This window comes from Dipteris shenzhenensis, chromosome 17 (genome assembly GCF_047967505.1).
Source record: "Dipteris shenzhenensis isolate YYH24624 ecotype China chromosome 17, Dip_SZ_1.0, whole genome shotgun sequence".
Taxonomy (NCBI): domain Eukaryota; kingdom Viridiplantae; phylum Streptophyta; class Polypodiopsida; order Gleicheniales; family Dipteridaceae; genus Dipteris; species Dipteris shenzhenensis.
The window spans coordinates 9,631,312-9,775,490 of NC_141612.1; the positions used below are offsets into that span (position 1 = coordinate 9,631,312).

Sequence of the window (144,179 nt, forward strand, 5' to 3'; positions counted from 1 at the left end):
CAACAAAGCATCCATGAGGATTAAATCTGACCTGCAAGCCCTGCTCAACCATTTGACCAGTAGAAACCAGGTTCTTGGTGATATTCGAGACATGAAATACATCAGACACGTATTTCTTTTTCCCATCCTACATAGACAAAGGAATTTTACCAATCTGCACAATAAGATGTGCAGTATCATCACCAGTCTCAGTCTTTCTATTTTCCCTGCATCCTGCATCCATTCTGCATGACCTGTCATGTGGTTTGATGTGCCTGAGTCAACATACCACACATCATTGCTTTCTTCTGCACTTGGCACAGAATTGGTCATGTGTTGCACCATAAACAGATGCTCATTTCTGTCATCACCCTGTCTACTAGAAGATGCATAATTGCCTTGCTGCAATTTTCCATTCATAACGTCATTCTACTTTTTGCAGCAGTCTTTAGCCATATGACCCATTTTACCACAATAGTAGCATTCAACATTGTTGTTTGCATTTTGGCCTCTCTGCCATCCACCACGACCTCTTTGGCTCTCCCTGCCTCTAGAATTACCACATCCTCCTCTAAAAGATTGGTTTTCTTCAGTTTGTTGCATATTCTGATTTCTACCATGGCTTCCATATCGGCCTCCTCTACCTCTACCTCTACCTCTTCCAACATTTGAGTAGACAGTTTCTTTTGAAGTTTCTCCTGAAGAAGATGCACCACCATTTCTCTGCTCTTTAGAAATTAGAAGAGCAAACAACTCCTCAAAATCAGGAAATTTTTCACGGACGGCAATGGATGTCCGGAACTGTGCATAATGCTTTCCTAGACCATTCAAGGTCACAGAAACTAGATCATCATCTTCCACTGGCGACCCAATGGTGGAAGCAAGTGCATCTGCAATTTTCTTCACCTTCATGTGGTAGTCATTGATGCTTATATTTTCTCTCTGCACATTGTGTAACTCCTGCTTGAGCTGCATTTTCTTGGCTTGTGTATTTGTGCTGTAAATTTTTGCCAAAGTATCCCATGCCTCCTTTGGCGTACTTGCATCCTAAATATGCACAATCATAGAATTCGAAATACTGATAGACAGCCAGTGCATAACTTTTTTGGCTCTCTCATGCCATCCTTTAAATGCCTACATTTCTTGTTGATTGGGAACATTAGGAATAACTAGTTCTTCTTCATTTCCTGTGATGAACTCCCAATAGCCTTTTCCGATAAGGAAATTCGTCATTCTAAACTTCCATGCTTGGAAGTTGTTCTTGTCAAGTTTTGTAGTGACAATCTCTGAAAGAGAATTAGATGCCATTACTGAACACTGCAAAATATTATCACTGCAAAAAACACAGCTTCTGCCTCACACGAGCAAATCTACAAAACTGATGAAAGTGGTATTGGACCACACAGTCACTTTCTAGTGATGATTTTGCATCAACAGGCAATAAGGATGATTTTGTAACTCCCAGTATCTCTACACATAGGCATACGATGCAATTTCTGTGGCAACTTTTTACCGACCAGGACACCGTGAAATTGGTTTTCTTTCTTAAGCTCCTTACCACGAACCATGCTCTGATACCATGTGAAGATAGTGGGAGAGAGGGAAGGAGTCTCACTTGTAGCTTTCTCACATACACAATGGGGGAATACACACAAAGGTGGAGGCTGAAAATAGTTTTCCTCTTCTTGGTTGTGTAAACCAAAAGAACTCTAGTACAAAGAAATAGGAGAACCCTATATGTGGGTCTCAAACCAAACTCAGCTAACTAAGGTGTCATACTAACTGAGCCATGAACTAGAGTACATAAGGATAGCTGTCATCCAGATATTATTCATGGGTGGTGTACCAACCGCATCTACAGCTAACAAGTCAATGACATAAATGCACAATGGTCACCCTGGCATGTCACGAGTGGAGCTCGATATCTCAACAACTGATCTATTTGCTATCACTGTTATATATTTAGGATGATGACTATTCATATCATGCTTCCCAATAGGAAATCCTAGACCTCTCTTTCTTCTTACACTCACAGGCTCTATCATTGTTCTTTCATAACAAGAGAGTTTATGCCAGTCTCCTCAAGGAGATAATCTGTTAAATATACAAGCTTATTTCTTTGCACTTTATAGCTTAAACCACCTTGCAAAATCATTTTCTGCAATGCATCTAGGTTGGGTCCATTCCCCAAGTGTTGTCTTGACCTGTAGGCATAGTAATGGTAGCTCTACAAGCACTCATTACTAGATCAGATGCTGAAGCTTCATACAACAAAACATATTTGACCATATATCTTAGTCCATCTATATATATGAGTATAGATTAGGCCATATAGAAATCTATGTATCTATATACATGAATACATAAGTCCATGTGTACATATAAGTCCATCTATATATTTGTTAGAGCATCTATAAGTCCATAAAATTCTTGAGGGGGGGGGTCACTAATAAATATGTAAGTATAGTGCCATGTGGGTTGCATAGAGGCTATTTCAAAATCCTCCTTTTTTCACATTTTTACATATAGAAGGGTGCCATTTAAAGAATGTAATCATAGATTGAATAGAAAAATGGTGATCTTTTTAAATGAAAAATTCACAGATAAGGGACTTTAAAATTAAGCATTGAAAGCACGTGATATGAAGGGTTTACATATAGTGACTCCCACAAGATATAATTAATAATCATAAATATTTGATAATATATCATAGATCAATTTATATGAGTCAATATATAAGTCCATGGATATAGTAACATGAATATATACCAGACCACATATAAATACATATATAATATACATGAAAACCTAAGTCCATATATATATAAAGACATATATATGTTAGAGCATCTATAAGTCCATGTAAAGGGAAGGTCCCATAGGAACTACTGTGAAGGTCGCTAAGACCAAGGGCTCAAAGTGACAAGGGAAATGTATGGGTTCCCAAGAAATCAACTACAAGGTATAGCTTTGTGCATGCTCTAAGTTCAATACATAGGCTACAATCAATGAGGGAAAAGGCAAACTCCATGAGTATGATTGAGCTTTGTACCTTGAGGCATAGGCTAAATTCAATAACGATGGCCTGTTGGAGATCAATGTGTACTAAGAAAAGACTAGCCAACTTTGACTCTCCTCATCATCAAATTGATGATTAAAATATTAATGGAGATATGGAGCTACTATGTCTCCATTAACTAAAGCTCTATTGGCCCCTCTTGACCTCAAGAATTTATATAGATGAGTATAGAATTCCCTTACCACTACCAACTAACTTGATTTAGTTCCAACAAACTATTCACCTAACTGATAGCCTCTAGGTTGACTATGCTAGTTGATATGCAAGTCAACCTATTCTCCTTGACCTTGGATCCAAATTTGGCCACCTCAGATATTGAATTGGGTTTCATACCTTAAACGACAAGTCAACCTATTCTCGTTGGTCCTTGGATCCAAATTTGGACCCTTTAGATTTTGAATTGGGTTTGTCAAATAAATACTATTCTCAAGATCACTTAAGTCTAGAACTAGATCCTTACAAACTAGAAACACGTCCTAGATCTCCATGATATAGAGCTACCTCTTAGATTACCAAATAAATTTGGAATTAGCTCCTTGGATCTAGACCTAGACACCAAATTTCCAAACTTGCAACATCCCATTCTTATTAATGAATCCTACCTAACTGAGTGCTAGGTCTATATGAGGCATCATCTAACCATCTAGCCACTCATGGCCACCATGTTAACTCATGGATACCATGTGTACACTATAAAGCACAAGCCATTCTTCGATGGAAATACCAACCTTTTTTACACTAATTTTATTGTTTGATGGGTGCAAAGGTCAGTATTGATGTCGCTATTAGCATCAAAAAAGAATGGTCACTATATAAGTGTCGCTATATAGTGACACTGGTAAATGTCGCTATATAGTGACGGTTAGTAGAAGCTACAAAAAAACATTGGGGCTAAACAAGGCCATAGCACAAGCCTTGTTTTGCCCCACTAATGTTTTTTTTTTAGTAATTACAAAAGAATGTTGTTTCTTATAAAATTTTCCTTGTGAAAGGGGTGATACAGAATTGCTCAAACAAGCCGAGTGACAGAAGCATATACATGCTAAAGATATACAACATTGTTTCTTACAAAATTACCCTTTCAAAAAGGGTGATACAAAGTCGCTCAAACGAGCTGACATATAGAAGCATATACATGCCAAAGTATATACAAACTACTACTAATACTACTACTATTGTTGCTCATCCAAATCATCATCCTCGTCCTCATCCTTATTGCACTGGCCTAATCCTTGGCCCTCGTGAGCTGCACTTGATCCCTGGCCCTTGTGAGCTGTGCTGATCGCTGGCCCTTGTTGAAGCTGTGTAAGCCTAATCCCTCGCGTCATCACCACTCACGTCCACTAATGGGACATTTGAGCTTGCATTCTAAGAGTGAATCTATATTAATTGGAAATTACATTGGAACTTAAAGAATAAAACAATTTAAAAAGTGAGACTACAAAGTAGGGGTAGACTTATACCATGCAAGCAACCACCTCAGCCCAATTGACCATCGCTCCTAGTGCCTCCTGCTCAATAAACTATGGCTTTATCCCTATGCAAAACCTGTATCTCATCTTTGTGTATGTGGGAAGGCGACTCATTGCAGCTTGTTGTGGGCCCAATTTGCAAGAGTTAGATAAAGTGCATGCAATATGTAATAAAACAAATAGAACAATAAATTAAATGAGAAGAAGTAGACTTACTACGATTGCCTCCATCTGCCTGCACCAAAGTGGGAAGTACCTACAGAGTCTGTCCATCTCGTTGCAGCCCTCCTCTGACCCTCGAATAGTTGGAGATGGTCCCTATACTACTTCTTGAAAAATTTCCAGCCGGCTTTATCTGCCCAACTGGGTTTAGCCTTCCCCTTTGCAATGGAAGTATGCAAGGTTGACCTATGATGCTTCAAGACCCATGCACTCTTGCATGTAATCCAAATTGTAACTCCCAATTTGGGACGTTAGGGTATTGTCTTTTCAATGCATGGATGACTCCCTACTTTTTTTGGTCATTCTGGTACTGCCAGTCAGTAGCTATGCCGCTCGTGAAGTGGTGGCTCATCAACCACCTCATGGTGGCCATCAATACTAACACCTTTTTATTTTCTATTATCTCTCTAGCAATCGTGATTTCATAGGATAGGTCCTCGATCAAGTAAGGAGGCTCATGGTGGTGGCAGAGCTAGAGGGAGTGGTGTTACTATGAGTGCTTATGGAGCGAGGAGTAGCAGTGGGAGTAGGAGAGGGCAAGGGACCTGACTGGTACTGGAACTTGGGACCAAGTGGAGACTTGTAGGGATGTGAGTGTGATGACTCGTCTACACCTCCCAAGTCAACACAACATAAGCAACCCTTCCTAGTCTTCTTTGCCTTATGATGGGCATGCCAGGTGATGACCCCTTAGTTGAAGGGGCTAGAGGGGACGGCTGGACAATAGGTCCAACCATTGGTGTATGAGAGGGATTTGCTGAGGTTGTAGAGAGAAGAATCTCGCTACATGTGCATCAATCATCTATGCAATAAACTCATCGAGACTCTCAACAAAGCCATGGGCTGATAGCGAAGGAGTTTCCCGAGGGGCAGTCGTCTCGCAGTGCTAGATTTGAGAGGAATCAGGCTAGGGGTAGTCACAGGGGTAGGCCCCTGAGGTGTCACTTGAGTGGAATCAAAGTCCTCTAGAGAGTAGAGATCATGATGTCTCCTCCTATGAGGATTTTTGTACTCATCGGATGTGTGACGTGATCCCATGTCTAATTTGGGGGGATTGGGCAAACATAGACACAAACACGAAGACAAAAAACAAAAAACAAGAGTGGGTAAGAAGCCGAAATACAATTAATTACTTAAGACAATTATGAAATTCAAACTCATGAAATTATGAAAAGGCAACTAATCACTTGTGAAAAAATTTATGAAATGATATCTATGCATAAAGGATAAATATGAAAGGACAATTATTTACTTAAGATAATTATGAAAAGCCAGTTTTGAAATGACAAATATTTATGAAAGACAAGTGGAATCCAAGAAGATTTTCATATATAAAAAGTATCGCCAAAAGTATGTCTCCAAAAGTGTGTATATAAAAAATACAACAAAATTTGTCTCCAAAAGAGAGAATGCCAAAAATGCCAAAATAGTGGAGGAGGTCTACTGCTTTGCATTACTGTCTAAGGTACTTTCCTCCTCGCCTGCGAGGCAGGTCACTAGGGACCTTATCCTCCACCTCTTCTAATATGCGGCCATGCTCTTCAGCGATTAGGTACTCACAATCCACGAATGCTCCACACAATCCATTATGTCCTTTACACAACCGTATTTGAGGCTCCATCGGTCGTGGAAATCTTACGGAGATCCCATATGTTGTGTCATGTGTTTCAGTTGCCCTTGCTCCACTACCCTTCGACCCCACCCAAGCACACATACCCCCACGTTGTACTTCACCCAGTTGCTCTCTTGCGCAATCTTCTCTTTTACATGAGCTAGTAGAGAAGCTATGTCTATAATCCCTATGACATTGGGAACTGGGTTGAGGTTTAGGGAGGACACCTATGGGTGGAGGTGTGGTTGGAAAGAACCAGATATGGATGAGGAGCATGTGTAAAAAGAACCGAATACGACTAAGGAGAAAGAAATAAGCATAACCATAGGCAAATGCATATGAGAGAAAGAATTTAAGGGAAAGTCAAGAGAAAGCATCATAAGCATATGCTTATATTCTCATGCATAAGCATAAGCATAAGCATATCCTTTCTCTATTTTTCTCTTACGCTTATGCTCTTTTCCCCTCTTCCTTCTCTTCTTTTCCCCTTTCTTTTTTCCTCTCTTTCTCTCTTCTTTTCATACCTAGGTTAGAATTAACCTAGCTAAGGTTAAACTAAGTTTAAGTTAGGGTTACATTTTTGTTTTGTTTTGTTTGTCTGTTTTTTTTAATAACTAAAATTATGAATATATATATATAAAACTAAGGGGGGGCAAGGCGGTGGTGGTGGCGAAGGTTTTTTGAGGGGGGGTGGTTTTGAAGTTGCAGGAGGGTAGAGGGGCTGTGAATGGACTAGGGAGAGGAGGTTATGGAGGGCCTTAAGGCCCTCTTTGAAAACTTGGGTGGGCTGGCGAGCACTCAATGGGAGGAGGCAAGGCAGAATGAGGTCGTAGGTGGGCGTGGTGGAGGCGAAGATGGCACTGGTGCATGCAAGATTGGCGTGGCATGGCGGAGGCAAAGGAGGCACTGGTGCGTGTGGGGTTGGCGTGGCACGACAGAGGTGGGCCTTGTGCATTGCCATTGGCGATTGGCTACATCATCGTTGGCAGGCGACCGTTGCACACGTCATTGTCAGGTCGGCCTTGCCTTGCCTTAAGGCTTAAGGCAAGGGCTTAATAAGCCCTTAATATTATAAGGATAGGGGCAGCTCGTGAGGGGTGGGCGAAGGAGAGAGAGAGAGAGAGAGAGAGAGAGAGAGAGAGAGAGAGAGAGAGAGAGAGAGAGAGTGAAGGGGGGGGAAGGAAAGAGAGAGAGAAAAGAGAGAAGAGGGGGGGAAAGAGGAGTGAGAGGGGGAGAGAGAGAGAGAGAGAGAGAGAGAGAGAGAGAGAGAGAGAGAGAGAGAGAGAGGGGGTAGAAAAAAAGACAAGAGAGAAAGAGAGAGAGAAGAGGGGGGAAGAGAGAGGTGGAAGGAAGAGAGAGAGAAAGAAAGAGAGAGAGTGAAGGGGGGGAAGAAAGAGAGAAGAGGGGGGGAAGGGGGGACAGAGAGAGAGAGAGAGAGAGAGAGAGAGAGAGAGAGAGAGAGAGGGGGGGGGGGGGAAAGAGGAGAGAGAAAGAGAGAGAAGAGAGGGGTGGAAGAGAGAAAAAAAAGGGGGGTGGAGAAAAGAGAGAGGGGTTGGGGGAGGAGAAGGGGGGGGAGGAGAAAAAGGGGGCATGGAGAGGGTGGGGGGAGGAAGGGGGGTGTATAGATGGGGGGTGAAGGTGGAGGGGTAAAAGGGTGGAGATGGGGTGGGTGGGGGTGAAGGGGGGGGGAGATAGGGAGGTGGAGGGGGGAAAGGGGGGCTGGAGAAGGGGGTGGAGGTGGAGGGGTGTGAAGTGGAGGTGGAGAAGGGGGGGGAAGGTGGGGGGGTGGAGGTGGAGATGGAAAAGGGGAAATGGGGTGTAGAGAGAGGTAGAGAGATCGTGGAAATGGGGGATGGAGGTGAGGGAAGGAAATGGGGGGTGGAGGAGAAAAAGGGGACATGGGGTGTAGAGAGAGGTAGAGAGATGGTGGAGATGGGGGGTGGAGGTGAGGGAAGGAAATGGGGGGTGGAGGAGAAAAAGGCGAGATGGGGTGTAGAGAGAGGTAGAGAGATGATGGAGTGGAGGGTGATGGAAATGGGGCATGGAGAGGTGGGGGATAGAGAGAGGTAGAGAGATGGTCAAGTGGAGGGAGTGGGGATAGAGAGAGGTAGAGAGATGGTGGAGTGGAGGGTGATGGAGATGGGGGGTGAGATTTATACCACATGGCAGTGGATAAGTGTTGACTCCCATTTCTCACTCATCGGTTAGGATTTTGGAGTTCTAGTTGAAGAGAGATATTTGCAGATTTTCTTGTTGAGTCCGATTATGTAATGGCACCCATGTTTTGAGGCATCTCAGGTTCTATTTTCAGTAGCGGTCTTTTCCGTGGGACCATGATTTCTTGAGCATACCTTATGCAGATCACTCTAGTTGCAGTTTGAGCCATGTGTGCTCATTCGTGGTGTGCATTGGGTTGCAGTGGATGATTTATAGGCCATTTGAATGATTGCAATCCTTATTGAATGCGCTGATAGGCCTAGATTACCTTGTGATATGCTATTCTTTATGGATGCTTTGCACATCATGGATGCTATTTTATGTTGAGGGATAGATTTAACACATTGCATGTGATGCATTGATAGTGTTATGCTCTCTTGGATTAGATATTATTGATGCATATGCCCATGGACGGTGTTTATGCTTGAGCCATTTGGCACCTATTGGCATTTTGGATTGCCATTATAGTTGGCATTTTCTTTTGGGCTAGATTTGCTCATATGGATGCATAGTACATGCACATTAGTTAGCTGCATCTTTTGATGCTTTGAGCTTTGAGTTTTGGTGATATTTCAGTCTATTGTGGCATATACATTGGGGTGCACTTGGTATTTGGTGTGATTCTCTCTTATAGGCACTAGCATTTGGGATTTTGCTTTATTTGTATCATGGCATCCTCTTCCATGTCTGAAAAGGAGTTTTTCAACATTAAGAACTTTGATGGGACAAACTTTTCTTTGTGGAAAGAACAGATAAGGGATGTGCTTATTCAAAAGAAGCAGATTAAACCCTTGGTAGGGATTGAAGCTAAGCTTGCAAATATGTCTGAGGATGATTGGAATGAGTTGGATGCATTAGCAAACTCTACTATTAGACTTCATCTTGTAGAGTCAATTTATTTCATAGAAGTAAATGAGCAGACTACGGAAGATTTGTGGAAGATACTATGTGCCACTTATGAGAAGGAAACTACCTCTAATAAAGTTTACCTCATGAAGAGGTTGTTTGAGCTGTAGATGAAGGAAAGGGTCTCCATTGCTTCTCACTTGAATGAATTCAATATTATTTTCAGCTAGCTTCAGGCTCAGAAGATGAATTTAAATGCGGAGACTAAGGCAATATTTCTCTTACATTCATTTCCATCCTCATGGGATACCTTCCGTACAACTATCAGTAACTTTGCACCTAGTGGAGTATTGAAATTCGATGATGTTGTGGGTGGCTTGTTGGTCGAGAGATTAGACGGAAGTCTATGGACAGCAATGAGTAGGATGCAGCCTTAAATGTGCAAAGGGGCAGATCAGAGTTCAGGGGGAAGTCTGAAGAAAGAGGGAAGTACCATATGTAGCCTAATTGCATCACATAAAGCATCTCTCATGACTTGGAACATTCACGTGATACGAAACACTTGGAATGGCAAGCAACTCTCTCTCTCTCTCTCTCTCTCTCACTCACTCACTCACTCGACCTCTTGTTCAACCCACAAAGCTCTCTCTCTCTCTCTCTCTCTCTCAATCCCTTGTTCAACACACAAAGTAAAATATATACACAACAAAAGAGCCAAAATCCATATGTATTGATTGACTAATGACAAGAGATAGGAGACAAACTCGTAGCTCATGCCTACCATGTTTGTTTATGCAAACAAAGACTCAAAGACTCAATTAACTCAATCTATAGACCCTATAGACCTACAAGTTAAGCTTGCTCTATAGCACATGATTCTCATGTGTGAGAGAATTTTGACAAAGAGAAAGAGCCCTGAACATAGACCGCATGCGGGGCTTGTTTCAGCTCGTATAAAGCTTTATTCATCTTGCAAACTTTATGTGCATTACCCAAAATTTCAAAGCTAGGATGCAATTTTATAGATTTATCAAACTGCCATGTTGAGAACTCACCTAATCATCCAAAGCCATTCTTCTTTGATTGGTTCAGTATGCTGTAGAAACTACACCGTCCAATGCATGTAATTCCATTGCCATACTATTACACATATATTACCCTTCCATGAGCTTAGGTATACCACCCTTTCAACTTACCTAGAGCTAAGACAACCCCGTGAGGATTTAGCTAATGCCCCCACGAAGATTGCCAACAAGCACATGATACTCGACACTTAACTAAGGAAGATAAGGAGTAAGATAAGGAAGACAAAGATTAAGCCATCTTACAAAGTCTAGTTATACGAGAAATGCCACATGGTCTCTAGGATATATATGGCCATATGAGTGGGAATATATGAATCATGGACACATGCAAGGCATTTTCCACACACATACTCTATGGAATAGACAATGACAGGAAAAGAAAGATGGACAAATGACATATCCTTAACAAGGAAATCCATAAGGAATGGGCTCACAGAGGCTAATGCCATGGAAGGACCTTTGACCTACAATCACGATTTTAGCAAACAATATTAGTACATATATCTGAAGGACCTTACACACTAAGAAAGAAATCACACTATAAATCCTAGACTAGTGGCATACATGTTATTATGTTTTGATGCAAATCATTAAGCATGTGGTCATCTAGGAGATAGATCGCTCATAGTAGAAAGTATGGCTAAAAAAGTTTATATCTCATTAGAGATGCAATAAAAACCAGTATAATAAATAGTGTAGCATCTTCCTTTTCAATATAAAGTAGTACTTTAGTTAACATGTGAATACAAAAGAAGGATCAGTGAACACTTAAAATTAGTCTTAGAGGCCCTCCATGTGTGTAAATCCATCATGAATGAACACTTAAACTTAGATTTAGAGGCCCTCAATGCCTGTAAATCTGTCATGGTCCCTCACAACATAAAGTCTATTTAAGAAAGTTGTGTTATATGAGAAAAAAAAGGAATGAATGGATTATTTAAAGCCTAACATTTGGTGCCCTCCAATGCTTTCTTCATTGCATGTAAATACAAAAACAAAATGATATTACTCACATGATATGATAACATTGCATGCCTAAATTGAGCTTGTTGTTTATATAAATGTGAACTTGAGAAGGTAAACAAACGCTTAGGGTATGGCTTAGAGTTTTTTTAAATTACTTCAGTATGAACATTTTCTATATTGGGAGTAGGACGCTTTCGACGCATAAAATAGTTTTAGCTCTTTGAAACTCATCGTTTGAAGATGTCGTGGGACGTTTTGCACAAGTGAACATTTGGTATGATTGGCTACTACACGTCACATGATAGTTAGTTGATGTTCTTATGTAACATTTCTATGCCTCTTAGATCATGACTTTCTTTCACATTCTATCTTTTTCCTTGTCTCCACATCCTTCTTGTATGGTAGCTTATATGGGGAAGGGGGGAGACTATTATTAGCATGCCTTAAAGGCCAACTCTTATAAGAGCTGAGCTTTGCAATATTTTGATTTATCCTAGCTTTAAAGCCCTTGCTCTCTTATTGGGTGAAAAGGAATTTAGGAACGTGGCCATTCAAATTCAAAATTCCCTTCATCTTGTTGGTGTTTGATTTATGAAAGATTGCAAATTTGAGGTCACTTCACTTGTTCTTCAAAAAGACAACACAATCGACTCGAGGTCAGCACGGGAGGCCAGCACTTGTGGCCTCTAGTGAGGATTCTTCTTGTATTATGTTTGCATCATAATGCACGGAGGCCAATTTCCAAGTTCTCTAAATGGTTGTATTTCCTTGGCGATTGTTGTCTGCTTAAGGCACTAAGTTCAATTTGCATGCTCTCTAAATGAGGTGTATTATAGTTTATCCTTCGGGATTGTGTGCATTGGGGTCCATTGAAAGAGGAGGGGGGGATAGCCGATGACGTGGCAGGACACGTGGACGAGGAGGGACTTGGCCGATTGCAAGCCACACTGCCTTCAATTTGATACTACACAGAAAAGGGCAGGGGAATTACCGATAGAGCCGGTGGGTAGGGGGCAAGCGACCGGCACGTGGGCGGGGGAACGAGGGGGAGCGGCAGGGGGCCACCGGCTGCAGCCCTTGGGCGGAGCAAGCTAAGGAAACGGCTATGGGTGTGTGTGAGACGGATTGAGAGAGAGAGAGAGAGAGAGACTTTCCATCGAATGGCAGAAAGGCAAGCACGCTATATGCCAGAGAAACAAGCACACAGATAGTAAAGGCAGACTCAAGGAACACACACCCAGTAAAAGAGAAAGAGAGAGAGAGTGAGAGACAGGCACACAGATAGCAAAGGCAGACTCCAAACACATACCCAGAAAGGGGAGAGAGAGAGAGAGAGAGAGAGAGAGAGAGCATAGCAGGGCAGATATGCTTGCACTCTGCTGAAAGAGAGACCATAGCATCATGGCAGAGGCACAATCGCTCAAATAGTCGATGCCTAGGCATACTCTCAGCCACAGAAGACGACGTGATAGATAAGAAAGAGGTGACAGAGGAAAGAGGTGGCAGAGCTTCAAGCACGAAGGAAGAGTGAGAGCGCGACAGAGAAAGCGCACCGCCTATTGCTATTGGCGACGCTGCTCCACACAATGCATTGGACCTTGCTCTGCTGAAATCAGAGCTTCTTGGGCAACCTTCCCTTATCTGTATTCCGTCTCGGCTTGGGTCATGCGCAAGCGAGCATGAGGACGCTCTCGGGCGCGCAGAGGCAGCGCCTAAGACGAAAAGACTGGGCAGGCGATCCGACTCTGCCCTGTTACGTCGGTGTGTCGTGAAATTCTTTTGTGGGTTCCGCTTTTCCCGTCTTCTGTGCCCTGTTGGCTGTTTTCGGCACCTGGTTTCCAATCCGCATTAGCCTCGATCCAGAAGTACTTCATTCAATTTGGCGTTTTGGTATGTTCTTCCCGAATTTGATTCAGGTGGTACTTTCAGTCACTTTTTAAATGTCTCTGCTCGGTTTGGACTGTAAATTCAGTCTCTGTTCCTTTCTGCTTTTGGCGAAAAGCATATATAGTTCCAAGCCCCGGCGAATGCACTACTTTTAGTTTCTCATGATAGAGGCCGAGCGTGGGCTGTTCACCAGAGAGTAAGCCCTGGAGGAGAAATGGCAGCAGCGGGCTCGCCTTGTGCCTTCCGTTTCTCCAGTTCCACGACGAGGAACAGCGGTATAACGTCTTCCTGGTACGTAATCTGATACCTTTGCCATAAGAGCAAGCCCGAATCCATCCAATTCATATGCTCATTCGAGTTGCCTTTTGGATTGCTGATTATTTGGAGGGTTAGCATAGAATGCTAGGATAGTGCCATCTTGGGATCAGGCAGGATGCTGAAGTCTTGGTAACTGTAAGGGCAAATATGCCTCGCCTCTGTGACTAAAGTGATTAATTTTGCCTCCCAATGCAATGGCTAAGTTGTTTCATATTTCAGAAATAGATGCAGTTTTCTTCGATGGTTAAAGCAGTGCCAATGAAAGTATGGAAATGAGCTCACGTAAATTTTATATATGAATTGTTAAGGAATGTGGGTTTACGGAATTTGGAATGTCAGAAAACCAGTTCAAATTTGTGGATCAGCTACTTTTGCTATAAGATTTTGGTCTCAATGAAAATCACGAATCACGATCCTCCCCTTATTAATGTGCCTCCTCTAATGCAGCATTTCCTGCGGTCTTGTAAAAAGGAGAGATGCAGATATATTGGCTTCATCACTTTTAGGCTGCTATTTCTCAAGTAACCGAGTGAGAAAGATGCTTAAAAAATATCATCAAAACGCATTACAGCCTTATGCACAGACAGTCTGGCTCTCAAAAAGGAAGATCAAACGTTTCCAGGCATCGTCAGCCCCTTTGGAAGAAGGAATTACTTTTCATGGCGTGCCTTGTACAAAATCAAACAATGATACATGGGAAGAGGCTAGAAAGAAGCTTGACGCATCCCTTGATTTTGTGACAACATATACCAATCTGTTGCAAGCTTTGCATGAAACAGCGAGAATGTTTCAAATGGCTATGGAGAAACGGAGGTCTTTTACAAAGGGACCATGGTTTGCAAAAGCATGGCTGGGCATTGATCACAATGCATGGATTAAATCAATCGCTTATCAGGTGACATCATGTTGTCTTTTAGACACTTTTTGAAGTTAAAATCAGCAAGACATTTTATCGCTTATGAGTTCTCAGTAATGTTCAAGTGAGTTTTTTGGCTTATATTGTTTATGGTCTGGTAAGTTGTCCTCATAAGGTTGGTTTTCTTCTACAGGCTGCAGTGCATGCCTTCATTCAAGCAGCCCTGACTATTGCTAGAAGAAGAGAAGGCAAAAGCGTAGTTGCATGCGCTATTGTGCAACAAAGGTCTCATTATTCAACTTGAAAAGCATTTCTGTAGTTTTAGCCTTTGCGTCTTTCAGTAAGCTAGGTTTTACTGAAAAACAAGGCTGGCTTGGAAAAATGAATTGGACATTGTTTTTGGCTGTTAAGTGACTGGTGGTCCGAATTATAATGGGCTACTGAAATTCAAAGAAATTACTTGTGGAAATCATCTGGTTTAGATGAGTTCCAGATGGGGCTCAGGATCCTGTGTGGTTATGAAGTTCATGTTTTTTCTGGTTCTTTTGCAGCTTGTTGCATCTGTGCACTCCATTGGAAGATTCTATCCGGCAGTTTTTGTCTTCTAGAGATCCTGAGGCCGAGGAATGGCTTTGGTATCAACAACATCCAGTTGCAGTTGCAAATTTTACGAGTAACCTGGAAAAAGATCCCCGCTTTAGTGCTGTAGCTATCTTGTATGGGCTTCTTGAGATGTCTTGTATGAGCTTCTTAATACTGTTTTGTAGAGCCAGTGCTTGTTTTACTTTGTTTCCTTGTTGAATTCTTGCAGTTCCAAAATACCACCAGTTTTTTCTAACCTGACATGTTAACGTTGCCATGCCTCAATGACAGAGACTGTCCGGAGGATCCTCAGCTCTCAGAGAAGGAGCTTGATGGTACATTATTCATGCTAGCTTTGAGTCTCTGTGCGACAGTCATGAAACTGGGTCCTGGCACACACTCATGCTCTTCCTTCTCAGTGGAATTAGCTGAAGAAACGGGTCGCTTGATGGACTCATTTGTCAAATACTCATCTATTGATCAAGTCTACCAATTCACATTTAGTGTTGGTCTTAGAAGCGAATTTTTGGTGCATTTTGGCCCACGAGCAGCATTGGATAAAGGGGATTCAAATTTAGATGAAGCAGAAAGAGTGTTTTGGATAGAACTTGTCCAGAAATTATTGAGAGGAGCCTTGGCAAGGGAAGGAGTCCGCTCCAAACTGTCATCTTTCAGAGACATCGAGGTGCGAAGTACTGATTTCAACTCGAGTGGAACTGCTTGGTTTCAGTTTTTTAATTAGAATTTTGATGGTTATATCTTTTATGTACTGGTTTGATGCTGACTCTTTGCTATTAAAATTAATCACAGCTGCCAGTATTCTGAACTGTTACCTGTTGGGAACAAACTGTGAACTTTTTTTCCTCCCTCCACACGAACACCGTGTGCATGCGCTTGTAAACACCTTACATGCACCTGCCTGCCTTCTGTGTCATTGGATTTGTCTCTAATGACACAAACAGCTTCATAAAATTACTCTTCTTATTTTGTTTGGGTTTTTCTTTAGTCCTAGACTACATACTTATCTATGTCCCAAACATCAGTATTCAGCATCTATATTGGTATTTTACCAATACCTTTGCAAGTTATAAGAATCACTTTTTATTAGGGTGAAATGGCTAGAAGATCTCGGGTCAATAAAACCATTACTCATCAACGTACTCATTCGGCTTTGATACTAATTGTCTAGCATGTTGCAATGTTAGTGTCTTTACTATTGGTCTTGTCCAGACTGACTTCTTTCTCTTACAATGTGTGTGTGTGAGAGAGAGAGAGAGAGAGAGAGAGAGAGAGTTGAATTGTGTGAAAGGCTAAAAAGGCCTATGAGACCAAATACTACAATACGTTATGATTCCATCGAGTATGCTTAGACTCATTACAGTCCTTGTGCAAGATAACTAACCTTCATGGCACTAACGATGATCACAAAGTTATCTATGCATCGCTTCCATCCAATTATTGATTTTTTCATAACCAGGCATACTTCCAAAGTCACACCTGAATACATCGGGCCCTATGTGACAACTGTGTGATAATCCAAGCATGGGCATGGAAATCGTTCTAGGCTTATGGCTCATGCTATTAAATGAGAACAATATGCAGAAGTACTTGTAATAATGATTTATAGAATGAAGCATTAACACACAATATTGAGCTTTCATGAAGAAAAGCTGGTGATCAACCTTTGGTAGTAGAGTTCTGTTGAATTTGGTCTTGTTGCTCACATTTTTCATAGTTTTCAATTTCATCATGCAGGTTCTTGAGCAAGATCTTGCAGTGTTTGGATTCTTTGCTGCATTGGGAAGGCGGGCTCGCTCCTTCTTGCTTACACGAAAAATTGATTTAGATGACTCTCTTTTGAGCTTATTCAGGTCTTTTTGCTTCTATCCATGCTCTTCTGAGACTTCCTGCTTTTCCCCCACAAAAGATAGGCCATGAACGCTACTAACTTCGGGAAGTATGCAGGTACTTGGAAGGTGGGTGTGTCCTTTTTTATCCACAACTGGCAACTTTGAGTACTTACGAGCTTTTTGTTGAGGTGAGTTACATTTTTGCCAAATTTTGTCCTGATCATTTTTTTCTGACATTGGATTCAAACTATCCTGGGCATGCTTATTAGCTGGCAATTAAGTCTTTCATATGGTGTAATTTTCAGGTGGTTAGTGAGGAACTAGCTTGGATACCGTTCCTTGAAGAAACTTCTAGCAGCTCACCCACACTTATGAAGATGAGGAAGGATAAGGGTGATTTGGATCAACTTCTGTCTCATGAAGAAGAAGGAGAAGCTGTGGCAACTGTTTTAAATGTGTGTTCATATTGGGTTGACGATTTCCTGATGTACAGCAATTGGATTCAACGAGCTAAAACTGATAAAATTGGAACGGTACAGAGTGGGGCAGTAGAATTTTTATCAAACATGTGAGGAAGCAATTTCAATAAAGCCTTCTTGTTAAGGGATGTCTAGCCCTTGTTGGCTAGCCCGCACATGAGTTTATTGTTTGGTTAATCAGATTCGCTCTTGATGGTTTTTTTAATATCACTGATAGTGTGGAATGTGTGAATTGTACATGGGACAGCCAGTCTCGACTTTGTGATTGTATTGCAGCAACAAGTCATGGACACCAACAAGATGGCTCCAACAAGTAAGACCCAATGCTGTCCAGTGTTATATGGCAAAACAATGTTTTGTGTTCTCTCTCTGTCTAATGCGTTTCAAATGGACAAGTTTTCATCAGCAGTTATGTGCTTGTGTGAACCAGCTGTAGGATTGTGATGAGTAGAGCTGCAGTGGAAGTGGAACAGACTTTGAAACGGTTACTTTTTGAGGACTTGAAATATAAAGATATTGGGGAAAAGGCTAAGAAACTCTACCAGACATTCTATTTGGGAGAGATTCCAGAACAAACATCAAACATGAAAGATGAACTAGAGGACCTTGATCTGCTGCAATTGGAGGAACAATTGAAATCTTTTGATGAGGTAAGACAAGGATCAGACTTTTTGGTACCGAGAGTTGAATCTGTCTGGTCAAATCAGAACAGCTTTCCTGGCTACAATGTCACATTGAGTCTTTAATATGGCTACGGGAAATCTTCTTGTGAACTGTTGGTAATCATCACTAAGGCTGTTAGAAGGGCATGTCATAGTTTTTAGAATGTTTACAATTTAAAATTGGTGGAAAGTTTCTAATCACATGGAAGCAAGTTGCCGCCCATTTTGCCCGAATTTTGGATTCCGGATTGTCTTTTCCAAATCCAATCCATAGGCCTGTGATTGGAGAGCCCTCGAGTGGGTCATCCTCCAGACCAATGGTTATTTTTTACTTTCACAATCTTCCAAGTTAAACATGCTCTCAAGAGTATGAAATCTTGGAATAATTATTTGAGCCCACAAGAAGTTTCATGTAGACTCTTTTCCTTAGGATTGAGACCTGATAGAGAAGCCCAATAATTTAAACAATGCTATGTTTTTGCAAGTATTTATCATGTAAAGATTAACAATATACAATGAGAATAGATGCATGGTGAATGGGAGGAAGACAACGAACCGTAAAACTTAATTTGCCCTTCATTACGAGCATATATAAAGAACTGGAGTGGCTGCCTCTCTGATTCACTCTTACTCAGCTAGGATCTTGCATGACAACAAGCCACCTACTAAATCTACGATCGACAACATTATTGCTTAGGTAATTAACAACCACCTTAACCACCTACTCTTTTGCAAAAAGAGTATCGAGGACATGAAAGCATTTTTGGTTTCCTAGGGGCACTTTTTCCAACTACAGCAAGAGATCAAAGATTCAAAGCTAAGGTTATGGAAATGGAGGCTTGAATTAGCTGCTTGGAAACAATGGAAAGCATGAGCAAGAAAGAGGTAATAGAAGAGGTTATGAAGAAATGCAATATATCCTGTCATCTGAGGCGATGAAGAAATGCAATATATCCTGGGACAGATTAAAATGAAATCGTTTAGTCTTCACAAGCAGCTATAGCTTGAATGAAGAGATTTTGGACTACGTTTTGATTGGCCTTCTCCTTTAGTGCTAGCCTTCGTCAAGGCTGAGTCTGCCCTTCACCTCCAGAGTGCCGACAGAAACCTAGTACGAAGACTGTATAAATGGGTGCTCAAGTATGCGTGTGTGTGTGGATTTGTATATGTGAGCATATTTTATACTATGGTCTACACCCACTGTTGGGCGCTGATGACGTCAGTGGGGATGTCATAGTAGCTAGTCACTCCTATGCGTGGAGTTTATGGTTTTGAACCTTATGAGTGACTATCATGAGATTGAAACTGCACTATGTTTTTTAGAGGATGAGTTTAGGCATGTGCCTGGACTCATCTAAGTATATCCTGTCATTTGAGATGCAAAAATTGAATGGGCTAGAGGATGAGTTTAGGCATGTGCCTGGACTCATCTAGGTATATCCTGTCATCTGAGATGCAAAAATTGAATGGGCTTTGGAGTGATTGGCGAAGGTCTTACACATTGTATGTCCACCATGTTGCTGTTACAAAAGCTAACTAAGCTGATTTGGTATGACTTGGAGGAGAAATTGTTCAGTAAGCAAATTGTGAATTCTAGTATGATTCTGAAGTAGCAGTTGTTTTCTTTGACGTGGGGCCTATTAAGGATAGCTGAGCATGCTGCATATCGCAAAGCTACGATCACTCATGCAGCAGCTAGAAAGTGTTAACTTGTGCATGAGAGAAGATGATGTAGTGGCAGTGCTATTGACTATTGTGAAAGCCTTTCTGGCACTTGCTATATGAGGGTAATTCCTACAGTGGGTCAAGAGTGTTGAAAGAGAAAAGCAACGACATTAGGGAGATGATCATGCAGCTAAATGTCTCACAGTTTGCGAATATTGCAAGAAGACAAGAATGGGAAGAATAAACCTGTAAACAGTTTCTTGATATTTGGGGCAAGCATGAAGAGAACTTATAGGCGCATATTGCTGAAGATGTTTAACCAAGCAAAAAGTAGGAGTTTGCAGGCTTTGCAAGTGCTATGAAAAACTAAATAAGGGAAATTCTTTTACTGTTGAGGAGGAATATGATGATTTGTATGGCTTTGACAAGGATCACTTTGATCACTAGGTTATTTTTGAATTTTAGGGACAGAGATGATGTGATAAGGGCAAGTATTGCACAATAGAACATAAGTTTATGATTTGTAGATAGAAAATGCGCTCGAGCACCATTGTTGTGTCTTCCTTGAATTTATAGTAGTTTCAGTTTCTACGTAGGCAGGTTTTTACACAATTTTGCAATTCCAATTGTAAGCAGCCTCCAAATTCTGCTCATTTGGAAGTTGTGATGGCTTGCCAACAATTTATGATTTCAAAGAAAAGGATAGAGCATTATTGATTTCTGATATGTGTAGGCAGCTTGAGAAACTGTTTACCTGTGTAACATGTTATTGAAACTTGGCATTGACAATTGAAGGCTCTCTTCCCCAAATCAATTTTCCGCCACTTGGTTTTGCTTAACATGCACGTGTTGCATATGCATCATCTCAATCTCTCTATAGAACATTGGATATGAAGAGCCCACTTGTTTGTGTGCTTTTTAGTGGAACATAGTGGGACCTGTCATGAACTCCATTCCATAGCTCGCATTCTTGATCCATTGTCCCATAGATTACGCTTGCTGCAGGAGAAATCAATGCAAAGCCAGCATCAACGGGAATTGAATAAAGGAATCAAATCTCCATTGTGAGATCGTTTTGCGAGGGCTGATCCTGAAAATTTACATGCGGCCTCTTGTTAACTTTGAATCCCTTATTCGCATCATTGGACTTCCTTTCTTTGGCTGCGTTTCAGAATTCAGAATCTTTTGAAGATGAGGGTCACGTGAGAATTGAGAAAAAGCACTCATAAAGCTCTGCAGCCGTGCCTTGAAGAAATCTATGTCCTCCTCATCAGTATTGTCAACTTGCTGCTCAGCAACATGCTGGGATCCCTCTCTCACGCCCTGGTCATCAATAGGGGTCTGTGACATCCTCTCTACATCTTCCTCTTTTGTGACAGTCAGAGATCTTTCCATGTGCGACATATTTATTGGACTGTATGGTGTATCCTTTGCCTAGTCTGCTGGACTTGCACCAAACCGACCACAGGCTCACCTCTTGGAGAAGCTAGGTGGATCGCGGCGATGAAACCATGAAACCAGCCTTCACTAATCAAAGGGTGGTAGAATCCACTTTAACCACAGCATACACAGTAAATAATCAAATTATTAATCACCACAGATTGAATCACAGGGAGCTAGAGCGCTCCTACTCAAAAACAAAGACACCGATTGGCCCCAAACACTGGCGCCCCTTGCAGTACTTCTTTAATAGTCATATAAAGCCAAGAGGCTGATTACAAGGTCTCCTGAAAGCTGTACCACAGGCAAACCACTGCCCTTAGACTTTCAATATCCTGGACACCGTGCAACTCCTGCTTAACTTTATATGGCGAATATGCATCCAATTAGTAGGCAATCACGCACTCTTCCTTCCGACCAAGCGTGCAACAGAACCCAAAGGCATAAACTATTTGTTTGCTTATTGCACCTGCACAACCAAGTGCCCAACCGGCCAGACCAAACAGTTGCAGAAAAGCCAAAGACAGCTAGGACTCCGGCACAACCAGCCAAGAAAACCCTTCCAAAACAGTTCGTCCCTATCTGTAGTCATCCTAGCCATTGCCCAACATCATAAATCAGCCTTCCTCTGCCTGGAAACAATACCAAATGCAATAACCAGCCAACAACCAGCTCAGAAATGGCAAAAGCAGGCAAAGACCATCCTTCCTCTACCCAAAATCCATAGGAATCAGGTCGTTTGAATTGGAAAACCCCGAATCTAGCGAAGAATAGATGATTCAGCCCTGGCACAGTCCAAAGGCAGCTCCAAAACAGGTCATCCACCAGCTTGGAGGTCACCAGCAGCAGCTGAAGACAAAAACTTAGCCAGAATACAGGTCGCTTAGCTTCAGACACACTACAGGGAAAATTGCGATGGATTTTCTCTCTCTTCCTAGCTTGATTTTGGCCTCCTGCATGCCAAACAGGTGTCCTATGCTGCTATTGGAGTCTCGTGCCAAAAATGGCAAATTTTAATTGCACCACTCTTTTGCCCCTCTGTTGCACACACTGGTCCTAGGAATTAATTGCCTAGTAATTGGCCTGCACATTCACAATTTCCAAGGGCCCGCTAGGAATTTTAATTCCCCAAGTCCCGCGCACGTGGCCGGAGGCCCAAGGCAATCACACGCAAATTATGGGAGTTGCAAATCAAAATTCCCCTAAATTCACGTCCTCTTGACAAGAAGACAATGAAGTCATGATGGCGAAGACCTTCGTGAAGGCGGGCAACAAACTGAGATGAAGAAGCAGCAAAGGAATGAGCTGGTCTGGGGCTTCAAAACACAATAGCAATCTCTTTGTGTGCAAAAGAGTAGATATAAATGCCTAGTGGTGCTCCAAATGTGAACCCAAATCAAAGAGCAGAAAATATATGCCCAGAAATGCAAAAATGAGCCAAGAGGTGAGCACTTGTGGGCATGATGACTGCTCAATGTGCTGCAACAGATATGTAAGTGTACCAAAACGGTCCAAAATTCATCAGGTGGCTCTCTAGAATAGCTCCGAATGTTGTAGCAGGCTACCACAATGAAAAGCAGCTGTTGAAGCTGAGCTGCAAGCTAGGAATAGCCCCAAAAATACTGCTGTTGTAGGTGGTTCTGCAGCAGCACTCTTAAAATGCAACAGCAGCCTCAAAACATATTGATAGAGCCTTCAAAAGCCTCCAAATTCTGCAAACAATGTGCACAGATGGTCGGCTCTGCTGCAGTGGCAATATGAAGCAGTTTTGGGCATCGAAAACCTTCACGTAATGCAGGTACCTGCAAGAAAATGTAACGAGCAGCATGGAATCAAGTCGCCTAGTGCTCCAAGAGAGCTTGAATGGAGGCGGCTGGCTTAGATGGTGTAGATGGGAAGAAATGAATGCAAATGGCTGCAAGGAGAGGCGGAAACGAATGCTGAAGGCGATGGAGAAGGAGGCGAAAATGAGGTGGCTGAGAAGGGAGACTACATTGGTAGATTAGAGTTAGAGTGGAGATGATGATGATGTGGCAAGGCTGATTAGGGCAGGGCTAACCTGGCTCTGATACCATGTTAGAAACATGGTGTGCGTGTGTGAGAGAGAGAGAGAGAAAGAAGAAAGAAAGAAATATTAATGTCCACGGGAGGCCTCGCCGGCCTATGGGACAAAGTACATAGAAAAGTGGGCTGAAGCAAAGGGCACGCTATGCCCCTTGCTAAGTACTAATCTATGCTAACAAAGTCATAATCACGAATAGAAATAGTCAACTGCAAGTGCATAGTGGGCTAGATCAATCTATCCAGTATCCAGAGAGAGAGAGAGAGAGAGAGAGAGAGAGAGAGAGAGAGAGAGAGAGGTTGGGGAGGAAGGAAATGATACTCAAATGGAGACATAATGGAAAGGCCCATAGTCATTCATTTAATATGACAGTACTATTGGAAAGGTCACCTCCCCATCTGTAAGCCCCCATATGAGCAGAGCATGGGGGAGGGAGACCTAGGGCAAGACATTCCCAGAGGGAAAAGCTTGGAGAGGGGGTTGCCACATGGGCAACACCTCACAACAAGACAGATAGAGGGGCTGCCACATGGGCAGCAAACAGACTGCCATGTGGGCAGCATATTCATGGACTTACCTGACAGAGAAGACACCTTCTGGAGGGCAAAAGGACTGCTGGTATGCCACGTGGCCAGCGGGGTTTGGCTGCAGCAAGAACTGTGAAGAGATGCAGACCTGGGACAGGTGGTGCTGACATCAGCAAGTGTACGGAGCAGGGTACAAGGCTGTACGGGGCTGGATAGGGCCTGGCAGGAAGCAGATCTAGGGCAGAATCAAGGGAGGTTGAAGAGGCAGGTAAAAGGCTGAAGGGGGCAGGCCCCTTGCCCTTTTAAAGGGCCTGGTTGGGCTGGTTGGAGCCAGCCAACCAGGTCGGTTGCTACAGACCAGAAAGTCGGCCTGTTTGGTCGGCTGATTTGCAGGGCCCTTTGGGCCTATAAAAGGGGGCACTTGGGCCCCCATTCAAACATCCTCTGGAGCAGCAGACAGGAGCAGCAGTTAGGGCATTCTTGGGCCTACTCCCAGGAGGTGAAGGAGACCTACAGAGAGCTGCGACTGAGCTAGCAAGGTGCTGCCCACCTAGGCTGTTTCACAGGCAGTAAGGTGGAGAAGAACGATCTGGACAGAGAGTCTACATACGCTTGAGGTGGAGCATGCGGGCTCATAGATTTAGAAGTGCTTGACATCTAGTAGGAGAACCTTTATTGTATCCTGTCCTACTTTGTGGATGGAGTTTATGGTTTTCAATCTTATGAGTGACTCTCGTGAGATTGAAACTGCACTATGTTGTGTTTTTAGAGGATGAGTTTGGGAATGTTCTTGGATTCATCTAGGTAAATGTGAAGTATAAGAGATGGCCAATATATTGCCCAAATTCAACCAAAGTCATCTTAGGACTGAAATGTCCTAATTGTACTAGGTGTCTCAATAGGGCTAAGTGTCCTATGTAGCCTACAAGGCCATACCTACAAGGCCATACCAGGGCTTAAGTGTCAATAGTTGGAGGGGAGATGGCCTAAAGAGCAACTATCCAATGTTTTTCCATAGTTGTAGTGCACATCACAAATAGCAAGGTGACCAACAGAATATGTTTCTTGAAGCAAATTCAAGTTGATACTTTATACCGCTATACAAATTAGTAATACATATTGCAACCAACATTGATAAGTCTCTGGATTTGATTGGTGAGTCAACAAGCACTACTTAGGGGTTGGGCTTATATAAATAAATGACAAACTTGGGCCAAAAGTACAATCTCTTGGAGCCCTTAATCTCTGGAGTCTTTGTCATTCCCGTTGAGTAGCTACGGGATACAAATGCAGCTACCTCCCATTGGATGCAATCTCCACTCCGCCTTCCTTTCTTTACCATGTTATTCATGGTGCGTCAGCATGTTTTGCTACATTATCATTTTCCATTTAATATTTCAGAAAATATTGGAGACATCATTAGGGCCTATGCGAATTGCCATTATTGTATCCATAGCGCTATACTCATGATTTGACCATGTGGGCTCTTAGAGACTTTTTTAATTTCTTTCTCACACCACTCCAAGGTCTCTATGATCTCTAAGATTTTGTAAAGACATGTGCGGCACTAGTTAGTACTTTTCTCAAAGCTGTTCTAAGCCACCTTTGTATAGAGTTTTTGCCACTCAAATCTTCAATATTAATTTTGCTAGTCCCTTTTGTTGTGTTGATTTTGGTTTATTACTACTAAGTAGTCCATTTTTTGCCATTAGTGGGATGCGATGTAAATACTTGTAAATTGGAAAAAGTTCACTTGTTAGAAGCTATAACTCCTAAACATTGAATTGACTTTTGAGGTCCATTTCACAACCTAAACACGTGAAGGAAACTTAAGGGGTATGCGTGTGTGTGTGTGTGTGTGAGAGAGAGAGAGAGAGAGAGAGAGAGGTTGGAGTGAAAGGAAATGATACTTAAATCAAGACATCATGAAAGGCTTTCATTCATTCATCAAGGATGAAGTGACAAGTGAAGTACAAGCCTTTATAGACTAGGCACACATACACATGTACCAAATGCATATGGGATGACTCCCATGGTGACACGTGGCACTCACATATAAAACCTCTACTAAAACTCCTAGTACTACACAGCACACACACTCTTTGGCTATGATTTCTCCAACATCCCCCTACACAGCAAAGAGTGTGAGACCCAACATGTAGGGACTAGACCGATCCCACCTCCACCGCAATACTGCAAAGAGCAAGTCCAACTATCAAACTCCTCCCGTGTGATAGTGACTTCTCAATTAGCTTGCGACTTGCAAGGATATACCATCGCTCGTCACACCCCCCCCCCCCCCTTCCCACTTTGAACTGGGTGGTCAATACCATCATACCAAAGTAAAGAACCATACAATCATTCTTGCGGGATAGCCTAGGGCAGAGTTCCCTGATTGGGACTACTCAAGGCTGAGAACCTTTATTGACTTAACACAAAAACACACAGGATAAAAGGCCTAGAAAGCCCAAGAATCCCAGTCATAATGCTCCTCAAGAGAGAGGCCGTGAACCTGTGTTGTGGTTGCATGTATCTCCTCAGGGGGCTCTTTGAGTTCGGCCTCATCTTTTGCAATACGATTGGCATGGTGCTTCTCTTGTCCCTGTTCCTTCTTCGTGAAGCAATTAGCCTCAACTTGTCCCTTTCTCTTACAAAACCTTGTATAATATTCTTGTTGGTCTTCCATTTGCTTGTGGAAGAAAATGCATGATCACCAGCAGAGGCAAGAATGGCTTCTTTATTATGACGGTCCTTCTCAATGAGTAGAGCCACCATATCATCAAACGTGGTAGTGGCAAGGCGTAGAACTTCAAGAGTTTGCTCAAAACGAGATACCTCGTGCATACTCTTAATAAGGACAGCCACCTTATGCTCATCATCAGGGGCGCTTTCAAACTTGAGAGTTGTTGAACAAGACACTAAAAGTGTGCTAGATGATCACTCAACTCTTCACTCTCTTCCATTTTCAAATCATAGAACTTGATCTCAAAAGACCTTGGAGTTGGTGATTTTATTACCAAATAAGTTCTCAAGGTGTTCCCAAATCTCCTTAGCAGTTGACTTGAAGTCCAAATGATGAATGAGAGAGTCGGCCAAGCAACGATTGATGAGAGCAATGGCTCTTGCATTCTGCTGCTTCCATAACTTGCGTTGTTGCTGATCAAGTGTATCAACGTGGTCATCCTCAACAACGTCCCAAACTCCTTCACGCACAAGGAGCAGCTGCATCTTGGTTTGTTCCCCCTTGAACTTCTCCACGAGCAAGGAACTAGTAGAGAAGGAAGTCATGATGGAAAATGGCTTCGTGAAGGCGGGCAGCAAGCTGAAATAAAGAACCAGCAAGTGAGGCGGCTGATCTAGAGCTCTGAAGTGGAACAGTAACCGCCACGTGTGCAAGGCGGTCGAAGAAATGCTTCGGTGGGCATTTCCAGCAGCTGGTGGATGGGCTGAGACGCTTGGAAGTCAGCTCAGCAGGACAGCTCCAAATTGCTGCAGCAGGTCACCAATGCTCGGCTGATGTACATGTGTCATAGGCAGCTATGCAGCAGCAGCACATAGGCTCTGATTTTGGCAATGGAGAGCTCCTCGTGTGCAAGCGCCTCCTGGAAAATGTGCCGACCAGCAAGGTAATAGGCTGCCTAGAGCACCTAGAGATTTTGAATGGAGGCGGCTATGAAGGCAGGCTGTGGAGAGACTCTTGTCGGGTGCAAACAGCAGAAAAGAAGAGGCAAAATGAGGCAAGATGAACTGGTTGAGAGAGGAGACAGCATAGGCGGAATATGTAGGGCTGGAGAGGGTGATGACGTGATAGGACAGATATTAGGATAGGGCCGATCTGCTGTGATACCATGAAGGAAATATGGTGAGAGAGAGAGAGAGAGAGAGAGAGAGAGAGAGAGAGAGAGAGAGAGAGAGAGAGAGAGATTAACGTCCACGGGAGACCTCACGGGCCTATGGGATAGTGCACAGAAAAGCGAACTCATACATGCCTCAGTGGGCTGAAGCAAAGGGTACGCTAGGACCCTTGTTGAGTACTAGTCTATGCTAACAGAATCATAATCATCATCATAATCATAGACAAAAAAAGTCAACTATGGCTGCAGAGTGGGCCATATCAATCAATCTATCCAGGCGCTGGGACGAAACTGAAGCCTGGTACAGTGATGGCTCTTGGGTGGACTGCGAAGATGTCTCGTATCTACGTATGTCGAGCTGTCTCGCGCTGCGGTGGGGGATGCATCTCCTTAATCTCTGGACTCTCTGGGCTATGTCTAGAGTGACCCCTCGTCTCTGTTGGTCTCCCATGAGGAAAGCTGTGATAGGTCAGACCTCAATAGAGTGTACTCTGGGGGCGCTCTATCGCACATGTGGCCTCTGCGCCCCTCTCTCGGTGCCACTGTGCCGGCTGCTCATCTAGGCTGCTCTCATATCGGCTAGCTCCTCTTCCTCCACTCCACAGTGTCCGAGGGTTGACTCAAATGTATAGAAGTCTGTGACGTGCCGCTGTGCCCGGTCACCCTCTATGTCCCGTAGTGGTCTGACCATCCCCTGCTGCTCTTTGATATGTCGTAGAAGCGTCTCTCTGCGTCGTCGCATCTCCATCAGATAAAGCCCAATACAGACCTAGTTATGGAAATGGATCAGTCGTGACAAAGAACTGAAGCCACTCCCCTCTAAGTAGAGATAGTGGTAGCGTCCCCAAATCTCGTAGTAGGCTGGGCAAACACAAAGAAAATGCTCCTTTGTCTCAACCGCCCCCAGCGTACATAGCGTGCAGATCCGTTGCTCTCTAGGTATATCCGTTGCTCTCCCTACCTCGATCCTTAGCTGATGGGACGAAACCCGCATCTTACCAATGGTAATCCTTAGTGCATGAGAGACTCCTCTATCCTCGAGATACTGGGGTCTGATAATGAATCCCTCCTCCGATACTCTCACACGATAAAACTGGGTCTTGGTGGGGAGCTCCTGGTCCCCCCCCTTCCATGTCCGGGATGTGTGAAGCTGGAGGAGGTCTAGCCGTATGATACGGTTGATCTCAACTCCTGGGATCGACTCAGGAGGTGCATCCATGCTATATTGAAAGGGGGGGAGCTAGCCAACCGTGCCTAGCCAACCTCGGAAGTCTCCAATGGGGTAAGTCCTAGACTCTGTGGATGAAAGTCACTGTCTGAAAGATGGCATCAACCTAGAGAGGTGTCATGGCGAACTCTACCTGTACTATCTCATGTGGAATTGAGGGCTTACATCAAATCATCCTAGATCCCATCGTCACCTGTAGCCGCTCAAAGCTCCTCCAGTCTGTCCTTGGAAGATCGCACCCCCAGAAAGGTGCTGCATACATGATAGTCGGCCGCACCAGTGTGTCGAAAAGCCAACCCTTCATCGGTGGATCCTGGAAGTGCGTCTGGAAACATTGCACTACGCCCTCGTGTGAGCCGTGCCTGGGCTGCATGTTTCATCATGAAGATGGGTTTTGTAAAGACAGCTCCCAAGTATGTGTATGACTGCACTATCTCCACTGGCTCACCACGATATGTGAAACCAAGTCGGTGAGTCACTGCTCGTGAGGTGTTGAAGATCATAATCTTAGTTTTTCCAAGGTTGACCGTTAGATCTCTCTCTCTGCAAAACACCTCTAATGCCTTCAGGTCTCTTTGCAGCCCTTCCGCTGAAGAGGATATAAGGACTATATCATCAGCATATAACAACATCTGTATGAGGAGATTCCCTAGTAATGAGCCCTCGCCACCTAGACGATCTATGAAAGATGTGATCTCATCAATGTAGAGTCCAAAGAGAGTCGGTGAAAGAGGGCAGCCCTGCTTCACCCCCATGCTGCTCTCGACCCAATCCGATAGACTGCCTGGGGACAGACCCTGCCTCTGACTGACTCATATAAGCTCATCACACCCCAACTCAGTATCTCTGGGATCTGCATCTCTTGTAGTCTCTTGATCATGCGGGATCATGGAATAGTGTTGAAGGCCACTCGATCTCGGCCCGTGTGCACGCTAATATGTACAGCCACCACGGTCAACCCCCTCTATCTCTCCTGGGCTGGAAAACCCACAACAAAGGCCCTAGCACTCCCTCACATAGGCGGGCAGACCCTTGCTGAGAATAATCTCCCTCTTGAAAGGGTGTACCTTGTAGACTAGGAATCGTTCCAAACAAAGATCGTCTGGGTGGACTTTACATCTAACTCCCCCCTCTACTTCTTTGGAATGTCAACAAAGGCATCGCACTTGAAACACACAAAAATAGGATACATCTGGCTTCTTTCCAAAATAAGTCTTAAAAGTAGTAGCTTAGGGAACAGCAGACGTCGGAGAATGGTTCAAGATATGTATTGTGGTGGCAGTGGCCTCAGCCCAAAGAAATTGAGGAACCTCTTGGGGAATCCGACATATTTCTAGCATTGTGCGATTCTCCGCTCAATAAGACCTGCTTTTGAGGCAGTGCCAGTATTGGCGAATTCCCACCGAATGCCCTTTGTTATACAAAACTCCTCAAAGGGATGGGAACAAAATTCACCACCTTGTCTAGACCGAGGGGTTTTCACATGAAAGTTAGATTCATTATGAACAAGGGCACACCATTCCCGGAAACGAGAATACCCCAGAGACTTCTTGGCCAGAAAGTAGACCCACATGCATCCTGAATCCTGCCTGCCCTAGTGCTCGCTGCCCCCTTTCCTCTGTATGACTGTTGATCTCTCTCTCTAGTACCGATCCATAGATCTTGGCCAGTGTGTGGCCAATCATGAGGGTGCGATAGTTCCCGATGTCCATGAGGTCTTGTGCCTTGTGTATCGGTGCGATAGTAGTGGTGCTCCATGCTGGTGGGAAGCCGTGACAAACTGCAAGGTTAAACATATGTGCAAGGATCGGTGCTAGGACCTCTTGCCCATGTGTGAAGTGCTCTGTCCGAATGCCTTCGTGATCTTGTGCTTTCCGGTTGTGGAGTCAGTTAAGTGTAGCCTGTGAAACCGGCCTCTAATCACTCAGAGGGCAGTGGAACTAAACCTTTAATCACTTCAGCACTTATTTACAGCTCACAAAGCATATATCACAACCATTAACCATTGCATGATCACCATTTGGCATTTACCCATTTGTTCACAAACAAAACCACTGAAAAAGGGATGGAGGCTAGAATGCCCCTGCTCAACAGACATAGACAAGTGCACCCGATTGGCCCCAAACACCGTGGCGCCCCTTTCGGTATTTCTTTATATTTCACAGTGAAATGATTACAAGTTGCATCTGGGAGACCTTCCCTGCAACTGAGCACGCAGCCCCAATTCACTAAGCCTTCGCAAGGCTTTCAAGCATATAACACCATCACATAAGTGCACTTAACCCGTAGGCTCAACCCAAAGGCATTCTCTTTTTCGAGTGCAATTCCATTGGCTGTCCAGATGCAATCACACTACTGCACCCCAGCTGCACTCTCTTTGAGTGGTTTCCAGATGGCATTCACAAAGCTTTTCAAAGCTCCAAAATAAAATCAGCAAAGTACCCAACCAAGGAATGACTCATGTAGCACTGCTTGGGCACCTGTGAGCCAAGAAAGAGGCGGCACACGAGGCCAACCAATAGCTTATGGCAAAAAGAAATTGCAGTAGCAAAATCACAACTCACCAAGCCCTGAAGACTCGAACCAAGTCCTCAATCGCCAAGAGGACATAGTAGCCAATGCCCAATTGCATTCTCAGCCAAAGAGGAGTGCAAAGGCATGAAGAAAGAGCATTTACAAGAGCCGACCAGCAAGAATTCCACTGAAAAATGCGAAAAGAAGCACTTCTGTCGCGAAGAAGTGGGAGTTCTTGGGCTCAAAAGAAGCGTGCTTCAGAGAGGAATGCATTGAGAAGGTTTTGGAGAAGTTTCATCGCCGGAAAGTCCTCCAAAACTGAGAAAAACCAGTCAACCAGCGCGTCGAACCACTCGAAATTCAACAGAAAGCTGTAGCTTTGCAAGAGGAGAGGCCCAGGAGGCGGTAGAAGAAAAAAAGTCCAAAAAAAGCCACTTTTGCAAATTCGACCAGCAAAAGAAGTGCTCAGCTCTGCCCGTTCTACCAAACGCACGGAGGGAAAAGCATATCACTACGAAGGGGAGGCAGAGGGGAAGCCATCGGGCCAAACGGAAGTCGAGGAATTCAAACGGGTGAGGAGTTATGAAGAAAAACGGAATTCAGCTGAAGGAGGCTGAAAAACCAGTCCAAAATCTCAACAAAGGGAGAAGATGAGAGAGAAAACCACACATGTGAAGTTTAGAAGGCGCAGGAAGGTCGAGGAATGGCAAAGGAGCATGTAGAAGGCACTAGAGCCACCTGGAACTCTAGGGGGGCCACTGAAGGTACATGGCCCTCTAGGAGGCCCATTAAAAATGCCACGTCATCATTTCCCAACAACCACTCTTTTAATTCCTTGGAATGCCTTTGGGCCTAGGGATTAATTACGCTTATGTGCTAGGCACCATGCCGCGTTTAATTACACATTATTAAGCCCACGCTTGGACTTTTAAAACCAAAGTTGTCACGGTCTTGTAGTACATTAAAGTACCTAGAATTTCACGCCCCCGTGACATACCCCTCTCTTGAAACAACAAACCACAGTTTGCTGCCCCAAAACACAGGAGCGAGCATGAAATATAGCATAAAAGAGTATACAAGAAAGCCGCAGCTATAGTATACAGAGACAGTGAAAATATGGCTAGGAGAGGCATGCATCCATCCATATATACTGCTCAAAATCTATGTGATCCTCGGCGATCAATAGTCAAGATGCATCAATATCATGAAGTCTCACAGCAGAAATACTGTCAGCTCAGTATCTCGGATGAAACATACAGTGTCATCAAGCGACCTCATGAAATCACAGTGAGCCCGTCTGTACTGAGGGAGTGGAGGTGCTACCTCCCTCTCGAACATCAGGTAATGCTCCAGACACTCGCTCTGCTGAACTACCTGTAGGAGCCCGGAACGCAGTCGGCTCTAATTGGAAAGCATCAAGGTAAAGCTGCAATATCCCAGGTGAATCTGCCAGTTCACCTTCCTCCATCCATTTCGCATCAAGTGATGGGTAATTTTGAAATTTTACCAAGTAACGACGGATAACTTTACCCTTGAGCTTTCTATCTCTGTGTGCCAGAATCTGCTCTGGGACCAGAAGTTCACCCTGTTCTTCCACTTCAGGCTGCACCTCATCAGATACATCCTCGGGAATATCTCCATGATATTGCTTTAGTAAGCTCACATGAAAGGCATTATGTATCTTCCAATGCGGAGGCAACTTCAGCCTATAAGCTACCTCGTTTATCTTTTCAGAAACCTGGAAAGGACCATAGTAACGCATGTTCAGCTTTGTGTACAACCTTTCCTTGCCTTTCTTATTTTTCAGCCTTGCCTTCTGAAAACGCAGCAAAACCCAATCACCTTCTGTGAATACCAATTCCCTGCGGTGCTTATCTGCTGCTCTTTTCTGCTTGTCTTGACTTCTTTGCAAGGCATATTTGATCTTCTTGTAAGCCTCTTCAAGGCTTTCCACAAAACGATCAGCTTCGAAGATTTTCTCTTTTGTATGCAAAATGGGAGGTATCTTCCTGGCGCCTTCCACTATTTCAAAAGGTGCTTTACCTGTGGATGTGTGCACTGTATTATTGTAAGCATATTCCAGCAAAGGCAAATAATGCTTCCATTTGCTTTTGTGGTCTGAGACATAGCATTTAAACATATCCAAGATGGTAGAGTTTTCCTGCTCCGATTGTCCATCAGACTGAGGGTGAAAAGATGACGAAAAATTCAGCGTAGTGCCCATATTTTCAAACAGTCCTCTCCAAAAGAGGCTGGTCATCCTCGGATCTCTATCACTGATTATGGATTCAGGCATCCCATGATACTTGAAGACATGCTGCAAAAACAATTTGGCCATTTGATCTGCTGTAATTTTCTTTCTTACTGGCACAAAGTGGGCTTGTTTGCTAAACCTGCAAATTATTGTCCACAATCCATCATGTCCAGTAGGAGTACGTGGAAGATCAAACACAAAATCCATAGCTATGCTTTGCCATGGTCTATCCGGAATTGGCAAAGGGTGTAACAACCCAGGTGCCTTCTGCCTGTCAAACTTTACTTTCTGACAAACCATGCATGTTCTCACATATTCTTCCACTTCTTTCCTCAAAGATGGCCAATAAAAGTATTGCTCCACTGCTGTAATTGTTGCTGTAATTCCCCTATGTCCTGCATATGGAGGAGCATGACTTTCCATTATGACTTTCTGTCGCATCTGATCAGTGACACAGAGTCGTCCATGCATCAAAATGAAACCCTCTTTCAACATATAGTGATCATGCCTTTGACCATCAGAAAGCTGTTCATAAATAGTTGAAAAATCAGCATCATTAACATACTGATCTTTCATCACATCTAACACATTGTTGTAAGCAATGCTCACTGCTGAAACACTGGGTTTCTTGGAGACTGCTTCAGGCTGTGGTTTCCTGGAAAGTGCATCAGCCACGACATTTTTGTTACCCGGCACATGTACAATTTGAAAATGAAACATTGAGAGGAAGTTAGCCCATCTCATGTGCTTTTCAGATAATTTTCTCTGCGTGAGAAAATATCTAAGTGACTGATGATCTGTCTGCACATAAAAATCAGCTCCAAGAAGGTAATGTTTCCATGTGGTCAAAGCATGTATCACTGCTAACATTTCCTTCTCGTATATCTGCAAGTACAATTCAGCATCTTTGAGAACTCTACTCTCATATGCAACCACTCTGCCATCCTGCATCAAAGTGCCTCCTATGCTGTTCCCACATGCATCACAAGTTACAGCAAAGGGTTTTGCAAGATCTGGCAAGATAATAACGGGTTCAGAACACAATTTTTGCTTCAGCTCTTCAAAAGCTGCATTTTCCTTTGGTCCCCACCGAAACGGTACAGCTTTCTTTTGTAAAGTATGCAAGGGAGAAGCAATTTCTGCAAAGTACTTTATAAACCTCCGATAGTATGAACACAACCCAAGAAAGCTTCTGACTTCATGCAGATTTTTCAAAATTGGCCAACTCCTTATGGCCTCAACTTTTGCAGGATCCATCTTGACTCCATCCTTTGACACTATATGACCGAGAAAATGAATCTCATGCATAAAGAACTCACTTTTCTTGGTGTTTATTAATAGCTTGTGTCTTTTCAACTCTTGAAACACAATAGTGAGGTGTTTCCTGTGCTCCTGTGGCAGGTGCATTAGTCAAACCAAAAGGCATCACAAGGAACTCATATAAGCCAAATGAAGTGCGGAAGGCAGTCTTGTAGACATCTTCAGGCCGTATCCTTATCTGATGATATCCACTTTTAAGGTCAATACGACTGAACATTGAGGAACCTTCCAACCGATCCAATATATCATCAATGCGTGGAATTGGAAAACGGTTCTTAATTGTGACTTTATTCAAAGCCCTATAATCAATACACATTCTCCAACTGCCATCCTTCTTTTGCACAAGCAACACAGGGGAACAGTAAGGAGAATTACTTGGCTGTATTAATTCCTTTTCCAAGAGTTCCTTCACTTGTGACATTATCTCTTCCTGTTGTGCCTTACTGACACGATAGGGAGGTATATTAGGCGGTGAGCTTCCTGGAATTATATCAATTTGATGATCCTCGGGTCTCTTGGGAGGTAATTCTTGAGGAAGTGCATTTGAGAAACAATCTTGAAAATCTGAAATAAAAGCAGCCCTTTCTCTATCTAAAGCAGAAAGAGTAGAGCCTTCCTGAACTGGTTGGCTGTCCTCTTTGACAAAAATCAAGTACGCTGAAATATGACGCTTTATTACATTGGAAATACAAGAAGCTGAAACTATAGGGATGGACTCCCCTTTCAACTTTACATCAAGTACATGATTTTTGCCTTTATGAGTTAAAGAAATCTTCTTGTTTCTCATCTGCACATCAGCCCCCACCCTGTACATCCAAGGCATCCCAAGCAAAGCATCACACTCTGGCAAAGGCATAATGTAGAAGTCCTCTGCATCCTGATATCCCTGGATATGCATCCTCAACTTGCCAATGATAGGAGTGACAGGTGTGTTGAGTTCAGGGTTGGCCATATCACACATGCCGGATGGCCCCATTTCCTCAGGCTCGATGCCAAGCCTTCCTGCCATATCAGGAGTTATGAAATTTGCCTTTGCCCCAGAATCAAAGAAAAACAAACAATTCTGATTTCTGATTTTTCCCCATGCTCTGCACATCTTCGTCTTTTTCATTTCCTCTTCATCATGTGCATGTGGCAAACTCCCAATCACATCTGGCAGAAGTCCTGCAGAAGGTTTAGGCTTTTTGCCCTTCCGATCAGCCTGTTTATCACCATTCTTATCATCATCTGACCTGTCTCTTTTCTTGAATGGGCAATCATAAGAGCGGTGTCCCTCTCCTTTGCATATAAAACATTTGTTTTGCTCCATGAGTGACTTTTTTTCTTCATCAGATAACTTGGTACGGGGCTGTTTATTAGGCTGTCCACGCCTTTGACCAGCTTTCTCCGTTGTAGTCGCAATTTTGATCTATTTGTTCAGGATCAAGTAGCTCACCAGCATAATATACATAAGGCAAAGAGGTGCCTTATTGTAGCTCAAATTCAAGCACTGTCATGCCCAACTATGCCAACTCTTCCAAATTACTATGTAGCGTTACTCAGGCAGGTGGAGAAACTACTTGGCAGCCACATCATGGAGGCAACTACCAACAACATACAAGACATGTGCAAGAACCCGTGGATCAATTGGTAGGAGTTGGGCTTTTCCTCCCTTTTGAAACGGTCGTTTGCCATAATTTTTATTTTCAGATTTGATGTCCTTATCCTGGTGTTTGGCAGCCCGTTTGTTGTCTTCTTTCTTGCTGTCCATAAAGCCCAAATTCTTCTCCTGCATCCATGCATATGCTGTCCTTGCATTCTCAATTAATTGAGTCATAGAACCCACCTTGGTTTTGATGCAATAATCACGTAGCTCACTAGGCAATCCACAACAGTACCTCTCTATTTGCTCTTTCAAAGAAACATGCCTGTAAGAGCTCAATGGCAGCAAAACATCCCAAAACCTCTGGGTGTAATCATCAAGATTCTTGCAAAGTTTGTATGACAAGTCATGCCAGTGTGAAAGTACTTCAACTTCAAAAGTTGGAGTAAGCCAAGTAGAAGAGAACACTTGCTTAAATTCCAGCCAAGTAGTAGGTGCATCTCCATGAAGCATAAGGTTGGTGTACCACTTAAGTGCATTGCCTTTCAAAAATGTGGCAACCTTCCTCATCTTGGATGCTTCTGTAAACAAACCCCCAAGAAATGCAGCATCAAACTGTTGAAGGAATGTGAGGGCTTTGTACCTGTCCTGTACTCCATTATATGTATCAAACTTGACATGAGAACCACCATCCTTAAATTCTTTATATACATTTGATATTGGCTGTCCCAAAGATGGCTGTATATTTGCAGCATTCCCTTCACTAGGGAGAGCCATACTTGGCTGAACATTAGGCATGGGAGCATATGCTGTGGCTTGCATGCCTGGCTGCATTCCCACATTGTCATACATGGCTTGCTTTCTATGCCCAATTGGCGGTGAAATCAACATAGCATCAAAGATAGAATCTGTACCAAAATATTCAGGTTGCTGCCTCAAATATGGCTGAGGTGGTTGAGCCACATTTATGGACTGCACATTATTATTTTGAGGAGTAGAAATACCCAAACCAAGGCCTTGTGCTGGCTGCTCATACTGTTGCACTGGATGTACTTTTTGTACCTCTTTCTCAAGTGCTCTTTTGGGCGATTCCTCTCTCTTGGAAGTCACTTTCTGAGTCATTTTTGATGGCTGTCCCTCATGGGAAACTGATGCATGAGTGTGCGGTCCGCCATGAGAAGCTGATGCATGTGTGTACTCACTCTTTCCGTGCTTGTGATTTCTTGATTTCTTCTTCTTCTTGGCATTTGTTTGCACAATCTGAGCCAAATTTTGAGCCAGCTGAGTCAAAGCTGTCACTGCACTTGCAAGCTGTGCATTCAACATAGTAGCATCATCTGACTCACTGCTAGAACTAGTATCACCGTTGAGCTCAGTTGTAGCTTCATGTGTGGCCTGCTCAAAAGGCATTTGTTGTGCTTCCTGCAGCTGTACACTAGCTGGATCATTAAGGCTTTCTTGCCTTCTCCTTTGAGGAGTTGTGGAGCTCTCTTGCTCATGGGTACTCACCATGTTTATGGTTGTAATATTCAGCTGTCAAAAAGTGCAGCAAAGATATCCTTCCACCAAACTACCGAGGCCCACCTCTTGAGAAAGAGTGTGTGGTATCCCGGCAATGGAACCAATGAAACCGGCCTCTAATCACTCAGAGGGCAGTGGAACTAAACCTTTAATCACTTCAGCACTTATTTACAGCTCACAAAGCATATATCACAACCATTAACCATTGCATGATCACCATTTGGCATTTACCCATTTGTTCACAAACAAAACCACTGAAAAAGGGATGGAGGCTAGAATGCCCCTGCTCAACAGACATAGACAAGTGCACCCGATTGGCCCCAAACACCGTGGCGCCTCTTTCGGTATTTCTTTATATTTCACAGTGAAATGATTACAAGTTGCATCTGGGAGACCTTCCCTGCAACTGAGCACGTAGCCCCAATTCACTAAGCCTTCGCAAGGCTTTCAAGCATATAACACCATCACATAAGTGCACTTAACCCGTAGGCTCAACCCAAAGGCATTCTCTTTTTCGAGTGCAATTCCATTGGCTGTCCAGATGCAATCACACTGCACCCCAGCTGCACTCTCTTTGAGTGGTTTCCAGATGGCATTCACAAAGCTTTTCAAAGCTCCAAAATAAAATCAGCAAAGTACCCAACCAAGGAATGACTCATGTAGCACTGCCTGGGCACCTGTGAGCCAAGAAAGAGGCGGCACACGAGGCCAACCAATAGCTTATGGCAAAAAGAAATTGCAGTAGCAAAATCACAACTCACGAAGCCCTGAAGACTCGAACCAAGTCCTCAATCGCCAAGAGGACATAGTAGCCAATGCCCAATTGCATTCTCAGCCAAAGAGGAGTGCAAGCAAAACTGAGAAAAACCAGTCAACCAGCGCGTCGAACCACTCGAAATTCAACAGAAAGCTGTAGCTTTGCAAGAGGAGAGGCCCAGGAGGCGGTAGAAGAAAAAAAGTTCAGGAAAAGCCACTTTTGCAAATTCGACCAGCAAAAGAAGTGCTCAGCTCTGCCCGTTCTACCAAACGCACGGAGGGAAAAGCATATCACTATGAAGGGGAGGCAGAGGGGAAGCCATCGGGCCAAACGGAAGTCGAGGAATCCAAACGGGTGAGGAGTTATGAAGAAAAACGGAATTCAGCTGAAGGAGGCTGAAAAACCAGTCCAAAATCTCAACAAAGGGAGAAGATGAGAGAGAAAACCACACATGTGAAGTTTAGAAGGCGCAGGAAGGTCGAGGAATGGCAAAGGAGCATGTAGAAGGCACTAGAGCCACCTGGAACTCTAGGGGGGCCACTGAAGGTACATGGCCCTCTAGGGGGCCCATTAAAAATGCCACGTCATCATTTCCCAACAACCACTCTTTTAATTCCTTGGAATGCCTTTGGGCCTAGGGATTAATTACGCTTATGTGCTAGGCACCATGCCGCGTTTAATTACACATTATTAAGCCTACGCTTGGACTTTTAAAACCAAAGTTCACGGTCTTGTAGTACATTAAAGTACCTAGAATTTCACGCTCCCGTGACAGCCTGCACATTCTATGTAGTGAATAGATGATAGGTAGTGGGCTAGGGCATAGAGGACAGGTCTGGCGGTGTCTGCCTCGAGACATCATATAAGGAGCATGCATAAGTGTGCCACACGCCCGGATTAGTGATGGGGATGGGTGGCTTCCTCTCCCAGAGGAATCTCCACCGAGTGGTTGGGTCTCCTTCGCGAATGATCTGATGATCTCATCCATCCTATGTGTGAGGAAGGCTCGTCTCTTGTGGTGTGTCAACCGTTGAAAGATCCTATGTGTGAGGAAGGCTCGTCTCTTGTGGTGCCCCATGTGACGTCAACTGACCCAAGGGTCACTCCCGTGTGAGGTGGGCTCGCATCTCTCTGCACTCATCATCAAACCAGGGGTTTTGAGGCATCTTCCCATCTCGTACCCGTGAACATAGTTGCATACGTACGCGTATGTCATCTGTACCGTTTTTTGGGGTTTTTTTCTTGTTTTTTGGTTTTTTGTTCTGTTTCGTTTTTGGTTGGTTTGTTGTTGTTGTTTGGTGGGTGTGTTTGTTTTTTTTGGTTTTTTGTTTTTTTGTTTAGTGGGTGTTTTTTTGTTGTTGTTGCTGTTGTTTTGGGTGTGGTAAAAACACATTTTTTTGCACTATTCTAATCCGTACGCTGCTAATTCGTACTCCGTACACTGTTGGCCGACTTTGGCTATGGTTGGCCTCAAGGATGGTCTCAAGGAGGAGGAGGATGGCACTGATGCAGATGATGATAAGGATGAGGATGAGCAAGAGAATGAGGATGAGAATGAGGATGAGGATGCAGGCTGTAGCTTGAAGCTTGAGCCTCATCAGTTGTGAATCGTGATGCATTTCCATTTTCAGCTTTATTCCGGGCTGTGGCAGCCTTTTCTTCCATGATGTTTTGACTTTAATGTTTTGGTGTAGTACCTACTTCCACGTTTCTACTACCTACTACCTTTGATCATGATGTTTGGTGTAGTATTGATCAATCATTGACACTATGTATCAGAATCCAGATTCCAGATGACTCTGGTCTCTGGAGGGCCGAGGCTGGACTCTTTGAACTTTCATGAATCATGACTTTAATAATAATACGAGTTCGAAGTCTGAAGTTTCAATTTGAAAGTTTGTAGCTCTATGTCAATGTAATGTGTACAATGTATATTTTTCTAAATGTTTTTGAGTAAAATTAGGGTCACGTATGTTTCAGCCCTAGGGGCTGAACCATACTCCAATCATACTTCCATACTCTCATACGTATGTGTATGGTAACGTATGGAAAAAACTATGCCCGTGAAGATCGGGTTGTAGGAAAGGATCTGGTGGTAGCATCCTATATCATTGTGACAAGGGTGGCTGAGGCGTGGGCGAGGTCTAAATCGGCCTCCAATAAGGCTGGAAGCTCTCTGGCTAAGTGACACAGACACTGGATCAAGGGCACGGTCAAAGTGGAACTTGGTACGGGTAGCGGTAGGAACTCTCCCTATGTCTGGTGTAGTAGCAAGAACATCGAAGGCCAGATATGAGTGGTCGGCTCCAAGTGGGGGGGGGGTATGGTGAGGTCATGTATCCGTGAGACAAAAGCCAATGGGCCCAAGAGGTAGTCCACTGTGCTAGTTCCGCCTCCATGTGGGAAGCAGGTGAAACCCTCAGATGATGGCCATCTCTGAAGGCCATTGTAGATGATGAGGTCTTGGACAGCTCCCAACTTAAGTAGGTGTCGCCCGTATGATGTCACATGTGAAGTATCTGCAGAAAGTCTCCGAATCCCAAGTTCTGCTGCATCTAACTCTGGCACCATGTGGGGGTCGCTCTCATACGTGAAGTCAAGTAAGTCCACTTGCCTATCCCTTGTCCTTGCATTGAAATCCCCCAGAAGGAGTGTGTCTCCTTGTCTGGAGAACTCTATGATATCATCATGTATCGTCTCATAAGGACTGTGCCCATCTGTAGTGACATCATGGGCATATGATGACGTGTGTGGAGGAAAATAGCATACTGCAATGAAGATCGGTTGGGCATCTAGTAGCTGCACTCGTATCCACATGTGACGTGCATGTTTCTCTCTCCATATCACAGATATGAGTGGTCTCAGGTGTGTTTTGAAAAGGACGGCTACACCTCCAGAGCCTCATACTCCACTCTCTCTCTCTCCTCATTTCTCTCCTATGAGTAGACTCCTAAATGTACCCTGTCACTGTGGGCAGCCCTCTCTCTGGGCTCTCATGTGTCTCAGTGTAGAAGATGATGTCTCTGCTTGTGTATGTCTCTGAGAAGCCACTTGTACCTGTGTATGTACCATGGTGACACGTGGCACTCACACATAAAACCCACTAGTACAACACATCACACACACTCTTTGGCTATGATTCCTCCAACAACATGAACACACGCATGTGCACACACGCGGAAAAAAAGGTACTTTAGTACATCTAGTAGAATTTTCTAGTGAAATTTTTCCAATAAATGTTTAGTATATAAAAACTTTGATGGATCCCATTTATAATTTTATAATGGTGAAGGCTAAACTTAGTTTCAAATCCTGGCAAACGACCGAACCTTTATTTTTATAGGAGCATACAAACTTCACGAGCTCTATTGAAGTTTGACATATTGACTTCTATATGGACCCAATTGGTTTCTTGTGGACGTGGTAGGAGTAGAGAGGATGGAACCATCCATGGAGGTTGATATTTTTAGTGCATAAATATCCTCCTCTACATGTCTCGAATGCCTAAGGATGTTAAAGCTAATGTTGTTCACATCAGTGTGCCATTGGCTGGAAGTAATACATGAGGGGTTGAGGGTAGATGTTGTATCTGGCATCTTTGCCATGGTCTTTGTTGAGTCTCTGCATTGGCTCTTTTTGGTGTGAGAATATGTAAGGATAAATCATTATGTTGAAATATGTGCATTATGGAAGGGAGTCTTGTGAGCCATTGGGCCCTTATTGGATTGGGGCCTCAATAAAATGAAATTACCTTTGAATGATTGTGAGAAAACGGAAGCAAGAGCAAGAGTGTGCAAAGAGAGAGTGAGCTGAACGTAGTTCACTCCCCAAAGTGTATTGAACTCAAGTGAAGTACAATGAAAGAGATGAGGGTTTTGTCTAAGTGACAAAGCCCTTTCTAATCACTAACCATAGTTAGAGATTAGACCGTGGTTAGGGGGAAAAACATCTAAGAGGGAAAAGTGCCCCTAACCCACTTATTACATTACATTGTCCACTGCCAAGAATATAATAATAATTCTAACACCCCTGTAGTGCCAATGTGGTGTACAAGGTAGTGATCAATCACCAAAAGGAGATAAGTTTAGGGCAGTGTGAAATGCCTCCAACTTCTCACGTGGAAGTGATTTGGTGAAGATGTCTGCAACATTGTCATGTGTTGTCACATAGATCATACTGATCTCCCCTGCATGCAACTTCTCTTTGACATAATGATAATGAATCTTAATGTGCTTGGTGCGAGCCTGAAACACAGGATTCTTTGCCACTGTTGTAGCACTCTGACTATCAGTGAGAATTGGAGGACCCTCCAATAAGAGACGAAGATCAGCGAACAAACGTCGCAGCCAAACACACTCAACTGTCGTTGTAAAAGCTGCCGTGTACTCAGCTTCACATGAGGAAGTAGCCACTGTAGATTGCTTCTTGCTCAGCCAAGAAATGCAAGCTTTGCCCAAAAAGAAACAATTACCACTAGTGGACTGCCTGGTATCATAGTCTCCAGCCCAATCTGAATGATTGTAAGCATGCATCTGCAAGTCACCCCCCCTGGGAAACATCAAGCCAAAAGACTTTGTGTCTTGCAAATAACGGAAGATGCGTTTTACAGCCTGCCAGTGTGTTGTCTTTGGGCTGTGCATATATCTGCTCACCTGAGATACTGCATATTGAATATCGGGCTGTGTATCACAAATAACATAAACTCATTTTCAAAGGAACGACGTAATTATGGAAAGCATGCCAAAATTCACAAATTCATTTTCAAAGAAAGTAAGAGCTTGTTACTGATATACCATCAATACAATATTTTATATTCAAAGAGACATTAATCAAAAGAATGTTGAGAGAAAAGACGTTGCATTGAAAATGAATAAAAGAGTCCATCTATGTGTCTTTAGATATCGTTTAAAATAACATATATCATTCTGATACATGTACATCATCAAGACATAACGTTTTCTTTTCATCTCTATTTATCCTAACTTTTTCCTCTAAAACTAACCAATCTACGATAGCTTTCCTTATTGCAGGCAAACTATGTTCATTTCTATCTCCAAAAAAAGTTGGATCTCTCTTTATAATATTATAATTAGACTTGAGTGACATGTACATTTCATCTACTGTGTTCAAGCCTGAAAATTTCAAGAGAATTGTCTCTTGATCCTCCTCACAAAATTCATCAACCTGAAAAGCATCAACCCATAGTATATAAATTAATGATCCTCTATGCTAATTGATAAAAGAAAGAATGCATTAACTTGAAGTATAACATGTAGCATATGAATCAATAATCTTTCTATGCTAATCTATAAAAGGAAAAATACATCATTCTTTACACATATCAACAAGGCATCCAACAGCCTGGCTGTAAAGTGTGACATCCACTGATTCACTTGCATCATACATAGTAAGCTTCAGCCCCGGCTCCATGGGAGTGGCAATAGGCTTACAACCATGCATGTTAAACCTATCCAAGAGCTTATGCACATACTTGGATTGAGACATAACGATGCCACGCTTGTCTTGTATAAAGTGGATCCCCAAATAAAAATTTAACATGCTTAAATTTGTCATGTTGAATTCAGCTTTCAACTCGGCTTTGAAATCTGCAATTATATCCTCATTTGACCTTGTGAGCAGCATGTCATCTACGTAAAGAATGATGACCAAAATATCCCCCCCATGCTTCTTGATGTAGAGGGTGCTTTCCCTGGGACTATTGTGTAATCCCTTACTTGCAAGGAATGCATCTACTTTGGCATACCATGGACGTGGGGCTTGTTTCAGCCCATATAAGGATTATGATTGAACGCCTCTAAGTCAGAATCCGTGCTAGACGCGGCGCTCTCTACCTCCCCGGTTGTTACCCAAGCTTGCAAACCTGAAGTTCATTGCCAGAAAGTCAAATCCAGGAGGTTGCTTGACATAAACCTCTTCCTGCAAGTCCCCAATGCTGTTTTTATGTCCAACTGATGGACATTCCACACAAAATTTGCAGCCATTGCAATAACGGACCGTATGGTGGTCATCCGGGATGTAGGAGCAAAAGTCTCCTCATAATCTATGCCCTTCTTCTGTGCATAGCCTTTGGCAACCAGCCTTGCCTTGTACTTGTCAATAGACCCATCTGGCTTCGTTTGCACCTTGAAAACCCACTTGGTACCAATGGCATGTCTACCGGGTGGCAAATCCACAACATCCCAAGTCTGATTTTTTTCTATGGACTACAACTCATTGTGGATGGCATGCATCCAATGCACATTATCCTTTGCTTCTTCAAAAGAGTCAGGCTCCTCTTCATCAAGAAGAGTCCCTGCATAAGCTATCTCAATTGAAAGAGCCCCCCCTACGTGCCTTATTGCAATATTTGTTCTGGCAAGCAATGGGGCCTCAAGCCTACTCTCCTTGAGAGTCTAAAGCAACCAATTTGGGACTGTTTTGGCAAGCAATGGGGCCTCAAGCCTACTCTCCTTGAGAGTCTAAAGCAACCAATTTGGGACTGTTTTGGCTGCATGTATCTCTTGAATCTCTTTCCTGACAACTTCATCCACACCCTGTGGAGGTACAAAATTAGCCGGTGGCTGAATCGGGGCATGTGAATTGGGAGGAGGTTGCTGTAAATTCTGATTTTCAGCATGAACCTCAAGCGGGGAACCAAATGCTATAGGAAGCATCCCCTCGAACACATTATCTGAAGAAGCTGGAATCTGAAATTCAGCATGTGTATGTGCTGAATTTTCAGAGAATATAACATCTCTACTAACAAAAATCTTGCGTGAAGCAGGATTGTAGAGTCGATAGCCTTTGCTCTGTGAACTATACCCCACAAAAATGCATTTAAGTGCCTTATTTGACAAATTGTGTCGAAACTCCACAGGCACGTGGGCATATGCAACACAACCAAAAACTCGGAAATGGTCCATTGAAGGCTTTCTTCCATGTCATGCCTCATAGGGAGTGATTGTCTTCAAAGCCTTTGTGGGAGCCCGATTCAAAATATAGTTGGCACACATGAGGCCTTCAAGCCAAAACTTGTGAGGCAACTTCTTACTTGCAAGCATGCATCTATCCATCTCCATGGCAGTGCGATTCTTCCGCTCAGCCTTGCCATTCTTTTGAGGTGTAAGCCTCACTATAAGCTGATGCGTGATACCTTCTCCTTAAAAAATGCCTCAAATTCATCAGACATATATTCTCCCCCTCGATGTGTGTGAAGTGTTTGCACCTTGAGTCTTGTCTCATTCTTAACCATAGCCACAAAGTGTTTGAAATGCACAAACACTTTTGATTTTGCCACGAGACCATAGACCCAAGTGTAGTTGGTGAAGTCATCTATGAAGGTAATAAAACAAAGATAACCCCCAAAAACAGGTGTCCTCATGGGACCGTAGACATCACTGTGAATAAGCTGTAATTTCCGTGTAGCTTTCACTGCACCATCCTTCTTGAAAGGAAGTCTATGAGAGGGAAAGAAAGAGGGAGAAGTACAACCGGGGAGAGTGAGAGAGAGAGAAGACTCAAAAGATGTGGGTGTGAAGTGATGAGCCACACCACAAACTCATAGGTTTTATTAGGATTAGGTTTTTCCCCCTATGACTGTCTTAAGACAGTCATAAGACAGTCATAGGTGTCATATCTTTAATAAAGGGGTGGCAATGTGCCTTTACCCCAACAACCTCCCACCTAAAGGCCAATATGCCTAAAGGGGAGAAAAGAATAAAAATTACAGCAATATACAGTTACTGTATACAAGACCATAAAATAAGAGTGGTCTCATCCTAATCCCATGATGTGGCGGCAATGTGCAAACCGCTCTGTAGGCAAGCTCTTAGTGAGCAAATCTGCAGGATTATCATCAGTATGCACTTTCACAAGCTCAAGTCGCTTGTCTTCCAGTACCTCCCTGATGAAATGATATTTCACATCTATGTGCTTGGTCTTTTGATGAAAGACCGGATTCTTTGCTAACATGATAGCACTCTGACTATCACAATGCAAGACTGGCATATCTCCTGTAATGCCCAAATCTCCCACCAGCCGAGTAAGCCATATTGCTTCCTTGCAAGCCTCAGTGCCTGCAACATATTCAGCTTCAGTAGTTGACAGTGCAACGCATTTCTGCAACCGAGACACCCATGATATAGCACCTCCTGCAAATGTGAAAATATAACCGGTAGTAGATTGCCGGTTATCTGCATTCCCTGCATAGTCTGACCTTGAGATACTTCAAGACACCTTTCACTGCTTCCCAGTGCCGCTTGCCTGGATTTGCCATATACCTGCTGATGACTCCCACCGCAAAAGCAATATCCGGACGAGTGGCAACCATGGCATACATCAAAGAACCAAGTGCAGATGCATACGGAACTTTGGCCATTTCAGCCTTATCATCATCTGATCTGGGGCTGTCCTTACTGCTGAGTTTTAAATGTGGAGGCAGCGGGGTATTAATAGACTTCCCCCCCTCCATTTTAAACCTCTGCAGTACTTTGTCAATGTACTCTTTGTGTGACAGAAACAAAAGTTTCTTGGACATGTCACGAGTAATCCGCATGCCAAGAATATGATTTGCATCACCCAAGTCTTTCATGTCAAAAGACTTATGCAGTTGTTTCTTCAAAGTACTAATCTCCTGCTGAGATTTACTGGCAATCAGCATGTCATCCACATATAGAATGAGTAGCATCGAACTGCCATCCTTTGCCCGGTTGGTGTACAAGCAATGATCGGTCTCACACCTATGATACCCTTGGGACTGCATGAAGGCATCAAACTTCTTGTACCATTCTCTTGGTGCCTGCTTGAGTCCATACAAGCTTCTCTTGAGCTTACACACAAGCTGCTCTTTCCCTTTAACAGCATATCCCTCTGGCTGACTCATAGTTCCCAAGGTGAACAACTCCATGAGTACCTGTGTAGGAAGTAAACCACTCCCTATGAGGAGTAACATGAAAAGAAGCACCTGAATCCAAGAGCTAGGTGTGCATGTCATGGCCATCAATAACCAAAGTATGTGCAATTACAGCAGAAGAGCATAAAACATCATGTCTGTCACTGTCACTGTCCTCTGCTGCAACATTCACTGCATCCAAGTCATCTACCTTGGCCTTGCCTTTGCCTTTGCCTTTGCTTCCACTGCCTGCATCCTTTGCTTCAGCCTTCTTGGCTTTCTGATCCCGTATAAACTTGAAGCACTTAGACTTCACATGTCCCTTCTTGCCACAATAAAAGCATTCAATATCCTTTTTACCACGGGACTGACTGCGGGATTTGGACTTACTAGCAGATCTCCCCTTCTGCTGAGTCCTGCCTCTTTCCTGTACCTGCAAAGCATTTGAAGACTTGCTGCCCGCATTATTTTTCCTGCTCATCTCCTCCATGAGGAGAGAGCTCTCTACATCAGCATATATAAGAGTGACATTTGAATTAGACAAGGTGGTCTTGAAAGTGTCCCAACTCTCAGGAAGGGTACACAGCAAGAAAGTAGCCTTGAACTCCTCATCAAGGTTCAACCCCTGTGCAATCAGCTGTGTAAAGATGGCATTGAACTCAAGTGTGAGGTCATAGTTGTACCTTCCTTCATGCGAAGATCAACCAGCTTCTTCAACCAATAGTATACCTTACTGGCTGAACTCTTTTGGGCATACAACTCTGCTAGCCTCTGCCATACACCATAAGAGGTCTTTTCAGCCTGAACATTGTACACAAGAGAATCACTGAGAGTAAGCATGATAGCAGCCCTGGCGGACAAATCTAGCTCCTCCCATTCATCATCTGACATCCCAGATGGCTTGACACCCTTCACCCTTATGGGCTTAGAAATCTTCTTAAGCAGAAGTACATTCAAACACTGTTTTGCCCATAATGCATAATTGTGTGCCCCTTCCAATTTCTTTATGTTCAGAATTGATGATTCACTTCCCCCTGATGCCATATCAGATAAGGAAAGTACCCGACTCCCTGTAAGTTAAAAAAGGACTGAATAAAATTCTGTTTTCTCAAAAAAGAAAAACTGCTCTATCAAGAGCCAGGAGCACTCACAATAGTGATGTTTTTTTTTTTTACTGTCAGAAAATCTGCAGCAAAACAGAAAATTCCCTCCAGTTACTGTACCTTCTGACACACTGTACCGTGCTCAAATAGGCATAAAAACAGTAATTTCAGAATGCTGCAGCTGCTCCACAAGTGCTTTAACAGTGCATCATCAGATGACAAAGCACAAAACACTGCTGTCCTGACACAAAACACTGCTGTCCTGATCACTTCTCCCACCTCAGATGAGGTATTGCACTGATTTAATATGCATAAACCACTTGGCATTCACTGTTTTGTTCACTGAAAAAGAGGCTCCAGACACTTCAGCCTGTCACAAACCTGCAACAGAAAATGGGATAAATCCCAAGCAATCACCCTTCTGCCAAGGGGATAAAAGGCATCTGAAGATCTCTGACAGTAACCCAAGTGCTCTCAAGCAAAATCTGGGCAAAAGCCCCTTGATTTAACACCTGTACCAAGTGAAAAACACCTCAACACTGAGGTAGCAAAGAAAATACAGCGCTCTCCTGACACTTTCACCTGACAATGCAATGCATAAACAGCCCTGTGTACACAATAACAACACAGATCCCAACGTACAAACACTGAAGAGAAAATCTTTTGAGCACTGTCAACGATGGACAGTTAGGGACCGAGTAAACTCGATGCGCCCTGGCCAAACGTGGCTCAACTGAGATTTTCCAAGGTGTCGTACACAAAATGTGACCTGTAGAAATGTCATTGAATACACTGCGGAAACAAGACCAATGTGGGCTCCCTGGCTCCACACTGCCTCAAGGCATACACTGCATAAGCTTCCAGGCAAAAGCCCTTTGAAAATGTCACCCAAAAGCTGAGATTTGCACTTAGCAAAAGCATAGAACTCCTCTGCAAAATCAAGGCATTACCTTCCCGAAATAAGATAACTGTGCAATCAACCACACATTGTGGTACTAGTCACCTCAAGCACGAGGGACTCGAAGGTACTTGCTGTACCTTCAACACACAGTTTTGAGAACTGAAAATGATCCGGGAATGAAGAGCAGAGTGCTCTCTCTCCTTTTCCTTCTTCTCCCAAAAAAAAACTGCTGTACCTGCTGTACTTTCTGTACCTGTGTACTTGTGCAGAGTACCACTGTACCTGTTGTACCTGTGCAGGGTACAGATCAAAAAAAAAAAAAAAACGAAATGCACTTCTCTGACAAAGCTCCTTGACGCAGCTCCAAATCAAAATGCACCTCCCTGTCGCAATCCGTATGGCGGTCCGTACGGTACGGTCGAGTGTACGGTGTCCGTACGTCCGTACACGACTGTACGGCGCGCGAATCGGCTCGATGCTTGCGCGCGCTGCTTGCGCCTGCGCGCTGCCCGCACTGCCTGCGCCCACGCGCTGCTGCCCGCGCTGTCGCCCTGCTGCTGCCCGGCGCTGCCGCCCTGTTGGCCACTAGGGCACTAGGCCCGAGGGAAGAAGGTAGAGGGAGGGGGTAGACCCGGAGTGGAGAGGGAGGGATAGGCTCTGATACCAGTTGAGAGGGAAAGAAAGAGGGAGAAGTACAACCGGGGAGAGTGAGAGAGAGAGAAGACTCAAAAGATGTGGGTGTGAAGTGATGAGCCACAACACAAATTCATAGGTTTTATTAGGATTAGGTTTTTTCCCCTATGACTGTCTTAAGACAGTCATAGGTGTCATATCTTTAATAAAGGGGTGGCAATGTGCCTTTACCCCAACAGTCTATGCATCTATCTTACCAAGGATGCAACCTTCACATGCATGAGGAGGTGACTCTAAAGGAGTGCCATAACTCCGTGTTGTGCATCGCAGCAGTGGGAGTGCTCACTGATAATGCAAGATCGGATCTTTTTTCATATAAATCAAGCTGAAAAAGACCCCGATACATACTGCTATACAACATCAAAGCATAGTCATTCTCTTTGTCTCTGACTGCGCACTTATCATCATCAAAAACAACATGAAATCCTTCTCTATTGAGAGAGGACATTGAAAGCAAATTCTTCTTTATGCCTGGCACATCAAGTACATCTGAAATTCTGAAATCTGTGTCATCAGTGGATGTGAGAATAATGTCTCCCACTCCACACACTGAATAAGAGGAACTATTTGCACAAGTCACCTTCTTTTTGGTAGGTGGAGGATGCAGAGATACAAAAAGACTCTTCTTGGAAGTGATGTACTTTGAAGCACCACTGTCAAAATACCAAGTATAGAGTGTCTCATTGACACTGAGAGAGCATGCATCCTTTGAAGGATCATAGCCGCAAGTCAAAAAAGCATAAGGGTCATCATCATTAGTGGCTGTAGCATCTGAACTACCCATTGAAATATCTGAAGTGCAAGACAGAAAGGCATAGTGTTCTTCCACAAAGTTGGCTGCAACATCTCCCCCATCATGAGAATGTGGAGCTGATGCATCTGACACAGCCATACTTGAATCCCTTTTCTTCTCTTTAGCTGTGCGCTTCTTGCATTATCCAATATAATGACTTGGCTTCTTGCAATAGTGACAAATGCCCTTCTTTTTCTGCTTATCGGCATCACCCTTAGCCTTATAAGAGGGCTGTCCTGAATCAGCTTTATGCTGATGTGCGGGCTGATTGGAATGTGGCTTTTGCTGCCCTTTACCCTTGGGCTTGAACTTGGAAAGCATGGCATGCTCGCCAGCCCGGGTTGCCATATTTCTTCTTGTCTGCTCCTCCTGCAACATAAGTCCTACCAACTCGTGAAAAGAGAGAGGATTGCTGCCCCCCCTTATAGACAAATTCAGGGAGGTGTGGAATCCGAGATAGGACTCAGGAAGAGAATTCAGAGTGGTGGTAATCATCTCTGAATCTGGAACGACTTCATCAATATTCAGCAATTGTTCCCTCAAGTCCTGAAGCTTTGTGAGGTGAGAATTCATAGATCTCCCTCATTCATATGCGTATGAGAAAGCTCTTGCTTCAGAAAGGAAACCCTGGCATCATTTCTTGCTACAAACATACTCTCTAGTATCTCCCAAGCTGCCATTGATGTCTTGCATGACCGAATGTGAGGTATAATGAACCTCTTGACAGAGAGAGAAATCACTGAAAGAGCTTGTGCATCTCTAGAGTCCCATCTTTTCTGCTCTGCTGTGGGAGCTCCTGGAGTGGCTGCTCCAACTACTTGTGTTGCATTTGCACCTCTATCCCTGCTCCAGCTGTAGGAGTGACAGGTGTAGGGGGACGAGCATTTTCCGAGCGAAATCTTGCGAGCGTCCGAGCGAAGGAAAAAAAAAGCTTCCAACTATGCAAAAATATGACAAAAATGGATCATAAGAAAACATAGTTTCACTTAGAAATATGAAAAGTATTATAGGAATGCCTATTTTATACACGAATATTTATGTGAATCTTTTGGAATGGTGAGAACATAATGGGATGGCTTTTGAAGATCAACCCACATGTAGAGTAGACTTCTCTATGAAAATTCCCTTATGATCCTTCTTACAACTTTTTACTTAATAGGGGGTGACATTGAAAAACCTCTCTCAACCTATCTTCATGAAAGGGTTTCTCCAAAGTAAACTCATTGAAGCAAGCCATCAAAGTAGTTTCGCCAGCGAAACCCCTTTGAACAAGGTCTTTCAAGGTAGTTTCGCTGGCGAAACTACCTTGGACAGTGCTTTTAAAAGTGACATAACTTTCACATCCAATGTCCAAATATAGTCATTCAGCCACTCAAATTGATCGGAAAACCCCATTTGAGCACATCTATGGGGTTATATTTTGGAAAACCTTGCATATATAGTATTAAATATTACATGTATTTTATGAGAGTGATATATAAGCCCAAGTTAATACTTATTTATAGTAATTTAAACTTTGGTAGAAACATGTCCATAAATATCTTGTTATTAATACTATAAAAACACTTGAAAGATATTGACATATGATATAAATGTGTTTAATAAGTAATTATTTATGTATAATATTATGATATTGAGAGTGATTATGAGGGACGTTTCTTAAATGAATTATATTTCAATACTTTTTTAAGGTAATAACAAGGGTACAAAGGGATGTCTATGAATAAGAAGATTTATGTTATGTAGAAATGAATGAGTGACTAGTCTGTATAATTTTATGATAAAGGGATCTAGTTCTAATAAAGATAAAAATGTAAAAACCATGTTTCCTAAAGAAATACTATTTTTAAAATCTCTTGAAAAACACGCTCGTATAAACCTGCTCATAGGTTTTTGCTCGTAAAATTGACGCATCCCAGGTGTAGCAACTGTATTTGGTCTTGCTTCATCTCCATTGAGATAATCCCAAAGATGTCTGCCAACCAAGATATTGCGAACCATGAAACTCCACAAGGAGTAGTTGGTGCCATCCAACTTATCCTCATGTGTGAGAACTCCGAACACCTCATTGGGGTTGTTCTGAGCCATTTTTGATATATAAACTCAAAAAACACAGCAAAATGACCAAGTAAAATCCCTTTCTGGGATGTCAAATGCACGAGTAAAATCTGCCCACAGTGACAAATATTGTCATAGCCTATCAAAGGCTCAGAATGCACCAAAATGCTTTGCTGAATGCCCAAAAATCTGCAAATAGAATTTGCAAAAAGTGGCAAAAGTATGCACATTGACTCGTACTGAGTCCAGAACTACTTGCAAACTTCCAAAATGCTCTTTTACCTGCAAAATTGCAACCCAAGTGCAAAAGCCCCAATTTCTTGTGGGAAATTGCATACAAAAGAGGACAAATGATCTGAAAGCTCCAAATGTTGCATAAATTGCACTTTGCCTGCAAAAGCCCCAAATTTCACTGCAAAATTGTAGTGTGATTGCAAAAGCCCCAAATTTTTGGACAACCTGCAAACCAACTACAATGTCTGCCTCAAGTTTTTTGCAAGATCTGAGCCAAACAATGGCTATCTGCAATCAATACATGCCAAAAAAGAACCAACTGCTAGAGTATGCCTACAAAAATGAAACCTGCACTGAAGGCATGAAGTGTACGGTCACTATACGAAATCTGTATAATGTACGGACGATTGTACGGATGACTATACGTCGAAATGTACGGAAGCAGCAGGTCGAAATACATGACAGTACCGAGTGTCAGTCTGTATGGTTGTACGGGACGATGTAGGTGTACGGACGATGCAGGTTGTACGGATGGCACAGGTTGTATGGACGACTATATGGCGAAATCGTACGGCTGTATGGCTAAACCTGTACGGAAGCTGTACGACAGTGTACGGACAGGAGCAGGCAGCTGGTACCGAATTCGTACAGTCGTACAGACTGTAAGGATTGTAGGCTGCAGGTCGCGATGAAGCTGTACGGAAGCTTGGCGATGGAGCTGAAATGTGGGAGCTGGAAGAGGAGAGCAAGGAGTAGGGAGCAAGGAGCAAGTCTGGGAAGGAAGTGCTTTGAACCAAATGTGAGAAAACGGAAGCAAGAGCAAGAGTGTGCAAAGAGAGAGTGAGCTGAACGTAGTTCACTCCCCAAAGTGTACAGAACTGAAGTGAAGTACAATGAAAGAGATGAGGGTTTTGTCTAAGTGACAAAACCCTGTCTAATCACTAACCGTCGTTAGAGATTAGACCGTGGTTAGGGGGAAAAACCTCTAAGAGGGAAAAGTGCCCCTAACCCACTTATTACATTACATTGGCCACTGCCTAGAATATAATAAGAGTTCTAACAATGATTACAAAATGGAGCAAACTTTGGGCCTACACACTGTATTGTGTTCTATGATTGAAATTGCTCTTTTTGTGAAGGTTAATACAAGCATTGGAATACCTTTTGTAAACCAATGCTTTAGTTCCCTTGCTGTCCACATGTAGCTGAATAGCTGCATCATTGAGGTTGGAGAACTTGGTAAATTTAATTGGAAACACCCATCCATCATAATTATTTTTAGTGACAAACTTATTATCAGGGATTTTCTTGGAACTTGTATCTGAACTTACTGAAAGAGGTCACCATGGCAATGATATTCGTACATTGATACCCTTAATTTTTCTAAATCTTTTTCCAAGAAAGGAGCTTTAGGTGGCATTCTGTTAACTGGATGCTTTTGGTACAGGATTTACAGACTGTAGAGGAAGTTTTATTTAAGCTGGAACAGCTATTGAAGGAATCTGAGCTGTCAAGGCTCCGGTATGGGAGGGTGCGATTAACAGCTATAAGGATAAATCTTCGGAAGATTCGGCGCTTAAAACAGGAAGCAGAGGCCCTTGAGATGTCTTTGAAACATAAGGCATTCCTTAAGGAAAAACTGATAAAGCAGGTGATTTTTACCTTGAATTTTGAAAGCTCTTTGGTAGCCTCATTTTATCTTATGTGTCCTTAAGTGTCAAAGAAGTATGATATGCTCAATGAACTCCAATATACAAGCCACGTGGAAAAGGCCATCCTGAAAAGGCCGAAGGAAAGCAAACATGGTGCACTGTCAAATTCACATTATTTCAGATCTAATATACTGCAGACCTATATGTATTCTTTTATATTCCTTTTATTGTCCTGACTGCGTACCATGGTTTGTCTTTGGGTCATAAGATGTTTGGTTATGCTGATCAGTATAAAATTTGGGAAACAAGAGAAACCCGATACTCAACAGTAAAGGGTCCACTGTGATTTTACCCAACTGTTCTTTCTAGCATGCAGGTATTCAAGTCTGAATGATTTGCCTTACCTTCTAGCTGAGGTTGATCCTCAGTGACTTTTCTCATCATTATTTCGTTTCACTCTTACAGTTTACTACACTTTTTCTCTGTTAAGGTCTCGTAAGTCTAGATTTTCATCCTGAATGTCTGTGTGCATTATCTAGATTCATGTAAACTCACAAGGGATGAAACTTTTCAAGTTCTTACAGGAGACTATTTGATCTCGCCTCAATTGGAAAAATAAATGAAATTTAATGGTGAAGCCAAAGTAAAGGTACCAATTTCAGGGTGCTTGTACAGGTAAAGTCGCAACAGAAGTATGAGAGCCAGGAAATCCAGGAATACAAGCCTTCAAGTTCCAAAAGAGATGATTTTGAAGATGGTGCCAGGGATGATGAAAAGATTTTCCAGCAGCAAAGGTCTAGGTTAGCTTTTTTACGATCCTGTCTGACATCTTACATGGATTTCACGCACTTTTTCATGCTATAAATGAACTGAAAATCTTGGATTACTTTGCTGGATATATACTTTGAGAAAAAAATATTTACCTTCGCTGGAAATTACTATTTTCCACGTGTGGGCAGCCTTTTATTGCTTGGCTTACAATACTGTATGAACTTCGAGCTGGTGTAAGATTTGGACATCACAGGCTTTCACTTGTATTAAACATTGGATGTGAAAATAGTGCTTTCTGCAACTTTAATAGGTTAGCTTAATAGTGACTGAATTGAGGGGTTTCACTTTATAGCATGGTGTAATGTATATGAGATTTGATGACTAGAAAAGAAGTTTTTCAGTTTAATGGCAATTGAATTGAGGCGTTATGTATTGCTTGGATTTATGTGTATGAGATTGTTCACCATCTAGAAGGGTCAATGGATTGAATTAACAGAACTATTGTGGTTTCTTCCGTGTATGAGATTGGTCACCATCTAGAAGGGTCAATGGATTGATTTAACAGAACTATTGTGGTTTCTTATGAATGAAAAAATTTAAAGCCAGGCCATCTTTCTCCTTGTCAATGCACATTGCATGCAAAAATTGTGTTCGTACTGTTTTAGGATGGTTCTTTGGGTGCGTTTTGTAAAAGTTTGCTCCGATGTTCTGATGTTTACAGGATAGGTACTGCCTTTGAAGAGGCGACAAACATTGCTCAGGACTTGGCAAAGAAGTTATCCTTTTTCCCTTCTGCTGCTGAAAATGTTATGCAAAGTGAAGCTTCTTTAGCAGATGTAAGTTTATGGCATATGCTCATTACAGACGCTTTAGATTGGGCTCGTGATTCGTGATCAATGGCACAGAATCGAAAGGAAGTGCTGTACTGTGCACTGTTCTGTTTACTGTTTTGAATCATTTTTTTTTATTCAATGGATAGCATGAAATTAGATCACTTTGCTAGAAAACTGTTATCTCTATCAATATTGGGATTGATTTTGACACCTGCTGTTGGTGCATGTCAATGCAGGCGGAGGATGCCTTTGACAGGGCTGCCACAGCTGCTTTAGATGAGGCTGCTGCAGTTTCAAAGGCAGTTGCACAATTTGAGGTCCTGCGCCGTGAATTAAACCACCTTGATTTCCGAATTCGTGAGTGTGCTGGTGGGGAGACAAATGACAATGTAATATTTTAAACTATTGTAAATAACGAATATTATCAATGCTCATTTTTTTGTTTTCAAATTTGTTTTTCTTGTTCTTTTTGAAGGTCCATGGGAAACATGTCTAGTGCAAATTAGCAATTGGCAGGTCATGTGTTCCACTGTTTGCAAAGTCGTGCTTGTATTTTCCTGCTTGCATGTGTGGAAAGTTTGCAGTTTGCAGTTGAAGTGCAAACTTAAGGCATTCGAAACCCTGATGGCAGCGTATGCTTGTGTACTGATGAGAACATAAGCGTAGCTTTGCTTACTACGTTATTAATCTTTTTTCTTTTTCTCATTTACTCATTATTTTGTCTAAAGTCACTTACAAACTCCCTTCTTTCCTTTGTTCTTTTGCTTTTTCTATAACAAAATTTTTAATTTGCAAGATTGGATATATTCTAGTCTTATGATGGTATATATTTATCTTGTGTATGTGTGTTATGTGCACTATGGATTGTAGTCTATTAACATCCACTGGAGACCAAAAGGTCTATGGGATAGCAAGAAACGCTCTAGTACATCTACTTTAGGGAGGGCACATGGTAGCTCCCAAGGAGTGCAAAAAGCAACCCAAATTATTTAGAGTACCTACATGATAGTCTGGAAGAGTAAACAGCCATACATGAGTTTAAGACTGAGAGTCTTTTGGTTTTGATTGAAACTCTCTGATTAGTGCCACGCCTTCACGGTACACTACCCATTTTCCATCCTTTCTGGCAGCCCTGACTTTAGCTAATTCAGTTGCCTTAATCTTGAGTTGAGCTTGTGTAAGCTCCTCTGCTATCCATACTTTGGTGCGCTTAAACTTGTAAGATTGTCGAAGAAGCTTGATCCGCATATCTTATGATTTCAGTGTAAGGATTGCATGACCGTTATAGTGCAAAATAGAAGCAGCCCTGGAGTCGTCATCATCCTGCTCACCATCATCCACCCAATCAATGTTGGGCAAGCTTGCTTTGATCTTTGTCAATATTTCACTATATGTGACCTCTTTGTACCAATCTTCTGGGAGTCCCCCTATTCTAATCTTCAGCGCATTATCACATCTAGCTTCGTGTTCTCTAATCTTTGCTTGAATATCAGACTTACTTGCTTTGTTGTCCACTTCCACAATCACTTTCTTCTTAGTAGTTTGTACTTTAGTGTGAACAAGATGTTTGACTGTAGAGACTAGCTGTGGGGTAGGGGGGGAAATCCTTACAAAATTTTACAGCCTCATAAATTACTGCCTGCTTACCAGGCCCTTCTAGAATATGAAGTCGGGCCTTTACTTCTGCCAGTTCCAATCGTAGTTCTCTCATTGCCTGCTGTAGATAAAAAATCTGATCCTGTTGCCCGAGGATGGGTCCTTTTGAGCCTTCTTGTTGGTAATTCCATGCATAAGGAGAGGATGTCATGGCTGCAACTGTAGAGTACCGAATCTTGATGGATGTTGAAGGAGTTGAGGGAGTTGAGGGGGACTTGGAGGAGAGGGTAGGCCAATCCATAATTGGCTGTCTGTTGAACCCCCTAGCTTAACCTAACCCTTTGTTGGGTTGGGGGTTTAGCCCAACTCGGGGTTAGGTTTATTTGATTGCTTCTAACGGGTACAGAGGGAGAGGTACGGTTGAAGAGGTACGGGCTGCTACTACTGACGGATTGGACGTGCTGTTGCTAACGGTTGTACGGACGGGCTGCTGCTAATGGTTATACGGTACAGACGAACTGTACGGGAGAAAGAGCTGCACGGTGCTGCTAACGGACGGGGAGAGAGAGAGGTCTGGACGAGGAGAGAGGTACGGATGGGGGGGGGGAGGGAGAGAGAGAGAGAGAGAGAGAGAGAGGTACGGATGGGGAGAGAGGTGCGGACGGGGAGAGATTAATGTCCTCGGAAGACATCACGGGCCTATGGGACAAAGTACATAAAAAGAAGAAACTCATACAAGCCTCTGTGGGCTGAAGCAAAGGGTGTGCTAGGGCCCTTGCTGAGTGCTATGCTAAGTTAACTCAAAATCCAAAACCGAAAAAACTGAAAGCCCAAAATCTGAAACCCAGTGCCTCTCTGGTGGGCTGCAAAGATATCCCGAATTTGCATCTATCGAGTTGTATCTTGTTGTGGCAGAGGACCTGGTCTCCTCGACCTTTGTATCCAATGGGGTATGTCAAGAGTGATATGGTCTTTGAAACCCATGATGCATTCCGGAACATAAAAGATGTGTCCCTCCTCATTCATAGGTGGCAACTCAGGAAGAACATGGACATGTTGTCACACGTGGTTTGCAGACACATGATGGATCTTGGAGGTACTGGGTAACGCCAACTGATATGCTACCTCTCCAACCTTGCGGATGATCCTGTAAGGACCGTAATACCTATGAGCAAGCTTTGTGTTGGCATTGGATACGTGGCTTCCGTGATGTTTGTATCTGGTGGGCCATCGCAAGGGTGATACTTCGACTCTAACGTTCAACATAACCATAATCATAGAAACACCAATACAAAAAAATCTCTGAACCCACGGAGATGATGGAAGCTATGGTGTGGCATCATTGTTGTGAGGATCCTCTAGAAGCTTGCAGAGGGGTCAAGCCTAGGAGGGAGCCCAACGATGTATGAGGCTGCAGAGAAAATCTTTGATAGAGGACTAGTGTTACGGTTAGCGCTAGGCCATGTATGAATTGCTTTTTTTATTGTACTTAGTTTCATAGGTCTGGGAGGCCGCTGAGATTGACAGAGCACAGACACATGTTACAGATTTCTATGCATCTGAGTCAGCCGCTGATGAGGTTGAGGGAGAGGAGCTTGATGAGATGAGAGCATCATCGACCAGGAATATGCTGTCGGACGAGAGGCATGCACCCCACGTGCGACACGGATAGGGACCAGAGCATGCATGATTGTAGTTCGGCCTATTTCAGCCCTCTTGAGATGTGACCTCCAGAGACGAGGCGTCATCCTTGATGTAGCCCACCGGATCCAGAGATCGAGGAGACCACGCCCTCCATTGCATCAGGCTACTTGGATCCATGGAACTTGGGCATGTACTAGGGACGTTAGCGCGCACACTAGATTAGCACTTTAGCACTCAACAAGGGCCTTAGTGAGCCCTTTGCTTCAGCCCCTAATGGCTTGTATGAGTTACCTTTTTTGGTTTGGCACTTTGTCTCATAGGCCCGCAAGGCCTCTTGCAGACGTTAATCTCTCTCTCTCTCTCTCTCTCTCTCTCTCTCTCTCTCTTCTCCCCCCAATATGAGGCCGCCTCATTCATGAGGCCATCCAACACAAGAAGCATCTACTGAGGACTTAGGCAAGATCATGGTCTATAGCCATACTTTATTTAGACCATGATCATTGAGTTTTCGTGATTAGACAATAGAGACCAGCAGCCCCGAGGGAAATGGCGGATTCAAGGCACAGAAAGAAAGAAAGAAAGTTTATTAAAGTCTTCGGAAGACCGATGGGTCTATGAGACTGTGAAAATCCTAATACAACGAGTTGTGGTAGTGGAGCTACTAAACGAGCGTCCATACCAATGTAAAATGCAAAATGCAAAAAATGCAAAAATGCAGAATGGCAGTACGAAGTCCTAAGTACAACATAGTCATGTCGATGGTCGACTATATATCAATCTGAGCATCATCATCAATATCATCATCATCCCTAGCAACAACATGATATCAGGATGAATGAGGCAGTGGAGGCATGAAGTCGGCAATAGAGTGTTGTCGGCCCCTCAAAGGTGCGGTCCTAGTACGTCTCTTGGTCATAGCTCTGCGTCTAACCAGGGCTACTGTGACCCCCGTCGGTCGGGCTCCGACTCTAAACAAGGAGGGGATGTCTCCAAGTGTGATCTGTGTGTCGACCCTCTGTCTGACTATCGGGTCACGGGCTTCGGGTCACGGTCGTGTCGAGGCCTCGTCTCGTTGGGGTCCATGTGATCTAGCTGAAAGAACTCCGTGATAGAGCTCCGAGAGGGATCAACCGAGGAAGAAGTCTGCTCCTGTCTCCGTGCTCGGAGTATCCTCTCGCGGTGTCTAAGTGCCTCATGAATGAAACCTGCCAAACACTGCTGGTCTGGGTAGGAGAGGAAATGGGCTAAAATCCCATAACTATCTCTGAAGAGGCAGTGGAAACGTCCTCGGATCTCATAGTACACAGGACACCTGAAGATGAAATGCTCCTCTGTCTCAACCTCCTGTATGTCACATAGTGTGCATATGCGCCGCTTCCTAGGTAGTCGCTCTGCTCTGCCGCTCTCGATGCGAAGTCTGTGTGAAGAGACCCGAAATTGCCTAAGAGAGATCCTCATCGAGTGGGGTAGGTGAATCTGTGTATCCTGGTGGGTCAATGAAACCCTCCGCTGTGATATGTAAGAAGTGATCTCTGTAGAAGCTAAGCTTCACTCGGAGTTCTCACTCGGAGTTCACTCGGTTCCAACCAGGTCCGAAAAGTGTGTAGCTGTAGTAGATCCTCACGGATAACCTGGTTGACCTCATGTGATAAGAGGGGAGAGAACGGAGCATCCATGCTATATTGCAAGGGAGGTAGTCTATCCATGTGGAGCCCCAGTCGCTCAAACCATCTCTCTGTATGTGCATACCAGCACCTCTGATCTCCTCCTGCTGCAAGTGCCATAGAAGAGGATAGAGCTATCCATGGTAGCCTGCTACGCCCCGAGGTATAATCCCCATATTCCCTAACTCGGTATAGATATGTGATGACCTGAAATGCAGCATCTAGCTGTGAAGGGGGTGACCCAAACTCAGCCTGAATGATCTGGTGAGGAATGGATGACTTACCACGAATCATCCGTGATAGCATGAGAACCTGTAGCTGCTCCACACGGGCCCACTCTGTATCGGACAAGTCTGGCCCCCAACAAGACTACCGTACATTCTCGCTGGGCGAGCCAAGGAGTCAAAAAGCAACCCCTTGGTGCGTGGATCTTGAAAGTGTGAGCGGAAGCACTGCCTCTCTAGCCTAGCCAATGAGTTATACCCTCTACTCAAGCGTGCCTGCATCGCGGGTCTCATAGTGAAGCTCGGTTCGGAGAAGATAACCCCAAGATAAGTATGATGAAACTATCTCAACAGATGACCCCGCAAATGTGAACTGCTCTTGACGCATGATGGCTCGAGATGTATTGAAGATCATGACCTTGGTTTTACCCAGGTTGACCTTCAAATCATGAGACTCACAAAAGGACTGTAGTGCATCTAGGTGTCCTTGAAGCTGCTCTGCTGAGGAAGACAAGAGAGCCACGTCATCTGCATGGAGCAAAATCTGGATCAGCATGCCCGCAAGAGCAACCTATACCCCCCTGTGTCTGCATCACTGTCTCAAGCTCGTCAATGTAGAGGCCAAACAAGATAGGCGACAAAGGACACTCTTGTTTGACCCCGATGGTACTCATGATTTCGTCTGTCCATCCGGATCTTGCTCGAACTCTGTCAGAAACTCTCTCGTAAAGTGCCATGACAGCCCAAATGATCTCCTGGTCATAATCCAAGTCGCGTAGGCACCGTATGAGGCAGGCTCTCGGGACCGTGTCAAATGCATTGTGAAAATCCACAAAGCAACAATAAACCCTCTGCGTTTGTGACCTCGCCTCCTCGATGATACATTTGAGTGTCAGAATGTGGTCCACGGTTCCATGATCATGCCGGAATCCGGCCTGTCCTGCTGCTCTGAGTCCTCGACACTCTGCAAGTCTGCCAACCTCGGAGTCAAGTACTGATGCATAAATCTTGGACATGACATGTCCAATCATAATGGTCTTGTAGTTCTCTGGGCTCATGGGATCCCCTGCCTTGTGGATGGGTGAGATAGTGTTAATGGTCAAAGTGTGTGGATCGGGGCTAGGAGGTTAATCCCATATGCAATGAACTCCCTCATGATCCTTCGCTCGGCCATTATGAAGTTTCATTACAGCATCCTTTACCCCTCCTGTAGTGAAGAGGGTGCAGGATGTGGGACGAGGCATGTGTGAGAGGCTAGGGACTGGCTGATTTGGGATGTCATAAAGTGTGCGTGCATAATCAAACCAGATCTGGGTGTCAATGAGTGGCGGAGGGGACCGTCCTTCTAGAAATCTCTCCCAAAAGTCCTTAGAGTTGTTACTAAACAAAACGTTCAGTAGCTCCTCCTCGTTTCGACAAACGAAGTCTAGTTTCTTGCTCTGTACCAGTCTACGGTATTCACGTAGCATATCTCGTGCACTTGGAAGACTGTTTTTGGTTTCGAATCTAAGTTGACGGCGTAAGGCCTTACACTCATCATCGTACCAACTATTACAGGGTACGGTTCCAGGGGGTGGTGGGCGGGTGGTGTGGGGAAAAGTGTGAATGGCAGCCTCGTGTAGTGAGTGGGTGACAAGGGCAGCACGATCCTCTAAAAGGGGTATGAAGTCAATATAAGCGAGAAGTATGTACATACGGCAAGAGTAAGAAGGTGAGTGATCCTCTAAAAGGGGTATGAAGTCAATATAAGCGAGAAGTATGTACATACGGCAAGAGTAAGAAGGGGTATGAAGTCAATATAAGCGAGAAGTATGTACATACGGCAAGAGTAAGAAGGTGAGTGATCCCGATCAAAGCGTATATTGTGGTAGGTGGAGTAAGTATTGAGTGGGGTGGAAGGTGCTGTGCAAAGGGAGGTGGAGATGCGAAAGAAAAGATATGTATGATCAGTCCCTGGGGGGAGAGGTGCTACAGTGAAGTCAGTAATGCGAGATGTGAAGACAGGGGGTCCCATGATAATCAACAACACTTGAGCCCCCCCCATGTGGAAAGCGTGTGAAACCACTTGAAGCGGGCCATCTGTCAAGACCATTATAGACAATGAGATCATGTATCCTGCCTAGGTCTAATAGGGCCTGCCCATAGGAGGATGAGAATGGACCTCGCCTGTGAGCCGAAACCCGTAGCATACCTGCCTCCTCAAGGTCAACATATACTAGTAGAGTGGAATCATCTATGAAATCAAGAAGTGGTACCTGACGGGCCCTTGTTCTCGCGTTGAAGTCCTCTACTAGAAGGACTTCTCCGCGGCTAGAAAAGTCAACGATGGACTGATAAAGGGCAGCAAATGGGGATGTCTTATCATCACCTCGAATATCTCTGGCAAAGTGGGAGGTCTCCGGGGGGAAGTAGCAAACTGCGACAAACAGATCCTGGCTGTCCATGTGTTGTATCCGGATCCAAAGAATTTTGGAATGTGTATCTCTCTGCTCTACTTAAATGATGCCCCGAAGTGTGGATCTGAAAAGGACTGCAACTCCACCTGAACCTCGAACTCCTCCTGTACCCCTCGTCTCATCTCTGCAGGCAGACTCCCATGTATATCCGCTGACTATTGGAAGAGGGCGCTCTGTGGACTTTGACGTGTCTCTGTATAGAAGACTATGTCGTGGCATGTATAGGATTCCGAGAAGTTTCCTGGTTCTGACCATAAGGTACCATTACAGTTCCAAATGGTGCAGGATAGGGTCTCAGATATCTGAGTCTCATATACCTCGCTTTTCTATGTAGGGGAGGGGACAGGTGTCCTAGGGGGGCGTGTAAGAAGTCGTCCCTCTCGTACCACTGCCCACTTCCCCTCCTTCCGGGCCTGATCCCGCTGCTGCAGCAAAGAGCGCCTCTCCTCAACTTGTAGAGGTGTTAGGTCCTCATCCATAGAGATCGCTGGCTGATCTCGAAGGACTGACTTGCATCGTAGAGCTGAAAGTCATGCCTGAGTGTCATGAAATTGTATGAGCAGGGGTTGCTCTAGGTTGGGATCTCTCCCCACCCGCCATGCCCTCTCTATCCTGTGCTCAGCCACACCCAGGGTAGCGGTCACGAACGTAGTCGCATCTACCATCAGTGTAGCCTCAGTACGTGGGATCCTGCGTACTCCGATGTTGAGAGCCTTACTGGCTCTCTGCTGCTGCTCCATGAGGGTAGCCGAAACGGTGGCCCTTGCGGGTTCCTGTTTGGCCACGTCAACCCATCTAGAAGTCTCCTCATAAGCAGATTGCATGCTCGCAATCTGTGCCTCCACCACCGGGGTACTCCCCGAGGCAGTGTGTATGGCTGTGACCTCCTATCAGAGCTGCATGATATCTTGTCTGAGTCCTTGAATAAGACCCGTCTGCTCCCGAATGGGCCTAGCCCGCTCCTGTATGATGCGGCTCTGCTCCTGGTTGAAGCGGACCTGCTCCTGTGCGAAGTGAGCCAGCTCCATCTCACGCTCACGAAAACTATGTATCAGTAGGGTCTCACGGGCCTCTGGTGTATCAGTCCACCCATGTCCATGCTGAAACTGTGGTGACTGTGGCATGAAAGAGTGGGACTGAGTCCGGAAGCTGGATGGTGGCTGAGTGAGGAACGGAGATGACAGTGGAATGGATGAGGGAGTCCCAATGGGGTGTGGGAGGGTGGGCTGACTGAGAGGGAGAGGGGAGAGTGAATCGTAATGCGGCACAGTGTATGACACCTTTGAAGTAGGGGTCATAAGCTGTGCGAGAGCTGTAACAGGAGAAGAGGGAAAGGGAACAACAACCGGCGCCATGGGCATGAGTCCGTCACTGATCGTAGATGTAGATGGAGCTGAGACTAGAACTAGAGCTGGGCTTGAAGCAGGGACTGAAGTTGAAGTAGAGACAGAGATAGAGGGAGCTGAGGTTTGAGCTGAAAACGAAACTGACACTGTAGCGGGAGTTGAGGTAGAGATAGAGGCTGAAGAAGCTGAGGTGGGTCCTACCTTTGCCTTGCTGTCTACCCCGAGTCCACTTCGGTTGTAATGTGTGTTCACATCCTCCAAATTCAGTTGTGTCGTTTGTTTTTTTTTGTCTTATTTTCGTCTGTCTTGGCTTTGTCCCCCATTTCTCTTGGGGTGCGGGTGCAAATCTTAGTGTTAGTGTTCAGCCGGGAGCGGGAGCACCGGTTCCCCCCCCCAATAATGGGAGGCACGTCCAGTGCGAGGTGGTGGAGAGGTAGGGCGGAAGCCTGAAGTGGAGAGGCAGCCAAGAGGTGGAGAAGGAGGAGAGGCTAAGATGGCGAGGATTTTTTTTAATTTAAAATTTTTATAAAGGTGGTTTCTTTTTTTTTTTCCCCCCCCCCCAAGAAGAAAAAAAAAAAAGAGGTGGCGAGGGGAGCAGAGAAGGGGGGGGCGGTGGATGAGCGGAAAAGGAGGGAGGGAGGTGGCTGAGTGAGGGGGTAGCAGGGAGCGAGGGGTGGCTGAGGGGAGCGAGGGGCTGAGCGGGGGGTAGCGGGGAGCAAGGGGTGGTTGAGGGGAGTGAGGGGTTAGCGGGGAGCGAGGGGCTGAGAGCTGCGAGGGAGAGCTGAGCGGGAGAGCGTGAGCGTAGAGGCAGCGAGGGAGCGTCAGCGAGGGAGCTGAGCATGAGTGTGAGCGAGGGGCTTAGCGAGGGAGCTGAGCGTGTGCGTGAGCGAGGGGCTGAGACACGATTGACTCGCCAGCAAGGTGAGGCACAGATCATGCTCGGGGACCTTCCCTCCATGCTCACCAAATCGGAGGCACGGTTAGGATGGGTGACAGTGGCACTTGTTCGACACATAGCCACAGCTAGGAGACCAGAGTGCACCACCTATTAATCGACTTTGTCTTCATCTTTGCTAGCTCCTCTCCGTGTCCTGGTGCCGTAATCGAATGTCTAGAAGTTTGTGACATGCCGTTGTTTCTAGTCCTAGATTTATCTCCGTGTACTCATGCTGTCTATCGGTAAGGATCTAGGCTTATCGGTGGTAAGGTTAGGTATGTATCCTGGCTTGTAGGGTGTGGTGTGCTATACTCCTTCACGTTGGGATTTTCAGGAGGGCACATGCAAATATTTGCAAACGTCAAGAAAACTTTAAATGTATGTGGAAACGCTCAGAAGCTTTTGGTTCTACTCTGGAAATTCACAAGTATGATGGATTTCGTAACTAGGAACATTATTAAAACATTGAACCCCTCTAGGGAGTTATGCTATGTACCTCCTACTTCGAGTAAATTTTTATAAGATTGGCTTTCACTGTAGCCAAAGAATGGAAAACTTCAGGAACATTGACCCCCTTGGTATGGGAATTAGAGAACGAGAACATTTAGGGAACACTACGTCATCCTACACATTACCATACAATTATACAATTTTTTTCAATTCTCTATATAGCATAAGTGACAATTGTTTTGAAACCTAAATAATGTACCTGAATACGACTCACGAGACTCGAAGTTGTTGATGAGAAACAAAATACGACCAAAACAACCATTAAGCGACATCCCAGAACGTTCCTAGGATTGGGAACGCCGCAGAGAAAAAATGCAGCTTCCATAATGTTTTGGGAACGTGGGAATACCAAAATGGGAAAATGTCCTGGCTGGGAATGCAGAACATTCTGTTCAGAGTGTTTCCAAGTTGGGAACAGCATTCCAGTGTTCCACAGGCCTGGAATGGCATTTGGGTGGTACTATGCAGGCTTTGGATCTGCAGTATCAGGATGTCTCCCGTGAATCTTGATTAGACGCCCGTTCAGGATTTGATTGCTAGGCAAATGGATGTGAATTTTTAACATGAACACTTCAGTATGCATGGTTTGATGATAGTATATGAGGATTTTTTTAGTGAGAAATTATGACGGACATGCTATGAAAGGATGTATGTGTTGATTTCTCGACTGGGAATTCTCTATTTTATTCAAATATTCTGTTCCAATTATTTGGATATTTAAGATCTACAAATAACTTTTGCAGTCTTTTGTATGCATGCATTTTAGGACACTGTCAGGACCTTATCACTGAAGGATAAGACTGGTGCTGAGAAGGGGAAAGTCTGGGACTTTTTCAGCAAGTCAACAAAAAAGTTCAAAAATATTAGTTTGGTAAGGTCTGCGGTGATGCATTCCTTATCATGGTTGATGCAATATATCATTTTGTAACACATGGTCTTCCCATGAAACTAATACTATTACATTGTAGGATGTGCTGAAGGGAACACAACTTCTTGCAATGGATGTTGTTGTGGCGGTAACCCTGCTCAAAAGCAGTATCTCAGGTCATGAATTGACAGAAAGGGAGAGAAAAATTTTGATGAGAACTTGTACAGATTTGGCATCAGTCATTCCAATAGGCTTCCTTATGCTACTTCCAGTGAGTAATCTCCATCCAGCAAAAAGTTTTTTAACAGTGTCAAATCAAGCAAATTCATTCTTGCAAATTCAGTTAGATCCATGTATTCCGTCTGTTTGTGTGGTACGTGCTAATCATAGATTGATGTCTAAATGATGAAACAGTACACGGTTGTGGTTCACAGCTTTGAAGGCTTTTGGTTGTGACTTGTGATGGCAGGTTACAGCAGTTGGTCATGCGGCTATGCTTGCAGCAATACAGAAATATGTTCCTGCTCTGGTAACATCTATATTCCTCTTATGTGATTCATGCAAATGATGATGTGTAATGTTCTTGTTTGATGCTCATCTAGGATTGCAGCCAAGTTTTGTTTCATAGCTCGAAAGCGATACCATTGTTTCATTTAACAGTGAGACAGATTTGAACTAGATACATCGTAGGATCGCATAGGTTTTAATAACTTGCATGTGAACAAAATGGGGAGTTTGGGAGCAAGCTGAACTCAAAATTGCGTACTACATGTGCTAACACTAACTCAACCCCTAACTATAGTTAGGGGGAAAAAAACCTTAGATAGGGATACCTGCAGTGACAATGTCCTGGTGTACAAGGAGTGATCTCAATTGCGAAATGGAAGCAAACACAAATCTTTGTGGGAAGCTTCAGACTTTTCTCTAGAGAGGGCCTTGGTGAAAAGATCTGCAACGTTCTGATGTGTATGACAATAGATCAAACTGAGGTCTTCTGCATGTAACCTTTCCTTGACATAGTGATAATGAATCTCAATGTGTGTCGTGCATGCATCAAGCACAGATTCCATGCCACCACAATAGCACTTTGATTGTCATTGAGTATAGGAGTAGATGGCTGCAAACCACCTGGAAGATATTCCATCAATCTCCAAAGCCATACACATTCAACTATAGTGTCGAATGAGGTGTATAGGTCGAAATCCGGAGGGGAAGCCCTGTAGGAGCGGCGGCAAGGTGAAAATTGGAGATACTTCGTGATGAAATTGATCCACGAGGCTTGGGCAAGCACAAGGAGGTGTGGGAAAGTAGGGACCAGCCTGCTCTGATACCAAATGTGAACAAAATGGGAGATTGGGAGCAATGGAGATGGGAGGGAGCAAGTTAAACAGAATGAGAGTACAAAGACTGCCCAAACCCGCACCCAACCAGGGTTAAATTACATGTGCTAACGCTAACTCAACCTCTAACTATAGCTAAGGGGAAAAACCCTTAGATAAGGATAAGAACTGCCCTTAACCCTTCTAATTAATCCATACATTGGCCACTGCCTTAATAATACATCATTAACCCAACCCCCCCCAACCCAAAAAAAAAAAAAATCGTCATCCTTCCCCAATCCTATGTCCTTCTATTGCTCATAGGTTGTGATGATAATAACCGTGAGTCACTCCCTCAAACATAATTAGATGTCTATTTTTTGGATAGAAATCTTGGTAATTTACAATCTATTCCTCACAATCACATTCCCTTTTGAGCACAAGCATCTCTACAGTATACCTCAGAAATACTCTCCCACTCTCTGTGTTGGAGTCTTATGATAGGATGCAACCGCCTACCATTTTGTTTGGATGCCCAAGCTAGAAACTGTTGATCGAGCAAGCCCTAGCGTCTCTTCGGTGGACTTAAATTTACGTTCTGCTAGCATATCAAAACATGGCACTAGGCTCAGCCTTCAAGTTGCATTCCTTGACAGCATGAAGAGCTTTTGATATTGCATTAGTCGGTCCCTAGGAGTGTGACACATAAACAAGACCCTCCTTTTGCAGATTTAGATAGAATTTAGAACAACAAAAATCTATATTTGTATGATTGGATATATTCTAGTCTTACAAAGGAATATTTATAGAATTTGATCATTTTTAGTGCGTACTAGTCTTCTCTTAGCGAGAGTTGACTTTGTTTTACGAATTCATATGTTGATCTATGCGTATAAACGATAGGCCCATGCATTTAATGGGTGGTACACCTTTTTCCAAGTGACCTTAGATATATTATGTTAAGTGGCGCGTTGCCCTATTAGCTAGATTTCGATGCTCATTTGGGAGAGACTAAAATGAAATCGTTTAGTCTACACAAGCAGTTGTAGCTTGAATGAAGAGATTTTGGACTAACTTTTGATTAGCCTTCTCGTGGTCTTCTCCACAATTCAATCAAGGACCCTTTTTACTATTATTTGCATGGTTTACTTTTTATGTGAATTGTTTACCTTATTGTTAAATAGGCTTTCTCTGATACGTTGATATCTTGGGCATTTGAGGATTTCCTGGGGTTCATCTTCTATGAGGGGCGTATTTTGCATACTCTGCCTTCACTTGGAGAGTCCATGTCTTTCATGTTGGAATCAAAACTAAGTTGTTTGACTTGAAGAATAACTTTGCCATTTGAACCTCACACACATACTCACCTTCTCTTAGTATGAGGTGTCTCTCAAAGAGGGATGTTTTCTTATGGAGATATTGCGGCTTCTCATAGATCTCCCACATCTTCCATATCAAAATCAAACATGATTTGTTTGACTTGAATAATAAGTTTGCCATTTGAAGATCTCTCTCTCTCTCTCTCTCTCTCTCTCTCTCTCTCTCTCTCTCTCTCACCGTCTGAGGCAGCCTCTAGAGCTCTAGGTATTTCTCTCCGTCCACCCGCTGCAGCTCCTCTCCTGCTCGCTGCCTTGCCATCCACCCTGCCTGCTCCCACTGCAGCTCCGCCCCCTCCTCTCCTCTCCTACTTGCTGCCCCCGCTGCAGCTCCGCCCCCTCCTCTCCGCCCGGCGCTGCTTCACCCCCTCCTCTTCGCCCCTGCTCGCACCGCCCTTGCCCCGCTCTTGCTCCGCTCCTGCTCACTCCGCCCGGCACCTGCTCGCTGCTTCGTCCACCCCTCCACTCCTGCTCGTCGCTGCTGCGCGCCTGCAGCTCCCTGCGTGGCTGCCCCACAGCCCCTCTCGCTTTGCTGGCCCTGCTGCAGCTCCGGCAGCCTCCAACTCCCCCTGCTCTGCTGCTCCCCTGCTGTCCTGCCCTCTCGTCCGCCTTCCTCATTGGCTGAACCCCCCTCCTCGTCCCCCCTCCTAGCCTCGCCCCCAGCGTCTTACCTCGAATTCCCCCTCTCCTCCAAGCCTCTCTCCTAGCCTCTTACCTCATTGTTTTCAGCCCCTGGGACTGGGTGTATTTCCCGGCATGGGGGGGGGGCCTCATGCTCCTGCTTCCGCTCCTGCACTAAGACCTACACCAAGGACACATGATCAGTTAAAGGAAATGGTGAAAGGTGGCAAAGATACGGATAAAGCCGACAAGGAAGATGACAACAAAAACAAGAAACGAACACAATTGAAACTTGAGGATGTGAACACACGCTACAACCCAAGTGGACTCAGAGTTGACAGCAAGCAAAGGCGGGGCCCACCTCAGTCTCAGCTTTAGCTTCAGTTTCAGCTTCAGTCTCAGCCCCTGCTACATCTTCAACTTCAGCGTCAGCCTCGGTTTCAGCTCCAGTTCCGGCCACAACCTCTACATCCTTAGCTACAACTATTGGCAGTGAGAACTTGCTGATGGAGGTACATAGTATCCGAGAGCGCGAGATGGAGCTGTCACGCTTCGCACAAGAGCAGACACGCTTCACCCAAGAGCAGGTGCGTCTCATACAAGAGCAAGCTCAGGCTATCCGAGACCAAACTGATCTTATTCAGGGACTCAGACAGGAGATGTCACAGCTCCGACAGGAGGTCACTGCTATACGCACAGTCCCAGGGAGCACCCCAGTTGTGGAGGCACAGATTGCGAGCATGCACTCTGCCATTGAGGACACGTCTAGATGGGTCGACGTAGCCAAATGGGAACTTGCAAGGGTAATCGTTTCGGCTACCCTCCTGGAGCAGTAGTAGAGAGGCAGTAAGGCTCTCAACATCAAAGTACGTGGGATCCCACACACTGAGGCTACACTGATGGCAGATGCGATGGCCTTCGTGGCCACTACTCTGGGGGCGACTGAGTACATGATTGATAGAGCATGGCAGGTGGGGAGGGACCCAATCGAGAGCAGCCCCTGATCATACGATTCCATGACGCTTAAGCACTACTTTTGGCTTTACGTTGTAGGTCAGCCTTACGAGACTAGCCAGTGATCTCCATGGATGAGGACCTCACTCTACTACAGGTTGAGGAGAGGTGCTTCCTGTTGGAGTAGTGGTATCAAGCCTGCAAGGAGGGAAAGTGGGTAGTAGTACGAGATGGACGATTCCTTATAGGCCCTCGTCTGGCACCCACCTCCCCTCCCACTTAGGGAGGCGAGGTCTACGAGATTCAGATATCCGAGACCCTATCCTGCACCATTTGGAACTGTAATGGTACCTTATGGTAAGAACCAGGGAACTTCTCGAAATCCTATACAGGTTGCGACATAGTCTTTTATATAGAGACACATTAGAGTCCAGAGCGTCTACTACGAGTAGTGAGCGGGTATGCATGGGAGTCTGTCTATAGAGATGAGACGAGGGATACAGGAGGGCTCCGAGGGTCAAGAGTCGCAGTCCTTTACAGATCCACACTTTTGGAGGCCATCTCAGTAGAGCAAAGAGATGCACATTCCAGGTTTCTTTGGATTTGGATTTGGCACTTGGACAGCCGGGATCTGTTTATTGCAGTTTGCTACTCCCTCCCTGAGACCTCCCACTTTGCTAGAAATATTCGAGGTGAGGATGAGACATCTCGATTTGCTGCTCTTTATCAGTCTTTTGTTGACTTCTCTAGTCGTGGAGAAGTCCTCCTAGTTGGGGACTTCAATGCGAGGACAGGCGCTTGTCAGGCACCACTCTCTGACTTCAGGGATGATTCCACTCAGGAGGGCTCCGAGGGTCAAGAGTCGCAGTCCTTTACAGATCCACACTTTTGGAGGCCATCTCAGTAGAGCAAAGAGATGCACATTCGAGGTTTCTTTGGATCTGGATTTGGCACTTGGGACAGCCGGGATCTGTTTATTGCAGTTTGCTACTTCCCCCCTGAGACCTCCCACTTTGCCAGAGATATTCGAGGTGAGGATGAGACATCTCGATTTGCTGCTCTTTATCAGTCTTTTGTTGACTTCTCTAGTCGTGGAGAAGTCCTCCTAGTTGGGGACTTCAATGCGAGGACAGGCGCTTGTGAGGCACCACTCCCTGACTTCAGGGATGATTCCACTCTACTGCCAGACATTGACCTTGAGGAGATAGGTATGCTACGGGTTTCGGCTGACAGACGAGGACCGCATATCTATGGGCAGACCCTTTTAGACCTTGGCAAGATGCATGATCTCATTATTTATAATGGTCTTGACAGATGGCCCCGCCTTCGCCTCAGGTGGTTTCACATGCATTCCACATGGGGGAGGCTCCAGTGTTGTTGACTACATCATGGGATCCCCTGCCTTCACATCTCGCATCACTGACTTTACCGTAGCACCTCTCCTTCCAAGAGTTGATCATACCTATCTTTTCTTTAGCATTTCCACTCCCTGTCGTACAGCACTTTCCATCTCGCCGAGTCCTTACTCCACCTACCATGATATACACTTTGATTGCGATCACTCACCTACTTACTATGGCCGTCTGTACATTCTTCTCACCTACATTGACTTCATACCCCTATTAGAGGATCATGCTGCCCTAGTCACCCGCTCACTACACGAGGTTGCTCTTCACGCTTTCCCTCACACCACCTGCTCCACCCGCCCACCCGTCCCTTGGGATTGTACCTTGTAATAGCTGGTACGATGATGAGTGTAAGGCTTTATGCCGTCAGCTCATATTTGAAACCAAAAATAGTCTTCCGAGCGAACCAGAGATGCTACGCGAGTACCATCGATTGGTACACAAAAAGAAACTAGACTTTGTTTGCGAGAACGAGGAGAACATTTTGTTCAGTAACAACTCTAAGGACTTTTGATGGAGATTTCTAGAGGGACGGTCCCCCTCACCACTTACTTACACTAAGGTGTGGTTTGATTATGCACGTACACTCTATGATATTCAAAATCGGCCAGTTCCTAACCTCTTACATATGCCACGCCCGACTCCTGTACCCTCTTCACTAGAGGGGGGTAAATGATACAGTAATGAAACCTCATAATAGCCGAGCGAAGGATCATGAGGGACTATGCATTGAGTTCATAGCATATGGGATTAACCTCCTAGCCCCGCCAATCTTAGCAAAGCTATTTAATAAAGTTGTTTGTTGGGGTTTCCATGCACTTGGACCATTAACACTATCTCACCCATTCACAAGGCAGGGGATCCCATGAGCCTGGAGAACTACATGACCATTATGATTGGACATGTCATGTCTAAGATTTATGCATCAGTACTTGATTTTGAGGCCAGCAGATTTGCAGATTGTCGAGGACTTAAAGCAGGACATGCCGGATTCCGGCGTGATCATGGGACCATGGACCACATTCTCATGCTCAGATGTATCATCGAGGAGGCGAGAGCATGGAAGCAGAGGGTTTACTGTTGCTTTGTGGATTTGGTATACGCCAACAGTTAGCGTCCCTTCAGAGGGCATTTGACACTGTCGTGAGAGCTCGTCTCAATTGACGACTCCACGATTTGGGTTACGACCAGGAGATCATTTAGGCTGTCATGGCACTTTACGAGAGAGTTTTAGGTAGAGTACGGACAGGATCTGGGTGGACAGACGAGATCATGAGCACTATCGGGGTCAAACAAGGGTGTCCATTATCATGATGCAAACACAGGGGGTAGGTTGCTCTCTTGAAGGCACATTGATTCGGATATTGCTTTACGCAGATGACGTGGCTCTCTTGTCTTCCTCAACAGAGGGGCTCCAGAGACACCTTGACGCACTACAGTTCTTTTGTGAGTCTCATGATTTGAAGGTCAATTTGGATAAAACCGAGGTTATGATCTTCAATACATCTCGAGCCGTCATGTGATAGGAGCAGTTTGCATTTGATGGGTCACCTGTTGAGGTAGTTTCATCATACTCTTATCTTGGGGTTGTCTTTTTCGGACCCATCTTCACTATGAGACCCGCGATGCAGGCACGCTTGAGCAGAGGATATGCTTCATTGGCCAGACTAGAGAGGTCGTGCTTCCGCTCTCACTTTCAGAATCCACGGACCAAAGTGTTGCTTTTTGACTCCTTGGTCCGTCCAGCGGGGATGTATGGCAGTCCATGCTGGGGGCCAGGCTTGTCGGATACAAAGTGGGCCAAGGTGAAGCGGCTACAGGTTCTCATGTTATCACGGATGATCCATGGTAAGCCATTTGTTCCTCACCAGATCATTCGGGCAGAGTTCGGGTCACCCCCATTACAACTAGATGCTGCATTTCAGGTCATCACGTATTTGTACCGAGTCAAGGAGTATGGGGATTACACCTCTGGGCGTAGCAGGCTACCATGACTAGCACTATCCTCTTCTATGGCACTTGCACAGCAGGAGGGGACGAGAGGTCCTAGTATGCACGCACAAAGAGATGGTTTGAGTGACTCGGGCTCCACATGGATAGACTACCTCCATTTGAGTACAGCATGGATGCTCGGTTTTCTCCCCTCCTATCACACGAGGTCAACCAAGTTATTTGTGGGGATCTATTATAGCTACACATATTCCGGACCTGGCTAGGCCCGAGTGATCTTCCAGTGAAGCTGGGCTTCTATGGAGATCACTTCTTACATATCATAGCGGAGGGTTTCATTGACCTACCAGGGTACACACAGATTTACTTACCCCACTCACTGAGGATCTCTCTTGGGCAGTTCCGAGTCTCTTCACATAGACTTCGAATCGAGAGCGGCAGAGTAGAGCGACTACCCAGGGCAGCTCGTTTGTACCAGGTTTTTCACAGTCTCATAGACCCATCAGTCTTTCGAAGACTTTAATAAACTCTCTCTCTCTCTCTCTCACTGAAAAGGTCAATCTACAAGAATTCGAGTTGTCCTTACTATGCACCCTACAGGCTCAATGGTTGACATCAGAAAGGAAGACCAAGTTAGAATACTACCAAGATTAAATAAATCCTTTATGCTGGTCATCATTGATGAAATCAGATGCCTCTGCTAAGCCATACATCAATACTCCTATGCCTCTTCTCTATCACAAGAATATTACCAGATTCCGCACACGATCACATACCTTGGCCATAGAGAAAGGAGCTTGGCTGAATTTGCCACGGCGTACCAGAGTTTGTAGATTTTGTGATTCACAGACAGTCGAGACAGAGGCACATGTAGTCCTACAGTGCCCCAGATATGCACATATCAGGGATGATTACCAGCAGATACTGGTAGACACCACACAACTCTCATCAGTTCTCTCCATTGCTTCTCCGGCAGCATTGGGGTCTTTTGTCACTGTCTTTTTTCGTACCATCAAGAACTTGAAAACTCTTGACCCCTCCTCATCGGAGGAGATTTTTTGTACTGAGGATTAGGTCCCATGGGTCATTTTTGGCCCCCTGAGGATGATAATAATTTCTACTTCTACTTCTACTTCTCTCTCTCTCTCTGTGTCTCTCTCTCTCTCGTTTGACTTTAATAATAAGTCTGCCATCTAAATGTCTCAGACATAGCGTGTGCTCGCGCACATGCTTCAATTTAGGGAAAAAATAGGCGATCCCAATCCACTGCGTAAATCCTAGCGAGGTCTTTGAGTGGAGTCAAAGAGCGTATGAAGGCTTAGGGAAGTGTGGAGCTGGGTGGGAAAGCTCTTGTCTCTATAAGAACTTGGGAAAGAATGGCAAGAACAAGGGGTGACAAGGGGCTGGTGTATTGTCTCATTGGAGAAAGTAGAGTACCTATTTGTTCCTAAGCTTTACCGCAGAATACTCCTTTTCCAAATCTCAGTTCGAGGGTCAAAACCTCTTCGTTGTTTACGAGCGGAATGCCTAGTTTAAGTAATTAACTTACACCTTGTTAGCACTTAAACTTGGTATGGCCTTATAGGCTAGTTAGGACATTTTTTCCTAGTCTTGGTCAACCAGTTGATTTAGAGGCCTTCTAATGGCCACCACTTGTACTTTCTCATTATACATTTGCAAGTACTCTCATTTCCTCAGCTTGTTGTTTGCTCCCTTGCATTCCATCTCCATTCCATTGCTCCGTTCTCCCAACAGTGGTATCAAAGGCCTTGGTACCTGCTCCTCCTATCTTGCTCACCCTGTGCACATCTTATTGCTTCTACTTATCAGCGTTTCCAGAACATTGTCGTCTAACGTTGCCTTCGTACAAGTCTATGCCATCAGTGTTGTCACCACAATGTAAATATCCTAAGTCAAAGCACCATTGACCATTTATTTGATCATAATTAAAGAGTTTTTATATGTATTAATTATGGTCAAAGAGTTCTTTTAATGGTCAAAGAATTAACTACGGTCAAAGATACTTGACTCAGGTCAAGTAAGCCTGATTTCAGTCGGGGAGACTTGGTTTATTACCAAGAGGGCTAATTGCGGTTAACTAGAGAACCATAGAGCTGACTACGGTCAGAGAGTGTTGTGGCAAGCGCCAAGAGGGTTAACTATAGCTAACCAAGTTGTGCCAGCTTCGGTTGGAGAGATGTGCCAGCTTTGGTTGGAGAGACTTGGCCATAATTAAGGCGCCACGACCATTGGTCAAAGCCCCTTAATTACGACCAAGAGGGTTGACGTCGGTCAACCAAGAATTGTGTTCTATGTTTTGTTCACATGTTTGTTCAGTGGGGACGCCCACGTGTGACTAGGATTAGTCCATAGTTTAATATTTGCATGCAAAGCGCTAACAATTAATGGGTGCCATGGTGGTGCGCTTTAATTAATTGTTGCAGGTACTAGGAAGGGTTATTTTTCCCAAGCCTAACAAGCATCTTGGAGGCAGTTTGCATGACCAAGTGCTTCGAAGACTCCAGAGTTGCCCTTAGAGGCATGTAATAGGACTAAGTCTAGATTTTAGACAAGTGGCATATTGCCATTTTGGAATGAGCTTTAAGCTCTTGTAAAATAAATTCACGTTTTGGACTTTGTAACAGGCAGTTCTACACTGAACTCTTGTACTCAGATTCTCTCGATGAATAAAAACCTTGGGGGGGGTCCAGCCGACGAATGTCCTAGGCCCTAGTGCATTTTGAGAGAGGGAGAGCAAGAGAGAGAGTGTTTGCAGAGTGTTTTTGTAACGAAGATCGCACTGGTATTAGAGCTCAGGTCAAGCCCTTTCTTAAGAGACTGATGATCCAAGTGTAGGAAATGCCTCTCGAGATGATAGGTAGATGCTCCCTCTAACACTTGGAAGACCTACACAAAGTGCACGGTGTGCTTGGTGCGGACGACCCAAGGAGAGTGTGCACGGTGTGCTTGGCGTGGACTCACGATGAGCTACGTAGACTAGAGGGCCTCTACAGTAATCATGGACTGAAGACGAAGGGTGTGAAAAGTTTCCGCCATTGAGCGAAGGATTGGTGACGCAGCGTAGGGCGTGTGAAACCGAATTGAGGTATCAACAGACACATGTTCTGCTACGCCGTCCCTCAGCGTGACCATGCATAAAGATCTGTCGGGGCGTTGTGGTGACGACAGTCTTGTTGGGTGTCACGTACACTACTACATAGAGGCGTCATCGTGCGCTGAGCAACATTTGGTGTAGAGGCGAATTGAGAGCGCTGCTCTTACGTTGGTGCGTCCAATGGGAAAACGGCGTCGGTGATTATTTCATTCAGGAGGGACGGCGCTCGCGTGACGGAAATTAGTCCATGTGAAGGATTTCGCTGCCAGTTGTGTGTCTAGTCCTGATACAAAAAATATGTGTCTACCTCCACATGATACAAAAAAGAAGGGGGGGCACCAAAAATGGGGCAGAGGGGGGAGATACAGTATACATGTGCAGGTGGTGATCGTCAGAGACCAATCATAGAGGGGCCGTCAAATGGGAGGTCGGAAAAAACATTGCGATAGATGATTGGCCTCTGACGTCACGCGGCCTAGTCGAGCTCGGTTGTCGGGGGCGGCGGGTGGCCCTGTGGATGAGGGCAATGGTAACCTCGGTGGGGCGGGCAGAGAGCAGAGACGAGATGTCATGGACCTGGATGTGTGAGTCTGTCCGCTGGCGCAGCTGTCGTGGCTCTGGCTCTCGCTCACGTCCGCGTCGTCGGCTAGACTGAGAAGAGGTATCCTGTGACTGGAAGAAGTCAGTGATAGGCCGCTGGGTGTCCTCACGTTGTGTGTGCTGCTCGTGTTGCCGTGCTCGGAGAGAGGTATCTCGGTGGCAAGTCATCTCATGTAAGAAAGTGGCTAGGCATCGTTGATCCGAGAGAGAGAGAGAGAGAGAGAGAGAGAGAGAGAGAGAGAGGCCAAAGGTTCTATGAGACTAAAAGAAACCTGATACAATGATCTTAGGTGCAGTGACATTTGCTTGATTCAGCTAAAATTGGGATTTTCTATCATGTCTCTTGTAATGTGCCCTTCAAAATTTGAGGCTTTTGCCTCTTGTGCACTCCATTTGGTTTTCGTGCTGTGGAAGTTCGTTTGCAAGGACATTAAGCCACTATTTGTGGAGAGATTCCGCTCAGATTTACCTTAGACAGATTTGCAAACAGTTGCCCTTTGATTTTGGGCTTGTTATTTGCAAGGCAGCTATTTGCATGGGGGTCCTTTGTTTGGACATACATTTTTTTGCAAGTTATTTTCGATTGTGCATTTTGCTTAGTGTTTGAGCAGCTTACTAGGCATTTACAGTTGCAGAGCATTTGCTGCTATTTTTGGGTTGGCATTGGCAGATTTGCTGTCAGCTTTGGAGCAGCCAGCTCATTGCATTGTAGCCTTGAGGCTTTGACATTTGTAGGTCATTTTCTTTTGGGGATTCTCTTTTGCAATGGCTCACCATCAGTCTCGTGGAATGCTTGCCCATGGAGACAAGCTTCATGGTACCAACTACCTGTTAGAATCATTGTTATATTTCAGCAGTGACCAATGTAATGTAATAAGTAGGTTAGGGGCACTTTTCCCTCATTTTAGAGGTTTTTCCTTCTAACCATAGTTAGTTCACTAACTACGGTTAGTGAAGGATAAGGTTTTTTCACTTAGACAAAACCTATCCCACTCTTCAGTTGTACTACACTCTTCTATTGCAACTATTGCTTTCAGCTCTCACTCTCCTACTCTCCTGCTCTCGTGCTCTCACACTCTGCTCTCTCCCTCTCCAACTCACATTTGGTATCAGAGCAGGTTGACCCTGCTCCCTGCTTCCTTGCTCGCAAGCTCCCTGCTCCAAGCTCAACAGCTCGCTGCTCTGTATGACCTGCACGTATCATCGCTGCCCGTCCGCACAAGCCCGTTGTCCGTACAGTCCTCTGTACAATCTGTACGGACTGTACTTTCTGCATCGCCGTATTCAACTCCTGCGCCGTACCAGCTCCTGCACCGTATAGCTCCTATTGTCAGGTCCGTCCGTACATCGCCGTACAGCTCCTGCCGTTAGGTCCGTCCGTACAGCCCGTCGCCCGTACAACAGTACGTTTGTGTCAGCCAATACAGCTCGTCGCACATCTGCCGTACCTGACTCGTACAGCCGCCGTACAAATCTGTGTCGACTGTTCCGTACAGATCCATACATTCGTACAACCCATGCAGAATTCCGTACAGGAATCTGTACAGTCCGTACATTGTACAGATTTCGTACTGACAGTTCTGTACAATTTGAAGAGGCTGTACTTTCTGCAGATTTTTCCTTTGCAGGTGGACTCTAGAAGGTGTTTCGTGATAGGCATTTGCACAGAGAGCCATTATTTGGCTAATTTCTTGCAGAAAATTGGGGCTTTTGCAATTACACTGCAATTTTGCAGTGAAATTTGGGGATTTTGCAGGCAGAGAGCAATTTGTGCAACATTTGGGGCTTTTAGACCATTTGCCCCTTTCTGGTTACAATTTCAAGCCACAAATTGGGGCTTTTGTGTTGGGAGAGCAATTTTGCAGGTTTCAGTTCACACTGCCTTTCTGTAAGTGTTTTGAAGCACTTTTGGCAGGTTTTGGGAGAGATTGGATGCTCTGGCAGTTTTCTGGCAGAGACATTACAGAGATTTGAGTTGCATTTTCAGCCAGTGTTTGGCTGTATTGTTTTGGGAATTGTGCACTCCATTCCCAGCAAGGGAATTCAGATTTGCATTTGCTGTATTTTCTTTCTCAGACATGGCCCAGCAAAATCAGAATGATTTCCAGTTCAGTGGTCTCTCACAAGAGGATAATCTGGATGGTACCAACTACTCCTTGTGGAGTTTTATGGTACGCAACGATCTGATTTCCCGTAATTTGTGGGACTATGTAAATGGGGATGAGATCCGGCCAGCAAATGTGGCACCTAATACCCCTCCCCAGCAAGGAGGAGGCAGAGGTCGTGCACAGGGTACAGCTGGATGACAAGTTATTGGTGTAGCTATACCTACCACTCCAGAGCAAAAGAGATGGGATTCACTTGATGCTTTAGCTTTGTCGTGTATTTCTCTTTCAGTGAAAAGATTCATAATTCCGCATATCCGGTCGTGTAAGACCTCAAAGGCAACATGGGATATTTTGGAGAGCATGTATGCAGCTCGGAATGATGCCAGGGTGTCTTTTTTGAAAAGAGAATTGTCTCATACACATATGGAAGAGGGTGACTCCATGTCAGTGCACCTCACAAAGCTACAGGATTTACGAGAGCAATTGCTGAATATTGATGAGATCATTCCTGATTCAGAGATGATTACCACTGCTCTGAATTCTCTTCCTCAGTCTTATCTCAGCTTTCATACCTCGCTGAATTTGTCATTGAGGGGGGGTGCAAATCCTCTCAATTTTCACGAGTTGATAGGACTTCTGTTGCAGGAAGAGCAAACCAGGAAAAAAATGGCTTCACGAGCAGGTGAACATGCCATGCTTTCAAAATTCAAGCCTAAAACGGACAAACAAAGACATCAGCAAATCAGCCTTCCAGTGGTTCAGGACAGCCTTCTCAAAAAGCTAAGGGTGATGCAGGTAAGCCCAAGAAGAAGGGAATATGTCATTACTGCAAAAAGCCATGTCACTACATTGGAGAATGCAAGAAGAGGCTTGCAAAAGAAAAGAAAAACAGCTCCGGTATGGCTGTTGCAGATTCAGCTCCTCATGCATCTGACAATGAGCAAGCTACAGCCAACTTTGTGGAGCACGACTATGCCTTCTTGTCTTGCATTTCAGACTCTCAGTTGGCTGCTCCGGATACTACAGCCACTTGTAATGATGACTCTTATGCTTGACATGCAGTCATGATTCTTCCAAGGATGCATCAGCTTTCAGCGTCAATGAGACACAAAATACATGGCATTTTGATAGCGGTGCCTCAAAGCATATCACTTCCAGGAAGTGTCTTTTCACATCTCTGCATCTACCTCCCGTTGGTAAAAAGGTCACATGTGCCAACAACTCCTCCTATTCAGTTCGTGGTACATGAGAAGTTGAACTTACAGCCATTGAGGCTCAACATTTAAAATTTCTGATGTCTTGTATGTGCTTGGTATCACAAAAAATCTACTTTCAGTGTCCACTTTTAACAGAGCTGGATTTCAGGTCATTTTTGAAGATGACAAGCGTGCAGTCCATGACAGAGAGAATGACTATGCCTTGAGATTGTCTGGTACTTGTTACGTGGTCTTTTTCAGCTTGACATGTATGAGAAAAGACCAGCACATGCTCTTGCAGTTTTCACTCCTACTGCTGCTATGCAGAATGCGGAGTTATGGCATGCCAGATATGGACACATGCATTATGACGAGGGCATTGCACATCAACTTACAGTGAGGCTAACCCCTCAGCAAAATGGCAAAGCTGAGAGGCAAAATCGTACTCTTATGGAGATGGATAGATGCATGCTAAAAAGAAAAAGATTGCCTCACAAATTTTGGCTTGAAGGTCTCATGTGTGCCAATTATGTTTTGAATCGGGCTCCCACAAAAGCTTTGAAGACCAAGACTCCCTATGAAGTTTGGCAAGGGAGAAAGCCTTCAGTGAATCATTTTCGTGTTTTTGGATGCCTTGCATATGCTCATGTGTTTGTTGGGTACAGTACAGAGAGCAAGGGCTACCGTCTCTACAATCCTGTCACACGCAAGATTATTGTCAGTAGAGATGTTATATTTTCAGATGATCCAGCTCAAACTCAAGCTGAATTTGATATGCCTACTTCTTCGGATGATGTCTTTGAGGGATTACTACCCATTGCCTTGGGTTTCCCTGCTGATATATCTGATGCAGATCACAATTTACAGATACCTCCACATGCTCCGATTCAGCCACATAATGTCTTACCACCTCCACAAGCAGTGGAAGAGGTTGTTCAGCAAGAAATTGCAGATATACATGCAGCAAAAATAGTTCCAAATTGGCTGTTACAAACTCTCAGGGAGAGTAAAATTGATGCTCCATTACCTGGCAGAACTCGTAGTGCAGTAAGGCATGGGGGGGGAGCTCGTTCAATTGAATCAGGTTATGTAGGTACTCTTCTTGATGAGGAGGAGCCTGAGACATTTGAAAAAGCACAGGATAATGTGCATTGGATGAATGCCATGCACGATGATTGCAGTCCATTCAAAAAAATCAGACATGGGAAGTTGTCGATTTGCCACCAGGTAAACATGCCATAGGTACACGGTGGGTTTTCAAAGTCAAAAGAAAGCCAGATGGGTCCATTGATCGGTACAAGGCAAGGCTGGTTGCAAAAGGATATGCTCAGAAAAAGGGCATAGACTGTGAGGAGACTTTTGCTCCTACATCCAGAATGACAACCATTCGGTCAGTTATAGCCATGGCTGCAAATTTTGAATGGAATGTTCGTCAGTTGGACATTGAAACAGCTTTCCTTAATGGAGACTTGTTGGAAGAGGTTTATGTCAAACAACCTCTGGGCTTTGAAATTTCAGGAAATGCACATCAAGTATGCAAGCTGAATAAAGCTTTGTATGGGCTGAAACAAGCCCCACGTCCATGGTATGCCAAAATTCATGCCTTTTTGACGAGCAAGGGGCTGCACAATAGTCCAACTGAAAGCACCCTCTACATCAAGAAGGATGGGGGGTATATTTTAGTCATCATTCTTTATGTAGATGACTTATTGGTCACAGGGTGAAATGAGGATAATATTGCAGATTTTAAAGCTGAATTGCAGACCACTTTTGACATGTTAGATTTGGGGCTGCTACACTTTTATTTGGGGATCCATTTTATTCAAGAGAAAAGTGGCATCATTATGTCTCAATCCAAGTATGTGCAGAAACTCTTGGACAGATTCAACAGGTCTGTAGGAGAACTGGCCACCAGCAAGCTGACTAGGGTCTGCCGACCAGGGTCTGTTTGACATGACTTGGTGACTCAGTTGGCCAACCAAGTGACTGACCCGATCAGGCCATCTGCCATGCCTATTTACTGTGTACTTCTGATATTTTCTTATGTTAGTCCTTGCTGCTGCAGCTTTTTTCCTAACATCCTTCAGTAAGGCTTGTGTGAAACTCACAGCTTTAGCCCAACAATCAGCTTTAGTGCTGTTGGAAAAAAATTTCAGATACATTTGACTTAAGCTTAAAGAAGCTAGGGTTCGGCTTTAAACCAGCACTGAAACTTTTGTCCCATGTTAAAGTCACAAGCATAAGCCTCTGGTTTGTGATCAGAAAGCATTTGGTGAAAGTTGAACTTCGGCTCGATCCTTAACATGGTATTATAGAGTGATTTAGAGGCATAAACTTTGTCTAATTTGGCCTCTCTTCTCGTGTCTATAGCAAATCTCTAAATCAGGTGAGTTCCCTCGCATCTTATCCTAACACACTCATTGCTTCTCGTCCATGGGGGCCTTGCAAATTTAGTAACCAAGGATTGACCAGGTCTCAAATGAATATCTACACACAAAACGAACAACCTCCCCCCCGCCCCCTTTTCCTGCCACCACCACCCACATAGCGACTTCTCAATCAACTTGCGACCGGCAAGGGCAAACCATCACTCATCACCCCCCCTTACTCTTAATTGGGTGGTCAATACCATCAAACGAAAGTAAAAGGCAATACATTCATTTTTGGGGGACAAACCAGGGCATAGTATCTCTTATTGACTCCAAATACATTCAGAGAGGGATAACTCAAGGCTGAGAATCTTTATTGACTCAACACAAACACACATAGCAAAGGGGCCTAAAAAGCCCAATCCTGGTCGAAAGGATCCTCCTCTTGAAGAGAGAGGCTGTGAACCTCTATTGTAACGCCTGAATCCACAGAGTTAGTTCCGTTGACATATCTTACACAAGCATGGTAAAATCTGTACCTGAAGGTAAATGATTCTATCAACCTTATCTATTGAGTGTCCTTGAACTCAATCTTAGGTTGAGATCGAGGAATCGTTGTTCGAACAACCCCATCAGTTGAACCCCTCGAGGTTAATTTTTGGGTTGCAATTTCTATCAACCCTAATGTCCTGAATTACTTAGTATTCAGAAAATCCCTCAGCGGAATACCCTTGTAATTCAAACTCTTGGGTTGAAATACATGACAGACTTTCCATCGCAGAACAATTAGGTATCCGTTCATAACTCATGATGGAAGAATCTTCATGGAAGTATCAATGGGCAAAATCCTGACAAAAAATATGGTCGCCTTGATCTATCCTGGAAAGGCCCCTACATGAGGATAATCAGTAAAAATTCAGTTGGCTATATCCAGTCAATCGTACTGTTCTAGACATGACTATAGTCAACCATCATAGAAATAATATCGTATGTGATCCAAAGACTACGGAAACATACAATCCGAAATCTCTCAAAACAAGATCCACTATTGAATATCCTGTATAAACTTGTGCACAATAAACCGCTCCGATCACAGGATCGTCCAGTTCTTAGGATCTCTTATCTAGGAACATCAAGTTCCAAACAAGGCACTGACATACCATCATCAGAAGATATGCGGTAACCCTCCCTGAGATTGAGTCTAGACTATGGAGCTCCAGGGTTGAACCCAAAAAATACATGGCTTCTCTCAGGGTAAAGAATCTTAGTCAGCCCTCGTAAAAATCTAATCAGGTTATCCCCAATTCAATTCAGCCTACTTTCACTTCACCCTAGAGGTCCTTGGGTATTATTTCATGCTGGATTATACCACCACATCAGAGAATCTTAAATGTAACATACCTTAGTGTCCCATACCACCAAAGTATACTACATATAAACAACTCAGTGGACAATATGAGTAAATCAGGTAGCCAATCCCTCTTCAACTTAGATGATCCCAGATTGAGTCAGGGTGGCAAATCCATTCTCAATCCTTTTCTTAATGTGATTATATCACCCCCTTGTGTTACAATACCGCAACCAATAGGTCAAAGAAGAAAACCGAGTAGGTAGTATCCCTAACAACTCTTGAATCTTGACTATCCATGACCTCGGGCTAAAAGAGTGAGAATCAGAATGACCCCGCCTTTGGACATGATTCAAAGAAGGTATCCATCAAGACTCATCCTGGTCTAATCAATAAGAACCTTCATATGTCCAAACGGTAACTCGAAGAAACGTCATAACTCACAATCACACCGAGATCAAAACTTCAAATAGAAACCAAACAAGAATCTACGCACCAAGATTCGAGAAAGGGAAATCCAGTTGTCTTAGTTAAGTCCAGTTTAAGATGTAACAAAGTCTCAGGCATCCTTAATGTATCATTTACCTAAAAAAAACTTCAAGATATATGGAACAAAAGTACACATTATATAATTTGAAAAAACCAATCAAATTATAAATGCCACTGGTCAATTTAATAACAAGACAATTTAGAACATAATTCATACAAAATTGGGGAGCTTCTTGAACCAAGAGTGGTTCAAAAGATCCAGTCGAGCAAAAAATATTAGGTGTCGGGCAAAACTGAGGATTTCAACTTCTTCATTGCTTTTCAATAGCACGGAAGCGGTATAAAGACTCTAAAACAAGCTGTCTACATTTAGAACATCATGAGCCTTCTTCAATATATTTATGGTATCAACTGTCTTTATAGTAGTGAAGAGCTTCCCAGAGTTCATCCATCAAGGAATCCATCTCTCGTAGCAGGTCATGAGGTCTACGAGGAATAACCTTCGATGTAGCCTCATCCTCCATCTCAATAAAACAGTAATCCAACGTAGGTGTTTGATTACTTTGATGTCCTTCCATGGCTGGAAAATATCTCGCACGGGAGAGGGACTAAAAGAAAAGCAGCTGGGTCCCAACACGTGCTCTTCCCACTAGCAAAAGAGAATCTGGTGCTGCGTGGACAGCAAGAAAGATGGCGGAATCTGATAGGCTGATCTTAGACAGAAAGAGGGTGGGAAATTCGCCTTCATGCGCTGAAGTGCTGAAGTGAGAGAGAGAGAGAGAGAGAGAGAGGAATCCCGGGTATATAAATAGCCAGGAAGGGCCATCAAAAGCTAGACGAATTTATGGTAGCAACCTGCTTTTTTTAAACCAAAAACAGTCTCGCTTTTAATAGATCTGGTCCCGCTTTTCTCCTGCCAGCCAAAAATAGCCAAAATGCGCTAAAATCAGGCCATACGCTGGGTAGGAATATCATCCTTGAGAACCTAGAGCAAATTCTTTCCCTAACCAGCCCACTCTCATACGCCCCCACATAGCCAAAAACATCAACAACCCAAGCGTGGGAAGTTATAGGTCAGAAACGATCCATCCTCATATCTCTTGTTGAAAGCATCAAGTCTTCTCATCGCCTACCCTTCTCAGGGAATCACAATTTCCAAACACGTAGCAACCGAGAGAGCACACAGCTTATGGACTTCTATCTCTTCCAGAATTCTCTCAATCATGAGCGCACATCATCAGCCAACGATTCAGCCCATACATGAGCGGAAATTCAGTTTTGCAAGAGCAATCTCAAAAAGCGTACCTGGAAGACATCTTTTCTGCATACCTCGCGTTGAATTCAATCGTGATAGGACTGCTCTGATACGAAATGACACGACCCCGCAGGATCTGACCCTATCACTGACCTAGAATCTCGTCCTTGATACAACCAGAATCATAGCACAGGTGCCTCGATCCTCCCGACCATCCCGGAGCACGTGGGCTACAGCTCGACTCATCCATAGGCCTGTATCTAACCCAGGCGTCCCATACCACCTGAGCCCGTCCATAAGACCTTCGATACACCACCTATGATCCGCCATGTAGATGGCCTGAGTCCCGTTCTGGGTCCAAGTCCCATCCATCAGTTGAGGAGCGCTCAACCGATCTACACAATAGCACTCGCCCATAGGAGGAAACCCGCTATAGATAGCACAATGCTATGAATAGCTTCCTCCATATAAAGCGAGCACTATATATGAATCAATCTCTATATATAGCAATCTCGGCTCAAAATAGCCATCCAGCCCTATGCTATCCCGTAACCCACGTTAACCTGCTATCCAACCCTAGGTACACCATGCACATGACAGTAGCTACATGTATCGCCTCCGGGGGCTCTTCAGGGTCAGCTTGTTCTTCAACAAGGAGATTGGCATGGTGCTTCTCTTGTTCATGTTCCTTCTTCTTGAAGCTGTGAGCTTCAATGTGTCCTTTCCTCTTGCAAAACTTGCAAATAATATTCTTGTTGGTCTTCCATTTGCTTGTGGAAGCAAATGCTTGATCACCAGGAGATGCAAGAGAGGCTTCCTTATTGCGACGGTCCTTCTCAATGAGGAGTGCCACCATATCATCAAATGTGGTAGTGGCAAGAAGAAGGACTTCAAGAGTCTGCTCAAAACGAGAAATTGCATGCATACTCTTGATAAGGACAGCCATCTTATCTTCGTGATTGGGCACACTTTTCAAACTTGAGAGTTGTTGAACAAGAGATTGAAACCGGGTTAGATGATCACTCAACTCATCACTCTCTTCCATTTTCAAATCATAAAACTTGAGCTACAGAAAGACTTTAGAGTTGGTGATTTTATTACCAAACAAGGTCTCGAGGTGATTCCAAATCTGGCTAGCTGCCGACTTGAAATCCACATGATGGATGAGAGAGTCGGCTAAGCAAAGACCAATGAGGGCAATGGCCTTAGCATTCTGCTGCTTCCAAATCCTTTGGTGTTGCTGATCAAGTAACTCAATTTGGTCATCCTCAACAACATCCCAAACTCCTTCACGCATAAGGAGCAGCTGCATTTTGGTTTGCCATGTGGGAAAACCTTCCCCCTTGAATTTCGCCACGAGCAAGGTAGTAGAGGACAACGGAGTCATGATGGCAAAGACATTCGTGAAGGCGGTCAGCAACCAGAAAGGAAGACCCAGCAAAGGAATGGACTAGTCTCGGTCTTCAAAACCGGACAACAATCTCCTCGTGTGAAGTGCGGACCAGCTAGCTTTCAGGGCGCCAAAGCTGCCTAAACCTCCACACGTGTACGCGTAGCTTGCAAGAGGTGCCGACCAGCAAGCAAGGAGAGGAAAATGGGCACCTAAAACACTCGCATGAAGGCAACAAAGGAGGCAGCAGGAGATGAAGTGGTGGCTGGGTATGGAGGAGGCAGAAAACGGAAACTAATGGCTGCAGAAAGAGGTAGAATGAGGCAGGGCTGAGGCGGCTAAAAGTGGATTAGGGTTTTGAATTAGGGTTTGGGCTATGATGACATGGCAGCTACGGAAGGTGGCTCTGATACCATGTTAGAAACATGGTGTGAGGGGGAGAGAGAGATAAGTTGGGGTGTGAAGAAATGATGTTCAAATGAAGACACGAAGAAGGCTTTCATTCATTCATCAAGTATGACAAGATAAGTACATATGGGAAAGAGTGCGAATAAAGTAATGATTGTATTGCAAGAGCCACAAAGTAAAATGAACTCAATTTGGGCAGAGATTAGATCAGGTATTAGTACACACCAACACACTCTTTGGCTATGATATCTCCAACACTCACTGCTTTAGCACAGCAATCAGCTCTAGTTCTGTTGGTAAAGAAATTAAGATACATTTGACCTGATCCCATACAGCCTTAAGCTTGATGAAGCCAGGGTTCTCAGCTTTAAACCAGACACTCTTGTCCCATGCCAAAGTCACAAGCACAAGCCACTGGTTTGTGATCAGAAAGCATCAGTGAAAGTTGAACTTCAGCTCCACTCTTAACATAGTATCATAGAGTGATTTAGACGCATAAACTAATCTGGCCTCTCTCCGCGTGCTTATAGTAAATCTCTAAATCAGGTGAGTTTCCTCGCATTGTATCCATGGGGGCCTTGCAAATTGAGTAACTAAGGATTGACCTTGGGCCCAAAGGAATATCTACACACAAGACCGCTCCCCCCCTTCCCTCAGAAGGCAAAAAACGCAGGGTTAAGCTCTAGACAATGGTGGAATCAAGATAGCTTGCAGACCCGTGGCAAAGTGTAACATGCAACGGTCGCACCCAATCAAAGGAGTCAAAATAAAATCCTGCGTAAGCATGGCCTTCTGAACTGAAACAGTGAAATGGATGGCCTTATGTGTGATGTGTGTGCGCAAGACGAGCATATCGAATACAACAATAAATTGATGCCCGTTGGTTGTGAGAGGGGGAAGAGTGAAGGAAGGGAGCAAGAGAGTGAGAGTGAGAGAGACACAATTATTGCGGGTGTGAAGTGATGAGTGAGCCACACCACAAACTCACTTAAGTTTTATTAGGATTAGGTTTACCCTATGACTGTCTTAAGACAGTCATAGGTGTCCTAACTTTAATTCTTTAATATAAGGGTAGGCAATGTGCCTTTACCCCAACAACCTCCCACCTAAAGGCCAATGTGCCTAAAGGGGAGAAAAGAATAAAAATACAGCAATATACAGTTACTGTATACAAGACCATAAAGTAAGAATGGTCTCATCCTAATCCCATGATGTGGCGGCAATGTGCAAACCGCTCTGTAGGCAAGCTCTTAGTGAGCAAATCTGCAAGATTATCATCAGTATGTACTTTCACAAGCTCAAGACGCTTGTCTTCCAGTACCTCCCTGATGAAATGATATTTCACTTCTATGTGCTTGGTCTTCTGATGAAAGACCGGATTCTTTGCCAACATGATAGCACTCTGACTATCACAATGCAGAACTGGCATATCTCCTGTAATGCCCAAATCTTCCACCAGCCGAGTAAGCCATATTGCTTCCTTGCAAGCCTCAGTGGCTGCAACATATTCAGCTTCTGTGGTTGATAGTGCAACGCATTTCTGCAACCGAGACACCCATGATATAGCACCTCCTGCAAATGTAAAAATATAACCGGTAGTAGACTTCCGGTTATCTGCATTCCCTGCATAGTCTGAATCTGTAAAACCATGCACCAATGCATCCTGCCTACCATAGCATATGCACAAGTCTTTGGTACCTTTGAGATACCTCAAGACACCTTTCACTGCTTCCCAATGCCGCTTGCCTGGATTTGCCATATACCTGCTGATGACTCCCACCGCAAAAGCAATATCCGGACGAGTGGCAACCATGGCATACATCAAAGATCCAACTGCAGATGCATACGGAACCTTGGCCATTTCAGCCTTATCATCATCTGATCTGGGGCTGTCCTTACTGCTGAGTTTTAAATGTAGAGGCAACGGGGTACTAATGGACTTCCCCCCCTCCATTTTAAACCTCTGCAGTACTTTGTCAATATACTCTTTCTGTGACAGAAACAAAAGTCCCTTGGACCTGTCACGAGTAATACGCATGCCAAGAATATGATTTGCATCTCCCAAGTCTTTCATGTCAAAAGACTTATGCAGTTGTTTCTTCAAAGCACTAATCTCATGCTGAGATTTACTGGCAATAAGCATGTCATCCACATATAGAATGAGTAGCATCAAACTGCCATCCTTTGCCCGTTTGGTGTACAAGCAATGATCGGTCTCACACCTATGATACCCTTGGGACTGCATGAATGCATCAAACTTCTTGTACCATTCTCTTGGCGCCTGTTTGAGTCCATACAAGCTCCTTTTGAGCTTACACACAAGCTGCTCTTTCCCTTTAACAGCATATCCCTCTGGCTGACTCATATAGATCTCATCATGGAGATCTCCGTGAAGAAAAGCTGTCTTCACATCCATCTGACATAAATCCATGTCAGCATGAGCAACAAGAGCCAACACTGCTCTCAAAGTAGTCATCTTGACTACAGGGGAAAAGATCTCATCAAAGTCAATGCCCTTCTCCTGCTTGAATCCCTTGGCAACCAATCTGGCCTTATACCTCGGTAAAGCATTTGAATCCACTTTGACTTTGTAAACCCACTTACATGGCAAAACTTTTCTGCCTGCAGGTAACTGCACCAAGTCCCATGTATCATTCTGAAGTAGAGAATCCATTTCTGACTGCATGGCTTTTTCCCACTTCTTTTTCTCTGTTCTTCCCATAGCTTCCTTGAAGCTGGAAGGCTCACCACAATCTGTCAGCATGACAAAATCAGCCACATTATTGGCTCCGGGAACAAACCTGGCAGGATGCCGTTGTGCACGGGTGCTCCTCCTAACAAACTGTTCCGGATTAGGCTGCTGTCCAGCCTGTTCTTCATGCATAACAGGTGGCTGTACCACCGTACCTGGCTGTTCTACAGCCCCATCTGTTGGCACATCCAGTGGTGCATTATTGGCAAAATTTTCTGGCTGAATATCAGCCTGTATACCCTCTTGAACAGGGTGATCTGCAGCAGGCTGCTGCTGCATATAAATAGGCATTCTTTGCTGTCCAACATCATCATAAATAACCCGCCTGTATTCCACAGGTTGCACGGGTTCCTTGTGTACACAATCTTCTTTAAAGATGACATCATTGCTGCGTATAATCTTCCGTTTAACGGGATCCCATAATCTGTACCCCATTTCACCTTCATCACCATATCCCATAAAGATGCATCTGATAGACTTTGGATCCAGTTTGGTGCGTAGATCTTTGCGTACATGAGCAAAGCACTCGCAGCCAAATACCCGTAAGTGCTTATATGAGGGTGGCTTGCCAGACCACACCTCCTCTGGCACTTTCAACTCCAAAGCCTTATTTGGTGACCTGTTAATAATGTGAATTGCTGTTTGCACGGCTTCTGCCCAAAAGCCATGGGGTAATGCAGCATAAGACAACATACATCGAACCTTCTCCTGAACAGTTCGATTCATCCGCTCACTTGCACCATTTTGAGATGCATTATGAGGGGCTGTGAGTTCCTGTTTGATGCCCTTAGCTTGGCAAAACTGCACAAAAGCATGTGACACATACTCACCCCCATTATCGGATCTGAGGCATTTCAGCCTACGACCTGTCCGATTTTCAACCTGAGCGACAAACCTCTTGAAAGCATTTAGGGCATCTCCCTTATGCTTCAAGAAATAGACCCACACCTTACGTGTAGCATCATCAATGAAAGTAATAAAATATTTGGCACCCCCTAGTGATAACTGTGGCATCTCACACAAATCAGTGTGCACTAGATCAAGTGGTGCTCTATTCTGGGGAGTTCTCCTTTTATGAGGAGTCACAGAATGCTTGCCAAAAATACAATGATCACAAGTAGGCAAATCTGAAAAAGAGAGAGGCGGCAGATAACCCAAACGTGACAGTTCTTGCATTCCCTTAACAGACATGTGTCCCAACCGGCTATGCCACAATGAAACCTTTGGCAGCTCGGTTATGGCAACAACATGATTACCCACACTGGAAACATAAAGAGGGTACAAGGTATCACTCTTAAAACCCTCAGCCACTACAGTATGGCCATCAGTAATCACCCATTTGGAATCTCCAAATGTGGTGTGGTAACCACTGTCATCTAATAAGCCAGTGCTAATCAGATTTTTCTTGATTTCCGGCACATGGCGAACACCATCAAGCATAAATGACTGTCCATCAGGAAATACTATCTGTATACTGCCAATCCCTGCAATCTGACATGCATAGTTGTTCCCAAGATGAACAACTCCATGAGTACCTGTGTAGGAAGTAAACCACTCCCTGCGAGGTGTAACATGAAAAGAGGCACCTGAATCCAAGAGCCAGGTGTGCATGTCATGGCCATCAATAACCAAAGCATGTGCTATTACAGCAGAAGAGCATAAAACATCATGTATGTCACTGTCACTGTCCTCTGCTGCAACATTCACTGCATCCAATTCAACTAGCGTGGCCTTGCCTTTGCCTTTGCTTGCATTTCCTGCATCCTGTGATTCAGCCTTCTTGGCTTTCTGATCCCGTATGAACTTGAAGCACTTCGACTTCACATGTCCCTTCTTGCCACAATAAAAGCATTCAATGTCCTTTTTGCCACGGGACTGACTGCGGGATTTGGACTTACTAGCAGATCTCCCCTTCTGCTGAGTCCTGCCTCTATCCTGTACCTGCAAAGCATTTGAAGACTTGCTGCCCGCATTATTCTTCCTGCTCATCTCCTCCATAAGGAGAGAGCTCTCTACATCAGCATAAATAAGAGTGGCATTTGAGTTTGACAGGGTGGTCTTGAAAGTGTCCCAACTCTCAGGAAGAGTACACAACAAGAAAGTAGCCTTGAACTCCTCATCAAGGTTCAACCCCTGTGCAATCAGCTGTGTAAAGATAGCATTGAACTCACTCAAGTGTGAGGTCATAGCTGTACCTTCCTTCATGCGAAGATCGACCAGCTTCTTCAGCCAATAAACCTTACTGGCTGAGCTCTTTTGGGCATACAGTTCTTCTAGTCTTTGCCATAGACCATAAGAGGTCTTTTCAGCCTGTACATTGAACACAAGAGTGTCTGAAATAGTGAGCATGATAGCTGCCCTCGCAGACAGATCAAGCTCTTCCCAATCATCAGCTGCCATATCAGATGGCTTGACACCCTTTACCCTTATGGGCTTAGCAATCTTCTTTAACAGAAGAACATTCAAGCACTGTTCTGCCCATAATGCATAGTTATGTGCTCCTTCCAGTTTCTTTATGTTCAGAATTGAAGAATCACCTCCTCCTGATGCCATATCAGATGAGGAAAGTACCTGACTCCCTGGAAGTAAAAAGACTGAATAAAAAAGTTCTGATTTCTCAGAAAAAGCCTGCTCTATTCAAGAGCCAGAAGCACTCTCAAAGGTGCTGTTTTTACTGTCAGTAAAATCTGCAGCAAAACAGTAAATGTCCCTGCAAATACTGTACCTTCTGACAAAATGTTCTGAGCTCAAAAAAGGCATAAAAAACAGTGATTTCAGACTGCTGCTGCTGCTCAACAAGAGCTTAACAGTGCATACTTATCTGACAAAACCACTCAGACTGCTGTAAACACTGCTGTACTGACTGTACTGATCACTTCTCCCACCTCAGATGAGGTATGTCACTGTCTCAAATTGCAGAAGACACTCCAAAAACAGTAAATGACTCTTCAGCCTGTCACACAAAACCTGCAACAGTAAATGGGATAAATCCCAAGCAATCACCCTTATACCAAGGGGAGAAAACGCATCTGAAGATCTCTGTAGGTAACCCAAGTGCAATCAAACAAAGTCTGGGCAAAAGCCCCTTGATCTGACACCGGAATCAAGTGGAGAACACCTCAACAATGAGGTAGCAAGCAATATGAAAATCTCTCTGACTCTTGTACCTGACAATGTGCAATGCATAGACTGCCTCTGTGTACTCAGTAACAACACAACTCACAACGTACAAACACCCAGAAGAAAATCTTTTGAGCACTGTCAACGATGGGCAGTTAGGGACCGAGTAAACTCGATGCGCCCTGACCAAGCGTGGCTCAACTGAGATTTTCAGAGTGTGTACAAAGAATGTGACCTGCAACAAATGTCACCAAATGCACTGCGGAAATAAAGCAAATGTGTGCTCCCTGGCTACACACTGCCTCAAGGCATAGACTGCAAACACATCTAGGCAAAAGCCCTTTGATAAGTTCACCCAAAACTGAGAATTTCACTCAGTAAAAGCATAGAAGCTCCGGCTGTCCTGCTGTACTTCTGTCCTTGCAGCAAGTACACTTCCCCCTTAAAAAAAAATCTTTGGACACAGATCCCAAGAAAATGTACTTCCCTGCTGCACACAGATCGAGAAAAAAGACTGTGTAGCTTCCTGTGGGTGAGGTGGCGTCGTCGTCCGTACAGCTGTACGGAAATCCGTACGACTGTACGGCAGTCCGTACGACTGTCGTCCGTACAGCTGCGCGACGCTGCAGATTCGCTGGGTAGCTGCCTGATGCAGCTCCGCCCTGGCTAGCTGCAAAATGCGCCGCCCTATTCAAAAGCAAAAAGCCCTAGCTGACTGCGCCGCCGCCCTGGTCTGCTCCCGCGCCGCTGACTGCTGCGCCGCCCTGCGAGCCCTAGCTGCGAAAAAACGCCTTGGAGCTGCCCTAGCTGCTCGACGCAGCCGCTCAGCTCCCGCGCCGTCGACTGGTCTGCACCCGGATCTGCTCGAGCTCCGTCTTGGAGCTGCCCTTGCTGCTCGACGCCGCCGCCTTGGAGCTGCCCTTGCTGCTCGACGCCGCCGCCTTGGAGCTGCCCTTGATGCTCGACGCCGCCGTCTTGCACCACAGCTCGCTGCTCGAGCTCCGTTGACTGCTGCACAGTCCGTCCGTACGACTGTACGGACGACGTACGGTCGTACGGCGCTGTCCGTACGTCCGTACGGTAAGGGTAGTAGGCGAAGGAGAGGAAGCTTGGGAGGGGAGGCTCTGATACCAGTTGAGAGGGGGAAGAGTGAAGGAAGGGAGCAAGAGAGTGAGAGTGAGAGAGACACAATTATTGCGGGTGTGAAGTGATGAGTGAGCCACACCACAAACTCACTTAAGTTTTATTAGGATTAGGTTTACCCTATGACTGTCTTAAGACAGTCATAGGTGTCCTAACTTTAATTCTTTAATATAAGGGTAGGCAATGTGCCTTTACCCCAACAGGTTGTGCCGTATACTCGAATGAGCGCCTTCTTTGATTTGAGAAATTGCCCTCCTCCTTACCTTGAAAGACCATCGTAGGAACGGCGTTCAAAGCAAGGAAGACGGCATTCGTAGCTGAGGATGGAGGCGGGGCTAGAAGAGCCAATACATTAGCGACGGCGAAGTAGGTTCTTTCGCAACCTTTTCGACAAGCCACTTCGGACAATCCTTCTTGCCATGCGCAGTGATGTGGTGGCAATGAAAGCAACGATGTTCTTGGTGGGACCGCTTCTGCTCGTCGGACTGTAGATAGCCTCCCGTAATACTCGCTTTAGCCTTCTCATCCAGAGTCATCTTTGGCTTCGACTCCTTTTGACCAGAAGCCTGGCCGTCTTTCTTTTAAAGCTGATGCTACGAAGACAAAGCAAGTCCTTATGAGCCTCTCGATTAAGCACCTTTATGAAGATATCGTTTTGTCATTGGTTGGACAATAACAAGACGAATCTCATTTTGCAAGATCTTTTCTTGGAGAACAGGGTACTGAATTGTAACATGTTTGTCACAGCAAACATATGGTGCCTGTCCTTGGCACCTTTGTGAAAATATCGTGTTCTTCTTGGCTGCACAAGAGCTGGAGAAAAAGCTGAGATAATATAATCTCTTCAAATGAATTTGGAATCTGGCAGAGATGATGCCCTTTCCTTTCCCTCTTCCCCTTTGTGTCTACAAATGCAAGAAGACAAACTAACTTATGATAATGTGGCTTAAAAGGTTTTGAAGGTTTCGATGTCTTCTGCTCCCTAGAAATTTGGGGGGGGCACTCACGCATGTGCCTGCATACACACATGCGTGCATACGTGCTCTCTCTCTCCCCCCTTTTGTCGTCAATTGTAGTGTGCTTGCATCTTAATATTCAGTGGCCAGGATGATTTCACAGATAATCATTGACAGTTAAGGATTTGTAGGTGATCAAAATCTGTTATTGTCCGAGTGATGAATCCACCCAGGTTTTCCAGGCATAATAAGTTGGAATATATATGTGTGAACAGATTCCTTCTGCATATGCTCCGGAGCGGCTTGCTTTACTGAAACAGTTGGAGCATTTGAGGAAAATGCAAATGGAGGCCGAGAGAGCAGATACTGATTTGCAACCTCGTGCATTAGGTTTCGAGGGGACAGAGTTTCAAGATATAAGAGGAAGGAATCAGGAATGATTGGCGATGTGCATGGTTACCCGATTTTATTGCTTGTAAGCATGATCTTGGGAATCGATATTCAGATTGGCCAAGATGACCTTCAAATATCAGACACCTAAGTACAGGAGGTATGCAACTTACTGAAAAAGGTAGGGTATATCTCCACGAAGTTTTCAAAGTCCAGATGGTTCCCGGTTGCGTTGGGTGTCCGTGATGAATAAGATGCAGATGCTAAATTCTTTTTCATTGTATTCCTTTCCGAACGGGCTCAAAAGTACAGGATAACTCACTTCTCTGGAGAACCTTTATGTAAAATTTTAAAGCAGGATTCTGCAGAGTATAAGTGTTATTGCTCGCTGTCTCAAGCATCTTTGATGTTCAATTGATGAGCATGATTTTCCATTTCTTGTAGTAACTTGTTGCCTCGAGCATGATATATCAATGTATTAAAAAGCAAATGTGTGTGTGTGGTGGGTGTGGGTGTTTGGGATGGGTGTTGATCAATCTATCATACAATTATTTAAGCCTCATATTGAGACCTCTGTGTATATGCCCATAGATTTTTCTATTTTATATGAAAAGGAGAGATTAATTTTAAACCTTTATAAGTAAAGTCTCTTTGTCTGCATAAGCTTAATTTATATGTGTGTCGGTACGTATCCATTCTTTTTTGGGCCCTTGGTTGCTTTGAAAACGTGAAGATTCCACACTTGGATTTTTTTCACATTTCTTGGTTTGTCTACATGAATTCTTTCCAGGCAGGTCTACTCACTTTTGAAGGACTTGCATTTTGTTTGTATTTGAAGGTGAGAGATCTTTGTGATTTCATGAACCATCGTAAAAACACAACCATCCTTTCCAAGACTGAAAATAAACGTACAGCTACACAATTATGAACATGCAGAACCTACTAGCTTTTTACCATTGTATTGGTTTCTGAAAGGGATCAAAAGTATAGGATGACTCACTTCTCTGTAGAACCTTTATGTAAAATTTTAAAGCAGGATTCTGCAGTGTACGAGCATTATCGCTTGCTGTCTCAAAGCATCTTTGGTGTTCACTTGATGAGCTTATGATTTTGGATTTCTTGCAGTTGCGTCGAGCATAATATGTCATTGTATTTAAAAGCAAATGTATGAACTAAATTGTGTATGTGGGTGCACGCTGTGTTAATCAGTTTGTCATATGATCATTTAAGCCTCACATTGGGACCCAACGTTGGGTTTAACGTATGATGCCTCTAGATTTTCTAGGTTGTATGAAAGAGAGACTTTATGATTATGATCTCATTGTGAGCATAAGTTCTCTTTAATGTATACAAGCACACTCTCTAGGGAATAAGATTGACCTCATTTGGGCCTTCTTGAAACCCTCATACCCCCCCCAACCTCTCTCTCTCTCTCTCTCTCTCTCTCTCTCTCTCTCTCGTTTTCAATTGGAGTAAGCTTGTGTTTGTTTCTCTCGCATTTTTGTGTTGTTGGCATGACTCAATTCTAGCCTTAATCTATGCTTATGTGTGCTGTGCTTGACTTTTCATGGGCTTAACAGTTTATGTCCAACCACCATGCACATATCAAGCATCAAGTGTTGCAACCCTAATCTTTGAGAGAAGATCTAGAACGGATGAAGATAGTATCTTGGGAGAGAAGAGAAACACATGAACAGAGCATGCATATAATCTTTTGTTCAAAGACATTACAAGAGGAGAGAGAAGCATGAAGAATGAGAAAGGTATCTCGTAAGTGAGAAAGGATTTGGGCTGACTTCGAATGAGGCTATAAGGAGAGGTGGGAGCTTGCAATTGTTGGAGGTGGAAGATGAAAACGTGTATGGAGGGATGCTGGATTAGATCTAAAGTTTTGAACGTAAAGATTCATTTGGAAGGAAAATGGGAGAATGGTTCAAATTTGGGTTGAGAAAAACTAGGAGGATTGTCAATTGAAGTCAAGGTTTTTGTAGGTTTTTAATTGAATACACCTAATATCTCCTAAAATTAGGGAGCATATGTTATAGAGGTGTGCACATGGCGAAATTATATCGAAAGGTTGCATTGTCTTATCCAATCCTCTGTAGGGATCCTTTTGAGACCAAATTTTTTGCAATGCCACAAGCGACACAAGGGGTTGGATTCGCCCATGTGAGGAGGGTAGTCGCCCATTTGATCTCCCTCACTATGCATTTGGTGACAAAAGGGTTCAAGTTCACCTATGTCAAGAGGGTGGCCCTTATTACACCTCCCTCACTATGCAATAAGTCCATCTTGTGTATCACGTCTATTGGTTTCACATTTCTAGCCCATTAAGCTTCATAGTGGTCGCGCCTCTCACCATGCTAGAAATGACAGAAGGGTTCAAATCTTTCTTCTTGAGTATCACGTCTATCGGTTCCATTTTAGGCATCCATTAAATGCCATAGTGTCTTTGACAAGAGGGTACTGGCCAAGAAGACCCTTGCATGATCCAATAGATGTTGAGTTAGCTCCTAAACGCTTTCAACATTTGAATTTTGATATTGGGAGAAGATTCATGCTCCTTAAGGTCTTCCAAATTCTTGTCCATACAAATTCTTGTTCATACAACATTGCCTTAGTAGTAACCCTTTCGATGTGCACACCTGTGTGTGTAACATCTAGGTGCACAAGGAATGTTTTTTTTGGGCTTGTCCATATACCATATATGCTTTCCAAAGCGCGCGCGTGTGTGTGAGCATGCGTGCACGTGCAAGCATGCACACACAATCATTCCCTTCATAAGAAGAGTGTGATTTAATGGTAGTTTAGTATTTTTGATATATTCCATTCATAATGATTATAACGGAGGTGGGAGAGTAATCTCAATCTCAAAACCCTACACAAAGAGCGCATGTGCATGCAACAAAATAATCCTCCTTTGTAAGAAAAGTGCGATTCAATGGTGGTTTACAATTTTACAAGAAAGAGTGACATATTCCATTCAAAAGGATGTTATTTCAATAAAGTGGAGATGTTATTTATGGGAGAATTTCTTAGGCTCATGTTGTTTCTCATTTTTAAATGTAAAATCATCAAGGAATACCTTGACATGCAAGGACTATATGGTGGAGATGTTACTTCAAGGAGAATTCCTTAGGCCCATGCTTCTCATTTTTTGTATGTAAAATCATCAAGGAATATGCTTAAAAAATCATTTACATGCTAATGGTAAATTCAAGTGATCAAGAATCATTTAGGTGATCAAGAAACCATTTAAGTGCTCTTAAAAAATTGGATTGATCATGTATTGCACGTTATTGACACTAAATATCATGCTCTTAGATTTGTACATACACCATTGCATGAAACCTTCTTCATGACTTATCATGTAGGATGATGCTCTACTATCAATACACCATGGGTCTTGATTTTGAACTTCACATTATTAACATACAAACTACATTCTAGATTTTTAAAAATAATGTGGATTACTTTCATTTTTCTTTTCCAAACTCTCAATCACAATGTATTACAATGTACATGTTTTCCGTATTGTTGTTTCCATAACTGTGCTTAGTCATTGGCATCGTGACTAGGACTTTGATTTTTTTCATGATAATTTCTTCTTCCTCTGAAATTGTCTTTTTTAATTTTTGCATTATCCTCCATCATATTGTTTTTTTTCCACAAGATCTCTCATCTTACCAAAATTTGAGACAATAATTGCATTTTATACTTGGCATATTTCTTGGATGTCCTTAGAGTTGAAAGCTCTTTCTATCTTGAATGTTGATGGTTGCCTTGATCTCTATTTTTTTCTTGATGTCAATGTTGATGTATATTGAATTATCTACTTCTTCCTCTACCTTTGGTGAGATTGAAAAGTCTTACTTACTTGCTTGTCCTTTCCTAGATTGAATTGATGTCGCTGAGTTGAGCTTGTGGCCAAACCACTTAATCTTCATTGTGTTGATTCGTTTCCTTCCAAGTTGTCTAAGTTGATGGTCCCATTGCCAAAGCACTTCTTGATTTGGTATGGTATGAGTCATACCCAATGGAGGTTTTGCCAATGGTGCATTATACATAGCACGAGCCTTCTTTGAATGATCTTTTCATGATGTGGTGGTCATGCCATGTCTATATTGGATGACACTTTGCGATTGGGCTACCCTCTGCCATAGTTAGTTGATCTTGGACAATTGTTTCAAATTATTTTTGGCCATTTGTCGGGTGATCAACTATTGTTAGACTTGGCACAAGGAATTCCATGGTTACAACTACTTTTAGACCAAATGCTAGTTGGAATAAAGTGTGCATTGTCATGACCAAATGCTATTTGGAATGGACCATGCATTGTCATGATGTTGAATGCCATTTGGTAGGCCCATAGTGTTGTGTGGAGCTTGTGATCCAAGCTTATTTACCATTTTGTGGAGAATCACCTTGAATACCTTATTTATTGCTTCAGCTGGCCATTCACCCTCAGATGCTATTTGCTAATTTTTTGTTTTTTGTGGTGGATTAGGACTAACTTCATCATGATGTCAATTGCCTAATTGGTTGAAGTGAATTCCTTTGTCTGACATGATTTCAATGGGGCATCTAAATCTGCATAGATGATATTTTCATAAAAGAGTCTTATTGTGCTATGGAATATGTTGTCTTCAAAGGACTTTGCTTTAGCCCATTTGGTGACAAAATCGGTCGCCACCACAATTTATTTGTTTCCCCCTACATGGGTATGATGTGGGTGGAAAAATGTCTTGCACTTACGGATAGTGTTACTATGACATCGTTGAAAAATGACCGTTCATGATGAGTGCTCTTTTGTGCGGAAAGGTGCATTTTGAGAACATGGTAAACTCCAAAATTGGGTATTTTGGAACACTACATGGGTCACCTCCACAAAATATGGCCTAATAAAGTTTAAATTTCCTTGAAGTTGTAAGTGGTGCCCTTACATCATGGGTAAATTGTAACAAATGTGTTACCTCCACATAAATATGTCCTAATAAAGCTAAAATTCACCAAAGGTGTAAGTGGTGATCTCCACTTAATAATGATGTAGTGAAGTCCAAAATTCTGTTCAATTATAACACTATGTAACTCATCTCTACCTCCTCCTTCAATATTGGATTGTGAAATTATGATAACATATGGAAAGTTCTTGTTGAATTTAAAATATAGGTGGTGTATAGATAGACCATTTGATTGAATAATATATTAAGTGGTGTAAGGTACACCATCGGTTTGGAACAAGGCATAGAATATGTTATCCTATGCTTTCAAATCTCATTCACAGTCCTCACATTCTGATATTGCATTTTTAGCCAAATAATATCTAATATTTGCATGGCTACTATCATGGTTTGTGATGCATTTTCAACATTATAGCCATGCTTGTTTTATGAATTCAAGTCCTTGATTTCTAGAAATAAATGCTCCTACTCACTTCCACCTCGATCAAGCCCTCCTTTTTTGGAATCCATTCATGTTTCTTTTGCAAGCAACCCTTAGAGAGGTGTTTCTTTGGATGTTTTTTGGGAGGCTTGCCATAAAGCTGTGAATTTTGTAGGAATTCATTTTTGTCATCCCTTGCTATTTAAGGAACCTTTTTCAACCAAATTGGGCCACCTTGGTAATCCAACTCTAATTCTAGGTGAGATGCCCAAATTGCAGCAAAAATACCTCTTAAATTTCATCATATGTTACAAACCCGATAAGGGCTTGCCAACCTTCCTACCACAATAGCTTTGAGGTAAAAGTCATTTTTTAGCTTCTTCCACATCTATTATCATATTTCTATCTAATGAAAATTCTTGTGACTCATCACTTTGGCCAAAAACATTATGAGCATTCAATGCCCATTAAAGTTTCTTGTTTCTTTAAAGATTTGACAAGTGCCTCATTTGACTTGATCATCTCCAAATTTTTACTTGATGGCTCATGCATCATAATTTCAAGATGTATAATAAATCTTCCAAGCCTTTCATTTCGTCTATGTCAAGAGCTTTGTTTTTTGTGAGAACAAATCTAGTTTCCTCAAATGGACTTATTCTTTGTAATAAAGCATATGGACCACTTCATAAATGGTCTACATCGATCGAGTAGTGCTTCCATTGCATCACTAGAGTATTGTTATGCATGGTAAATCAGACGTGGTGTGGATTTGTGTGCCCTATCAATGTATCATCTCTTGGTTTTACATGTGGCTCTATGAATACTCTCTAATCTACCATCCTGTCTAAGATAGCCACTTTTTGAGTCGTCCTTTCGAGAACCTTTGACTTTTTTTCCAATTTGATATAACATAGAATCCATAGCTACAACATCCCTTGACTTCAACTCACTACAAAGACAACACTAAATATTTGATCTATGCCTTCATGTATATTGCCGACAAACCTAGAGAGGATAGTTTATGTGGGGGCTGGATTAGGCTGGTATAGGGTGACTTGACTCGGCATGGTTGGGACCCTAGTTGGGCACTTAACTAGGTCAGGTCCATAATGAATTACCTCTTTGCTTGATGATAAAGTGGAAGAGCTTTTCTCTACCTCCACTGCATGTGGCTGCTCCCTGAACACCACATCGCGGCTCGCTATGATATTCTATGCCTCTTGGTCATACAACTTATAAGCTTTCTTCTCATCACAATAGCCTAAGAAGATACATTTGATGCTTTTTGGTTGTAGCTTGTTTCTCTCTTTGTCTGGTACATACACATAGCGTTCACACCCAAATGTTCTAAAATGGGAGACAGATGGCTTCTTACCGTTGTAAGCCTCAAGTGGTGTTTTACCTTTGAGTGCCTTTGTATAACTATGATTAAGGATGTAAACCGCAGTATTGATAGCCTCAACCCAAAAGTGGTTTGGCTGTCCAGCACCTTTCAACATACACCTCCCCATCTCCACGGTGGTCCGCATTCAGCATTCAACAACCAAATTTTGCTTAGGCGTATGTGATGTCATCGTTTGTTGCTTGATCCCTTTGCTCTTGCAAAAATCTCCAAACTCTATAGAAACAAACTCACCACCACCATCCGATTTGATTTTCTTCACTTTTCTCCTTGTTTCATTTTCAACAAGCTAAAGCCATTCTTTAAATTTACCAAAAGCTTGAGTCTTTTTAAGAAGAAAGTACACCCACACCTTCCTACTATAGTCATCAACAATCAATAAAAAATAGGAAGATCCCTCCATGGCCTGTGTAGGCATCTTACCGCACAAGTCAATATGCACCAACTCTAGAGGAGTGTTTGCTCTATTTTTTCTTTCTTATGGGAATGCCTTTTTTAGTCAAGTTAGCCGACTTGCTGGTTTGGTCACAGGTTAGGGGCCTATAAAAGGCTCCTCCCTTCTCCACTAAGGTAACCTTGTAGTCGAGATTCTCCGCTTTCTAGCACCACCAATGGGTACCAATGCATCCATGTATTGTAATGGTCTTTTCTTATCCTTCAATCACAAAGGTGTTTCCTTCCTCTTTTGCACTCGTTCTACTGTCTTCTTCCCGTTGCTTCTTTCATGACCCATTGAACTTGGCTGTAGTAGAGAGAGGGAAGATTGAGGAGATTATCCAAAGTTTTTCCTATATCACACTTACCTTACCTTAGCCCACTAATTGATGGATAATAGTGGAGAAATGCTTAATGGTTCCATTTATACTATTTTTTTAGACACTTAAACGTTACAATTGGAGGACATATATCGGTGGAGGACCACAAAAAGGAGAGTGGTATTCCTAAGTACAAGAGGACAGTTAATGGAAAATATCTGTGGGAGATCTCTCAAGATCTATTTTGGAGACTTGTTGAGAGAGCACCCAAAGAGTACCCTCTCTCTAACCCACTTACCTTACCTTGTGAAACGTAGAATATGAAGGCTTCCTTTCAGCCTCACCCGGGGCTCGAGGGACTACAGAGAACTGAGAGAAAAGTCTTCAATTGAGATGCATTATTCAAGATGCAGAGAGACTAGGAGCTCGAAACCTCTACTGACGGTACATGGCTCGAGGACGGAAGAGATTTCGGTGGTGTGCGCAGTTGTATGGAGACTATAGTTGAGCCAGGTGGGGATTCAGAGCTTTAGCTTTCCCTCTTTGCATGGGTTGAGCAATAGCACTCATCTTCGACATCTCTATACATGACTGCCGCTGCTCATTTTGTAGCATGAAGATATATTGCCTTTGGAAACTCTATGTTAAGAGATGGTTTATAGGTGATGTATATTTTATTTAAGTGATCAGCTAGCGACTTGTTTAATACATTTCATTACCAGACAGAATGCTTCACACTGGGAATAGCTAGACTTGGTGATTCATAGCGGAAGGAGGGAGAGAGAGACACACTGTTTGAGAGCTGTTACAAGTGATTGTTCATTGCAGGCTCCGTCAAGGTTAGTGAGCTTGAATTGATTTTCTTCTCCAGGGCTGAGCCAAACATGGACTTGTATCAATTACAACCAAATCTGAAATATTTGGCATGATAGTTCAATATTTTCTTCACTTCCCATTCACGTCATGCCGGACTTTACCTGGCGCAGTGCAATTGCTTCAATTCTCCTCTGCAATCTACTTCATAGTGGCAGGTGCTCATGAGATCAAGTGGAGAAACAAAGGCTTTTGCAGTCCTCAAGCAATTAGTATATCTGCCCATCCAAAGGATTCAAGGTCTTATGAGAGCCCCCATCGTGAAAACTTGGTGTTGCGCTTATTCTTGAGTTCCACTTACAAGACCTTGCCGAACAAGAGAGTCTCTTTCTGTTGTTAACTTGGGGAGGCTCCATATAGTGTTTTTGGTTCTATAGTTTCTTAGCTTCTCAACCTAATGAATCGATTTTCAAGATATGTTTCTCCCCACTCTAGGCTAGCTCTATTCCTAGACTATATTTTAACTCTTAGATAGACTATTGCATGCTATGTAATGAACTCGATGATTGTGGGAGTAGCTGACTGACTTGTACTGTAATGATGCCCTTTGCAGATTTACTTAGTCACACTATATGTGAGCCATTCAAAACAAAATCTTTACATACGAGTTGTGGATTACTAGCAAGATGAACTTTTGATGCTCCCTTTTACATGAGACAAGCATTTGTATAGAGATGAAAGTTTCAATGATGGTTTTGTGTTGTCGATGATTGTATTTACATCCATTGCTTAGCTTTCTTAGCAAGGAGTAGGAATACTTGACGTGAAACCCTTCTACTACAAGGGAGATGTTTCTTACCCTACTGTTGTAGGATTTGTTTTGATGCGCATAGATGGGCATGGATGGATGTTGACTAATTTTTCCTTAAGAACGATCTGGCAAGACATTTTGTGATGGATATAGTTATTTTTCCATTATTGATCCAGCTCCACATGATTAAGAATGAAAGCGTTGGCATGTAGTTGTATGTAGGTCGAAGTGCTGGAACCTCTCTCTAGCCCAAAGAAAATGGAAAAACATGTTTATATACTGTTTTTCTAGAATGATGTTGCGAGTAGACATTTGCATGTTATGAAGGACATAGCTTTTCATATGTTGAGAGAGTCATTGAGCAAAATTTATGGCTTATAGGGCCATTACCTTGTCCAAGGGTTAGGGATGACTTTTGTCTCTTGCGTCTCAGTATCTTCTTTACTACTTTCTTGCAGATTTATTAAAGGGAATGGTTGTGACATATTTTTCCTAGTAATCTTTGAAATTTGGAAATTAATTTGCAGTTCTCTTCTTGCAGAGAGAACACTTTTTGGAATAACAATGATTCAAAGTTGATTGGCACACACATTTTTTACTATTTACATGCAGGAATTGGAGAACCAAAAGACTTTATTGTTGCTTAGCTGAGGGAGTGACATAGATAACAATTATGGGTTGGCATTGAAGCATGCAGTCCCATAGTACGTAGTGTACTGTTCTATCATGCTATGTTTGTGGATGGATGCAGGTGAGTTGACCCATCTCTCGAACAGTTTTGCAATGATAGGTCTTCGGCATATTTTTTGTTGGCGGAAAGAAAAGGGAGTTGGTTTCTCCAATACCTATTTCTCGACTTTGTACATAATGGCTTAGGAAGGATCATGTGTATCCATGATTCTTGTAAGAAATTATATTTGGAAGTAATGTTAACTTTGACATAATTGCACTATACGAGATCATTTTGACAGGATCTATGATGTAACCCCTAAAAAAAGGATGGGAATCCATGTCTTGGTGATCTTGTTCTTATCCATGGTTGTATAAGGGAATATGACAATCCATTTTTTGAAGGTAAGGAAGTACCTCTATTGAAATGCACTACCAGTGAAATTTATGGGGTATAGTTGAGCACTGTAATGGAGACTCTTATCCTTTTTGTAGCTTATGGCCTCTGCTATGGATTGAGATATCACTATCATTTATGGCTTCTTATGAATTGCACATGGATTCATTCTAATAATTGGATGACTCGTGCTTCATTAGGAAAAGGGCAACAATATGATTTTGGGATTGGTTCGAACTTTGAAGGAATTTGTCATTTGGGGAAGTTAGGGACGTAGTTAGCTAAGAAAAACACACATTTATACTTTCCCAACTATGAATTATTCTTTTATGTCAGAACTCTAGAAAGATCGAAGACATGTACATCCCTCCATAGGGTTTGCAGCTCCTCGATTAAGGGTGCCATGTTACACGTCCATATTTTTAGCCTTGTACTTCCTTGGCACAAGTAGGGCAAGCATGAGGTGTCCCTTCTTTATTGTTAGCCATGGTGGGATATTGTAGTTCACCAAGACTATGGGCTATGTCGACCAAGATGTCGAGTGTAACCCAAAAGTGTTCACACCATACTTTGCGAGCCCGAGATGTAAATTTCGTGGCTCCCTTGCAAAGTGCGATCACATGTTGTCTATGTGCTTCCAAGTAGAACAATCTACAGGGATCCTCAAAGTATCATTAGTGGACTGGTTGGTAGCATGCCCCATCATCAGTTGCGTAATGGACTTGCATATGAACATGTGCTGTATTCTGGGGATGATGGAAAAATGTCTCAAGACCTTGATTGGGATTGTCTCACCTAGCAAGTCCTATTTGTAGTGTTGTGCCCCACACTCCAGACAATTAACCAAATCTCCATACTCATGATGAAACAAAATACAATCATTAAGGTAAGCGTGGATGGTGTCATAATCCATCCTAAGCATTGTCAACATCTTCTTCACTTCGTCTCTGGAATTGGACATGGTATTTAGGACAGGCAACATCTTCTGGAGCAACCTTTTGCAATTTGCATATCCAAGAAACCTTAAGAATGAGATACTAATCAAAACAATTAGGAACGAGATACTAAGAACGAGGAGCAAGATACTAAGAACGAGGATCCAAACACGATTTGCACTAACCTCATCAAGGCTGAGACACTTGTGTCTGACCCGCCATACTTTGCCTCTGCAAATTCAAGATCGAGTGGCAAGATCGTAGTTTTGTCATCCTCGCACCATCATACAAGCGTGTTGATGCCCAATCTTGTATCATAGTCTCATCCTCATACATCTCAACCCCATCTCCTTTCGTGTTTTCAAAAATAGAATCCATCATGTCTGCCCTACACTCATCCTCCTCTAGAGAATCATCTTGATCGAAGTGTGGTGGTGGTGCATGTGCTCCCTTGCTGCTCTCCTCATCTTGTATAATGACGTAAGGTTACTGTGTGCAATACGCATGCAATGTAAATATTCATGAATTACTCAAATATCATTGGTTTACCGAGGATGCACTAGCATGATGACCAATATCCTCTTTTGGTGGCACGTCTCCATACATTAGCACAAGTAGCACATGATAATACAACGTTGATGATGAACCTCTTGTGTGCAAGGACAAGGCAATCTCTCACGAAGTTACTCCACACTCCTAGGAGGTGGCCTCCCATCCGATGAGCTATCTCTACTCATCCTCTCCAATTGAACACATCCAAAACCATCCTCCCAGTCAAGTCAAACACCCAAATCCCCTAGAAACCCCCAAATCCATCCTTCAAAACCCTAAACCCTAAATCCCATTAAACCTTGAACACCCACTATACCCCCTTAACCCCCCCCTAAATCCCCTAAAACCCCTAAAACCCCCCTTAAATCCCCTAAACCCCCCCTTAAATCCTCCAACACCCACTATACTCCCTTAAATCCCCCTAAACCCCCTCGATCACCCTTAAACCCATCCAAATCTCTTAACTCTCCCAAACCCTAAACCCTTAACTCTCTTAAACCCTAAACACCCCCTTAAATCCCCCCTTTAATCCCTCCTAAATTCCCTCAAACACCCTTAAACCCCCCCAAAATCCCCCAAACCCCTCAAACTTCCCCAACCCCCCCAAACCCCCTAAACTCTAGACCCCCAGAACGCCCAAACCCCTATTTTGTTGGTATAAGTGTCGGTATGGGCGTCAATATATACCAACGCTCATACCGATGCCTCTACTATACATATCGACGCCGATAGCATTGGTCATACCAATGGTATTGAAGAAAAAACCTGTGCCTGTTGTGTGTACTTTCCATGGTTTTGAACCAAGTCCTTTTGTTGGACATGTGCTTGGAAGCACCGCTGTCAACATACCAACCCTCTTTACCTTCACTGACTGCATATGCTGAACAATGTTCACGGAGTAAAAATAACTGTCCAGTCGTCACATTGGCAGAATCATTCTTAGGCTCTTCTTTGTTTTTGGCTTCTCTCTTCCGCTTTTGATCCGCCTTCTTCTTTCGGCATTCTTTGGCGGAGTGGCCAAGATTTTCACAGTAAAAGCACTTCATTTTCTTCTTGCGTTCAGCGTCCTCTGATTTCTTGGAATCCTTTGGCTTGCCTTTTCCAGGCTTGTCTTTGGCAACTAATGCCTTCTCGTCGGTTTGCGTAAAGAGTTTCTCTCGAGCCTCCTCCTGAAGCAGGAGTGGACCAAGCTTCTCAAAGGCGATTGGCTTAGTCCGTTGACCCGCAGTGACCGTAGTCACAAAACTTTTGAAACTCCGTGGCAATTTGTGGAGTGTGATCAACGCCAATTGACTCATGTCCACCTTTTGACCAACCGCTGTGAGCTGGTCCTGCACAACTTTCACCTTTGTCAGATGATCATGCACACTATCACCCTCATTCATATCAAGATTATAAAGCTGATGTTGAAGTGTAATGATACGAGCTGTATTATCGGTTTCATACAGCTCCTTCAGTATGGCCCATGCCTCTGAAGACGTCTCTGCCAACTGGATATGAGGAACCACAGCATCTGCTGTTGTGCCTATAAGCATTGCTAAGGCTTGAGCATCCCTCTCCTCCCATGCACAGAGTTCATCCGCATCTGCTTTAACTAAAACTTCACCTCTTTTGTCCACAAGGTCCTCCGGCTTCTCTGCGGTCCCATTCACAATCTTCCACAACCTCCGTGCCAACAGATGGCTTCGGATCTTGACTTTCCAGATTGGATAGTTCGTTCCATCGAGCTTTCCAGCTTCACCAAAATTGGGGATAAATGAAGAAGGAAGATGACTGGAGAAGGAGGAAGGACGAGCAATGGATGTAGAGGCTTCTGAATGCTGATCCATCTCGGTGAATAGCAAAACTGAATAATTGAAACAGAAATAAATGTACTGACCTTCTGTGCTAGCCTGAGCTGAAAACAGAGTCGCCTTACTGCCAAGGGACTCCTTCCTTCAGAGAGTGCTTTGATGAGGAAGAGTTGAGAGCCTATGGCTCTGATACCATGTTGAAAAATAGGAGGGAATGAGTCACTCAAACCTCCGCCCAAGATCTCTCCCACTCTTCTTGACACTCAACTCAGATAACTGATCTCAGATACAATAAACACTCAGTCAGAGATAACTTAAATGGAGAGAGAGAATATATTCATCCACCGGATGGTGGGCAGAAAACTGGCTCCAGGGGAGCAATACAAAACTCAGCCAAGTGCTGAGGAGAACTGATGTAACTCTCTCTGTCAGACTGGACCAGCTCTGAGTGCACAACACAGCCTAGGAAGGAGGCTTTCTGTCCTGCACTGGATGCTGGAATGAAGGAAGGAGTGGGCCTTTTATAGGCACTGCCCAGGCCCTCTGGATTGGCCGACCAGCAGGGTCGGTCCCCTGACTGGTGGCCGACCAGACTGTTCTGGAAATCTGACTAGGGTCGGCCCTGGTCGATGGCCCTGGTTGGGCCGACTGGCCCTGCCACAGGCCCCTATAAAAGGGTGCCTTGTGCAGCCAGTCCATGGGACTGTTGACGCCTCCAGGGAGGCACAGGGCCCCCCTATTTCTCTGCTGTTTGCAGGCAGCAACCAGCCCGTGTGCTGGTTGCCTATGATGTCAGCCTGGGTCTCTCTTTCCCAGCCCTCCTACCTCTCACTGCCCCTTGTCCCCTCAAAAGGGGGGCTCACAGGTGGGCACAGTGAGTCTCTAACATGTTGCCCCTTCTTGTGTATTTTGCTTTCTTGCATCCTCCCTCCTCGCTTTTAGCTTGCGATCGCCCTCCATTCTTGCCTCCTCACTCCTCCCTCGTCCCTCCCCTTCCCCCTCTCCATCTTCTCCTATGTTCTCTCTCTCCATCTCCAAGACTTGCAAGAGCTCCCTCTCCACCTCTAGGTAAGAATTTCTCTCATCATCCACTTCTATTTCAAGTTCTTTTTGTTTCTTTGTCTTTCCTTTATGTTTCCTTCTCCCTCTCCTCTAGTTTCCCTCCCTTTCTCTCCTCCTTTCCTTTCTTTCCCGCAAAACTAAAGGAAAGGACAATGTATGAAAAAAAAAATCATGAAAGAGAGGAGTAGAAAAGCTCTACCTCTTGTTTTGTGCATTGTTTTTGTTTGTAGGCTTTTTATAGCAAAAGCCTTGAAACCTTGTGCGGGATCATCCGTGGTCATGCCTAAGACACGTACTCTCCAGGTAAGAACGTGCTTTCTCTCCCTCTTGTTTTCTTTTTCATGCATACATTGGCTTGTAGCTAGTGCTTTAAGCGCTACCTGCAATGATAGGCGTAGGAACCCTTGCCCCTTTTTTTTGGCTCTTCTCCTTTCTTTCTCTCTTTCTATCATTCTTTGTCTCTTTCTCTCCTTTCCTCTCTTTCTCTCTTTCCCTCAACTCTTTTCCTCTCTTTCTTTCTCTCTTTCTCTCATTCTTTCTCTCTTTCTCTCCTTCTTTCTTTCCCTCCTCTGTCTTTCTCTCTTTCCCTCTTCTTCTTCGACTCTCTTCACCGGATTTCTTTCCCTCCCTCTTCTTCTTTGACTCTCTTCTCCGGATTTCTTTCCCTCCTCTCTTCTTTTGGCTCTCTTCATTCATTCTTTCTCTCTTTCTCTCATTCTTTTTCTCTTTCTCTCCTTCTTTCTTTCCCTCCTCTCTTATTTCATCTCTTTCTCTCTTTCTCTCCACTCTTTTCCTCTCTTTTTCTCTCTCTTTCTCTTCACTCTTTTCCTCTCTTTATTTCTCTCTTTCTCTCGTTCTTAGTTTTCCTCCTCTCTTCTTTCCTGTCTTTCTCTCCACTCTTTTGCCCCTCTTTCTTTCTCTCATTCTCTTCTTCTTTCTTTCCCTCCTCTCTTCTTTCCTCTCTTTCTCTCATCTTTCTCTCTTTCTCTCCACTCTTTTCCTCTCTTTCTTTCTCTCTTTCTCTCTTTTCACCTTCTCTCTTTTATTCCTCTCTTCTCTTTTCTATTCTCCCTCTTCTTCCTCTGTTATACCTCTCGTATTCTTTTTTCTATTCTTAAGCCTCTATTATTCTCTTGCTCTATTCTTTTACTCCTCTCTCTCTCTCTCTCTCTCTCTTCTTATTCTCTTCTCCTCTTTTCTCCATCTTTCTTCCTTTTTCTTTTTCTTTATTTCTCCCTTCTTCTTTTACTTCTTTCCTTCTTATTCTCTTCTTCTTTCTCTCCTCTCTTTCTACTCTTTCTTCTTCTCTCTTTCTCTCCTCTCTTCTTACTCTTTCTTTTTCTCCTCTTTTTATTCATCTCCTTCTTATTTCTCTTCTCCTCTTCACTTTCCCTCTCATCTCTCTTTCTCCCCTCTCTTTCTTTCTTTCTCTCCTACTTATTTCTTTCTTCTTCTTCCTCCTTATTTCCTCTTCTTATTTCTCTTTTTTTAGCTCTCTTTGTGGGGGTTAAAGGCCACTGTGCCTTAACCCTGGTTATGTACAATACTCAAACACATATATAAATGAATGACAAAGAAGATTAGGGTGTTCAAGACCTACCAAAACTTGTGTGGCTCTCTTTTGGCTCTCTCTTTCTCTCACCCTCTTCCATTCAGATTCCGTTGAGAGCACTCATGTACACACTACCATTATGGTGGATCTAGGGAGATCAGGGTTGAAGTTTTGCTTCCACTTCTCTAAGTAGAGAGGTTGGTGTCTGACAGTCTAGAGGGTATAGTTGAGAGCCTTGGAGGCCATGCTAGGAGACTCAAAGAGGAAGACAAAGAAACCCTTCCTTAAAAATCTAACATTGGTGACACTAATGCCTTGTCTAACCCAATTTTTTTTTTGCCGAAAAAACAGTGCTAATTATATTACTTCGAGAACAAGATACAAAAGGTCAGCTTGTAGTTGACGGGCTGCGTTCACAAATCGGACACAGCCCTAAAAGGTAACATAATAAATCATACTCTCACGGAGGGATAAGACGAGTGTGAATGAACAGCCATCGGGGTGGTGAGTAGTGCCACCGAAGGCCCTGCGAAGTCTGCTCGAAGAAGAGGCCCTGTGTGTCCCAAGCCCGGAGGAAGCGTCTCCGCTTCTCCTGACCGGCCCGGGAATCTCCCTGAATCTGGTCCCACTCGCCTCTGAGGGTATGAATAATCTCGCTCCAAATCTCCGTCATGATCTGGGCAGTCGATAAGGAGGTGCCACCGAGGATCTGCGCGCAGCGCGAGGTCCAGATGTGCCACCCTGCAATGCTGCTAATAATCTCCCAGACTGGTTGTCTCTCCCGAACTCCTGTATCAGCCTCTGCTAGGTGCTGCGGGATACCCTCGAGCGGCCCCCACGTCCCCTGTGTGATAAGGAAAGTGGGGTCCTGCTGGCATGCCTCGAATAAGTGATGAAGACCAGGTGCGGTGCTGCACCAACAGAACGCGCCCCAAGTGATCAATCCTAGCTCTGGTGCTGCGCGAGTAAGAATCCCGAAAGTCCACCTCCACACTTCCTGGGCGCGAGTGCAGCTCCACAGGCAGTGTTTTGGTGACTCCTCATCCTCATGGCAAATCTGGCAGCATCCGTCCTAGCCTATCTACCACAACCAGCTCCCCACTGGAAGACCTTTGTGGGCAAGAAGCCACAGGAAGTATGAGATCTTCCGCGGCCGCCAGCTCTCCCACAAGGCCTTCCAAAATGCCTGCAAAAAGAACCTGGAAATACCCTGTGCATACCAGCTGGGCCGCTGGGTGGGGGGGCGGCTCTGCATCCTCCCAAGAACTCGCCTGCCCAGAGTCGTGCTGTAGGCGAAGAAGGAAGTCGGCCCTTGTCCTGTCACAATCTCTGGCCACCACCACTCTCCTGGGTCCCAATCAAGCTCTGACAAGGCCCGCCCCTCCCAGAGCTAGAGACGCCAAAGCTGCATCTGGTCCTGCTCAATGCTAGGATCAGTACGCCAGACCTTCCCCAAAAGGCCTACGACCCGAACCCTCTGCCATGGGAGTAGGGGGTCGATGAGCGCATCCTCTCTCCTGAGTCGTCCATCCCCAAAAACCACGAAGAAGGAGATAGAGGAGTCATCCATACGTCCTGCGATCACCAGTGGGATGCCACGGGGGGTGAACTGTCCCAGCCAGCGAGCGTCACCAGGCATGAGGGCCTGGGGCTCAGGTGGAACCAACCAATCAGCTGGGATCGCACCGTCGATCTCCGTGCATCTCGCCTAGGCTCCACGTGCACCTCCAGCTGCGTCTGCAAGATCAGCCGTCTCCAGATGTCTGTACGTATCCCTCCAAACTCGAAGGGACCGGGCTGGCCCCCTCATCCAGCCATCCCACCTGATATGTGATCTCTCCCCCAACTGAAGGCCCTCGGCATCTCTGACCTGACCGTTCCAGATAAGCGGCTGGCGATCGATCTCCTCCTGACAGCTAGGAGGGGACTGAATGAGACTGAGGCAGAGCCGCCTCCAAACCATGAGGAGGCTACGAACGAGTGAGGAACGGGGCTGAGTGAGCGGGGCGGAAGTGAAGATCCACCTGAGGGACGGTAGCCACTCTCCACCTCGACGCGAGACACAAGAACTGGCTCCCTGCTGAAATAACATCTTCCACGTCTGCCCCCCCGGGGTCAAACCGCGGATGACAAGCTTGCCTAACAAGGCCTGACTCTGAAGCTCTGGATCGATGACCCCCAGGCCACCCTCAGCCTGCGGAAGCATGACTGTCTGCCAAGCAACCCTGGCTCTGGTATCTCTGAGACCATCCTCCCCGGACCAAAGGAAGTTCCGAACCAGCCTCCTGAGCTGTGCCACGCTGGATCTCGAGAAAACCAGCAGGAAGCCACATACCAAGCCGTGGCTAGGAGGACCTGGTTAACTACCAGGGCACGACCTACAAGGGAAAGCTTAGCAGTGCTCCAGAAAGCCATCTTCCGTCGGATGGAGTCTAGCACCGGGAGAAACTGCTGAGCTGGCGTGATGTCTAGGCCAACCTGAAAACCAAGGTATCTAGTTGTCTGTCCCCGTGGAATCCATCTGAAACCCAAAAACCTCCCCCACTGAGAACACGCCCCGAGGTCTGTGAGAAAACCAACTGATTTGTTCCAATTGATTTTCGCACCAGCGGCCGAGCAGAAGACCTCCAGGGCCATCCGCACCCTCTCTAGCATCCTCTCATCGTCCTACGTAACCACTGAGAAATGCATTCATGACATCAAGCTGATACACATTCCATCTATTGAGTGTCGATAGTGATATCAAGAATCATATGGAATCCATCTTTGCCACTAGAACATAAGTCTCATCATAGTCTTGACCATATTGCTGTGCAAATTCTTTTGCAACTAGTATGGCTTTGTATCTTACAATGCTTCCATCTAGATTGTACTTCACTTTGTATACCCATTTGTTTGCTATGGCCTTATTTCTTAGTGAAAGGTAGCATAACTCCCAAGTATTATTCTTGTACAAAGCATCCATTTCTTCATTCATAGCAGTTTGCCATTTTGGCTTGTCAACTGCATCTTCAAAGTAATCTGGCTCTTCTATAGCCATGATGGTAGTCGTAAGAGCATAGTTAGTGGTTTCAACCTGAATTGCTTTGCCTTTTTTACCATATTTCAATCTAGTTGGAGGTCTGCTTTCCCTAGTAGACCGTCCGAGTTGCTGTGGTTCTTCTTGGGTTGTTTCTGGCAATTCTTGCTCTTCTTCATGAACATTTTCTATATATGACTGTGTAATCAGTGAGTCTATCTCCTATGTATTTGAGGTTTGATTCCTCATCAAAGATTACATCTCTGGAGATAATGACATTGCGATTGATGGAATCATACAACTTGTATGCTTTGCTTTCTTCATTGTAGCCAACCATGATGCATTTGTGTGACTTTGCATCTAATTTTCTGCGATGGTCGTCATGTATGTGGGCATATGCTATGCAACCAAATATGTGGAGATGCCCAATGTGTGGCTTGTGTCCATTGAATGCTTCATAAGGTGTTATACCCAGAATCGGTTTGGTCAGAATCCAATTAAGCAAGTAGTTTGCTGTGGCTATTACTTCTACCCAATACTAATTTGAAGCATGCTTCTCACTAAGCATTTCTCTAGCAGTGTCTACTAAAGTACCATTCTTCCTTTCAGCTCTTGCATTCTGCTGAGGAGTATCTGCACATGTGAATTGTCTTCAAATGCTGTGACTTATGCAAAAGTTCATGGATGCTAAAGACATGTATTCACCTCCTCTATCTGATCTCATGTCTTTGATCTTTATGCCTATTTATTTTTCTGCCATGGCTTTGAATTCTTGAAATCTTGAACACTTCATATTTTTCTTTCAGAAAGAAGACCCAACAATATTTGTTATAGTCGTCGATGAAAGTCAAGTAGTAAAGTGAGCCATTGATGCTGTGGGTCTAGGCATAACCCCATACATCTATATGTATCGAATCAAGAATACCTCATGCTCGAGAGGTGCTTCTGCCAAAGTTGGTTCACTTTTGTAAAATTTTCCAAGAAATTGTAGCTTAGGAATCCCAATTGCCATATTCTGATTCTTGAGATCTATCAAGCTCTTGAAATTGATATGACCATATCTCCTGTGCCTTTTTGTGGATAGTGGCATTTATTGCAGTTGAGTTGACATGGCATGCAAATATGGTACTGTAGCTACCATTCTGAACAAGCGTCCTTCCTTGATTGCTTTTCTTGCTAGCTGAAATCCTCTAGATTTGTCTCTGATAGTGCATTCATCTCCGTCAAAGATGACTTGGTAGTTGTGTTCCGTCATTTGACCTACTGACAAGAGTTTCTTGTTGAGCTTCAAAACGTAGAGTACATCTTTCACCAATCCTTTCATACCAGTGAAATTGTTCATTGGGATAATGCATGTCCCTTGAAGTGGATTCGGTGTATTATCTGCTGTGTAGATGACATTCTTCTGACGTTCTAATGGTTTCATCCCTGTGAACCATTCTTGATGCTTTGTCATATCAGATGATGCACTATTGTTGATGTACCAAGGATCTTGATTAGCTTGGTCAACTTGATAACTGAAATCCTAAGTCCTTCACCAAGTAATACTTGACCTTTGCATGCATGAATGGCTTGCATCCTAAGTTCTTCACCAAGTAATGCTGACTGAAGTTCTTCCTACGTTGGAATTTGTCATTGGATGGTAATACTCTAGACTAGATTCTCGCATCCTTCTCCTAGTCCATTTAGGATGACTTGAACCATTTCTGTGGGATCCATATTCTCTCCTGCTACTACGAGTTGATTGTTATAATCTTTAATCTTGAGTACGTAAGCATGACCGGTTTCACTACTACTATTGCAAAAACTCTGGTTGATTTGGTTTCTCAGTGTGAGAATCCTAGAAGTGTTCTTCGACTTGTAGAGAGCTGCGAACATATCCCATGCTTCTTTTGACGTCTTGATAGTGTTGAGCTGTCCTAGCACGACATCTTGCACATTCTGCTTGATTAGATTATATGCATACTTGTCTTTCTTATCCCATTCTTCCTATGCTTGGGCAATGGCACGATCTGCTATAGGTGTGGGAGCTGTTGGTGTAGCTGGAGATCCCATTGTTGCCGGTGCTTTGACAACAGGTAGAGTAGAGCTACTGCTAGTTGGATCGTCCAATGGTCTAGGTGTAGACCCATTGACATGCTCCCATTTGTCCTAAAGTACAAGAATGGTCTCCATTCGGTATTTCCATGTGCCGTAATTGGATTTGTCTACCTTAGCAGATGCCTCTAGATTGAGGTTGCTAGTCATAGACATGGTGCAAGAAATGTAAAAGTGTCGTGAAAATCATTGTCTGAATTAGCTGCAAAACACTGACTGTGGCAAGTGAAATCTGAACTGTCGATGAATGTAGAACTGCAATATATAGTCCAGTCTGAATTACAAAGCTTGTGGAAAATGATGTCGAAAATAGCCAAGAGGCTTTACAAGGCTAGAAATGATGTGCACAATGCCGTGAAATAGCCAAATAGGCTTTACAACGATTGCATGTGTGTGTGAAATCAAATCATGTGCTATCTACCCAAACACTAATCAATTAGTCAATGCCTCTAAAGACTCTGAAGTATGCTCACTGAACTGATGAACGTCAGGTTTTAGGTAATGTGATGATGTGAAACCGTATGTGAGTGTAGAGACTGACTCCAAGTAGGAACTAGTTGGGAATTTTGGGCATGGTTTAGATTGGCAACTTGGAGAAATTCAAATCGTCTCCACTATGGCGATCTAGTCTACTCTGATCTAGATCTAGACCAACCGCCGTCGATTGAAGACAAGAACAACAAATAATTTCTTTCTCTTTGGTTCTTTTTATGTGCTAGGTCACATGCATCGATGTAGAGGCGGATGTGCATGTAGGAAGTGGATTTGTCGGCGAGGCTTAAAAGTGAGTGATGCTTGCACCGAAATGTGCACATGATGTCACAAGCACGTAGAGCATGAAAAATCGAGTGATTTTCCTTTTTGGATCACCCTCAAATTCTTCCTAGATCAAGAGATACGACTTGATCTAAGTGGAGGGAGCTTAGGTACGTCAATTGTGAGGCTATATGATGGGTCGATTGATGTAGAGCATAGAGCCCATTGGAGTAGTTGTCTTGGCCATGGCTATAGAGCTGCAGATGGATATGGCACAGATTATCTATGCAATTGCATGCACATTGGAGACTCAGGTCTCAGAGGTCGTGGCCTATTTCTTTGTTTGTGAGGCAAGCTTTGTGTGGATATGCTTTTAGGCAATGAATCCCTCTCTCTCTTTGGAGAAGTATAGTACAAAACTGTCTCTCTCTCTCTAAGAAGAAGAAGAAGAAGAAGAACTCACAAATCTATCTCACAAAATAGATCTCTAAAAGGAATGAAATCTCTCTCTCTCTCTCTCTCTCTCTCTCTCTCTGTGGAGAAGAGCCTCTCTCACCATAGATTTCTCAATGAACTGAATAAGAAATGCTCTCAAAGAACTCTCTCACAAACAAAAATCTCTCAAGAATCACTCTAGAAACGAGGAAGGAGATCTCTCTCTCAAAGAACTCTCACAATCTCTCAATGATAGAATGGAAATCTCTTTCAATCAAATGAACGGAAATTCCTCTCAAATGGACTGAAATTTTCTTTCAATGCACAGAATTTTTCTCTCACACAAGGGTACGTACTTCTGTCGGTAAATTCTCTTGGCATAGCCTGTGTCTCTTAGCCTTATCTATTGCATTTACAACTGGTCGACCTCTTGACTTGCCTAGTCAAGTCTCATCTTCGCAGCATGCAAGATTTTTTGACAGTTAACCAGCTCGAGCATTGTGTAGTTTACAAACGGTGTGCCATGGCCATGTGAGATTTGGGCATATGAAGACCATGGCCCGTGAGAAATAGAGTGCCGCCACGATTCCCCCTCCCTATACCTCAAGGCACTTTTGACATCTTCCTCCATTGCTATTTCGGAGGGGTCAACTGACAGATTATTCTTTTGTTGGAATCGTTCAATTTTTCATTGGAGGTTACCTTGTTGGACCATACAAACCATGCTTTTAGCGAATTCGGCCAGTTGATAGTGAAATCGTCCTTTGTAGGGGCATTTTTTGTAGCCTTGCAATGCTCAAGGGCAAAACCCCAAGAAAATGCAATCCCAAACTACATATTGGGGGGTGCCTCCTAGTAAACCCGAAAGTAAAGGTCCAGAGCCTCTTGTAGAAGATCTGGGTCCTGAATACTTTTGGCCTTCACCCTGTAGTCCTTTAACGTTCGTGGTTGATTGAACATAGTGAGCCATTCTCTTACTGGAAGATCATCGTTTGTAAGCCTTCACGGGTTCTTTCCAACCATGCTAAGACCATAAACGTTATGAAAATCCACAGTAGTGCGACAGAATCTCTTAGCTTGTAGATTTGTGGATGATCGAGACATTCTTATAGCACTCGCTCAAAGAGGCAAGGACGCGCAGTAAAAAAGAGAGTGAGAGTTGCAACAACTAAGCTAGAGGACCTGCGAGGTAAAGTAAATGGAGGTAGAGCTCACAACCTGTGAGGGAGAGAATTGAGCTCAACTCAAGACCTATGAGGGAGAGCAAAAGGCAACAACCTCTAGAGAAGTAGTGCACAATAGAGCAGTACCTCGAGGAAGAGAACCTAGGAGGGAAAAGAGAAGAGAGCTAGAGCTCAAAACCTGCCAGGGATTGAGCTGAGCTCAGGACCTATTAGCGAGAGGATTCAGTTGCGCTGGAGGACCTACGTGGGAGACAAGGGAGATGAGGGAGACGACATGCGAGGGATGATGAAGCAGCAATTACAACTGAAGTAGTGGTATCATGAAAGCTTACAAGCTTATGAGTGTCATGGGACACATGTGCAAAACGCCCAATCATAATTTACATGGCTGGTGAATATGTCACAATCAAGCACCACTTTAAAAGTGCTAAAATTGTGCATTTTTAGCACATGCTTTTAAGCACAAAAAGCGTACTGACCAAACGTGCTACCACCTAGTGGTGCATCATCTCATATGATAAAACATCAGGAATGGCTCACAAAGATGAAACCATTAGAAGGATAGAAGAAGTCATCTACATAGCAACAGATAATACACTCAATCTACTTCAAGGGAAAGCCATTATCCTTATGAACAATTTCACTAGTACAAAAGGATTGGTGAAAGATGTACTCTATGGTTCGAAGCTCATCAAGAATATTTTGTCAGCAGGTCAAATGATAAAACACATCTATCGAGTCATCTTTGATAGAGTTGAATGGACTATCAGAGACAAATCCAAAGGATATTAGCTAGTAGAAAAGCAATCAAGGAAGGACGCTTGTTCATAATGCTAGCTACAGTGCCAAATTTGCATGCCATGTTAGCTCAACTGCAACAAATGCCACTATCCGCAAAATGGCACAAGAGATATGGTCATGTCAATTTCAAGAGCTTGATAGATCTCAGGAATTAGAATATGGCAATTGGGATTCCTAAGCTACAATTTCTTGGAAAATTTTGCGAAGCATGCTGCTTTGTCATACAAAAGCGAACCAACTTTGACAAAAGCACCTCTCGAGCATGAGGTATTCTTGATTTGATACATACAAATGTATGGGGCTATGCCCAAACATGTAGCATCAATGGTTCACTTTACTACTTGACTTTCATTGATGAGTACATCAGATATTGTTGGGTCTACTTTCTGAAGTGTTTTCCCATCAACCGCAAGGTCATTATCTCTAGAGATGTAATCTTTGAAAAGGAATCAAAATGGAAAACCTCAAATATGCAGGAGATAGATGCACCGATTACACATTCATCTACAGTACATGTTGATGAAGAAGAGCAAGAATTGCTAGAAAAACCCCAAGAAGAGCCACAGCAGCTCAGATAGTCTACTACGGAAAGCAGACCTCTAGCCAGAAGGCAAAGCAGTTCAGGTTGAAATCACCAACTATGCTCTTATGACTACCAGCATAGCTACAGAAGAGCCAGTATACTTCGAAGATGTAGTTAACAAGCCAAAATGGCAAACTGCTATGAATGAAGAAATTGAAGCTTTGTACAAGAATATTACTTGGGAATTATGCGACCATCCACTAAGAAATCAGGCCATAGCAAACAAATGGGTATACAAAATGAAGTATAATCCAGATGGGAGCACTGAAAGATATAAAGCCAGACTAGTTGCAAAAGGCTTTGCACAGTAGTATGATCAAGATTATGATGAGACTTATGCTCCAGTAGCAAAGATGGATTCCATATGGTTCTTGATATCACTAGCGACACTCAGCAGATGGAATGTGTACCAGCTCGATGCCAACAATGCATTTCTCAAAATTACCTAGACGAGAAAGTCTACATGTAACCACCAGCAGGTTATGTTGAATTAGGTAAAGAGGATAAGGTTTGCCATCTCAAGAAAATTCTTATGGCTTGAAGCAAGCACCCAAAACTTGGTACAGCAAAATCGACAAGTATTTTACTAATCTGGGATACATGAAATCCAATGCAGATCATACTCTCTACGACAAAGTTCAAGGGGAAGACATTACTATTGCATTTTTGTACATAGATGATCTGATTGTGACCAGAAGCAAGAATAGCTTCATCATCAGAAAGCTGAAACAAGACTTATCTGGCAGAATTTGACATGTAAGATCTTGGACTTAGATCTTGGACTTATGTACTATTTTCTTGATATTGAGTTTTGAAGAGATTCAAATAGCACCTTCATGAGTCAGCTAAAGTATATTGACAGTCTCCTAAAGAAGTTTCATATGGCAGATTACAAGATTGCAGCCATTCCCATGGAATAGAGTTTGAAAGTTACAAAAGACTCAAAAAAGTCCATAGACAATGATAGGTACTATGGGCAGCTCATTGGATCTCTTATATATTTTTGACTATCACACGGCCAGATATTTGTTATGCATTAAGCTCACTAGCATAATTTATGTCAAATCCAAAACAGTCTCACTGAAATGCAGCTAAAAGAGTCTTGAGATATATCAGAAGTACAAGACAATTTGGAATAGAATACAGAGGAAGTCATCCAAGGTTGCATGAATATTGTGACAGTGACTATGCCAAAGATTATAAAAATAATTTCTTTAAGAAACATCCCTCACAATCACTCTTAATGTAATAATATGATACATGTAGAATTACTTTACTATTAAACACATTTATGTCAATATGGCAAGAGCTTTCTAGTGTTTTTACAACATAAATAACAAGACATTTATGGATATGTTCTAAAGAAGTTAAAATGACTATAAATAAGTATTAACCGTTGGGCTTATGTATCTACTCTCATAAAATAAATGCAAGATTTTGTAAAATATAACTCCCTAGATGTGCTTAAATGGCATTTTTCGATCAATTTGAGTGGCTAAATGACTATATTTGGACATTGGATGTGAAAGTTATGTCACTTTTAAAGTGTTATCTGAGGTAGTTTCGCTAGCGAAACTACCATGGGAGACCTGCTTTAAAGAGGTTTCGCTGGCGAAACTACCTTGGATGGCTTGCTTCAATGAGGTTTCTTTGGAGAAACCCTTTCATGAAGATAGATTGAGAGAGGGTTTTCAGTGTCACCCCCCTATTAAGTAAAAGTTGTAAGAAGGATCATAAGGAAATTTTCATAAAGAAACTTACTCTACGTGTGGGTTTCTTCAAAAGCCATCCCATTATGTTATTCACCATCCCCAAAGATTCATGTAAAGATTTGTGTATGAAATAGGCATTTCTATAATACATGCATATTTCTAAGTGAAATTATGTTTTCTTCCGATCCTTTTTGCCATACTTTTACATACTTGGAAGCGTTTTTTTTCCTTCCCTCGAATGCTCAAAAAATGGTCGTCCCCGAACATAACTAGCCACCATGCACAGCATCGTAGAGACCTCTCCCAACAATCGCAATTATTTCTATACTCACACAACTATAGGCTGACTACTTGGAATGGGTGACTTTTGTGTGCTTCACAACATGTTGTGCCAACACATTTAGCACACTATACAACTACCATGATCATTGCCTTCATGCAGGACAAAGCGTGACTGGTGTTGCAGTCCACACAACATAGGAGGCATACATACATTCCTTTGTTTGCAATTCATCCTTGGCAAATGATTTAATGCACAAAATAGTAAATTAAACATTCAGCCAGCAAACCCCATCTAGATTAGCCTTTGTTTCACGGGATCTTAACCCATCATGGTTTACAAAATTTTCATTTGCCTTACGGCAAGTCTAATGAAAGGAAACCATGTGTACTCATGTGACCTGTAGTCATTTTACAATATGCATTATGAGAGAAAAACATAAGTAGCCTATATTCATGAAAGGAACCTAATAACTTAATTGAATAGCAAAGGGACATTGGAATCTTGACTCAGAATTATCAAGTTGCCATCTGATGTGGTGATTCATGGAAAGATCAAATACCATGGTTTGACTTGGGAAGAGGAATCGTTGATGAACCACAAGTCCTAAGTTTTAAGGTTTGGTAGTCTCTAGCACAAGGGAAGAGAACTCTAAAAATTCCGAGTAAGAAACAAAGGTTTCTTCTTGCATTAGTAGGGTTTCATCATGCAAGTCAATTGGTAAGAACCAAAGGGTTTCTTCATGCGAGATGAGTGTTCAATGTTATTTGCACTAGAAATTTTTTTTTCCCCCAAATAAAGGAACCTTCTATTAATGCTTGAAAGACTTCATACAAAACAGCAGCCCCGAAGGTGCTGAGTATGGAAAAAATTTGCAAAAAGGCTGAAAGAAAAAACCAACCTGTTCCAGAGAAACCCAGCTCATTGCCTAGGGGATCCACTATGAGTTAGGGTGTGTTAACTAAATATAAAAGATGGCTACCCTAATACATCACACAAGGCAAGTATAGGCTCATGTCATGAGGTTCACTACTACCAACCTGCCACCCTTCTGGCACCTCTACCCATCCCTGTCTGACCTCTTCTTCTGGCACTATTCTTCCAAAACCTCTCCCTCCTTCTAGCACCTCTGTCCATCACCTCCCATCCTCCATTCTTTCATAACCTCTATCAATCCCATCTCCTTCTGGCAATGCTATCACCTCCCGTATTAACCCCCTCCTCCACTTCTACCTCTACGTAGCCTGTCACCTCAAACAAGCTCAAGCTTAGCTGAAGCGTCATGTTAAACTCTACAGCCATGATGTCCAACTAGAATTGACAGCACTTTACTTTACAATGTAACTGTGTTGAAACCAAATCAAGAAACCTCTTCGGGCTTTTGATTTAGATGCACATTCAGTGAGTGCAAAAAGTGAGTGACGCAAATTCGAGGCAATGATTTCCCCCACAACAAAAAAGAGGTACAAACTATCCTATTCAAGCCATTATCTTGCTACATCGGACTCCTTGGAATTCTTTTCAGCAACCTCCTTCATTTCGGTAGAGCAATAGCATCTGGTAGTTGAGAAATATTTCCTACAGGTACCTTTATTGCAATTACTACTCTTGGCGCTATGGTTGGATAATTATTACAATGCCTCCTAAAAGAATCCAGAGAAATGAAGATGATGTTCCCAACATTGACGGAGCAATTGCATGCCAATGGCACAGGTATGCCTGCCTATCCTAGCTCCCTACCATTTGATGAACAAGTGTAGTTTATGGATGCATTAGCAATGGTACTGCAAGGGATGACATAGTAATACACTATGTTACAGGCTCAGCTCAGACACATGCTTTGTAGCAGTTGGGCTTGCAGACCAACGAACAAATGGGCCATGCCAAATTAGGATAAGGGCAAGCAGCCCATGCCGCAACAGGGAGCAGTCTAGATGTCGATCATGTATTCTCAAGCCCTCAGTGTGCTGGATTCATGGCTAATGCTCCATTGCGTGAGTGGGGTTCAGTTGTTGGGAGAGCAGTTTCCATGAGGTGCACTGTTGGGCTCTTTTGCCTCATGTCCATCGCCAAAGGATGATGGTCTCATCTCAGGGATTGTTTCTCCCTAGCGGGACAGTTCAATCCTCTTGTTTCCTTTTTGGGTCACAATTTCCACGTAGTAATGTTTTTGGGCAAGTGCAGATACATTTGATTTTGAGCTCACTATGGAGAAAATGTGCCTAGCTCAAGAAACAGGCATCTCCCATTTGAGCACGCTACTTTCTAGGAGGGGAATGGGGCAAGCCGCCAACCCACTTTTAATTACGTGCTCAATGGAGACCATGAGATCTTATTGTGCTCAATGTCGGGATTTCTGTGAGGAGAGAACCATCCCATGTGAAACAAATGAAGCATGTGGGCATGCAGGTGGCCAAGGAAAGAGATAAACCCTATAAGGATGTGAAAGACAAAGGGAACACTGATCAAAGGGAACTTACTTCCTCAATGAAACCATAGCAATCCTGATGACGAGCGAGTTTATGATCATTCATAGGAAGTCAATGCCATACTACCCCAAAGCAAATGGCTTGACCAAGAGCTCCAACAAAACATGTTGTGAGATCATCAAATGTACAGTAGAAGCCAGTCATACCGACTTGGAGCATAAACTCACAGCAGCTTTATGGGCCTACAGGACCTCCTACAAAGTGGCAACACGTTGTACCCCCTTCAAGTTAGCCTTTGGGGTGGAGGCAACAATGCTAATGGAGTATGTAGTGCCTAGCCTCCACCTGGACATAAAGAAAGACTCACAAAAAATACGCTAGGTGAACGGCTGGTTGACCTCGAAAAGTTAAAAGAGACAAGGTTGTGTGCAACCTACTCTCTCTAGGTAGAAAAGGCCCGACATAAAAAGTGGTTTGACCGCAATCTCAAGAACAAGGACTTGGCAGAAGGAGATTTGGTGCTTCTATACAGTGTTCGCAATACCAAACATAAGCTTAAGTACCAAGGTATGGGTCCTTACCACTGAAATCACTCCCCAGGGATTGTGCCGAATAGCCACCCTAGATGGAACAAAAATGGATGGCTACCTAAACGAGAGCAAATTAAAAAGATACTATGGACCACTCACTCTCTCCACCCTTCAACTCTATGCATAGAGAAAAATAACTCAAGGCAAAGGTGGCCAGGATGAAGCACCAAGCCATTGAGGAAGCAAGAATTCGTAATGCTAAGATTCGACAGCGTAGACAAATGATCCTACTTAAGGCAATGATTGAATAGGTGCAACTAACAGATGAGCTAACAGTAGAGCCAGCTAGGTTGCTTGTTCAGCTACAGGTTCCACGCATGCACATCAAAGCACTCGTGGACTGTTGAGGAACTAAAGGGAAAGCATGAAGTGAACACAAAATGAGAATGCTTGATTATGGAATGAAGAAAGGTGAGGTCCATATGTAGGCACCTCTTACATGATCACTGACATCACTGATGACCTCTAAGCTCCACAATCATCTCCTCAATCAGCTCCTAGAATCTCTCAATCATCCTTTCTGACATCTACCACCTAACAGTGCTTATGGGCACCTAACTGTGCCTCTAGCACACACACATAGAAACCAAGGTGTGCCTGGGGCATACACCTTGAGATATCCCAACAAACCCCCCCTCAAGGGAATGCCTCAGGCCATGTCAAGGATTCATCTAGTCCCATAGTTTCTCATGCCATCTCATGGTGGTCAAGGATTAATCTATGGCTAGGATCTCATGCTAGCAAGTGTTCCCAAGGGTGTGAGGTAAACAAAAGGGATACATAAGACCTTCCAATGGTTATCTCCCCTGCATGTACATGCACACAATGTCTACAGGAGGTACCATGGAGCAAAACACATACACATGGCCTACATCATATGGTGACCATAGGTGTTTACAAAGAACACAATAGTTTATTTGATTCATTTTGGAGGACTATCCATGCTGAGTACGTTGACTCAACATAAAAAGAGAGATCTGGAGCATATATGGAGATGGTTCAAAAAGCATAATCTTCATTTTCTTCATTTGTTGATGGAGTTCTTCCTTTAGGCATAATTGCTTTGTTGTTGAAGTAGTCCTTCTTGTCTTTAGCTTTTTCTTTTGTAGACTTCTTTCCATTCACAACATTCCATATCTTCTTTTTCATAAGCATAAGCTTGGCTTTTGTTTGCCAAGTATGGAAACTAGTTCCAACCAACTTCTTAAAAAAGGTCTTAGCTTCCATGGCAAGGTCTTACTCGAGGGCAGTGTCTAGTGCCTTACAAATGAAATATGAGCAATAAAAAATAATCTTTCAAAGAGTAACAACTTGAATACTTTGACTTGGATTTCTCTATGTGTCTTAAGTGAATGTCAAAGCATAAGGCAATTAATCAGAGCAACATTTATGCAAGATGTCTAAGCAAAAGATGACCAAGTAGATGCTAGAAAATGAGCATAGCAGACTGAAAATAAATCTTGGTCAAACTACCTGTCAAACTTTGATTGTCCAAAGTCAAACTTAGACTAGCATAGTCAAGCTTTCATGGCCAAAGAGGCAGCTCGAAAATCTGCTCCAATTCATCATGTGGAGGCCAAAACTCAGAGGGGTTTTGCACTAGAGAGGAAGGTAAACATGTAGAACTTCACCCTCAGAAATGAATTGTGCAGAAGATAAACATGTTGCCCAGCATTGTAGAAGGACCGTGGATTGGTTTTCTGATGAAATCTACCTAAATGTTGCTCCAAATGAGCTCAGACTTGATGAGCAGCAAGTCGTGATGTCGTCTAGCTCCCTCTAAAAGGATTTTGCCAATGTTGCTCTCCATAGTGAGAACTAGGAAGAAGGTCGATGCAGCTTCCTGAGACAATGCCACCCTAAAAATGGCGAGATAGCATGTATGGCTTGTTCTACAAATTTGCCCTGACCTTGGGAAGACTCTCCTGAAAGGTGAGAAGCTGAGAATGCGAGCTTGAAGAGAACTCTCACTTCTAAAATCAACTTTGGAAGGGAAGGTGGAAGATGGAGGTGAGGAAGAAGATGATGATGTGGCACAAATGGGCTCAAGGAGGATCATAGTGCTCTGATACCATGTTGAGGAACTAAAGGGAAAGCATGAAGTGAACAAAAAATGAGCATGCTTAAGTATGGAATGAACAAAGATGAGGTCCATATGTAGGCACCTCTTACATGATCACTCATCACTGATGACCTCTGAGCTCCACAATCATCTCCTCAATCAGCTCCTAGAATCTCTCAATCATCCTATGTGGCATCTACCACCTAACACTGCTTATGGGCACCTAACTGTGCCTCTAGCACACACACATAGAAACCAAGGTGTGCCTGGGGCATACACCTTGAGATATCCCAACATGGACCTAGGAGTGAGCCACAACTTCCTCTCCTGAGAGGTATGGGAAAGGCTACACATACCCCTAACCCTCACCGTTGCTTCTTTAAGAGCCATAAACGGCCAACTTCTACAAACTCTGGGTTATATAAATCTAAGTCTAATGGTTGTTTGCCAAGCTATGGATATATGCTTTTATGTTCTCCTGACAGAAGCAATCGAAGAATAGATTATTCTAGGGAGAACCTGGTGCTATGCCATCAACTGTCAAATCGACTGGTGCACCTACACTGCTTCGCTCAGCAATGGTGGCCAAATGGTGATAGTTTCGCTATGTGGACCAAGCCCCCCCTCTTTGGCTCCGACCATGCTGATCCACGATAATGAATCGACACAGCAAGGCCGACCAAAAGCCCCAGCCTCCAGTAGCACCCCACTTAAGGTCCCAGCTCAAAAAGAGATGAAAGCTTGCCGCAGTGGGGTAAACCAATGCCATTTCATGTTTGATCGATGCCTCCATCCTCCGCCCAAGAAATCAAAGAGCTGCAAGTACAAGATGCTATCCTCTGTGCCCAATGCCACTTCGATCGGAAATAATGCCCAAAGAACAATAAAGCAACAACGATAGCTCCGATCGCCCCAAGAAAGCTGCTCCTAGACCCATCCACTACTAGAAGAAAGATGCACTGGTCGCCCACACTTCTGCCATCTCATCCATTGCCACACACCGCCAATAGTTCAATCAACACATTACACCACCCGCTTGGGTGGCCAAGGCAAGAAAATCACCTGGGTCCAGAAGTCGATAGTGCAAACCCTGAAGGCATCAAAGGCAGCACCACAAGAACCTATGTCTCCTCGAGATATAGCACCATAAGAACCTTCCGACTAACAGAACGAAGTAGACCAGCCTCAAGTTACTGAATACGCACTAGTGCCACAGGTGGTCCGACTCAACACAAGTATTGCCAGAACCAATCGAGGGACTCCGCAGCAATCGAATGCCACCCCACAAAGAGTTACAGAAGAATCTCCCTCTGGGGACGACGAACACTCGAAGGTAATGACAAATGTAGCCCCTCCAATGGCATCATCCTACTCACGGATGCAAGGGTCGGTCCCATAGGTAGACTCACGAAAGCTTGCAATTTGCCCCTTCAATCCTCTCCTTGCCCCCCTCCTCTCTCTCTCTCTCTCTCTTATGCTATCGTGGATGATTTGCAATTAGCCATCAGTTCCTCTTCAGCTCATCCAGGCTGAGTTCGGGTCATCTCTACTATATCCATTCCAGGGAATCACTTATCTATATCAGTTCAAGAGGTATGTGGATTGCACTTTTGGACATCTTAGACTACCATGGTTACTTCTATGTCCCTAGCAACTACTATAGGCAACCAAAGATGTCGATATGCACATAGAAATAGGCGGTTTGAGTGACTAGGCCTCCACATGGATAGACCTCCTCCCTTCCAATATAGCATTGACTCGCCATTTCTTGCACGACCACTATTGGTTGTTCTCCAACTCTAAACATGGAGGGGATGTCCCTAAGCATAAGCTGAGCCTCTATCCTCTGCATGGTCCGTTGTATTACTGGCTCTAGGTCATGATCGTGTCGAAGGTCTGGAAGGCGAGAATATGTATGGTCCGGTTGGAAAAACTCTTTGAGAAGAGTCTACTAGAGTGCTCTTCTTGTGTCTTTGTTCAATGTCTGGCTGCCTCGTGGATGATGGCAGCTACGCATCTCTGGTTCAAAAAAGAGAGGAAGGGGGCTATCTATCTCTAAAGAGACAATAGACATGCTATCAGATCTCATAGTACAATGGGCATATGAATATGAAGTGCTCCTTTGACTCAAACTCGTGAAGGCCACATAAGGTGCATATGCACCTATCCCTAGGTATCCCTTTGCCCTACCACTCTCAATGCAGAGTCTATGTGAAGACACCCGAAACTGCCCTACCAAGATTCTAAGTGAATGGGGTAGGTGAATCTACATATATCCTCGGCGGGGGACAATAAGGCCCTCCTGTAAAATGTGTAGATAATGATCTCTATAGAAGCTGAGCCTCATTAGGAGAGCTCACTCGGTTCCAAATAGGTTTGGAATGTGTGTACCTATAGAAGATCTCATGTATGACCTAGTTAACCTCATGATATCTAGCCCTTGTTGGACATAGAGCCCTGACTAAGAGACCGCACAGGACTGCATCCACAAGAAATCGACATCATTCTATCTCTAACTTAATGCTACCAGTCCCTCATTGTCCTGAAGGGGGGGGGGGAAGGGGAGGACATATGATATGATTTAATGATAGTGATGATGTAGATGATCATGCTAATACTAATGGTTATGATGGTATCATTGATGTTATTATGACTATGTAGCATTTAGCATTTAGCATGGGTGTTGATGCTTGTTTAGTACCTCCACCCTTTCAACTCATTTGTATGAGGTTTCTCATAGTCTCATGGCCCATCAATCTTTCAAAGGATTTGATAAAATTTCTTCATTTCTTTCTTTATCTCTCTCACTTCACGACAATCCCAATCGGGTTGTCCAAAAGGCAACGATGCAGCAAGGCAGTCGAGTGCATGGCAGGGTGGTCGAGTGGGCAATGGGATAGGGATGGTGGTTAGGGGGAGGGCATTAGCCCCCCCTCCTCATGCAACTGGTTGCGCATGTGATGCATTGGGGGGGGAAGGCGAGAGAGGAGGGGGGATATCCACTCTCCCATTTACTCATGTTCCTCTCCCCCCCCCCATCCCCCTCCTCACCCTCCTGCTATTGCACTCCCAACCCCCTTGACCCCCATACTCCCACCCTCCAGCCCTAAATCTAATTTTAAAAAATCAACTTTAATTTTAATATTTTATTTTATAAAAATTAAGTTGTAATTAATTTTTATTTCAATAATTACATTTATTTTAGAATTGTAAGCTAAGATAAACTTATATGTCTTTAAATTTAGATTTAGGTTTAAACTTAGTGTAAATTTAAGTCCAAATTTTAAAAAAGTAAATTTAATATAGTTGAAAATTGAATTTAAATTTTATTTATTTTAAAAAGTAAATTTAACATAATTGAAAATTGAATTTAAATTTCATTTATTTAAAAAAAATAAAAAAGTAATTTTATTCGTTAAAGAAGTTAGTAGATCTAAATCTAAAAATTTAATTTTAATAATTTAAAAATGTTTCATTATATTTCTTTTTAAAAAACTTTACATTCCTTTTTCTTGTCTTCTCTTAGCCTCGCATCTCTCACTGTTTAATCCCCTTTCCACTTTGTAATCTAGACTCCCCTCATTGCCACCTTTCTCTCATCACTACCCCCTCCCTCCCATGCCTTAATGAAATTTAAAAATAATAATTTCAATTTAAAAGTTAATTTTGTTTAAATTTAAGATGAAATTAAAGATAAATATTCAATTCTCTTTCATTGGTAAAACTTGTAAAAATTCTAAATATCTAATTTATTTAAATAGTACTAATTTGAATCAATTTATATATTTTAAAATTTATAACTTAGAGTTAAGAAAATAAATGTTTTTTTGTTGTCCTATTAACTCCTCCTTTTCAACTCTCTGTCTTATTATCCCTTGACTTATATTAATGGCTTATATTTCATGCAAAGATAGTTATTTTGCTTAGGCTAGTCATTAGCAAAGGAGGGATTACTAACTTTAAAAAACATAGGTAGATGGTTTGGTACCTATTTTTAGATAGTTAGACACCCTCTTGTGTACAATCTCGATTAAGTGAGTTCTAATTTAACCAAATATAAATTTGTAGGAAAGCATGGCAATGTCTTAAGCTTGCAAGGCCATTAAGAAATACATTGACCATGGTTGGCACTATTTGGATTAAAATTCAAAGTGTTTTGTGGTGCTCAGTGGTGAGAGTGTCTCAAGCTCCAAATATAGTGTTGAGATGATAAGAAATACTAGCCCAGCCACCATAAGGATAGATGTTCAAGACGATGGTCTCATGGAAGTTGTGTGCAAAAGCAAGAGTGATGAAGATTTAGTATGTAAGTTATGTATTAGTGACAAAAAGCTCTTTTTGAAGGCTATACCAGATTCTAAAGTAAAAGGATCTTTTGAAGTACTTGATGCCTTGGGATCTTTGAATAAAATATGGGATGCATTACCAAGCATTATTGTACCTACAATATCTTAGATAATAGCCATTCAAACTCCAACAAGTATGCCATCCATAGCATCTCACTCTAAGGTTTTATCCATTCAACCTCCAAAAAGTGTACCACCCATAGCATCTCACTCTGAGGTTATACCACCCACAACATCTCCGATTGTAACTACAGGAATCACCCCACGATAGATTTGACTGGAACAGCTATTCAAAGAAAAAGAGCAAGCCAACTCTTGCTCCATGTGTAGACCATTTCAGTGTGGCTTATTTATAAGTAGGCAAGGAGTTGGATATGAAGAGGATGCAAATGAAAAAGATGCACTTGTAGCTTCCCTACTATCTGGACATTTTTGTAAGCGTGGCATAATTACATCCTCATAGAGAAAAGGGTTACATTTGGGAAACATCCTGATCTTGTGTGGCCATATGCAAATTGATTGAGCTTCATTGTTCACCAAATCAGTGGAAGTTCGATGAGCATTTTCCACACAAGCTCTATGAAGGTATGAGGATAACCAATGCGCCATTTGTAGGCAATGTCATTCTACATCCATGATGTTTAAGAGAGCTTGCAAAGATGATCCTCTATTGTGTGATGTCACATTTCAAAAGCATGGAGAGTTTCTCTAAGCCTTTGAAGACTTCCAAAGGAATGACATAGTTTGTGGAGTTGATTTATACCAGAGAAAATATGGGACTGATGTGGGAAAGAGATATATGCTAGTAAAGAGTAGGTTTTTGAACTCGATCCCATTGTTGGGAAACATTTTTGTGAAGCTTGTATTACTACCTATAATGAGGCTTGAAAAGGAAACTTGACACCTGATGATTACATGGGAAAGTTTTCATGAGTCATCGCTTATATATGCCTAGTTAAAGATGACTATAAGTACACTCTTGAATCAAAAAGATTGAATTTGCTTCCATGTATGTTGAAGAAAAGATCAAGTCTTTCTAAATTCCTCATAAAGATAAGAGATCAAGTGTGGCAGGCCACAAGCAATAAAGGGAAAGAGACCTATAGCTAAATTTATGAAAAAGTGGGGTCACTTCTACTGATTCTTGAACATCATAGAAAACAATGTGCAACCAAATTCCCTATATTTGAAGACCCCATTGAAATATATACGGATTATAGTTGTATCGCGTTTCATGAGGCATTAATGTTTTAGTGCATCATGGATGTCTATACTGTGTATGAAATAGGGAAGATATCCTATGAGGCACCAAAGCATACGATAGGTCAGAATAGAATAATAATAAGATAGATGTCTATCAGTTGGTGGACACCATTGAGGGATAAAATAATAATAAGATAGATTTCTATCAATTGGTGAACACCATTGAGGGATAAAATAACAAAGGAAATATGCTAAAAATTCCTTAGTGGTTACTACTTCTTTGGAAAGAAGGGCAAGCATAGCCACTTCCATGAAAGGGCCACCCAAATAGTCAAAGTTAAAGTTGCTCTCTTTGCATTACTATTTTTCTTGAGTTCAAATGAGGGGTTAGCTAATAGAATAGCTAATGGGGACAAGAAAAAAGCATGTCGCCCTTGTCAATTTTGTTGATAAGACTTAGGCTACAAAATGGGTGAAATCATGGGATGTTGATGCAAAGATCTAAGAGCCAAAATGCCAAAGGTTATAGAGACATAGTATGGAGGGACCAAGAAGAAGATCTCGAGCACACCATGTAGGGTACATCAACTAGTTTTGCTTTTCGCTTCACCTATGATATCTTATTGTCAAAGGATGATACCAAATCGGCATACATCAAAGGCATTGATACAAAGGCACTTCATGACAATGACTACTAATGATTGGGATTTGGGATAAGCCATGTGTGCTTTTCATGGATGCGTTATAAGACTTTAGAGTGCCGAGGATAGTTGATCTTATATGATTTATCATAGAAGGCCCTTTGGTAGACCAAAAGATATCAACATTAGTCCTTTTCATCACAGAAGCACAAAGGAATCTTTTACATGCCATCTTAACATCTGCGATTGGGTATCTACTTTCAAAAGTATATCATGGTCTAGTTTTGTACCATGACATGATCATCCTCGAAGGTGGGCATTTAGGTCTTGCAACCTTTCTTATTTAAAGTCCTTAGAAGTCATTGGATCTCTCATGTGAAGAGGAAGAAAAGCCTAAAGTGAATGCAACAATGGTGGACTATTAAAAGCCAAAGAATCCCCATCCTTGATAGATGATATCACAAAAGTATTATTGAATGATGTATGGATGTTAGCACTATACTAAATGGGTTCCGCTATTGGAAAATTGCTACACCAGGGTATTAATGTAAATATCATCGATACTAAATATCATGTGGAGTACATTGACATTTATTACCATTGCACTACATTCTTTGAAGTTTGAAAGACTCAAAGAAGTGAGAGAGTGATTCAAATAGGGATGATTTTCTCATGTTAGTTTCATTAAGAAACAAAACTTTTATATTGGTGTCGAAAGTTTGTATGCCCTAATAAAAATAAATGTTTGAAACATTCACCAGGATTTGAAACTTTTATGTGAAAATTTTTGGATTTACATATTTTACTTATAAATTCAAAAGAAAATATATAAAAATGTGCTATATGCTATCAATATTGTCAAACTAAAAAATATATATCAATGAACTTTGCCAAGATTTTATATTAATAGATATATATACCTTCATAAAAAACATCCATGGATTCAAATAATTCTAACTCTAGATCATGTGGTGAGGATGATAGCTGTACATCCCATGAGGAGCAATATAAAGACTTGTGCACAAAGATGTAGGGGATCCATTACAAAAAAGAGTCAAGTTGTCACACTCATCACATGGGAAGGCCAAAGGCAAGAAGTAATCCATCACATCAAAGGAAAAGGAAAGGCTATGGAATTGGAAGCAAGTCTTAGAGAGAAATAATAGTCCCCATTAAGCCACCCAAAGTCTCTTTTGAAGCACATGAAAGTTGAGAAGGTGGGGTAAGCAAGGAAGCCTTACTTGTAGGATGCAATGATGAGCTAGAATCTCAAAACTTGAAGCTTGATCTAAAGGATCCTAGTAAGAAAGAGTTACTAGGAAGTAGTGATGAACTTGCCTTGCAAACCTCACAAGAGTTACCAAGAGGAAATAATGAGCTTGTGCCTCAAACCAGGAAAGAGTTACTAGGACGTAATGATAATCCTATGCCTCTAACCTCACAAGAGTTAATAGGGGGCAGTGTCAAGCCTACACCTCTAACTACGCAAACTCTAGATGGTCCTATTAATCAAGACCTCGTAGTCAAGGTACTTGTACTGAAGAGCTTGGTAGGCATGAGCTTCAAACTTCAATGTAAAAAATATATATTGAAATAAAACAATTTTTTTTTTGCTCTCATTAATGTGTATGATCAAGTACATTGTTTTTAGATTACCTTGACGTCTTTACTCTCATTAATGGTACACACATTGTTTATGAGTTTGATTTTTTATTCTTTGTGTTTATGAGTTTTATTTTATGCTTAAAGGGTGTACATGAATGTCTCTTTCATAGTTTTTAATTATATTAAATGTGTCTTATTAATGTGTATGATCATGTTTGTAGTTTATGGTAATGTATCTACTCTCATTAATGTGCACACACATTATTTATGATTTGATTTCATACTTAAAGGGTTTATATGCATGTCTCTTCCATGTTTTTCTAAGTATATTAAATGTTTCTTGATGAGGAGATAATAGTTATATCAATCCTACCTCTAGGAACTTATTTCAAAACTTGCATTCCGAACTTATCTCTTGATGAGGAGATAATCATTATATCAATCCTATCTCCAAGAACTTATTTCAAATCTTTCAATCCACTTTATTAGTCATGACTAGAATATAAGAATTATATCAATCCTATCCCCAATCACTTTATTGAAAATCTTTCACATCCCCTTTAAAGCACTTTTTCTCATCCTCTTCTCCTCTTTCTATTTGCTAGAGAGCTTTATTTAAATCTTTCACTCCAATTTATTAGTCATGATGAGAATATAACAATTATATCAATCCTATCCCCAATCACTTTATTCAAAATCTTTTACATCCCTATGAAAGCACTTTCTCTTCTCCTCTTTCTATTTCCATCTCACCTTATAGTTGTGCACTACATGGCTTGCACTTATTTTCTCTCATCCTCCTTCTACTTTCCCCTCACCTTATATATGTGCACTATCTCATTTATCTCATCATTGCGAATGCCCTTGCTTTCTTCTCTCATCAATGTTAAGAAATAAAACTTCCTTTCTATCACCCTTGCAAATGGATATGGCTCCTTTTGCAAGTATATCTCAAGTCGAGCAAGCCATGAGAATTTTTAGATTGATTGCTAAGAACACTAGACATCTAGAGGAGTGAAAGAGAGAATGAGAACCATTGACACAGATAGGGTTTTTATATAGAAGTGGCAAGAGAAGGAGGAGATTGAGATATAAAGAGAGAAGACAAGAAATACAAAAATTTCATTCAACTAGAGCAGATCTCATAAATTTATTTATTGATATACCTTATAGAAGAGCTTGTTTTTATGGGCCATATCTAGCAACCATGCGCAAGTGACATAGAATAGACTGTCCTCTTTGCAAGAAAGAATCTCTAATTCTTTGGCCCTCTTATATTATTATAATTATATTAATAAAGAAGGCAAATCAAGAAGTAGAGGATTTCATTTCTTATGAGATAGTTACAATATGCATCGCCTTTGAAATAGAGAGTTGTTATATGCATGCATTCTTGTAACTATTAAAAGATCTTTGTTGACACCATAAGTAATTTGAGATCTTAATAGTTGCCTTTGATGTAATGAAAAAGATCATTTTATAATTTTACTTGGACATTTTGTAATGTAACTTGCAATCCATCCTTCTGTTATGACTTTTTTATAATTTTACTTAAGAAATATAGTGTTTGAATAACCATAGAAGGTATTTTAGTTCTCGGCAAGTATTTGGTTATTTCAATAAACTTTGGTTTTGAAAGTTACATTGGAAAACCAAATTAGCACATTATTCATCATTAGCACAATATTACTCATACAAAGTATTTTAGTAGTCTCAACATGTATTTGGTTTTTTCACTAAACTCTAGTTTTAAAAGTTAGCTTTAAAAACCACATTAGCACAACATTCATCATTTTTGGACTTTTAAAAGTTAGGCCTCCAGACTTGATTTACTATATTAGTGGCATATGTTGAAGACAAAGAAGGTGTCTATAAGAGTTGTGACCCTCCAAGAAACCCAAATCCCAATGCTTCCTTCATAAAATCCTTGGTTTTAGAGTAGATTCTTCCTTATCCACATGCACACTATTATCCCCTTGGATTGCCTTAGTGGAAGAGGTGGCTGATGGTGAGATTTTTTGGGTGTACAAGAATATGCTTGATTGTTGCCATATCCCTAGAGTAAGCCCTTACAAGCCCGCCAATATGGCACTGGTCTTATGGATGGTCATCATTCTTTAGCATAGCGGGCCTGTCTTGTAGAGGAAAGCATTTGTTTTCAGTGTGACATTTAGGTACCTAGAGTTTTTGTAACCCCTGGTAGTATCCTTGATCAAATAACACGTCTTTTTGGACCCATCTTCTTGTTCCACCTATTGAGGCATGATGCACCCTTTCTTGTAGATAGGCTCATCTGATTTGGGAGGTCTGAGAACCACTAGTAAGAGGGGCACTTTATATTGCACTAAGTGTGTATCTGAATCATCACAAAGGATGACTAAAGTGTCAATCCCCAAATCAACAATGTAACTGTTCTCAATTAATTTTGCAATTGGTCGCCTAGATTGACATTTTAAAGAAAGGGCATAACCCCGCAAAGACAAATGTCCCCCAATCTATTGCAAATGTCATTATATGTTGATCTTACAGGTATATAGAAACCAAATTATATCTTGAAAAACCATCAAGGAAATTTTCCTTTCAACTCTTTCAAGCACATGTTCCATACAAGGTTGTGGGTAGTGCTCTCTCTTGGTGTTGCGATTGACTTTTTTAAAGTCAACAAACCCCCAAATTTTACGATTTTCTTTTCTCACATGATATTAATATGGGTGAAATCCAATCCATGTGCTCAATCTCATATGTGAATCCCGCATTCATATACATTTTGTAGTACTTTGTTCATTATTTTTTGAATTCCCAGAGGAAGCTACTAGCTCTTCCTCATCCTTCAACATGAGATCCTTGGCAATTTAGATGGGTTGCATTACCTCGCCTTTGTCTGCTAGGTTATTTTCTTTCACAAGCCAATAATAAGAACCATCATTATTTCCCTTGGCTGACCGCTTGGCATTCTCAAAGGACAACCCTCTATCTTGGATCATAAAACTTTTAAAGTGGGACGACGCATGTTGTGTGGCTTCATCATCTTCACTCGGCTCTCTTTACATGGTTGGAACACATTTACCAAAGATGACCAACCAATAGTCTCAAATTCATTAGGAAAGAGTCGCCACTCATGGGATGGGATTTCTAAGAGATCAAGTCTATTTTCAAGATTTGATCTTCTTTTCTTCAATAGATGCAATTGGAGCACTGATCATGGACAAGCTTGGCATACTCATGAAAGGGGATCCTAAAGTCACTTCATAAGGGAAAGGTTGTAGTTGCAATTTCATCAATGTAAATGAATGTTTAAAGGTCAAAATGAAAGGTATTTATTTTAATATATAGGGGGATCCCCATCGGCCTCATAGTTTTTCCATCAACAATTTACTACCAAGGATGAGGCTTTAATTAGGGGCTTGCCCATTTCTCTTAGCATTGCTTAGTAATATGCTCAATCCTACTCCACCATTTAAGATGGCTATCACTATTTGATCTCGATACTAACAGGGAGGATGGCATTAGTTTCATCACTATTAAAGTAGTGTCCTAACTTATTAATTGCTATTTTTGATAGCTTATCCTCCCCAAACCATTTAGGAGTTGGTGTTTTGCATTCAGTATTGGATTGTGCTTGATCTCAAGGCCTCTAAAAAGGTTAGAGGAGAAGTATCTTCACTTGAGCCAATTTGAACAAGGACTTTATCCTTTCCCCCACCCACATTCTTCACTTTCTTTTCACCTCTGATCTTAGATGGCTACATGGATGCTTGATTTTCTTTGGAGCATCTACCAACTGACCACACTGAGGGAAATCATGGTGAACCTCCCTCTTGTATGCTCAACAAATTAATACATGTGACATTTGGGTTAGTGGCATTGGTACTTGGTTTTCATCAGGGACACTCCTTGTATAAATGCTCTACTCCACTTGCATTATACATGGGGGACACTGGGGCATTGATTTATGGAGGCATGACATTTTATATATGACTAGTTTTGTAGAATTTGGGCTTTTTCATCATTGATTATAAGACCCGATTCAAATCATGGCTTTGAAACACACTCAATGGTACAGATGTCAGCAACACTTCACAGTCAATCATCATTCCTATTACTTGCACACAACCATGGCAACATTTCTGATAGCTCTATATTTAGTATGTGTTCGTATGTCTCTCTTTTTGAAAGCCAAGAACTCCTTACCAATCATGTACACATGAGAGGAGACAAGAGGGTGTCACCTCTGATAGCATATTCTGATAAGGAACGAAGGGTGGAGAGAGCTACTTGTGGGATGTAGCTTGCAGTAAGGTATGGAGGGTGGGGAGAGCTACTTGTGGGATGTAACTTACAGTAAGGGACACAATCATGAAGCAAGGGAAGGGTACCTTGAGGAAGCTAGGAAATTAGCATGGGCACACTAAACTATGTTGTATGCATAATGTCATAAGACAATGTGTTTGCCATACTTACCCACCAAACACAAAAGGTTCATGCATGATGTTAGAGATGAAACAAAGAGAGATGTGCATTAGCAACACAATTTTTGAAGCATTCTTTTACTTATGCCTCTACAATCGTTAGTTACTTTCTTTAACTACACCAAGCCTGGGGTAGGAATGAAATTCCTTGTATTTTGACTATTTCATTCCCCATTGTTGATTGCAAGAGGGATTGTGAAAAGAGTCACTTGCACAAAATTGGCAAGTTCTTCAAAACTCTTGCACCAGTTTGAATTTGCATAGATAGAGAGTCTCTTTTCAAACACAAATACGAGTCTCTCATGCACCTTAGATCTTGCTCAAAAGTTTAATTAAAAAGAGAAGTCTTCAATTTAATTTCTATTTATCCTCCAAACAATATTCAGGATAGAAAGGCTACTTGGGAGTCTCTAGCGGACATAGATGATGGCAATGCTTTTACTCTAGGAGATTTCAAAATGGTAGAAGACATGGCTGACAGATGGCTTGGGAAAGGAACTGTCATCATAGGAGGCGAGGTCTCATCTTGGGAAGAGGTCAAAGAGTCTTTATGCCTTGTAGATTCTGGTGTCAAAGGCACTTTTACTTGGTGCAAGAGTAAAACAAATGTGAGCACAAGGTAGACTAGATAGAATTTATGTCTCTCAGGGTCTTCTTAGTCAAGTTAGTTTTAGTAAAAGTCAAAATTTCTCTTCTCTCTACCTCTTTGACCACAAACCTGTACTTCTTACTGGTGACTTTGGACTGGGTCAGAAGTCCCTTCTTGGTATAAAGCTGATCCCAAGGTGTTTGAACAAAAAAGTGTTAAGGAGAATGTCAAGAGTCTCTGGCAGAGTGCCTTTTCTATTGCTAGAACTACTTTTGATGCTTGGCTTACAATAGTTGAGTAGACTCAAGATCTGCTAAAAAGGGCTAGAAAGGAAAGGGCTAAAATCAGAGCTAGAAGAATGGACAAGTTGTAGGATACAATTAGCAGCTTGGAAAATCTTCCCAAGCAAGGGGATCCCCAAGCTTAGGCTGATCTTCTGCTAAAAAGAAAGGTGGTGAGAAGACAAGAACAAATTATCATGAATGATACTTAAGTGTACTTTAGGGACTAGTTAGCAGGTAAGGTTGATAGATCTACTAGAGAATACTTTAAACTGATAAGAAGAAAAAGGGAAAATGAGGAAGTACCTTTACTTAGAAAGGAAGATAACACTCTAGCTTCTTCCTTTGAAGAGAATGTGGAGCTTATTCAATTATATTTCAAAAATTTACTCTCCTGAGGTGAATAGAGCCAAGGACATCTGCAAACTTGCTAGAGGGAGGACTATGCACAATTTTGACAGTGTCTACCTTGAAAAACCCCTCACCTTGGAGGAGCTCAAGGAAGTAGTCAAAGTAATGGCGGATGGTAAAACCCCTGGTGATGATGGACTTCCAATATAATTCTATAAGGTGTTTTGGGAAACAGTTGGACCTTACCTTCTGCTCCTCTGGCAAGAGAGTGTCAAAGATGAGGTCCTTCCTCCTCATGTCAATGGCGGTGTCATTAAGGTGATACCTAAGAATGGAGATAAAGAGGAGC

The 144,179-nt window shown here is 43.2% G+C and overlaps 1 protein-coding gene across 3 annotated transcripts; it reads left to right on the forward strand.

Annotated features, from left to right (window-relative positions):
• Nucleotides 1-12,611: 12,611 nt before the first annotated feature.
• On the forward strand, nt 12,612-98,726 carry LOC147891650 (uncharacterized). Of its 3 annotated transcripts, XM_087388058.1 has the most exons (19): nt 12,612-13,368; nt 13,481-13,656; nt 14,131-14,578; nt 14,733-14,824; nt 15,091-15,255; nt 15,413-15,806; nt 16,877-16,992; nt 17,087-17,159; nt 17,277-17,539; nt 17,698-17,763; nt 17,881-18,100; nt 54,956-55,159; nt 55,836-55,960; nt 56,653-56,767; nt 57,001-57,153; nt 67,908-68,012; nt 68,110-68,280; nt 68,479-68,538; nt 98,160-98,726. In XM_087388058.1, exons 2-19 carry the CDS (start codon nt 13,580-13,582, stop codon nt 98,322-98,324), a joined length of 3,012 nt encoding a protein of 1,003 aa, XP_087244184.1. In that variant the 5' UTR covers nt 12,612-13,368; nt 13,481-13,579; the 3' UTR covers nt 98,325-98,726. The 3 variants fall into 3 exon arrangements, with proteins under 3 accessions (XP_087244184.1, XP_087244183.1, XP_087244185.1); XM_087388057.1 differs by having other exon boundaries at nt 12,612-13,656; XM_087388059.1 differs by having other exon boundaries at nt 12,612-13,656; nt 17,887-18,100.
• The last annotated feature ends 45,453 nt before the right edge of the window (nt 98,727-144,179 follow it).

Bases quoted from the DNA above. Each gene is read 5' to 3' on its own strand.
- LOC147891650 (XM_087388057.1), top strand. From the start codon at position 13,580: ATGGCAGCAGCGGGCTCGCCTTGTGCCTTCCGTTTCTCCAGTTCCACG. The intron at 18,101-54,955 runs GTAAGACAAGGA...CTTTTGGTACAG, and splicing joins AATTGAAATCTTTTGATGAG to GATTTACAGACTGTAGAGGA. The intron at 55,160-55,835 runs GTGATTTTTACC...GTGCTTGTACAG, and splicing joins AGGAAAAACTGATAAAGCAG to GTAAAGTCGCAACAGAAGTA.